Consider the following 136,679-nt stretch of genomic DNA (forward strand, 5'->3'; position numbering starts at 1 on the left):
AGCAGCAATGCAAAGAGGCACTAAGTGGTTGTATAACAACCCTGTATTTACATACAGTAGACTGTGTTCTGGGTGTTAATAAGTAGGGATCAGTTCAATACTGTTCAAAGGTATAACTTACTTTTCTTTTCATGGCTGAGTTCCAATCTGAATCTTAGCAACAAACACTGCCAGCTGCAAGTATAAATGATTAATACATGGTTCTGCAGAGCAGCATAGTTTGTTTTTCTGAACTCAGTGACCTTGTTCCATACCCCAAAGGTTTACATGCCCCAATGGAAATTTTATTTTTAAAAATGTCGCAAAAACAAGTAATTACAGGATAAATCTTGGTAGCAAAAGGTGGATAAGGAAAAAAAGAATATTTCAGCAATTTTTTTGTAAAACTCCAAAAATGCAAATTCAAAAGTATTCAAAACTTGACAAGGACAATGAAATTAATAGCTAGTTGAGGCACCTTTATCAATAATAACCTCTTTTAAACGATTAGGATATTTGTCAATGAACTTTTAGCATGACTCTAGTGATTTAGATCGGGACTTTGACTCGGCCATTCCAGAACCTTGATTTTGTTCTTCTTTAACCATTCTGAAGTAGATTTTGATGTCTGATTTGTATCAGTCGTATTGGAACGTCCAGTTGCGCTTTAAACCAAGTTTTGTAGCGGAATGTTTCAGATGATTGGCCAATATCTTTTGGTATGCTATGGAATCCATTTTACCACGTATTTTGTGTCATTAGATGAAAAACAGCCCCATAGAAGGATATTACCACCTCTATCCTTGACAGTAGATATTGTGTTCTTTTCTTTGTGCGCCTCACAAGACTTTCTCCAAACATAGCGACTATCATCATGACCAAATAGCTCGATTTTTATTTCATCACTCCACAAAAACTTTGACCAGAACTCATAGCCATCATTCAAATGTCGTTTTGCAAACTTTAAGGGTTTGTCCTTGTGACGTTTTCCTAAGAGTGGCTTTTTCTTTGACCTCCAGTCCTACTGCAGCCAAGTCACTTTAAATATCTTTGTCAGTCAATCTCGGATTGTTATTAACCTTCCACGCAATTCTTCTACTTGTTCTTGGTGAAAGAACCTTCTTTCTTCCAGACCGAGGAAGCGTTGTGACAGTACCATGAGTCTTCTCGATAATAGAAACAATGGTTAAAATTGGGATACTCAAATGCTTGGAAATCTTCTTGTATCTTTCTCCAGCTTTATGACAATAAATAATTTTCTGCCTAAGGTCTTCAGAGAGCTCTTTATTTTTTACCATATTGACTTATTGGTAATGACAGTAATCATCCTATGCCTAGCCCTTGTATACTTTCTAAGAATGTTCACCTACAATCCAGCATTTTCTAGACTTTTTTAGAATTAGGTTCTGCGTTATCATAATGAAATTTCTAGCAGACAATACTACCATAGCATCAAATGGTATGAATACTTTTGAATTAGCATTTTTTGAGTTTTGCAAAAAAACTACTGAAATAAATAATTGTCTATTTATTGTAACTTTTTCCTCATCCACAAAAGCAAAACGTTACAAAAGATTTTTCCTATAATTCTTTGTTTTCGAGAAATTTTGAGATTGTATAAATTTCCATTGGGGTATGTAAACTTTTGACTGCAAATGTGTATATATCTTTAGGTCACTATCTACGTAAGTGGACAATGCTTTGGGAAAATATGTGTGACAAAGAGCGTGTGAAAAATGACTATCCCTCAAAACTGCCAAGTATTATAATGCTGTAAATAAAATACATGGTGTTGCAAAGTCCTGGATCATTGTGGATTTACAGAAACATTTAGCAGAAAGAAAGCATTTTACATCCTAGCACATTTTGTAAAAATGTTAGCTTTGTTTTTCTCCACACAGTGTAAAACCACAGTGTCCAATTTACTGCAAATGTTTCACACTCACAGTAGTTTCTCATTGGAGAATATCTTTTCTACTCTTGTTTGGCATAGACGTTTTCAGTGGAATGTTATCTATCAAACATGATTATTTAATTGCTGGTTTCGGACTATTAATTTGAACAAACACATCTTGGAAACGGAAAGAGGTTTTCTGGTTCACCAAACAAACTGGATGCATCTAAAAACAAGACTAAATTAGAATACAAGTTTGTTTGACAGTAAGATAACAATGTCCTACTTTAATTACCTCCCTCTAGAGCTAGGACAGACTAAACTGGTAAAACTTACTGACAGCTAAACTGAATGTTACCATTCACTGTTAAATAGTATCTTTTGAACATGGTTAGATTTGATAGTGTGACTACTGTAACTGCTGAGCATGTATAGTACCTTTCATTGACAGGTTTAATGAAAACTGTGAATGTCATGTAGTATTTATTTTCAATGCATTTACTGTGCATCCTATAATTAGAACAAAAACCTGTCTTTATTATTCTATAAAAAAAGGCAATCAGATATGTTTTCATAGTACTTTGTAGTTTTTGCAAACAAAGCCATACCATAGTTTCCTCTTAAATGTACAGTTTTATTTAAATGTGTCAGGTAATAATTTGGTACTAGTAATGTACACCTTAATTAAATCCATGATTTTTAGAATATTTAATGAAAACCACAGGTAAGAAGAGCAGTTGTGTCACACTTTCATGCAACAAAGAGCTGTCCAGCTAAGACCACGTTCCTGTCCTTGATGAGCGTGCCAGCAATTAAACATACATTTTCCACAGCATCGTTCCATTTCTCTGTGTCCTAAGAAAGAACAAACAAAAAAAAAACACCATCAAATTGCTGATAAGGTTATCTAGCGCTTAAATTCAATGTGACAAATAAAGAAAGAAAAGCAATAGTAAACACGAGCATGTTTAAACATTTAATTACATATCTGTAGGACAAAAAAGATGCATATTTTACTTCAGCAGTTTCATTGGCTCAAAATTCTCCCCACTGCTGTATGTTAGGTGTGAAAAAAGATTACGCAGAAACCTAAACTCTTCTTATCCCGTTCCCATGTCACAACAAAACTGTCTCTAAAACGACTGGCAATGCTGTAAACGACCTTACAAGATTACACTTAGCTTGCTAACTCACAAGGTTATTTCATTATTTAAGCTTATTTTTACAACACGTTCATGTATTTCCAATAACATCAATGGTAGTTGTTTTATTTGGCTGAAATGCTGTTGCACTTTAGCAAATGATAAATGTTGTAAAACAGAATGCGTTTCAATTGTTAGCTGTCATTATTATATTTCTATATAGTTGTTTACTTCTACCAGTGGAGATGAATGGCTGAAACCAATCTTTTAACTAATGAAGAAGATACTAAATTGTTTCTAGACATGAAGCTTGCTTCAAAGGTTAATCCCATTGTCTAATCCATGCAGTATGTCACAAAACGTGATATCCAGCTCAGTGAAAAGGAACATCCTGCAACACATTTGCATGCAATTTAAAGCTTTTTAAATATTAGATTTTGGCACACTGTCCTATAACTTAATGTCTTCTGTTGCACCCATAAGTTTCAAAGGACAGTGGTGTCAAAATACAGTGTTTTGAAGGAGAAGAGGCTTATGTATTTACTAATTAAAGGCTCCAATTTTAAACTAATATCTTTACAGCCTTAATAGCGTTCTTCTGTGATTATGAGAGATTGTGTTAATTCTAAGGTCTTACATTTGGGGGAAATTTGATTTTACAGAATGTATCCTAGCTCCAGGAATACAATGTTATGCACAGAATAACTACTAAACATTAGTTATTAGTGTGTAAACAACAGCAATAAAAGTGTATTTTTAAACTATTAATCCTACCACTTACTATAGCCAAGTAGTTCAAGAATTTAACGTTCCATATTCTTATAAGTGGTTCCCCAGATACAGTCTTCAATAGTGCATACAATTTAGTGTTACTATAAAACGTTGCATGATGAGAAGGGCTAATTCATTATTTTGAAAACAAATATCAACACAGAAACAGCTGTCCAGATAGGGCTGCATTCTTGTCCTTAATGACTGTGCCACGAGTTAAACATGTTTATAGTATAAAACTAAACTGGTCTAACTTTAATTGGTCAATAAACCAGTGTTAGTTCTCATAAAAGGTGATCACAGCCTATACTATTCTAAAGATAGATAAATATAAAGTTTAACATGATTGGAAGAGTGGTGCAGTTTAAAACTTCTAATGCTGCACTGATTCAAAATATACAAGTAACATTTTTGGACCTCACTCTGCTTTAAATATGTAGCCTATAACTATAACATAAGCAAGGTATATTTTAAAAACAGAGAGCCTATGGCAATAGAATAAAAAGAGATCTCTCCTTTGTATTACAGAGTGTTTGGAACTACCAGTTTCCAGTGTTTTCAAGTTTCAGATCATTTCAAACAAAAATACGTGTTTGTGTAACCGGACTAAAAGGGGCAAAATATAAACAACCTTAAAAAATAGCTGGTTGTGGTTTTGTTTCCCATACATGTCTAAGCTATGTGCAACAAATCTATAGCACAAGATGCTGGCCCTGCTAACTCACTGTTTATGAGTATTACCTTATCAAAAAATCAGTCTCATGTTGTTAAAACCATAATAGTCCCACATCTTACTGTACATTTAAAAATCGGATTTTTGTTTTTATCAAACATCAAATGTCAAATTTTGGCCAATGCAGGTGAGTAATACCTGTAGCTTAAATTACATATATTTTCAGTGTCTTATTACAAGATAGTGTTATCTTCAAAAACACTAATGTACAGTAGGTATTCTCTCCGTTCCATAAGTTATTACTTTTTACCCAACTTGATTCCCATATGTACAGTATGTTTATGTTAGTTTATTTGGTCACACACTCAATCACAGAGGTTGACTTTGGATCATGTAGCATAATAACACAAAACACTTTAAAAGGGATGTGAGTTCCCCAGAAAAGGGAAGGGGAACTGAAAAAGTTACCTCAGTCTGTGGCCCAATTTCAGTTCCTGCTCCATGTATTCATTAGGCTCCTCTGAGGCTGCAAGAGACAAAGTCGTCCTGCTGCAGTGTGCGTATATAACAGGCTAGTCAATAAAGACTGCTGCGCAGAGATCGGCTGCCACATTTTGTCCATCTGCTCTTTGAAGCCTTCACAGAGCGTGGCCCGAGAAAGCTTCTCTTTCTCTTACAAAGAAGAGGATGATGAAAAGGAGCCTCTGCTCTTAGAGCGCCACCTGCGTGAAGCAGAGGCGTGTACAGGGTGTGGAGAGCTTCTCTGCCCCACAGAGGACAAGTGCGAGAGTCTGAGGGTTCCTTTATCAGGCGCTCTTTCACGGCTTGAGATGCATGCTCAATCCCCTGGCATGACAAACAAAGTGTAGGCTGGTCCTCTGGATGTTTGTATTGCACTGCGTGCACTGGTGGAACCCAGACTTGATTACCAGAAACTGTCTCAGCGGTAATGCAGTATTTCTTTTTGTTTTTTGTTAGCGTGCCTACAGCTATCAGTGCAGGCTGATAGTACAGCTGCAAGACAGGGTGACACACGGGCCGCTACAGTGCACGTCGCGGTACCAGTGCACGGGCTGGTGCAGCACTTGGTGCAATACCGGTAAACAATGCACAGGCCGGTGCAGTACCAAGGCTGCCACACCCCGGTGCGGTGCACGGCAGTACGGTGCATGGACAGTACCGGTGAACAATGCACGGGCCGGTGCAGTACCAAGGCTGCCACACCCCGGTGCGGTGCACGGCAGTACGGTGCATGGACAGTACCGGTGAACAATGCACGGGCCGGTGCAGTACCAAGGCTGCCACACCCCGGTGCGGTGCACGGCAGTACGGTGCATGGACAGTACCGGTGAACAATGCATGGGCCGGTGTGGTACTAATCGGTGCTGGTGCGGCCGCGCCTCGGTGCAGTGCAGGCTGGGTATCAGTGACCAATATACAGGCCGGCGCTGCAGGTGCAGCCAGCTTGGTGCGGTGCACAGACAACTGCGTTGGTAGCAGGCGGGGCTGGAAGTAATCGCATAGACCACTGGCAACAAGAACAGGATTACCACAGCAGAGCCTGTGTGTGCCCGCTTGATAGTCTGAGCTAAAAAGCCTTAACAGCTTACTGTTAAAAAGCTGCCCACCACTGCAGCATGAACATAGAGACCAGCTCTCCAATCGGATCAACCAGAGTGCTCGTACAGGAGTGTCAGCAAACACAATCTGGTTCTAGAAAATTCTGCTAGCTGAAAAAAATCAGCAACAACTCACATAGTTCCCCTGGAAACAATAACAACAGACACTATACAAAATAATACACAGACACACACACACACACACAATACACAAGTGCACACACTAGCTTGAGCACAGACTAGGTAGCACTAATACAAGACTATCTGAATGCAGAGATACAACTCCAGCCAGTGTGAACCGTGACACAGAAAGGAGGGTGAAATGAAATGCACTCAAAACCTCCAGGAAAAAAAAGCTTACATTCTAAAATGATTCAGCAATTAATTCCACAAGGAACTATACAATCAAATTATATATGTTAAAAAAAAAAAAAAACATAGCTCTCTGCAGCTTGCTCAAATCAGGCTTAAAAAAATGGCGCAGTTCAACTGTCACCATGGAGTCTAGTGCCTTCCAGGAGGGGCGGAGACTGGCGTGATGACGTTAAAGCTTACTGTGTAAGTCTCCAAATTTTCAGGTAAACAAAGTTAACCCGTTACGTAATGATACATTTTGAACTCGAAAGGGAAATGTAAATAAATGAATAAATAAACAGAACAGTGCTAAGATACTGTTCTTTGGGCTAATGTAAGAATTGTTAAAAATGCCAATGTCAATAGTCAAACAAAATGTTGAATGTTGAGTTTCCATTCTGCCATGAAAATGCTGAGTCAATATCCTTCAAAAGTGGCACATTCCTTTTTTCCCAGAAACATCCTGTTTATATAACAGGAATGTGGACCCTTTTATATATTGTATACACACCTGTGTGATAGCAGACACGAGCCAGACAGCAGGCAGGCAGGCAGGAATCACATGTGGTGCATATATTGTTTTTTTTTTGTTTGTTTCTTTTTTCTTTTATAACAGTATGCATGTTTTTTAGCCAACCCACATTCGTGTTTCAACTTCAACACATTTAACATGAGAAACTGAGCACACAATTAAATTCCACGCCATACAATAATAGTAAATACATACATCTAAAATCAATTGCCGTTTCATTTCAATAGGGGACAGGGCAGCTAGACACAAGCTTCCCCTAAGACCATGCATATCTAGTTAAGTACTTGTCAACTGTCACCCCACCTCATACAGTATACACACAGGTTTGACACTGCTGCCACTAGTTTGTGCCTCCATTATGAGAGGGAGGGATCACTAACTCTTATAATGCTATTGTGTCACGTTTGCCTTCATTCTGAATGATCCTGAATTTTGTTGCTTTACCTATTTGTTTTGCTATGACTTCGAGAAACAGAAACCAAAAGGATATTTTTTGTTACTCGCTAGTTCTATTGCTAATAATTACCAAGACAAACACAACAGAAGTGAAATATGCACCTGCACAAACAGAACTTTTTTTTTTTTTACAGTATACTTTACGTAGGCCAAGTTAGGAAAAGGGTCAGTTGTTTGAAGTCAGTTGTGCAAAAGACACAATTGTGTAACTTGGATACCATTTTGTACATCTGAGATCACAGGCTTCTGCCAGGATACATTTATAAACGCCATAGCTTGTGAACTCACATGCCCACATGTGTAGAAACCTAACCCAGTACAGTGTAAACTCCAATGAAGAATGTAAGCAGGGTAAATTACTACTGAAGGCACACATAATCCTTAAGCAACTAGGGACATATTGCATAATGTATTTAAGTAATCTAGTATGTTTAAGTTACCACACATAGAGAAAATCAACTAAAGATGCCAGAGAATCTGCACAACCAAAACAGAATACATTCCATTGCTGTTATTTTAGTTCATTTATCATCTAACAATGTTATGCAGCGGCAACTTTACAATAACAGGACAAGAAACAGTATGTTGATTAGTTTCTCAAATCTTTAGTGTTAAAAAGAGAACCTGAACTTGCTTACACCAGTTAGTGGTTAGCGGGACTAAAACTGTCATTGACAGGAAAATATGAGCTGGCAATACATGACTGCTTTTGAAAGCCTCATGTGAGTTATTGAAAAGGTACCATTTCTTGATTTAAACTCTAATACACATAATTCGATGGATTCATCACTGCCAACTGAGACACTTTATAATGTACAAAGGTTAAGTTATTTATTAATGCCGATTTTCATTTTACTTTACATGATAAAATTACAGAGCTAGTATAATAATTTAGCCATTGTCATTTTCTTGCAGTGTGTGAGTTTTTTTTTTATTTTTAATTGTTATATTCTGGCTCACTCCAGACAGGTATGACACACTAGAGTTCAATTTCTTCAAAGTTTTCAATATCAAATATACACAAACACAGACAGACAGGCATGTGTTAAAAGTACATTTAATTTAGCCCTTGACCAAACAACCCAGTTATGTCATATGAAACAGCAGCCTTGAAAAAATGGACTTGACTAAATGGTCCTGTGGGGAGAGGGTAAATTACAAAACATTCGAAATGATGTAGTTTTCCTTCTCAAAAGGAAGGACGCTGAGAGCTCCATTTCATCAGCAGGACGATTTAGTCAAGGTATGACCTACAATGTGATATAACTTATTCTTTTGGGCTAAATTACATTTATTTTTAAGACATGTGTGTTTGTAAGTCTCTTTTACATTTTAAGCACATACATATTTTAGATAATGGTCGCCTAGAATATCCTGTAGTACATTCATTCCTGAATAAGGTAGCATTTAACATAATTCAATTCAAATTAAATTTCATTTAGATGGTTGTTAGATGGCGCACTATGGTTTTGCAATGATGAAATGATGAGAAAAGCTTTTGGAGTGGCACCCAACTGGAAAAGAATGGGAGTCCACGTGAGCACTGCGCCACAAGTTTCAGGCGAGACAGACAAGATGTATATAGACACGCTAATACGATATTACTATAGAATCTTTTAAGAATATATTTTACCTACATGGGGTGCTATTTCTAAACTCCTTCCCTTAGACGCAGAGTACACATATTTGTTGATATTGCTCCCCACACTATTTCATATATTAGTGAAGGCCCAAAAAAATGGTGGACAAATTGGTGGATAAATATATATTAAGGTTCAAACAATCTGCATTTCTAGCTTCACTGCCACAGCTAATCTTATTAAGTCAGAGAGGTTTGCTAAGATTTTGCAATACCCTAGTTAGACCCCACCTAGAATACTGTGTGCAAGATACAATTCAACTCTATAAGGTACAGAGTAGGGCAACTAGGCTGATCCCAGGTCTTAATGATATGAACGATGAGGAGAGGTTAAATAATTACATTTCTTCAGCCTAGAAAAAAAGAAGGGAAAGAGGAGACTTGATTGACATCTTTAGAATCCTAAATGGTATAGATAAAGTTAACCCAAGCCACAACTTCAAATTTAGCACAGAGAAAAGAACAGGAGGGCACATATGGAAGCTGTGTAAAAGTAAGTTTAGAACAGAAGGTAGCAAGCCTTTTTTACACAGAGTTATAAATGCTTGATGGGCCAAATGGTCTTTTCTAAACCAGTGTCTTACTGTCTTACAATTAATGCTATTTCTATTTTTCAAATCTACACTGCACAATCAGCTCTGGATTGAATCTGAGGTTAAAAGTATATATATATATATATATATATATATATATATATATATATATATATATATATATATATATATATATATATATATAGATAATGAAATGAAACATCAACCTAATGAGTAATCGCCTACTGAAAAGGACTTCAGTGAATGTATATCTTCCTTTTACCTCAGAAAATGCTGTCTTTAACCAGTTAGATTATTACCTACATTATATCACATATACAGGGCTTGAAGTTTTCAGTTTTAACTGACAATAACCAAAAAACACCCTTGATAGACCTACTGACCAATCATCAATGTTGTGCACATACATAACAAGCTGGAAAGCCAAGGCGTCATTTGCTTAGCAACGGACTTAACGACCACAAACTTTATTATTATTATTATTATTATTATTATTATTATTATTATTATTATTATTATTATTATTATTATTATATATCTACATAAATATCAAACCTTAATCAGAGTACCATGATGAATGTTTAATCTTACGCTATAGTCATACGATGAGGTGGGCAAAAACCCCCAAAAAACATGAAAGTAGTGTGATAGATAGTAATGGCTGTAAAATTAAATCCATTATTTCTCACAATTCTCTGATTCAAAATGCATGCCGAGTTCTAAATTGTCAGAATCCTAATGTGGACACCCTCACTCCAACACAGTAAGTTAACGTCTGTATATGTAATAGTGAAACATACATTCAATATATTATAGAAACTGAAAAATGGATGTGTTTGACTGGTGTTTATTTTTAAGAACTGATTTTGCCAAATAATAATAAAAAATGATAACCCCTCGAATTGAACAAAAGCCCTACAAATATACCTTTTTAACACTACTGTACAAAAATTATTTGAACATCAACTTCCTCTGTAGTAAAAATGAAGAGTTATTTGACATACGCAAAGAAGAGCGACCAGAATTATTCCGGGCTTAAAAGGCATGTCATATGCAGACAGGCTAAAAGAATTGAATCTGTTCAGTCTTGAACAAAGAAGACTACGTGGCGACCTAATTCAAGCATTCAAAATTCTAAAAGGTATTGACAGTGTCGACCCAAGGGACTTTTTCAGCCTGAAAAAAGAAACAAGGACCAGGGGTCACAAATGGAGTTTAGAAAAAGGGGCATTCAGAACAGAAAATAGGAGACACTTTTTTACACAGAGAATTGTGAGGGTCTGGAATCAACTCCCCAGTAATGTTGTTGAAGCTGACACCCTGGGATCCTTCAAGAAGCTGCTTGATGAGATTTTGGGATCAATAAGCTACTAACAACCAAACGAGCAAGATGGGCCGAATGGCCTCCTCTCGTTTGTAAACTTTCTTATGTTCTTATGTTCTTATATGCCTGCCATATATTTGTATATAGATTACTCAAACATGAACATGTAATCATGAGTTCCCCTGAGTTCCATTTCAGCATTTCAATCAGCATTTACTGATAACATCATCAGTAATAGTTTATTCAAAAACACATAATTGATCATTCTATTTAATTCTTCAACTATATCCAAGGTTCCTCGCACATAATAGTTTCCAAGATTGAATCCTTATGTTGCAGATCACTTCTAACAGATAATTTGTGGGAAACATCATAGTAAGTCTCTTGGTTACATTAAAATCATAACTCATAATTTCCTCAGGACTTCATTATAGAAGTTTATAGTACACTGTAGAAACTGTTTCCTTTTGTCTACAGAAAAAAAAAAAAAAAGTATATATAAACAGTATGTAAATGCCTTGTGTATCCAAAATGTGTGCATCAAAAACTGTTATTATTAAAAGAAAAAACAAAACTAATAAATATGACACCATCTACCAAGCAAAGTACTCTGTTTATCAAAGACATATACTATAATTAGGGCTTCTGAGTTTTGGTTTTAACCGATAAAAAACGATAAAACACCCCGGATACAAAGTGAAATCAGTGGATAGCCAACAAACATCGGAAAACACCAGAAAAACAGTGGAATTGGTTACTCAATTCACGTTGACCACTTCACCATTTTTATTGGACTCCGCTTGCGAGATTTAAAACGAGATTATAATTAGGAATGGAGACTTGTTCGCTGGATTTAAAAGCTGTTTTTCAGTTAAGATACAGAGGACTTAAAACAGAATTGCAAATTGTGGCGGCATGTAAATAAAATGCCTACATAAAACCCCAGAAGACTGTGCCCGTGACCATAAAGATTTTGTTGTGGAAGACAGAAAAGGCATGAAAGTACTACTTAAGTATGCAAGTACTGTCGAGTTACTACTATACATACTTTGAGAGGAAAAAAATAAATAAATAAAAAATAAAAAACAGCCAAGCATTTTGGGAACTATCCGAAAACAATAATTTCATACAGTATATAAAAACCGAAAGCCCAGAAAAAAATGATTTACATAAAACTCGAAAAATAAGCGTCAAAAAATGTAATTAATAAAAAAGAAGCCCTAAATATAAACAGACTCTATCTTTACATTGATGGTGTTGTACACCGGTACTGCCTTTTGTTATTTGCAGTTATGTTTTTGTTTAATTGCAGGAGAAAGCATGTACACCTACACACTATGTGTGCAAAAATACCCCTCCAAAAAAAACTGTCTACATTCCTGTTTTCAATAGATTACTGTGACAGGCTGCACCCTGTCACAATTACCCATTACAAACACGGAAATATTTTATTATTTTATTAGACATTTAATGTGTGTGTTGTCTCTGTAGATAGATTTAGGAAGCAGACTGTCATTTCATGACAATGAAAACCAAAACAGCGAAACTCTAATCTGTCTCCATCCAACACGAATTTCACTTAACTTTTAGACCTACTAATTAAATAAGTGACACTTATTGATGAATAGCTTACATAAATCTAAAATACTGGAACATTTTGGGAATACATATTATCAACAAGTGTATTCTGTATGTCTTGTATATTGGCTTTCACCATGATTAGATGAAAGAGGGATTGATTAGCTAAAAGAAAACATACTGTAGTCAAACTTAGCTGTGACATTTTTGCTGACAATTTTATACTGTAATTTAAAGATTATACTGTTCCACAAACTGGTTATTCGACAAAGTGGTATTATTTTATTTTTTTTACCACTGTTTCCATGCAATTAACATGACAGCACAACTTTTAAGTATGAATGGGAGAATATACTGACATGTTTTGACTTTTCAAGCTGATGTACATGCCGAATTACTGTACTGGCACAGAACACAAATTCATGGGGAACACAAATACCCAGCGTAATACAAAAATATCCATGGGGGAACTGTTGAAGCCCATATGTACTGTATTTATCATGCATTGAATTAATTATAAGCAGATATAGAGCTGTGTGTTTGAGACCTTAGAGCAGTGGTGCGCACACTTTTATATGCCCCCCCTCCCCCTCTTTTAGCATACAATTTGTCGCCCCCCCTCCCCGACACACATATTAAAACATTATATTTTAAATTTTTTTCCCCCGATTTCATGAAAATCACATATTTGTTTCCCCAATTTAACCAACATAAGCATATCACAAATTCAACATTTAAAATCAGTATATAATTTTTTTTTTTTTTTACACTTAGTGAGTGAACATTTAGCTGACATGTTAAATCTGGGTTTCTAACAAATACATCTGTGAATCTGGCAAGTCAACATTTAGCTAACATTTCTAACAAATAAATCTGAACAAATACATGTAACAAATCTTTTTTTTTTTTTTTAACTTGGCGATTCAACATTTACTTAACAGATACATCTGAAAAACATGATCATTCAGCAATTAAATTTTTAAAAAAATGAATCTGAAAAAAAAATAAAATCTGGGTTTTCACAAACAAAAAAAAAAAAACTGCCAGCTAAATCTGAAGCTAACATGCAAACCCACGCCCACCGACGCATTTGATTTGGCACTGTATGCTGCAGAGTTTCCATTAAACTCTTACGTTTTAAGAATGTGTTTGTTAGCATTTATGTACTTTGCTAAATCTGGACTTTTTAAATCTAGGAAAAAAAGTGTTTTTTATTTATTTATTTATTTATTTACGCTTGTCGTCCCATACATGGTAGCCATCATTTCGGCTCACTGTTCACTGTAGTTTCACTCACACTCGACACTTCAAACAGCATTTCTCTGGTTCTACAAGTCCTAGCTCATTTGAAAAGGTACGAATTTGGACTAATTAGCAGTCACTTATATTCCTAAAGAAAAGACGTTAACATTGGAGCAAAGGATTAGGCTTATTAACCATGTGATATGCACATATGGGCTTTAATGAAGCATTTCCTTCTGCGGCCTCAACAGAAGCACCAATAGTTGATTCCAGGCTACTACACAAAATATGAATATAATAACTGACAATGCACAAAGAGGTTTAAAGGTGATGATGGCACGAAAATAAATATACACTAGTTCTACAAAAAATATATATTATATATCAATTGTATTATTTCCACAGTTCTTACTGTACACATATGGCGGCAGGTTTTGATTCAATCCCAATGACGTCATAGTATAAAGTGATTCAGTCTTTTAATATATAACATTTTGTCCATTTCAAAACTCTTAACACATATCCTCTGAAACATTAACCAGATAACTGAAAAAGTACTTGTTTTAAGGAAACAACCTACAGAATATGGTGCCTGGTTGTCTGCATTCCTCATCACATTGTATTTCCCTTCAGCCAATTTTTTTTTTTGTTAGTTTAAGTATGGATATGCTTTTTCACTCTAGTGCTTTTGTATATCCATTACTTCATAATTTCTGGCAGGAATAACCAGCAATTTATTGACTTGTTGCTTTAAGGTTTCCTTTACGCAATTGAATTCTTTATATTGTACTTGGTCAAGGTACATTTGAAATGTACTTTTCTAGTATCTACACACATTTCCGTAGTGGATCAGTAAATATCTAACATAACTATAGAATTTCACATGTAAAAACCAAACAGGAAAGATTATCCTGTTTGATTTTAAGAATAATGGTCTTTTATTCAGAACAGTTTACAGTAAACTAGGGACCTAACCCAAATCTAATTGTACAATACAAACAAAAGAAATAGGGGCTTCTGGTCTGTAACAGTGACAGATTGGGAGTGAAGAGTCATTGTGTAAAGAGTACTAAAGTCTACAACGGGACAAATCACAAAGGCTAGCTTTATTCTCTAACAAACAAATTTGTCAAAGCTCTATCTCTCTCTCCCAGCAAAGACACTATCTTATTAAACCATGACTGTCTTCATTTCCAATCACAAGCCCAGTTTCCAGTAGCTTTCTAGCCTATTGCAGCCTTTGGCTTCCAGTCAAATGTTTTCTTCTAGTTCTATCTCTATATTAAACTTCAAGTAATGCACTGGCTATCCAAACCTGGAAATGTTATGTTACAATAACATTATTTACAGTACATACACTGCATTCACTATGTAAACTGCTGTATTGTACTTCCATGTGGTTGCCCAGCAGGGATGCACAAGTTCAATACAACTCACTGTATAAACTCAGGACATTGGAAATGAGCCACGCTTCCCAGCTCCAGTCTTTTGTCCTAACCTTTGTAAGTTTAGGATGTCAAGGTCTAGAAACTATTTTAGATTTAAATAATTATTTTAGACAGTAAAGATATGAAATGCTTCTGTGTTTGACTGTTTTCAATCAAAGCTGAACAAACAGTAATTTATACAAATTTTTTATTAAACACTGTATATTCCATGTAAACAACCCATGTTATTATTCCTTTGACTCTGTTAGTGATGTCACGGTATACATATCCACAGTTTTGGTACCATGACCATTTTTCTATAACACGGTTAATCAGGTTCACGGTTTATCGTGTCAAAAGTATGTTTCTGTCCCTACTGGCTAAAAAAGGTCAGATGATGTAGCGTTGTAACCCAGTCTCTCTCATTCATTTTACATCAAGCGTATATTCCTATGGCTTTCTGGCAGCTAAAACATAATCATATTTGACAGAAACACATCAAGAAAAAACAGAAAAAAAGCACTGCATAGAAAGAAGGTTAATAAAATATATACACGCGTAGCAGTATAATGTACTAAGGCTTCTATATTCACTGTCAGTGAAAAATCTATTTTATTTACATTTAAAACGTCAGACAATGTTATTATGACTTTATTATAATTCTGCCTAATAAAAGTTACAGGGTGGCGCTAGGAAGACTGCACTGTGGCTGATCCCTGGAGCTAGCACTACACTTCAGCCATCAACACCAGGCAGAAGGATATCTGCATCATCAGATGGAAGGAAATGCAGATGGATCACATTAGTTTATAGTACAAGAAGCTATGTCTTAGTTGGTGCTCATCTTTGTGAGAGCTGATTCCAATATCAGCATGAAGTTTTAACACCTACTCTCATGTAATGGAAATCAGTAATACAACATTTATCATCTTTTTCACAGCTCAACTAAATTGCTGAAAATAGAGCAGTGGTCTATTCCAACAACTCGATTGCCATTCTAAAATATGTTGACAACTTGAGATGTCAATTAGAGATAGATGTTCAATTTTGATAGTCAACCGGAGCTGCCAAGAAAAAATTGCTTACTAACTGCTCGTGTATCTCTGGCCTTAACCTCTGTGGAGATCAGCACACATTTTAGTTAGAGTCGTTGTCAAATAAAAGTATTTGTTTACTAGTTTATTTTAGTACACTGTCAGCAAAAAAACTGAGTCACAAATTTAGTTACTATTATAGTCTTTATTAATATGTCTGATGCATTATTTTGAAAGTCATCTTTTAAAGCACTGGACATTCATTAGAAAGCTATTGAAATATGGATTATCTATGGTTTAAAGATTTACTTTGAGTGTAATGTACACGCATTGAAAATGCATGATTTCTCAGCTCTTGTTTTATGACACAAGCTTAAAAGCATGTTCTCTACAAGCATTCCATGTTATGTATCCTATTGAAAAAAAATGGCAATGGATAACATATTTTTCTATGGAAAGTAAAGATACTGTATCTTGCTATAGAATTTCAACATACATTTCATAATAAATCATTTGAATGAATTATGGCACAGGTGATGGAGTGGGGCCCTGGTGCTTTACAAAAATGTTTATCTGATCTCAGGTTTAACATTCCTTTTTTTACTTCTTAAGCAGGGAGGAAACAGCCTACATGTAAACATCAGGGTACTCAGAAATGAGGATTAAAAGCCCCTATATATCACCATGACAGCCCTTTCACACCAGTGAGACCGCAATGTAAAACTTTAAACGGATAGAGTGACTCTTCTAACACAGGCACATGAGCATGAAAAAATGTTATTGGGGATAAGACCACAATTTCAAAAAGGGACAAAGATTATGTTACTTTCTTTGAAAACAAATGGTGCAACCTGAAATCAAGAAGCTGCACTGCGATATTTTTAAGAAGGATGGAACTGGTCCCTTTTTATTCAGTGTGACATTTTGCCGTGGTCAAACAACATCATCCATTGCCATGTTAAAAACATTTAGAAATGTGCACATTTTAAAGCACTTTAAACCATTTGGACTGCTCATATTTATAAAGCAAGTCTAAGCACAACATCACTCAAATATTGTAACACAATACTTTTAATTGTACCGTAATTCAATACTAGAATAACCCAAAAAGTAAACAAGAATGACTCTAGAAACTGACCCTGTTTTAAAAGTTTAAAAAGCTTAAAGAGCAGCAAGCAGCATTGTTTAACTCAACTGTGTTAGCAGCTTCTAAAACAGGTTTCAGAAATCCTTTAAACCTCTGCTCATACAAATTCTGCATGTTTACATAGTACTGTCAGAATAAAAGGGATGACTCCAGACTACGGTTTTATGCTTATAACAAAACACACAAGAAATCCAAATATGTCTGCATATTTTAATGATACTGGAAGACACAGACAGTCTAAGTTTGTGTGTACATGTACTTCTCAGGTATGACAATATTTTGAACGGATATGTGTGTGTGTGTGTGTGTGTGTGTGTGTGTGTGTGTGTGTGTGTGTTTGTCTGTATTTTTTTAATCCTTTATAGCACCTAAGCCTCATCAACTGTCAGCTAATAAACAACATTCTTTGAAAACAAGAGGTGCAAGACATAAAAATACTGTTCACTCATATGAACACAGGTAGTGGTAACCAAATAAATGCATACCTACTGTATGGGGTTCTAGACAACAGATTCGTAATTAAAAAGACATTTTACATACAAAACAGTTTAATTTACTGTTTAATGTACTTGTTGAATCAATCATTTGCACTGGTTTGTTATTACAGTGCACACAATTCTTATACATTATATGAAGCAGCTATTCTTTCAAACAAGGTTATAGTTATTTTAAGGTCACAGATACCTGCAATACTTAATGTCTAGGAAGTAACACTGAACCGTTACATTTAAAATCAACAAACAACTGCTGTTTTTTTTTTTTTTTTTGTTTTAGAAAAGTTTTCTGTTTCCTTTTCTTCAAAGATGTCACAATAAATACTTCCGTAAGAATGTCAAACAAATTGTATGTATTATTGTTATAAAATTAAAAGCATTCAACCGTAAAACAGGAAAGTACTTAGGATCTCAAAGTGCAGTTCTTTTTTATTAAGATAAACTTGGGCAGGCTTTGTTTATAGTAAGCTGTTTTTCTAATATATGTTTGAAGCACTCAATTACTAAGGCTATATTATACACAAAGTACTTAAACACAACACAACTGGTTTATTTCTGTATAACACAGCTTTGATATGCTTAATGGGATATCTATATCTATACACATACACACACACACAACACACAGCGCCATGAAAAAGTATTTGCCCCCTGTCTGATTTGCTGAATTTTTGCATATTTTTCACATTGAATTTGGTCAGATCTTTTTGTGGGTTGTAGTAGTATATAGAGGGAGTCAGAGAAAAAATGACACCAAAGTTTGGTGCTTCTTTCATTTGCTTGGTGTGCAAGGTAATCAAACATGCCATCTTCAGGTGTGAAAAATGTATTGCCCCCCCTCTAGTTAACTCAACCCAATTAAAGGGATAATTAGGGTCAACTGTTTGAATACTTTGGTTAACAATCAGGCCGATTTGGGCCAGCCCTGCCCAATATAAATCTGACTAACTTTGGCCCTTACCATCAGAGTGAAGTTGTCAGCACACAGGTTCTAGAGGTACATCATGCCACGATCAAAAGAAATTCCTGAAGATCTCCGGGGAAAAAAGTTGTTGATGCCTATCAGTCTGGAAAGGGTTACAAAGCCATTTCTAAGGCTCTGGGGCTCCACCAAACCACAGTCAGAGCCATATTGTCCAAATAGAGAAAGTTTGGCACAGTAGTGAATCTTCCCAGGACTGGCCGTCCTGCCAAAATCTCTCCAAGACAAGGCATAAATCGTCCAGGAAGTCACGAAGAACCCTAGAACAACATCCAGGGATCTGCAGGCCTCTCTCACCTCAGCTTAGGTCAGTGTTCATGACTCCACCATCAGAAAAACACTGGGCAAAAATGGCGTTCATGGCAGAGTAGCAAGGCAGAAACAACTGCTCACTAAGAAGAACATGAATGCTCGTCTCAAGTTTGCCAAAAAGCACCTGGATGATCCTCAAGAGTTCTGGAACAATGTTCTATGGACAGATGAGTCAAAAGTGTAACTTTTTTGGCCAACATGGACCCTGTTATGTCTGGCGAAAACCGAACACTGCATTCCACAGTAAGAACCTCATAACAACGGTCAAGCATGGTGGTGGTAGTGTCATGATTTGTGGACGCTTTGCTTCACCAGGACCTGGATGACTTGCCATCATTGAAGGAACCTTGAATTCTGCTCTGTACCAGAGAATTCTACAGGCCATCCGTCCGTGAGCTGAAGCTGAAGCGCAGCTGGCTCATGCAGCAAGACAATGATCCAAAACAAACAAGCAAGTCTACATCAGAATGGTTGAAGAACAAGAAATTTAAAGTTCTGGAATGGCCCAGTCAAAGTCCAGACCTAAACCCCATTGACATGTTGTGGCAGGACCTGAAATGAGCAGTTTATGCTCGAAAACCCATAAATGTCACCGAGTTGAGGCAGTTCTGCATGAAGGAGTGGGCCAAAATTCCTCCACAGCGCTGTAAGAGTCTGATCAATAACTACAGGAAGCGTTTGGTTGCAGTTATTGCTGCTAAAGGTGGTGTAACCAGTTATTGAGTCTAAGGGGCCGATTACTTTTTCACACAGGGGCATTGGGTGTTGCATAACTTTAATAAATAAATGAAATAAGCCTCAAAATGCTGTGTTATTTGGTCACTCAGGGTCCATTTTATCTAATATTAGATTTAGGTTGAAGATCTGATATCATTCAGTGTCAGAAATATGCAAACATGCAGTAAATCAGACAGGGCAAATATTTTTTCACGGCACTGTATGTACAGTGGCTTGCGAAAGTATTGACCCCCCTTGGCATTTTTCCTATTTTGTTGCCTTACAACCTGGAATTAAAATGGATTTCTATTTGGATTTCATGTAATGGACATACACAAAATAGTCCAAATTGGTGAAGTGAAATGGGGTTTGTATCATTTGATTTACACAACATGCCTACCACTGAAGATGCAAAATATTTTTTATTGTGAAACAAACAAGAAATAAGACAAAAAAACAGAAAACTTGAGTGTGCATAACTATTCACCCCTCCAAAGTCAATACTTTGTAGAGCCACCTTTTGCAGCAAGTGCAGCTGCAAGTCTCTTGGGGTATGTATCTATAAGCTTGGCACATCTAGCCTCTGGGATTTTTGCTCATTCTTCAAGGCAAAACTGCTCTAGCTCCTTCAAGTTGGATGGGTTCCGCTGGTGTACAGCAATCTTTAAGTCATACCACAGATTCTCAATTGGATTGAGGTCTGGGCTTTGACTAGGCCATTCCAAGACATTTAAATGTTTCCCCTTAAACCACTCGAGTGTTGCTTTAGCAGTATGCTTAGGGTCATTGTTCTGCTGGAAGGTGAACCTCCATCCCAGTCTCAAATCTCTGGAAGACTGAAACAGGTTTCCCTCAAGAATTTCCCTGTATTTAGCGCCATCCATCATTCCTTCAATTCTGACCAGTTTCCCAGTCCCTGCCGATGAAAAACATCCCCACAGCATGATGCTGCCACCACCATGCTTCACTGTGGGGATGGTGTTCTCGGGGTGATGAGAGGTGTTGGGTTTGCGCCAGACATAAGGTTTTCCTTGATGGCCAAAAAGCTCAATTTTAGTCTCATCTGACCAGAGTACCTTCTTCCATATGTTTGGGGAGTCTCCCACAAGCCTTTTGGTGAACACCAAACGTGTTTGCTTATTTTTTCTTTAAGCAATGGCTTTTTTTTGGCCACTCTTCCGAAAAGCCCAGCTCTGTGGAGTGTACGGCTTAAAGTGGTCCTATGGACAGATACTCCAATCTCCGCTGTGGAGCTTTGCAGCTCCTTCAGGATTATCTTTGGTCACTTTGTTGCCTCTCTGATTAATGCCCTCCTTGCCTGGTCCGTGAGTTTTGGTGGGCGGCCCTCTCTTGCCAGGTTTGTTGTGGTGCCATAGTCTTTCCATTTTTTAATAATGGCTTTAATGGTGCTCCGTGGGATGTTCAAAGTTTCGGATATTTTTTTATAACCCAACCCTGATCTGTACTTCTCCACAACTTTGTCCTTGACTTGTTTAGTGAGCTCCTTGGTCTTCATGGTGCCGCTTGCTTGGTGGTGCCCCTTGCTTACTGGTGTCACAGACTCTGGGGCTTTTCAGAACAGGTGTATATATACTGCGATCATGTGACAGATCATGTGACACAAGGTAATGGTTGCACCAGATCTTATTTAGAGGCTTAATAGCAAAGGGGGTGAGAATACATATGCACGCACCACTTTTCCGTTATTTATTTTTTAGAATTTTTTTAAACAAGTTATTTTTTTCATTTCACTTCACCAATTTGGACTATTTTGTTTATGTCCATTACATGAAATCCAAATAAAAATATTGCAATTGTACTACAATATAAGTACATACTTTATCCCTGTTGCAATTTTAAATTCCATTTAAAGGCACACAGTATTTCATACATTGTGTTTTATCTTCTTAAAAACCACTGGCGATGCTTCAATTGCAATGAATATGATAAACAGCTGGATTAAGTCTTCCCAGTGAAAGCAACAATTAAGGCTGACTGTCCAAAATCCAAACTAGATTGACACTGGTGTTTTTATGCACAGAGCATCCCCTGGCCCCTTGGATAGAATGGTTTCAAGTTATTATTATTATAAGTAAAACATATTAAATTGTTTTTAGATTTTTGATACTGTCAGAAGGCAGAAAAATCTACAGTGTTAATTCTACAGTATAACCCCTCACCCTTAGGAATCTTTAGCATGCCTGTGATATAGCAGATCCATCTCAAACCACTGTAACTAATGCAAATAATTACTATATTTAACTAGAATATAATTGGGTAATTATGAATTCAAACATAAATGATAATTGTATTCATCACTTGTTACGATTAGCCCTGGGTTACCTATTTAACTTTTCTAGATATGTTAATTATTATTTTCACAATAGAACAGAAGTAAGGTACAGAATATTGCCTCCAGTAGAAACATGATGAGAGGGCTAAATAATTCCACCGATCACTATGATTTTCTTTAAAAAGGACATTCCTTACTGTTATTGCAATTATGACTTACGCATGTTATAGGAAGTACATACCTTTGGATAATTAACCAGGAGACCATAAACCAAAATATTCTTCTGTTTTGCTTCCTTTGCAAGTAGTCTGATGGCGCCCAGCTCATCCATATTGTTGCTGAAAGGTGTACTTTCTGACATGTTCAAATGCACCTATGAAAACATTACAGGAACCCGTTAGACCCGTTATAGCTGTTCAATGAAAAGAATTTGAGCATACCAAATGTAAGCCTCATTGTTCCAGTCCTACAACCCAAGCCAAACTTGCAAGACACTGTTTCCATTTGGCAATCAGAAGGTCAGTGAATCTATTTTAACACCTCTAAGTTGCCAAGGTAAAACTCTTGTGATGAGATCTGTTTAGTCTATCGTCTAAACCTAGTCACATTACCTGGTTTATGTAAGCAGCAACTGTAGCCCACATACAATGAAAACAGAGTAGCAGACAGATTTTGGGGGTAAGTACAAATGTTTACAGACTAATTCTGTTCCATTACAAAACAGCGATGGTGGAGAAAAAGTCAGTCACAGCTACACAATTTGGTAGGCAGATCACATGCTGCACTGTGGGCCATATTGGTGGGGGGGGGGGCTGTCATAAAGCTGCAATAACTACCGGATTCCTTTGAATTTAAGAAGCAGTCCAAATTTCCCACTCTTAACTTGAGGAAAAAAAAAAAAAAAAAATCTAATAAAGATGCATTTACAAAAATGCATCTACTCAATAAGAGGCAGTTTGCAGCCATCTGATGTCACACAGAGCATTACAGTTACGCGCTGCTTCTCATTTCCAGTTGTGATTACTCGCACATGTTTTTCTCCCTTTTTGTGAACTGTAATATTGCTTGGCAAGTAGAAAAATACAGGGGTTTGATTAGAACTGAGCCTAATACCGAAACGCTGCTGCTGTGGTAAAACAGGAAGGCTTGCCCGGAGCTGAGCTGATCGGGAGGTCCTGATTGGCTGGGGGGTGTGCCCGGGGACGCCTATTTAAGAATGCAGCAGCGCCAGTTCGAGGCTACTGCACCACGGCCATAGCTACACAGGTGGGCACTGAGCGAAAGCTTGCTTTGTTTATATCAAGGAGGAGAGCATCCACTATGTAGGATAACTACTAGGGAATACAGCCTTGCTACCCAACCTGAGACCGACGGGACCACAACAATAAGTGTCAGGGTCGGGTCAGGTTGGGTGTAGGTTGTACATTATGGTTCGGGCTCGGGTCAGGCTAGTGCTATCAGTGAGTGGTTTATGGCGTTTTTCATTTTAAGTGAGTATTTATTTCTTCCTCTGTGGGCAAGTGCTTCCTAAAACTCACTTCCTGCTTCACGATTTTTGAAAAACTAGTCGCCATGCACCATAGGTTCTTTGAGAAATTACATCTCTAATATTAGTCTCACAAACCTGCTTATTCGTTTTGTGCAGTCTGTCAAATGCTGTGTCGCTGGGCTTTACTACGTAACCACAGGATATAATTAATTTCCAACGTAGCTAACAACCAATAATCATCTTTGCTGATAAACTGACATTTTGTGCAGCCTGTCAACAAATGCTGCGTGGGCGGTCTTAATGGGATACAGTTCAGTTGCAAAATATCAACGTCACCAAATTTTAACAGTCAGTCTTATACAAATGTACACAAAAAAAAAAAAAAAAAAAAACACCAAATGCAATGTCTAATTGATACCTCTTATCAGTCAACAATTCATGCCTTTTTTAGATAATGACACAAACTGTGTTGTTCCAGTTAATGATACAAAATGTATTTGTCCTGTAGTAAACTATATGCATTTGTTTAAATGTAAAGAACGACTAAATGTACAGTATTAAAACACTGCTCTTTACCTCACAGTTAGTTTTCTTTCTTTATTTCTCGCACTTGTAATGTGCTGTCATAGACAATAGGCAAACATGAAACTCGGTTTATATCATGACCCGCTTTATATCACAAATTATACCTGCACGGCAATCAAGATATAAAGCTGGTTCATCTGTATATAGGCTGATGAAGTAAAAAAAATAAAAATGTGTAGCAATGGAACGTTCCGTTGCTGGAAAGGGTACGTCTAAACCCACCGTTTAATGTATCCTTTAGATTACGACATTGTTGTATTCAGCGATAATAAAAATTTCGACATTGTTAGATTATGACGTTGTATTCAGCGAAAATAAAAGTCCACGTGGCTTAGCAAAAAGCAAATCTTGCAAAATATTACTTATGACAGCAAAAAGAAAAGAAATGTGATATATTTGTCCTATAGCTGTTTTAAAAGCCATAGTTGTTGTCTAATATTTGCTGTTGAACGTTAATTTAGTGGTTTGAAATGATATAGGCTTGTCCAAAATGGGTATGCGAATTTCCAAGTGCAACTTTTGTGTGGCTATTTATGGCTAACAAAGTTTTGATGAATGCTGTTGTTGTCTTTATTTATTTACGTTTTAACTGGAAACCAGAAATACTCGACACTGAAAGTACTTGGTTGCAATAGTTTGTGGAGATGGTCGGGTTGGAAATGCAAATATTTCAAAGGTCTCGGGCAAGGGTCAGGTTCAGATTAGGTTTTAAATTTAGGCCCGAGCTGACCTCTTCTGGGTAACCCTTCAATTCAATCTGTCACGTTGCTGTTTGTGTACTCAGGCAGTCACATCTTTTGTTGGCAACTTTAATACACGCATCATATACTGTACTCGAATTTAAGTGTCTTAAATTCGAAGGAATATGGTAGTTATTAAAGACAGTTCTACGTGCACCAACACAATAGTCATGTTCAGCACAGACTACATGCTAACCAGCTTTCAATAAAAAAATTACTTGAAATAGTACTAGCTATCAAATGAAATGTTTAATTATCAGCAATGATTGGCTTTCACTTCAATGCATACCTAAAAACTGCCACAGCTTGAATCACAATAAATCACTATTCAAATGGATGAGTTCTGTGGTTATTTTAAAATTCTTTCACCTGGGAAAACATACAGGAAGTAATGTTTCCTGCACGTACATGCAAGCTTTAAGAATTTTAAATAGTACCTGGAGCCCAAGGCTGCTAATGGCCACAAAACTGGAATTCATCTGGATTACCTTCATTTTCACTTATAGGCGAGCTTCATTCTAGAGATATAAAAGCCCTGTTCTTTTTTTTTTTTTAAGAGACAGGAAGTCTACTCTTGTTATATGTATTTAAAGTAAAACCATGAGGATATGCACTCCATTTAAACCAAATAAAAAATATTTTTCATGCATGTATACATAAATAAATGAGGTGTTTTTGTGAACAGATACTATGTTGACACATTCTGAAGTCTTTGAAGAGCAGGGTTAGGTGGGTGATTTTGCAGCATGGATTTGGCAGAATGGTCAACTTAACATTCTTGACTTGGATTTCTCTATGTATCTGCCCACTAATCAACTATGTTCTTATCTCTTAAGCCATGGCTGCTTGCCTTTCAGCTGAAGAATCCATCACTCTACATATCATTAGCAAAGGGAGTTACCTGTTTTGAGAAAGCATTCACTGTGTTGTTGATTAAGACAAAGAGCAGTGAAAGCAGGTATGCTGCCTTGGGGAAATCATGTATAGGGTGTTGATGCACTAAAGGCCAGTCACTTAACACAACCCTTTCTGTATGTTCTCTTAGGAAGTCCAAAAAAAATATGTAAAACTCATCACAGATACAAAATTTTGGAAATTTGCCAAACTTCTCAAATGTGGCTGGCTGTGTAAACTATTGTCCAGTACTGGAATAGAATATATAGTACAGTAAACTGGCTACCAAAAAACATGTTGTGATTCAGTTGGTGCACCAGAGCAGTCTGAAGAGCACGGACAGATGTTGTGGCTATTAACAGCTATCCATCAGACCTGTTTGATGGACAGCCTCTGTCCAGTCTACTTTCAGGGAAGAGTTCAGTGGTTGCAAAAAGTGGCAGTACAATTTAAACATCTTGCAGGCTCAGGGACAAAGGTATTTTAAATTCAGGAGTCAGTATTCGGTCAATCACCGATGAAAATAACCATTTCGTGATTTGAGCATTTACAAATTATGTTGCTCAAATTGCAAAATGGAAAATATCAAACAAGCAAAGAATGAAGCTTCTTAATATACTCAAATTGCGAAATGTGCTTTGAGCAAATGCACAGTTCCAGAACATATTTTAAAGATCAATCTGCAAATAATTTCAGGGTATAAAAATGGGCATCAAGTTACAAACAAACTTTTAATAAAATATTTTTTTTATTGAATGAACATGAAATCTGTAAATTACATGTACAAGATACACGTCATTGATTCTTTATTTTTGTATGTATTCTTTATGCAGGAAGTTAACCTATTGAGACCGTGGCCTCATTTGCAAGGGGGTCGTGGAAAGCAATTTAGGAGGATAGTGACCTCAAACATTAAACTTCAAGCGAGTTTAACGTTCGTAATGTTCTCGCCTTGTTATTTAGAAATTACAATTTTAGAAGAAACAGCGAACACTTCTAAAAATGGATTATTTTTTTCATATTATGACTATTGTTTTCACCGTATTTAAACTGCAAAATCATATGTCAAGCCACGTCTGTCTAACAAACAAAAGAATGCATATTAAACATTTAATATTTTCAGAAAGGGGTGAACACTTTTTGAAAACTGGTTTTTGCAGACCCCATCAGCACCTGATAATGCTACACTTGTGGAATAAAGTCAGAGACTTCTTTTTGACAATAACAAAACCTTATTAAATGTGTTAATTAGATGATGATAACTTTAGTAAATGAACATTTTTAAAAGAAACCATATCGAGAGCTCCACTGGGCTACTGAGCCTCATTTTAAAACACTGTTTTGATTGTTTAGATACTAACACTAGCCTTGGCAAGGTTGTCTATCAAGTTTGTTCAAGGCAAGTTGCTACAGTATTTATCTAAGGTAGAATGCTGTAGACTCATGAATCTTCAGACAGCAGTGGAGGCCTATGGGAATGCTCTATTAAATGAAATAAAGAGCAACTTGGAAGAGAGCTGGGATGGTACTTTCTTGGTACTTTCTTTACTTCATAATGAACTCTTTCTAAACACAACGTTTATTTAAAGGGGATTTGTTGTTTTCTTAAACATCTTTAATTAAAGTTGTACTTCATTGTTGTTTAAAAATGCGATTAAAAGTGCACTAATCTAGATTCTTTTTTTTTTTTAATCGCATGATTAATCGAGATGAATGTTTTTAATCGTTTGATAGCCTTATATATACACACTGTATATGCCTGGATTAACTAAAGTACCCATTCTCACATGATTTGTGCCCAGACACAGAGCATGCCAACTGTGTTTTTCTTTATGAAAATGACAAATCCTTGTAACTGACTGTTCCTGGTATTTTTTCAAAGCAGATTTTTTATTTTTCTCTTTTTTTTTTTTTAAATAAAATGCTTGGGTTTCTTCTTGCTGTTACCTGTGTTTATACTTGTTTAAAAAAATACACAGACAGACAGAACACATTCTTTCAATCATAGATGGCAGAGAGTCAAACCCATCTCAAACAAATTCTAGAGCAGTTTACTGAATCAAATCAAACTATTTATATAGCACCTTTTATGGCAGAGCCATCTCAAGGCACTTAACAGAAAACGACAGTTAAAAACAACAATAAACTGCAAAAACCATAAAAACCATAAAAACAGAATTAAAACTCTGGGACACTAAGACAAAAACAAGCCAGATTAAAATGGAACTGTAGATGATAAAAATTAGTTTTCAATCCTGACTTAAAAATTGGAACAGTTGAGGCCTCTCTTACAGAGCCAGGGAGAGCGCTACCACCTGTGTTATTCTTAAAAGCCCTTGGGACAGTAAGCAGACCAGCACCTTGGGATCCGAGAGGCCACCCAGCAATATAAGGGACTAAAAGATCCCTAAAGGATGACGGAGCCAGACCAATCAGGGCTTTATAGGACCTTAAAATCAATCCTAGACTCAACAGGAGCTAATGTAGGGCTGCAGAATGGAAATTTTCTTTGTTCATTTTTTTGTCATATTAGAACCCTGGCTGCAGCATTTTGTACAAGCTGCAATTGGGATAAAACATTTTGGGATACCTGAAAACAGGGCATTGCAATAATCAAGCCTAGACGACACAAAGGCATGCATCAATCTCTCAGCATCCTGCAGCGAAAGAAAGCATCTTACTTTAGCAATATTTCTAAGGTGAAAAAGAGGCACGTGGGTCACATTCCTAATATGTGCTCAACTGGAGGCCAAGAACAATTTTTAACAAAGTGCATGGTGATAGACTATCATGGAGCTCTTGGGGAGGTATTCTGGAAACAAACCAAAATGTTTTGTTTTTTTTGGAAAAATAACCTATAGAATGTAATACAATTGCAGTTTAAGTGCATTTTAACCTGATGTTCTTTAGTTTTCCCCCCAGAAACATGTTTCTTTTTTATGGGATTCTGTAAGTATAACATATATAAGAAATGTATTTGATGGTAATTTGTTTTATCTAAAGTAAATCTAAATCAGGAATGAAATCACTGGAATAGAAACAGAAAACTGACATTTTTTATGATGTGTGCAATTGTCCATTAACAAATACTGAGTTTATTCAAAATGTATAAACATGCATGCTATTTGAAGTCAAAAGTATTTCATTATTTACTTTTATAAAGTGATTTTAAAAAATCTAGTGTGGGAACGGAAATTGAAGCTCAAGGTAAACTGACCAGGACACAAACAGGAGCTGGGTCAGAACAAACCTCTATTTGGAAAGCAGCAAAGTCTCCACATTCCAGGGACTTTACTGGCTTACTTATATATCCTTGTACGAATACACTTCACGCATGTAGAATCAAAGGATTTAAGATGAAAAAAGGACGCTATCTAGCGTAAGAAGTTTAAACCTATAGACAAAGAATAGACAATTACTAAGATGCTCAACTGTACCTCAAATTGTACCCTGGCTACCCAAATATCAGAGCCTTACTAGCTTAGCTCCCTGTGTTGCTCATGGCCCAGTTTCAGTGGAAGCAGGTGTGTCTTGTGCAGCGCTGAAGGGTTCTGTAATTTGGTACACTGTAGCACTTGTGTTGCATGTCACAATGAGTTGCATGCCTGCAGCCTCAGGACTGTATTTGTTCATTCCAGCAGAGGTTCACTCAAACACTGACATTACAAGAACACCGGGGAAACTGTTAGTCAATACAGCCACTGTACTGAGGGATAGGCCATTTGCCTGGGCACCTACTATGAAGCCCCCTTTGAAGTCAGAAAATGTATAGCTTTTCCATTTGCTCAACAATTGCACACAATCCTCACTTCGTTTATATAGGTCAAGTGGATCACATGAAATGTTACGTGACACACACACACATATATATATATATATATATATATATATATATATATATATATATATATATATATATATATATATATATATATATATATATATTTGCATTGTAGACTAGGGGATTATCTTTTATTTTATTTTGGATTTTTTGCTAAGTTAGTGTAAAATGAAAACAAAATTGCCTTGGTGGGTGAGGTAGAACAGTTCAGCATGCTGACTGGATTTCCATCTCCTTTAGCATCATTATAACATCCTGAGCCACCGTGACATAAGGTGCCCCTTTGTGGTACTTTGTGTTTATAGAGAATATAATATGTGCTAGCTACTGGGAACTGCAAAGAAAAAACAACGCTCGAGGGAACACATAATCACAGACTGATCAAGTAAGATTGTAAAAATATCTGTCACAGATAACTCTTAGAAAATGAGTAATCAGCTTTGCTCTGCATGGAATGGCTGAAACAATTTTCTTTAGACTATATTTGCAGTAAACATTTTTGTTTAATTTGTTATTCTGTTGTAGTTTTTACCTTCCCCTGCATGTCCAATGCCCAGTTTCATTGTTAATTTCATCTATTAAACCTTCCTGTCCTTATGGAATACATCTTATGACAGTTTTGCAAATCTCCAATGTGACACTGGCCAAACTACTAAATGCTCACATAATTTCACATTTCTGAAATTGTGGAAGTATTAGATAACATGCAATCTTCTTACCATGATCAGAACAACAGGATACAGTATTGGTAGACTGGTATTCCCAATTGATTCCACAATTTGTTTTATTTCCTGAAGGTCAGTGTCATTGACCTGAGGGGGAAATAAAACAGTCACGCTGTAACTCAAGAGGGCTGCAACAGTTAATTTAAAACATGTATTTGTGATTATACAAAGCATATACGTATAGGTATTTATATACTTATGAAATGAAATGCTTACTTATGCACGTCATAAGCATAGATACAATGCAGGCTTCTAAGAGAACACACACAAGCTGTAACATTTATTTGAGAGGAACACAAGGGTCCACAAAGGGTTAAACATAAACAGGTAACAGAAATAAAAACTGTCCCTCTGTCTATTAACAGGAAGCTTCCAACAAACTTTACAGTACATAACCACCAAGAGTAGTGAGAACGGATTGCACAACTGGCATTTATATTCCGGAGTCAGGGGATTTATTCTGCCTCTTTATATTCAAGTTTCACCAATAAAAAGTCCACACTCTCGTACAATACCAGTAATCTAATCCTAAAGAAGAATGTTGTGTTAGAGACTTGTTTTACCATAACGCTGTGCTAGCCAATCGACTACACTCTTAAATGAACATTACCAATATTACCAGTGCTTAATAAGGCTTCAGGAAGTACAATCAGAAATCAAAAGTATAAGGATTGTTGTTATAATAATAATAATAATAATAATAATAATAATAATAATAATAATAATAATAATAATAGTACAAATGTTGAGTGCTTTATTTGGATTATTTATAACTATCTATAATTCCTTTGTAAATAGAAAAAAACAAAGAAACTGGCATTTTATTTTGCAGTGCTACTATTTAAACAACACTCAGTTTAATTCTATTAAGAAAATAAGTATTCAGGGTTTATAGTAAATGATTCTCGATCTTTACCTAAAAGTAGTGCTGGGGCAAATATCTAAACATCTTAACGAACACTTTTTTACACTGTTTGTCTGTCAGAAATTACAGTTCAAACTACAGTTGCCAGAATAAAGCACTGGCTTTTGTTGTCAACATTGGTTTTCTGACTGTTCCTGTATCTACACTAATTCTTTGTTTCACAACCTTACACTCATTAATTCAGAAACGGCAATGTCACCTACTACAGCTCTTAAACAGTCTTGACCACAAACAAAGAATGAAAAGAAGGTTTGCACCATCAACGCCAGAATACCAAGACAGCACCAATCCTGGCATTCCAATATTTCCATGCAAGGGGCAAATTTGTAAATAGTAATTTTCTTGAATATGAGGAAACACAATAATCTACCAGTAACTGTTACAACATTGTAATAAATATGTAAACAATTGATGATGGTTGAATCCGGTAAGTTCTCTACATAAGAACATGTATACACAGTACTGTACTTTTTTCTTTACTTACAATGACATAAATAATATTGCGATACTCTTTCGCTGAAATAGTCTGAATGCAGGACACTTCACCGACTGGTGTTGACATGACTTCCACCTGTGAATAAGTAAAACAACAAATAATATTTATTTGGAGCACGGCCCGGGTTTTCATTTTCGTTGGAAATGGCAAAATCCACAGAATTTCTCCACCTGTTAATCCATTAAACAAATATCTGCCTGTCTTCTCTGTTTTATCCGCCAGCAGCTCACATTCATGCATAATTTTCTGCGGTTCTAAATGAGTAAGTAATGAGCATTTAAGTGGTTTTACCCACCAAAATAATACTTCCGATTAAACTGTGTTAGCAAACGCTATATAAACAAAATTGAAAATTGTACCAAACCAGCGGAAAAATTTGTCAAAACGCAAATGCAAACATGAGGGCACATTCTTATTTACCAATCGCTTGTTTAATTAGTACAATATAAAACAAACAAACATGATTTTGGGAGCTGTAGGTAAAAGAGGTACAACGTTAGGTTATTGTAATAACCCTGGTTCCCTGAAACAGAAATATATCCATTACACAATGGGTTAACCTATTATGCCAGATTCAAGTGAACAGTCTACCAAAGCTGCATATTACGCCCGTGACATCAGCACGCCGGTCTCCACGCCCACAGGAGACAAAAATGAGTGCAGGACAGCGCTCAGAACCATACATTTTATTCAGCCTACTGCATAGAATGTACACAGCAACCAAAGAATTGTAATGGATACATTTCTATTTCTGTGAACCAGGTTTATGACAATAACCTAACGTTTCCTTTCAATTACGCAATGTATTCCATTACATAATGAGAGTCCTCGGCCACTTGTGTGCAAGGGCGTCGACTCCTAGTGGGCCTGTTCCCCAGAATGGAGAACCAGAGGGGACAATGAGCCAGTTCAACGGAGGCAAATGAGCTGGCTGTTTCCATCACGAGAGGGCCTCCATACAGTATCGGGACACCGACAGGCGGATATGTGGTTGCAAGAGGGGGTGATTCACCTTGTGACTGAACCATGCTTGGAGAGGGCGCATGAGGAGAAGACCCAATGTAAGAGTCTGGGATGCTGGGATCAGGCCCAGAAGCCCCTGGAAGGTGACGACCTCCCGTGACACGCCGGGCTAAAACAACCTCAGGCACGTGTGGAGCCTCTTGATTCTATCCTCTGACAGAGTGGCGATCATGCTGCTCGAGTTCAAGCAGGTTCCCAGGTTGACGGTACCAGCTAGCTGAGCCTGTCAAGGTGAGCGGTCACCAGTTCCGTGTGTGCTATTGCCTGCACTGGAGACTCAGCACATATGAGCCAGTCGTCCAGGTAGCTGAGCACTCTGATGCCTTGTAGCCTTTGAAAAGGTGTGAGGGGCTAGAGAAAGGTCAAGCGGTACAACACGGAAGAAGTCCCTTGAAAGGAGAACCGCAGATATTTCCTGTGGCTGGGTCTTACTGGGACATGGAACTAGGTGTCTTTCAGGTCCACCATAGTGAACTAGTCGCCCGGTCTGACAGACCGCAAGAGCTGTTTCATTGTCAGTATCTTGAACTTCCTGCGCCTCAAGAACAGATTGAGCTGTCTGAGGTCAAGAATGGGCCGTAGGCCGCCGTCCCTTTTCGGCATCAGGAATCACCTGGAATAAAACCCCAACTCCAGGTCGGAGGGGTCTATTACCTGAATAGCCCTGCTATGTAACAGGGTGTTCACCTCTTGGAACACCACCAGGGCCATGAGGGTTGGAGACAGAAGTCGTAAGCACTCCCTTAAAGGGGGTTAGGGCCCTGTTTGAACTGGAGCGAGTAGCCAAGCTGTATTTTGGTGGGCACCCAGATGTCCATGGTGCTTGATCGGCAGTAATCCAGTTGACTCCTTGAATAAGGGCCCTGGACATGTGGCAGCAAACCCCTAGGGCTGCTGCTGAGTCGCTAGTGAGAAGAGGATGAGGTTGATGCCAAAGACCACGAAGTGCTTCTGATTCTGTGCTTTTTCGTTATACATAACATTTTTATTTAATATTTTATTTAATTTTTTAAAAATAAATAAATAAACAAATCCCTAGTAAAGAACACATTTTAGACACTCCAAAATGATATATGACGGAGAGTTTTGATCTTTTTCTAACTTAGAGATCTTCTCCATGTATGCATTTTCTTTTTAAGGTCCCAAATTCTGGGTTTGCAATGGGATCTATAACTATGCTGTTGCTTCCATAATTATGTAACCTTTCCACGGACCACTTGAAGGGAGCCAGCAGACCACCAGTGTTGAGCCGACCGATTGATAACCACTGCTCCAGAGGATCTCCTTTGAAAATAACCCCCACAAATGTTGAAACTGTGTAACAGAATATTAAAAGACGTATTTAGGTGAAGCACATTACCCTGTTTATTGTGGCATGACACTGTGGGAAATTCACAAAGCCAGCAAGTGTCTATAAAAAGAAAAACCTACTGAAGCTACTATTATTTACATGGTCCTTCATCTACAACTTTATATTTGCAAAGGGAGAAATCTAGCTAAGATCTAGTATTAGTAATTAGATATTATAAATATATTTATATATGCATAAATAAACAAGATGTGCATCCTTAATGTATGTTCAGCTGATTCTAAAGATGAAAACCTATGCGGTCATGAGTCCCAATTGCTTATGGATTTGAGGCCAATTAACATTAAATTGCAGAAAATGGTTGCAAATTAACCATTCTGATTTCTAGATAAGAATCAACCAATTATTCAGATACTTGGCAGTCATGTTTTTTTTTTTTTGCTTTAGTTTTGTTTTTAGGGCATTTTTAACTGGCTGCAATGTAAGGATTTTTAATATCATTTTTTGGATTTTTTCAGGATGGCAGCTGACACCAACTACCAAATTAATAAAAAAGCACACATTTGTAAAATGTATTCTACTGTAAATGCAGCTAAGTACTTTTGGAAGTCTGTGTTACAACCAGCCCTAAGGATGTGCATGCTATTTTATGTATATACAACTTCAACATTAAACACAGAGTAATATTTAGAATAATCAATGATAACTCAAATTGCTGTAGCTTTTAAAAACCCAACACAATTATCAATAGAATAGCTTGAGAACAAAATAAAGCATCCCTGGGAGTGTAATTTTGAAAATTATCATACTAATACCCCCTGTATTATGCACACAATTACAGGTAGGGTCATTTCAGGAAGTTCCACATGTGTAGCGATACGGTGGTGTGCTGTGCACTGTAGCATTGATCAAAGCACTTATGAAGTTACTTGTCAAAAGGCTTAGTTTCTTATACATTTGACCTTATTTTCTAGTCTTTACAGTAAACACTGTTGAGGCAGGATCCTGTTCAGATTAGTGATTTGTTTAGAGTTATTATCATGTCATGGTTCGTATGGTCGAGTTTTACGTTTTTGTTTCTAAAGCAGTTAATCAGCATGGTTCGGATCATACTGCAGTTTAGACCAGCAAGAGTATTTGCATCAAGCAGCTAAAAATGGCTGAAATGGTAAATACCAGCAATAGAAAATACTTGTTCACCTCTAATTATTTTATTTATGTTTGTTTTACAGTAAAATGGCCTTCTGTTTAGTTTAAGATTTAGTTATTCAGCCTAACAACAGATACTATAAGACATCAGAAAATGAAGAAAGCAAGACATTTCTAAGCTTAATTAGAAAAAAATGGCTATAGATGTCTCCAGTGTAGGCCACCCAGGTTGGACGCAGTTATTACAATATGTTATTATTATTATTATTATTATTATTGTTATTATTATTATTTATTTCTTAGTAGGCACACTTACCCGGGACGACTTACAGTTGTATACAAAAAATTACAGTACAATTAAGAGCAAGACACAAAATACAATGACTTCAGTCCTAATAAGAACAGTATGTGGAATGGTTATTACAAACTGTTTATATAACGTTGATTTCGTCATTGACTTTAGAGAGATACTTTACCTTGAGCTGTGTGAATGTCTTCTCAAGGCAGTGAGCTAACTGGACTGCATCTTGCTCTACACCTGTGATAACACAGGCCTTCTGGGAAAGGCTTTCTGAAACAGAACATTTGGAGATTTAGATTTTACAAACAGAAGCAACAGCATAAAACTGCACACACTACAGCTATTTATTTATACATCCAAATGATGGTGTGCCTTTTTACTCTGTTTGGTCAGAGAAAAGAGGAATGTGTTTCAAACAACAAATCGATTTCTGACATACATTGTGTATGCATGCAATTACACAGGAGTCATTTATATATAATAAAACAATTAACCTACGGTCACCACCTATAAAATGATCTCATTTAAATACAGGTGATCCTTGTGTCCCAAACTTATAACATGAAAACAGTAATTCAGGTTCTTAAACTTCATGACAAGTAATAAAGGCATAAACATGTTGAATCAATTTTTTTCATCACAAAGAGATCAGTCATTTCCATTTAGTATATAATGATTTGAAGAATAGCATCACCATAATGTATAGCCAATTGGAAAACACATGGCCTAGATAGCATTCATTCCAAGAACAGCTGCTTAACTAATCAGGAGGCATCTACAAAACTACTAGCAAATGTATTGTTACATCCCTTATGTCGGGTGGAAAACTTCAGAGACTGGTTGGTAAACCTGAAGTAAAACTGACACACAAAAATGCATGTGAGGCAGGGCTGAAGCCCTGCTGCTGTAAATAGTGTGTGTGTGAGGTTGGCAGGGATGGGGTTAAATCTGTCCCTGCCAGCAATCACAGGTGTGGCCATTCCCCAGTTAGGTCATTGATGCTAATTGGGGAGTGGCCACATGTACAAAAAGTAAAAATCATTTATTTCGAAGAGTTTACAGGTGAGTGTTTACACTGAGTTTGCATTACTTTGTAGTGAAGGTAAATGCCCCACCTACAACTGTTCAATCTTTTGTTTAAACCTTTTATTTTGGCCCTTGTGCCCTGTTTGCTTGTTCCAGTGTGTTTGTTTCTTTAAAATACAGTTTAACATGTATGCAAAGGATTTCTAATCACAATTCTAATAAATTGCCAAATCTCTAAACCAAAATTCTATACAGTTTCAATTTTTTTTTTCATTTTAACTATGAAGGACTAATCGTTGAGTTGAACGTGGAACTGAACATGATTCCAAACCGCTGTTAACCTCTGATGTCCTGCAAGAAACAATCCCGGCACTTACACTACGACGAGTGCTGAAGACAGACATACATCTAGGATACCAACTATAACAACATTAATATAGTCTGCTGGGCACTAAAATACTGATCATTTAAAGAAAAATGAATACAAGATAACAAATGTAAAAAAAAAATAAAAATCTGGCTTAGCTTTATAAACACTTTTTATGATATAATTGACGACAACACTTGCAGAAGAGTTTGTATATGTATTTTTAGTTTGAAATTTTTCTATTCCTGCAACAACACGAAAAACCTCAGGAAACAACTGCAATATTCAACAATACCTAAAACAGTGTTTTCCTTTTACCTTTCCATCAGTCTCTTGTTTAAAGAGCTAATTTGTGGAACGCCAGAGTGTCCAATCCTGATTTCTATTAGACTGGTTGTACGGCTTTAATATTCTGGCTGCCTTTTTGCTTGGTAATAGATTTGTAAACAAATGCAGTGTCGTCTACTTTTTTAACAAAGATCTGTTGTGTTCATGTTGCAAGACCCACTGAGCCCACCCAGGCCTGCTGTGCATGCCCAGACGTACCGAGTCTAGTAACATTACCACAGACTGCCAAGACCAACACAGCTCAACTTGGTTCACATACTGTAAGCAAAACACACAGCCAAAAAATGTAAGCCCTCCGTCACTGTCCAATGTGTTTTCAATCTGATAAAAAGGTAGATCATATGATGTTTTAATAAGCAAGTTTTGTTTGAATAAGTTTACATTTACCTGTCATTTTTTAAATTCTATGAACTATACGAGAAATATTTGCAGTAAGGTTACTGGATTCAGTCATGTGTCTACTTTCATAATTTCACTTCATTTTAATCTCCTGCTATTACATTCAAAAGAAAAAGAACACACAATAGAAATGAATTTGCCTCTGAAGCCCCTTAAAGGGCTCTCTTTAGAAGAGAAGCGTGCCTCACTTCCTTTCATCGCTCAGCTTCTTGACCTAAACCAAAAAACAACCATGGCAACTGCAGCAGAGACGTCATTTAGTGAAAGCAACTTTCCTTAAAACACACCTATTTGACACCAGCAAGACCACTACAACTAGCTGTCTATACAGTACCAAGCTGAAATAGTTCATGCTACATAACACAAATGTACTGTATTTTTTGTCGAATTTGAATCGTGCATTGCACACTTCTGTATACTTCTATACTCATACACCTACAAACAAAATAGAATACAGAACTAGAAACACAAAAATGTATTGAAGATCGATCGGGCTGTAATTGAAAACAAGCGAGTTGTTTGTAAATGCAACATTAGATGCTTGGAAGGAGGAAGATTTGATCACATCAAGCAAAGGGGCCATACTTCAAAACTATATTGTTACCAGAGGAAGCATGGCGCCAGATTGACAGAGGAGCATGTTTGTTTCTTCATAACATTTTTGAAATATCAATAATGGTTTGTTAAAATTATTACAACCATGATCTTTTGTGGGTCTTTATCAGCTGTATTTGATTGTCATTTTGGGGTTAAAATATTTTCTTTGAAGACTGCCATATGTGGTTGTGATATCATCCACATAATTCTAATACCTCATGCTACTAAGAACACAAACTAGTTTAGCAATCACATTCTGGAAATATGAAAATTGGACCGACTAAAACAAAAAAAATCCCACCAAAAAAAAACCCCAGCCTAATCCAGGAAACTAACTTTTAATAACAATAGATGAAATACTAATTACAAGCTCTTCAGCTATTCAGCCAAGCGGTATGTCTAGTCAGCATGTACTGTACCTAGAAAAAGCTTTTTTTTTTTTTTTTTTTTTACCATTGAAATCTTCCTTGAAGAGTAACAGTAGAGGTATTAAACATCACAGTTAGAGTTTAGCAAAGGGACAGGTTAATGGTGTACTTGCTCTACTGGACGTGTTCAGAGCCCTTCTGAGGCAAAAAGGTGCTTTAACCGTAATTATATAAGGCAGGGTTATAAAAAGTAAATCAAACAACAAATGTCAGAATGTAAATAACGAAGGAAAATACTGTAGGTTGGCATTTGACAGTTTTTCAATTGCCAAGAAGTCTGAGTAAACATGACTAGCAGACCATGCTTACCGGTACTCATATCAAAGATTATTTTAGAAAAAGCTACAGTACAAAGCTAATCGCTGACTAATAATCTACACCCCTTTCCAAAAAACAAAACAAAAAGAAAACAGCAACTATAAAACATAGTAATTATTCCTCACTTGATGATTGCTGCAATACATTCCGTCTCCATCTGGTTTTACTTCAGATGTTTTGGCAGATTGTTTATTAAAAATGCTGAACACGTGTCCTAAAATGGACCCCTGTCATACCCTGCGTAAACACATGCCAGACTGAAGGAGACCCTTTTAACACACAACATTCGTTTTCTGTCATATATCTAGGAGCCAAACCGAGATATAATGGTCACCCCAAGGATAAGTATTTTAATTTGTGTGCTGGCTGTTTTATTTGTGAAATCTACTGGTACGGTCATGGATAAATTGTAAAATCATATCTGTATTGATATCAGGGAAATTACTTTATTGGTTATGAACATGCATGTGAAATGTATTCTGAAACTGCTAGAAGGTTAGGAGTATAAAATAAAATGTTGTTGTAGTTGTTGTAAAATCAAAACAATTATCGTGTTCAGAATGTACAGCATGACATGTGGGTCACTGAAAGAGTTCAATAAGGGTTAGTACTATTTAACATACTAAATTCTGTACTTCATAGGACACAATTATATCCCTGTACAGTTTAAATGTAGATGCATTTTATTGATAGCTGTGTGGGTATTTTAATATAAATTAAGTGGAACAAAAAACAGTCAAAATAAATGTGTTATTTAAATATGTGTGCACACCAACAGTATGCTTTACAAATAAATAACTGTTTTGCCGCTTGGCAGTGTTGCATACTTTCTATGATACCATTTACTATCAATGTGACAAACATATTGAAAAAAATATAATTCAATACAAATATGAAATTATTATTCCACCACCACAACACAGAAAAGGCACCATGGAGAACCACATAATAATAATAATAATAATACTAATAATAATAATAATAATAAAAGATTACAGGTCTCGAAATGTGACCAATAACATGGGTCATTCAAGAATACATAAACACAGAATACAATCTATTGAATAATGACAGGCTTATCCAGCAAAACAAAAGTAATGATCACCTATCATGAAATGTCAAATGAGATTTTAAACAAAACAGACAATAAATTAAAAATGCGAAACTGACTGATAAGTTTTTACTTTAGAACCATTAATACAAAAATAAATTAAAAGGGGATTATCTCATACGTACAAGAAGGCATCTTGTACATAAGAGAGTTTACAAACAAGAGGAGGTCATTCGGCCCATCTTGCTCGTTTGGTTGTTCGTAGCTTATTGATCCCAGAATCTCATCAGGATTTTCTTGAAGGATACCAGGGAGTCAGCTTCAACAACATTACTGGGGAGTTGGTTCCAGACTCCCGCAATTCTCTGTGTAAAAAAAGTGCCTTTATCTAACCCATGTGACCCATGGTCCTTGTTTCTTTTTTCTGGTTGAAAAAGTCCCTTGGGTCAATGTCAGTACCTTTCAGAATTTGGAATACTTCAATCAGATCGAAACTTAATCTTCTTTTATCAAGACTGAATAGAATCAATTCTTTAAGGCTGTCTGCATATGACATGCCTTTTAAACCCGGAATAGTCCTGGTCTCTCTTATTTGAGCTCTTTCTAGAGTAACAATATACTTTTTGTAGCGAGGTAACCAGAACTGAACACAATATTCTAGATGAGGTCTTACTAATGCATTGTAAAGTTTTAACACTACTTCCCTTGATTTAAATTCAACACTTTTCACTATACAGTGGCTATAGAAAGTCTACACCCCCTTTCAAAATATTCACCTTGTGTGGCCTTACAATTAAAATGCATTAAAAGGTTTTTTTTTTTTTTTTTTTTTTTTTTTTTCCCCCGTTATCTACACATCCAACCCCACAACTTCCAAATGAAAAAAATATTCCAGAAATTTGCAGAAAATTAATTAAAAATAAAAACTGAAATAGCTAGGTTGGATAAGTGTCCACCCCCCTTGCAATAGCAATCCTAAATGAGCTCAGGTGTAACCAATCGCCTTTAAAATCACACACCAAGTTAAGTGGCCTCCACCTGTGTTAAATTGTAGTCTTCCCAGCGACAGCGAGTGGAAGCGACAGCGAGTGGGAGAAGTACAGCGTGGAAAAGTACAGAGCAGTTTCGAAGCAGAAAGGAGAAATTGCATCTTGAATTGCTTTAATCAGAAAACAGAGGACATTGGGGAAACACAGCCGCGTGTGTTTTTTCTGATAACAAACAAGCTGAAACTCGGAGCAGCTGATTCAAATTCAGCGCCGTTTTGAGACACGGGCGAGGGGAGGAGCCGACAGCACAGCAGAACAACGCAGTTAAACGAGGCAGTCTTCCCAGCGACAGCGAGTGGAAGCGACAGCGAGTGGGAGAAGTACAGCGTGGAAAAGTACAGAGCAGTTTCGAAGCAGAAAGGAGAAATTGCATCTTGAATTGCTTTAATCAGAAAACAGAGGACATTGGGGAAACACAGCCGCGTGTGTTTTTCTGATAACAAACAAGCTGAAACTCGGAGCAGCTGATTCAAATTCAGCGCCGTTTTGAGACACGGGCGAGGGGAGGAGCCGACAGCACAGCAGAACAACGCAGTTAAACGAGGCAGTCTTCCCAGCGACAGCGAGTGGAAGCGACAGCGAGTGGGAGAAGTACAGCGTGGAAAAGTACAGAGCAGTTTCGAAGCAGAAAGGAGAAATTGCATCTTGAATTGCTTTAATCAGAGGACATTGGGGAAACACAGCCGCGTGTGTTTTTCTGATAACAAACAAGCTGAAACTCGGAGCAGCTGATTCAAATTCAGCGCCGTTTTGAGACACGGGCGAGGGGAGGAGCCGACAGCACAGCAGAACAACGCAGTTAAACGAGGCAGTCTTCCCAGCGACAGCGAGTGGAAGCGACAGCGAGTGGGAGAAGTACAGGCGTGGAAAAGTACAGAGCAGTTTCGAAGCAGTTTGAAAGTAGGTTGACGGCTGCAGAAGAAACTAAACTTCAAAAAAAAAAAAAACCCTCAACATGGTCTTCAAGCCAGTAATCTGTGACACCTGCTTGATGTGGGAAATCCGAGAAAACCCACCGGAGCTAAACCAAGTGTGCGTAAAGTGCCGCGCGATCCAGGATTTGCATAAACTAGTAAGCATGCTAGAAATGGAGCTGGAAGAAGTGAGACAGCAACAGGATCTTGAGGAACTGGCACACCCACAATTCATGGAAGTCTGCATCACCCCTAACAGACTGAAAGCCACCAGGGAGATAGAAGGTCAGAACAGCTGGGTTCAGGTAGGCAGAAGCAGGGAAAAAAAGAAACTTCGTCAAACACCACCAGAAATCAAAACAACCAACAGATTTGAGTCACTTCAGAATTTTGATGAGCAGAACCAACAACAAGAGAATGAAAGGAACAACATCCAGGACCCTATTGACAGTGGTGACAAGACAGTAAAAAGAAGGGAGGTCATGATTGTTGGGGACTCCATATTGAGAAACACAGCAAGTTCAGTTCGCAGTTTGGACCCCCTTACTACAACAGTGTGCTGCCTTCCGGGAGCCTCGGTCAAGCACATCACTGAAAACGTGGACAGGCTCCTAGAACGAACAGGAGACGACCCGGTAGTAGTCGTCCACATCGGTACAAACAACATTGGAAGAGACAGACCAAAATAATATAATATTTGTGGGTATACACTGTATAGGAAAGACAGGCAGGGCAGAAGAGGAGGAGGGGTAGCGCTATACATAAGAAACAGTCTTGAAGCCCAGGTGTTAAACCTGGACAAAGAAAATAAAACCGAATCAATATGGGTCAGAATAACAGACAAAAATTCAAAAGGCATAACAATAGGAGCATGCTATAGACCGCCAGATTCAGACGGTGAGCACAATAATCTGTTATACAATGACATTAGAAATGTGTGTAGCAAAGGAGAAGCCATACTAATGGGGGATTTCAACTTCCCCCAAATAAAATGGGAAAACCCGGTGGGTAGCGCGAAGGATGAAATAGAAATGGTGGAAATGACAAATGACTGCTTCCTAACACAATTTGTGAAGGCACCCACTAGAGGGGAGGCATGCCTTGATTTAGTCTTTTCAAATAACGAAGATAGAATAACTAAAACAGAGGTCAGAGAACCACTGGCAAACTCAGACCACAACATGGTCTCATTTGAAGTGTTTTTTAAATCCTCAAAAGTAAAGACTAAAGCTAAGGTTTACAATTTTAGAAAAGCAAACTATGAAGGCATGAAACAGAGACTAACAGAAGTAGATTGGAGTAAAATAGAGAAAACACCCACAGAAGAAGGATGGTTGTTCTTCAAAAATGTAGTACTAGAGGCGCAAAACAATTATATCCCTAAAGTAGACAAATCTAAATGTAAAACTAAATTGCCAAAATGGTTTAATAGATCAATTAAAAAAAATATTCAGCGAAAAAAGGCACTTTACAGAGCATTAAAAAAGGGACCAAAAAGAAAGTACACAGAAAGAGTACACAGAACTGCAAATGCAAGTCAAAAAGGAAGTTAGAAAGGCCAAGAGAGAAATAGAAATGAACATTGCTAAGGGAGCTAAAACCAATTCCAAAATGTTTTTCCAATATTACAACAGCAAGAGAACATTCAAAGAGGAGATAAAATGTTTAAGAGATACAAATGGCAAAATCGTAGAGGAAGAAAAAAAAATAGCAAATATGTTAAATGATTACTTTTCACAAGTTTTTACAAAGGAAGATACTGACAACATGCCCCACATGTCATCCAGTTCCTATCCAGTTTTAAATAACTTTAGCATAACTGAGGCAGAAGTGTTAAAGGGACTAGGAGCTCTTAAAATAAACAAATCCCCTGGGCCGGATGAGATCCTCCCAGTAGTACTCAAAGAAATGAAAGAAGTAATTTACAAACCGCTAACCAAGATCATGCAGCAGTCTCTTGACACAGGGGTGGTACCGACAGACTGGAAAATTGCAAACGTAATACCGATCCACAAAAAGGGAAACAAAACTGAACCAGGTAACTACAGACCAGTAAGCCTGACTTCTATTATATGCAAACTTATGGAAACTATAATAAGATCCAAAATGGAAAATTACCTATATGGTAACAGGGTACTGGGAGACAGTCAACATGGTTTTAGGAAAGGGAGATCATGCCTAACTAACTTGCTTGATTTTTTTGAGGATGCAACATCGATAATGGATAATTGCAAAGCATATGACATGGTTTATTTAGATTTCCAGAAAGCTTTTGACAAAGTCCCGCACAAAAGATTAATTCTCAAACTGAACGCAGTTGGGATTCAAGGAAACACATGTACATGGATTAGGGAGTGGTTAACATGTAGAAAACAGAAAGTACTGATTAGAGGAAAAACCTCAGAATGGAGTGTGGTAACCAGCGGTGTACCACAGGGATCAGTATTAGGTCCTCTGCTATTCCTAATCTACATTAATGATTTAGATTCTGGTATAGTAAGCAAACTTGTTAAATTTGCAGACGACACAAAAGTAGGAGGAGTGGCAAACACTGTTGCAGCAGCAAAGGTCATTCAAAATGATCTAGACAAGATTCAGAACTGGGCAGACACATGGCAAATGACATTTAATAGAGAAAAGTGTAAGGTACTGCACGCAGGAAATAAAAATGTACATTATAAATATCATATGGGAGATATTGAAATTGGAGAAGGAATCTATGAAAAAGACCTAGGAGTTTTTGTTGACTCAGAAATGTCTTCATCTAGGCAATGTGGGGAAGCTATAAAAAAGGCTAACAAGATACTCGGATACATTGTGAAAAGTGTTGAATTTAAATCAAGGGAAGTAATGTTAAAACTGTACAATGCACTTGTAAGACCTCATCTTGAATATTGTGTGCAGTTCTGGTCACCTCGCTATAAAAAAGATATTGCTGCTCTAGAAAGAGTGCAAAGAAGAGCGACCAGAATTATTCCGGGCTTAAAAGGCATGTCATATGCAGACAGGCTAAAAGAATTGAATCTGTTCAGTCTTGAACAAAGAAGACTACGTGGCGACCTAATTCAAGCATTCAAAATTCTAAAAGGTATTGACAGTGTCGACGCAAGGGACTTTTTCAGCCTGAAAAAAGAAACAAGGACCAGGGGTCACAAATGGAGTTTAGAAAAAGGGGCATTCAGAACAGAAAATAGGAGACACTTTTTTACACAGAGAATTGTGAGGGTCTGGAATCAACTCCCCAGTAATGTTGTTGAAGCTGACACCCTGGGATCCTTCAAGAAGCTGCTTGATGAGATTTTGGGATCAATAAGCTACTAACAACCAAACGAGCAAGATGGGCCGAATGGCCTCCTCTCGTTTGTAAACTTTCTTATGTTCTTCTTATGTTCTTATGTAGTGATTCACATGATTTCAGGATAAATTCAGCAGTTCCTGTAAGTTCCCTCTGCTGGACAGTGCATTTCAAAGCAAAGACTCAACCATGAGCACCAAGGCGCTTTTAAAAGAACTCTAGGACAAAATTGTTGAAATGCACAGATGAGGGGAAGGGTATACAAAAATATCAAAGGCCTTGAATATGCCTTGGAGCACGGTCAAGACGATTATTAAAAAGTGAAAGATGTATGGCACCACCAAGACCCTGCCTAGATCAGGCTGTCCCTCCAAACTGAATGACCGAGCAAGAAGGAAACTGAACAGAGAGGCTACTAAGAGGCCAATGGCAACTTTTCAAGAGCTACAGGTTTTTATGACCAAGACTGGTCAAAGTGTGCATGTGACAACAATATCCCAAGCACTCCATAAATCTGGCCTGTATGGTAGGGTAGCAAGAAGGAAGCCATTACTCAAGAAAGCCCACCTTGAATCCTGTCTAAAGTATGCAATAAAACACTCAGGAGATTCTGTAGCCATGTGGCAAAAAGTTTTGTGGTCTGAAATGGAACTTTTTGGCCTAAATGCAAAGCATTATGTTTGGCACAAACCCAACACAGCACATCACCCAAAGAATACCAACCCTGGTAGCTGGCAGCATTATGTTATGGGGCTGGGGCATCTGTCAGGATAGAAGGGTTAAAATGAATGGAGCAAAGTACAGAGAAGTCCTTGAGGAAAACCTGCTGCCCTCTGCAAGAAAGCTGAAATAAGGATGGAAGTTCACCTTTCAGCATGACAACAACCCAAAGCACAGCCAAAGCTACAATGGAGTGGCTAAGGAACAAAAAGGTAAATGTCCTTAAATGGCCCAGTCAGATCCCTGACCTAAATCCAATCGAAAATTTGTGGCATCACTTGAAGATTGCTGTCCATCAACGCTCCCCAAAGAACTTGACAGAGCTTGAACAGTTTTGTAAAGAAGAATGTAGGTGTGCAAAGTTGGCAGAGACCTTTCCCAACAGACTCACAGCTGTAATTGCTGCCAAAGGTGCTTCCACCAAGTATTAACTCAGGGGGGTGGAGACTTATCCAATTACGATCTTTCAGTTTTGTATTTTTAATATATAATTTTTTTTCTCAATAAAAACTATTTTTTCCTCTTAACAGTGTGGAGTATGGTGTGTAGATAAGTTGAAAAAAATCCTAATTTAAATGCATGAAACAGACACTGGCACAACAAAATGTTAAAAAAGTTCAAGGAGGTGTAGACTTTCTATAGGTACTGTATATCCGAGAATTTTGTTGGCCCTTTTTTTTCAGCTTCCCCGCATTGTCTAGATGAAGTCATTTCTGAGTCAACATAAACTGATAGATCTTTCTCATTGATTCCTTCTTCAATTTCAGTATCTCCCATATGGTATTTATAATGCAAATTTTTATTGCCTGCATGCAGTATTTCTATTCTAAATGTCATTTGCCATGTGTCTGCCCAGTTCTGAATCTTGTCAGATAATTTTGAATGACATTTGCTGCTGCATCAGTGTTTGCCACTCCTCCTATTTTTGTGTCATCTGCAGATTTAACAAGTTTGCTTACTATACCAGAATATAAGTCATTAATGTAGATTCGGAATAGCAGATGACCTAATACTGATCCCTGTGATACTCCACTGGTTACCTCACTCCATTATGAGGTTTCTCCTCTAATCAGTACTTTCTGTTTTCTACATGTTACCCACTCCCTAATCCATGTGCATGCATTTCCTTGAATCCCCACTGCGTTCAGTTTGAGAATTAATCTTTTATGCGAGACTTTGTCAAAAGCTTTCTGGAAACCTAAACAAACCATGTCATATGCTTTGCAATTATCCAAAACAAGCAGGTTAGTTCATCTCCCTTTCCTAAAACCATGCTGACTGTCTCACAGGACACTGTTACCATATAGGTAATTTTCCATTTTTTATCTTATTATAGTTTAAATATAATAGAAGTCAGGCTAATTGCTCAGTAGTTACCTGGTTCGGTTTTGTCTCCCTTTTTTTTTTTGGATCGGTATTGCGTTTGCAATTCTCCAGTTGGTCAGTACAACCCCTGTCTCAAGAGATTGTTGCATGATCTTGGTTAGTAGTTTGTAAATAACTTCTTTCATTTCTTTGAGTACTGTTGGGAGGATCTCATTTGGCCCAGGGGATTTGTTTATTTTAAGTCCCTTTAACACTTCTGCCTCTGTTATGCTAAAGTTATTTAAAACTGAATAGGAACAGGTCGACCTGTGGGGCATGTTGTCTGTATCCTTTATAAAAACTTGTGAAAAGTAATCATTTAGTATATTAGCTATTTTTTCTCTTCATCTATGATGTTGCCATTTATATATCTTAGACATTTTACTTGCTCCTTGAATGTTCTTTTGCTGTCGTAATATTGGAAAAACTTTTTGGAATTGGTTTAGCCCTTTTGGCAATGTTCACTTCTATCTCTCTCTTGGCCTTTCTAACTTCCTTTTATACTTGTGTTTGCTGTTCCAAGTACTCTTTCTGTGTACTTTGTTCTTGGTCCCTTTAAAACACTCTGTAAAGTGCACTTTTTCTCTTTTTTCTAATTGATCTATTAAACCATTTTGGCCATTTTATTTTAGATTTTGATTTGTATACTTTTGAGATGTAATTGTTTTGAGCCTCCAGCACTACATTTTTGAAAAAATAGCCGTCCTTTTTCTGTGGAAGTTTTCTCTATTTTAGTCTTTATGAGATAATCCCATAAATCTTTTTTTTTTTTTTTTTTTTTTTTTTTTTACCTTGCAGTTCAGGACTTCTGTACTTCTACATGTTGGAAACAAAAATCAAATGGCGCTTAACGAGCTTACCCATGGCTATGTGTATTGTAGTTATAATAAACAATACGTTTTACTTTGCACCCCAGCTCAACTTGAAGGACTTCTGACCATTCTCTAGTCTCTACAGTATGTGTTGTGCACTCAAATTCGCTGGATGAAATGTTTTTGGACCGCTTAATAAGGGTCCCCTTTTTTGAATGAGGACCTTAAAAAGGGTAAGATTTGAATAACTATTATGTCTTTCTGTTTCCATGGCATTTTTCACTGAATAAAAAGGGATGGTTTATGCTGATTTGGTACTGATTGCAGAGCAAAAAGTTGATCACCAACTTCAGCTCTTACAGTAATATGCACTTATGATAAATATACACATTATTAATGGGAACATCCAGAAAGTACATTTACACAATGTCGCAGCTGTCAGTTTTTGCTGTTCTTTTACTACCTATTTGCAATATTTGTGTTTAAAATATAAACTTTTCCATAATCAACATGACTTGCATTTATTTTCTAATAAGTAGTAGGCCCTGCTCTCTGATATTTTAAATATGTACATATACCAGATGATTGACTGAAGTTTTAAACCTGTTGCCCCTAAAGTTATTCACTATAACTACACAATTACAACAATACCTGTGAACAGATGTTTTAATTTGCATGTTTTTCCTTCTACCATAAGGGAAGACTCCAAAGCAGTCTGCTGCAGTGCATGTTAAACCACTTAATGACATACCGGTACCATACAATGACATACTGAGAGCTGCACTAGTTCAATCAGCTAAAATGAACCAACAATCACGTACCCTTAATTACTGATTCAGCTGCAAACAGGTCCCGTTTGAAGGTCACCTAAAGGACATACAAACCTTATTAGACTAAAAGCTAAAATCAATGAAAACCTAATATGAAAGCATACAGTGAAGGAAAAACTGTACATGGTAAACACAATAAACAAATGATGTGGTCAAACACATAATTACAGTAAAAACCACCAGCATGAAATGGTTGTGTTATTCACCAGAGACAAATTAAGTATTAAAATAATCACACCCTATTTTGTAACTATTTACAACGTTTTAACATGTTGATTTTTTTTTTTTGTTTTGTTTTGTTTTTTTTACCCAGATTGCTTTCCTGTACAGTTTTTACAGTATTTTCCTGCATATACTTAATACAAACAAACCTTCAATTTGAAATATCACTCTTACTTTAACATTGTGTGCAACAAAAAATAGACTTTGATAGATACTGTCTTACAAAACGCTGTGGAATAATCTGGGGGACTAGGTGGTCATTTTACAGGTTGACTTGAATCAAATCCCGGTTTAATTAATAATTGTCAGATAAACAGTAACTTGAAGAAAAAGTCATAGATAGTTTGTGAATAGAATTATACAGTGTGCCACTTGAAGTATGCATCCTGCCTTTTACAGCAATATTGAGATGTAACAAGTTATATTTTCTGTATTTAGAAGCCCAGCTTTTGATAAAAGCATAAACACAACAAGATGTTAACCATTTTTGTTTTGTTTTTAACAGAGTTCATAGTAAAATTTGTCAGACAATGCATAGTGTTAACATGTCACAGCAAGAAAAGTTGTAGCTTTCCATAACAGTATTTGGAATGTATTTTAAACAACCAATAAAAATATATACCAGCAGTTATTATGCTAACAAGATCCCTTGAGCTCACAATATTCACCAAAGGCTTATTTTTAAATTACAATGTATATCTGTTGACAATAACAAACCACTCCCTGCACAGTGCTGGCTTTTACTCCCACCCCCCGCCCCAAGGTCAGAAGAATGTTTATCCTTTATTAAAATACACAATAGTTATGATGGTAACAATTTTCAAGTTAATAAACACCATTTGAAACAATTTGGCAAAAACATTTTTAAAATGTTTATGCATTTATTTCCTCACAGTGTTTTGAGACAGGGTATTGAAACAGTATACCCCAATAACATTAGCTGCCAACAGCTAGGCATGGAATATGGTCATGAAAATGTAATCCTGTACATAGAAGGGATGGTGGCATGGTTAACATCTTGGATCATAGGGAGATTGTCGTAGTTTAGCTCCCACAAGAGCTAAAAACACATACTAGTGAATGACAACATTCAAATGTGATTTGCAGGCTCCAGATAAGCTAACACATATGGAGCTAAGACAGTGCCTAATAATGGGAAAGGTGTGAACGTGTTAACCATTAACAGCTTGCTAAAGATATTCACGTTTAGCAGAGTGGTTAAAAATATATTAACCCTTACCTTCCAGAGAGTGGGTGGCCCCTCAATAAGTTTGGCTTTAGATCTACAGTTCTGCAGGACTAGCTGAAGACATTCTGTTCCGTACTCAAAGTCATAGTCGCTGCACTGCAAAAATAAAGTTACGGGTTTGATAATTATCTAACTCTTCACATACAAAAATCTATTAAATATACTTATTTAAACCTGGATTATACAAATCCACTCGAACAGTTATCCCAAACAGGCTTTTGGATTCACCATGGAATTAGACAAAGCAAGTGCTGTATCAAATCGGTTACCTGTCGGCCAATTTGTGTTATTAGTAAAGGTAGTAGTAGTAGAACATAAGAACATAAGAAAGTTTACGGACGAGAGGAGGCCATTCGGCCCATCTTGCTTGTTTGGTTGTTAGTAGCTTATTGATCCAAGAATCTTATCAAGCAACTTCTTGAAGGATCCCAGGGTGTCAGCTTCAACAACATTACTGGGGAGTTGGTTCCAGACCATCACGATTCTCTGTGTACAAAAGTGCCTCCTATTTTCTGTTCTGAATGCCCCTTTGACTAATCTCCATTTGTGACCCCTGGTCCTTGTTTCTTTTTTCAGGTCAAAAAAGTCGCTTGGGTCGACATTGTCATACCTGTTAGAATTTTGAATGCTTGAATTAGGTTGCCGCGTAATCTTCTTTGTTCAAGACTGAATAGATTCAATTCTTTTAGCCTGTCTGCATATGACATGCCTTTTAATAATGTATTTGTCAGACACATTTATCCAAGGCAACTTGCAGGTGTTACAGGGCAGTACTGGGTTAAACGCAAGATGAATATTTAAATACAGTATAGTTTACAGTAAGTGTCATAATCTTTGTTTAAAGAGTAAGCAGTGAAAAAAGTGACTGAAGTGCAAAATGCCTATAATTGCTTTTATGGGTGAAATGCAAGATTTAAGTAAAATAACATTTAAACATTTTAGTTTGGTACATACAACACCTATCTAATAATACCTATAAACTGCTGTACACTTTAAAGAAATAGCGTATGTTTATTTGTGGTAATGGACAAGAACACAGGTTAGGTATTTAGCAGAAATGATGCCATAATTATATCAAATTGCAACATTTCATCTGTTTGTGGTATCTTTTCAATGTATTGTGTCTTTCAGGTTGTGTTACAAGTAAAAGTAGACAACATCTCAAATGTGATTTTTCACAATAGACCACATTGGGGACAGTATAATGTGTCGTCTTATTCTTTTTTCTTATGCATTACACCAACATGCTCTCCTAAAAAAACGTACCTGAACTCCCTAAAGCACTGCCTTTGTTATACTGTATAAACAGTGACTGACCACAGTTCATTTCTCTTTTTATTGCATTCTGATATTTAACTGAAACTCCAAATACCCATTTTAACTAAGGAAATGTGATGAGTGACACCAAAGTATATTCTGGAAGAGCACTATATGAGGGTCTATAAAACTGCATACGTCTCAACAAATTAAGTACCTTTGATCAGCACTCTTTATCAAAATATACCCTTTATGTTGTCTTCTCCAGCAAGTCAAACTGACCTGTATCAAACATTAACACAATAACTTAAACTGTCTACAAAGCAGAAATGCATGTCACATGGTCTAAGCAAGATCAGGATGTATACAATCCTGAAGGATTAATATGTGCCTTTGTGGCAAGATGGCTTGCGAGTGACGCCACACCAGGAAGAATATGGACACAGAATGTTGAGCGAACTGCGCTGTTGCACAGGTTTACTGTAAAAGAAATAAACAAAAAGGTTTAACAAACAAAACAAAACACAATGGCCAATAAAAAACAGACTAACAGACATGGAACAAACAAACAACTATCGTGCTGGTCTAAACTAGCACTCTCAACGAATGTTTACTTCTCTTAGGTTTCTCTCCTACTCATGACTCCCATTCCACCTCTGAACACCTAACCCCCAGCTGTGTTGGGACCCAATTTCTAATTAATCATTCACTGGAATCCCAGCACAGTCTGCTCAAGAATTAAATTGTGCAATCCCTGTGCCCAAAAACAAGTATGCATTTTAAATAACCCATGACTCACAACCAGCACTATACCCCATGCACCAATACACACAGACAAACAATAACACACCATGCAAAACATAAAACACGCACAGAGGTGGGGCACACACCACAGCCATCAAATATGAAATCCCTCCTTGTTTCTGATATACAAAGTATTATGGCATTGGCAGCTTTGTAAAATTACTGGGATGAAACAGGTACATTTTTCTTGAATGATACCTTCAAATCTAACCTTACACAAAATCATAATGCTAAAAAAAACCTAAAACAAGCCTAGCTGTTTAAAGCAGTAAATCTTTACAAAACACTTGACTTTGTGGACGCATTTAAAAAGGCCCCCTGCCACCCCTACTCTTCTTCTAGGGTAGGGGTTAACAAAGCCATCGGGGCAGCTTAACCAACAGGGGGGGGGGGGGGGGGGGGAGTCTGGCTGTGGGCAATCCCTAGCCTGGCAATCACACACAACTTATTTTTTATATATTTATCTTCAGCAAAAACACAATTTCCCTAACTAAAAAAACAATACAAAATGGGAAGGCACTTGCTCTACTGCTGTATCTGAAGTTTATTAATCATGGTATCTCCTGTATAGATCATCAAAGAACTATTCTATAACGATGGTAAAATAACTAACTTTCTACTGACTAGTTGCCACTAGGAAATTGTATTTTACATGAAATATTAGTTTGTTATATACATGCATAGTCTACACTCTAAAGATATTGGCTGTCGATGTATCCTGCTGTATGTTTTGAATGCCACACACAGCTCTTTGAAGTCTTCTGCTTGTACAGTAGCCTAAGGCACACTTTGCCTTTGAGAGTCATCACTGGCCTTTTTAGTGTAAAATGTTTCTGTAGTTCATATTGACAGCACTTCATATTGTATATCACTTTCTCCATGTTCCCTTTGGATACCACAATGGAAATATATACCATTAATACAACAAGTGTTGAGAGATCAAGCATTGAATAACTTTTTCATATGCAAACCTGTGCAGAGGGGATTTGGGAATCTATACTATAGTGCATTCATTCAAATTCAATAACAGAATGACCACATGAATTACACTGTTCGAATTTACACTGCATTGCTAAACTGATGTAGCGCTTGATCCAGGGAAAGTAATCTTCAAAATGTAGTTGTTTATTTAGGTTTAAACATTATTTTCCATACATTGACTGTATGGGAGCTGGTGGGTTATTCAGAAATCCTCATTCAGGGAATTACCGCAGTACTCCATGAACAATCTATGGTGTACCCATATATAATAATATACCAATACCAAAATGTCTGTACATATAAAATTAGAGCTACAAGTATCATAAAAAGTAGATCACACACCATATAGAACACTGATATCTCTGTTGCCAGAACTTTTTGTAAAGTCACCTATTAAAAAGAAAATACTTTGAGAAATGATGACACCATGAGGGCAGTGGCATTGTGTGGGTGCATCGGTGGCTCATCCATGCATTCTCCCTCAAGACATGGTGAAAGGCAATGCAAAACCCTTCAAACTGACCAAGTGGTTAGCATTAGAACTAAGCAGAAAAACACAGTATTTCACACTGGAGATAATGAAATAGACATACAGTAAAATATGAAATAAAACACACACCCTACATGTAATGCGCATAACTGCATTGCATTGATTAATATCTCTTGTGTATTACTGATGATGATGGTAAATATTACTGTATGTGCATTCAAAAAAAATAATTAAATAAAACATTTTTAGTGCATTTATACAGTGCATTTACACACAGGCTTACGATTATCAAAAAAGAAAAAGACACACAATATTGCATACACAATATAATTTACTGACAGGAAAATTTATATGAAAATCAATCAACCAAAACTGTTTCTAATGCAAGAACTACACAAACAACTTCAGAGACATTTAAAGTGATGCTTGCAGTATATAGGCCTACTAGTGCAATATTAACTCCAAAACAGAACTGAATGCAAAATCTGATCTAGTAAATCAACAGAAATACTACTAGAAAGTATTTTTTTTTTTTTTAATAGCATCTTAAAACCAAACAATCTTTGCTTAATTTACAACAGAGGGTCACAGAAAAGCTAGGTGGAATGTTCTAAAAAAAAAAAAAAAAAAAAAAAAATAGCCACCCACACAGTTAGAATATGGATTTTACATAATTATACTACACCATAGTGTGACAGAGTGCTCTTGTCACGTGTGTGGGTAACCGCTGTTTAAGCAATACAGAGAGACAATGGAGGTGGAGTTGAAACACCAGCACAGGCGTACAGGATTTATTAATACAAAACTGATTAAATAAAGGGGTCATGTGACGTTGCCAGCGATAGTAACGCACAGAGGACACATACAGCAAGCTGTACAAGAGGGAACATAAAACACAGTACAAAAACTACAAATAAAAAGTGCCACATAGGGCTAGCGCTACCCTTATAAATGAGGCGTCCCACTCCAGGAACCAGCTACACTACATAACCCTTGCTATACATTACATGGGATCACTATCCCCTCAACTAATCTACTGATGAGCCGGTATACAAATGACGATTCCTGCTACTTCATATGGCCTTGGCTGGGCATTGCCTTCACAAGCACCGTTTGCAGTTTCAGGGTTGCGTAGCTGTTGTTCTTTCAGCGCAGACCCTCTCCTCCTGAGTATGCACAGCTCCCCTCTACAGCATGGCGTTGCAGTTACCCAGAGCCACCTCCACCGGATGTTTTTAAACTGACAGACACTTGGTCAAGACCTGCCCACCTGCTGACTGAGGACCAGCGCATCCAATCACTTGCTGCCCTTCCCCTCAACAAAGCCTAGCAGGCAGCAAGTCTCAATCGAGCGCCTGTCTGTAAACAATAATTTAATGACACAAATCAACTCCAAAAAGACACACGATAAACCCATTCCCACATGCAAATTATACTAACACTAATTCCCAGCCACACACAGCCTGTAATGATTATTTCTTTTTTTTCCTAGTTCATGGAGAACAGACATAAGCCAGTTTGTTTGCTTTGGCTTTACTGTGGATGTTTTCAGGTCCACGTCAATTTTGGTAATATCAGCTACTTCCGCCCTCTAGCGGTCGGGTGAATTTTGTATGAGTCAACCATTGGAAGCATTTCTATATTTGATACGTGAAAATTGCATAATAAAAGGCTTGCAAATAATTCTGGATTTAAAGTACCTGTAATCCAAAAATAAATACTAGCAAGCAGATAGTCTGCAGAATAAAGATAAAAAGTCTTAAAGTGGCTTTTGAGGAATAGGCCTCTAATAAAATCTTGTAATGAAAAATAACAATCCAACAACTGAATTTCATTCCATTTATGAAGACTACAACATGCTCCTAGATCTTCTGTATGTTTAAAATTATAAGGCTCTTCCTCTTTTCTGCCATGGGTTCTAATATTGCCCTAGAGCTAATGTACATTTAATCATAATTTTAGATGTACATAAAATCCCCACCACAGACTTCCATTTATAAATAAACACTTATTTCTTTTACACATTTTGCTGGTGAGTATGGTGTTACAATGGTCTAAGAACACAACAAAAGTCTTCAAAATACATTGTTTTTCTTCCATTAACCGATTTTGAAAATACGAATCAATTCATGTTTCAGTTGTAATTACCGGATTCTACGATCCGGTTGCTGAAAGTCAAATTTTCACCACAATTTATGTTTTTTAATAATCATGCGCAGATAATGCCTGTGGGGAAATATCACAGCTCACGTGAATAAAAAAAAAAAAAAAACTGTCTAGAAGTAGTTGCTCTGTGCATTAATGATTCAGGGTTAGGTTCAGGTAATCAAGACGTTGAGTTTGTTTCGGATCAGATGATACAGACTTTGCAGTCTGACCGATTGCACTTTCCTGTTTTTTTTTTTTGTTTGTTTTTTTTTTTTAACAATTATTTTTATTAATTTTCCTATTTTTCTCCCTATTTTTTTGGAACGTCCAATTATTATCCAACCTGGCTCACCGCTGCAACCCCTGAACTAGCTCGGGAGAGACGAAGACGCGCACTCGCGTCCTCCAAAATGAGTGCTGTCAGCCGTCCGCTTTTTTTTTCAATTTCCAAGCTACAGGGCGCATCCTGCACATAGATGCGCCACTTGGGAGCCCCCACGCTTTCCTGTTACGCTACAATTCACTTTTTTCTTTTTTGTATTAAACGTTTTAATACTACAGTGCTAGTTTGGATGTTAATTTCTTATTTTGTGTTGTGTTTTCACACTAAAGATTATTTTAGTGGACCGAAAATTTATACATTTTTTAAATGTAGCGACTTATATTTTAGCGCTTTTGACCTAAAAATGTGTTTTTTCATGATGTGGGTTTGCACTGGATACTGTCTATCTAATGTTAAAAATTTCCCCCTTAACGACAACCCCCCTAGTATTCGATAAATATAACTAATTGTTGTAGTGTTTTGTGTTTCTATTCTCTGAATAGCTGTTTTCTTTCTTTTATGTCAAGATCCTAATCACACGTGTATTTTCTTTTTTTTTTTTTGTGAGTTTTCTGGGTTACTGGGATAAAAACAAAACAAATGTGTACTTTTTGAAGTGTGACATGGACGCCAGATGTGTTCCAGCTAAATCTACACTGAAGAGTTTGATCCAAATCTAAAAACAGTGCATCATCAAGTATAAATCCTCTGCCACCATGCAGCACTAATGGGGATTCAAGGGTCACAATTTCTACATTTAACTTTTCCAACAATCATAAACGTGAGCTTAGACAACTAGTCATTTATATATGTTTATCTTCTCTGTAGATTTTACCTTGTAATAATGGTTCAACTGTTCCAATGTATTCATCAAATGGATAACTAAGCTTTTGGTTTAAGGTTTAACTTGCAGTATTTTTAACTGTGGGCCAAGTTCCATTATATTGTCAACGGTTTAAAAGAAAAATATATAACAAAAGGGTAACTTGGGAAAAAAACACAGCAGGATAAGTTGATCATTAAAGGAAATGTATTACATCAATGAATAGTATTGTTTTAGGAACCAGGGACAAAGTACCAAATATAAATTAAATTACACTTTTTAGGTAGAGATCCACTAAGATTTAATGAAACAAAAAAGGGCTGTAATTCATAACAAGCACCGTAGCATAAGCTTGTGTTGGTACAAAATGTCAAGTCAAATCAACATCTGGTGCCTTACCTGCTGATAAGCTTGATATATGGTATCAAATAAAAATGCCTGGGGCATTTCACTAGCTCTGTATTTAGCACGCTCCAGTGAATGGTCCAAGCAGCCCTCCGATGTTGTGGCAATCACAGTGGAAACAAGGGGTCGGGTGGCTCCAGCTGCCTGCAAAATATTGGATAAATTTTGATTTAGAATTACATGGGTGAAAATTACATATCCTTCCCTACAATCAGAAAGACAGACCTGTCAATTGTAATGGGAGCTCAGTGTCCACATCACTGATTTGCAAACTTTTAATATGCTTTAGAAGTTTTCTAAATTGTAAGATTAAATATAAATTGAAATTCCAAATGAAACCCATATTCAATGATGCATACAAGTAGGTGCTAATCTGCTCATTCTTCATTTAATTAAAATGAGTCTTCAAGCAAAAATACATTACAGCAAGTGTCCTCTTCGTTGACAGTCAATACTGTGATATTTTTCAAAGATTTCAATTTCAATTGTACATCAAAATGTATATTATTGACTAATATCCATACCAAAGTGATTACATGCAAACTACAAGATAATCTGAATTTACAGCACACCGAACAGAAGATTCCAAACACAGGTCAGTCTGGCTTTTCATTAAAGTTTTGATTAGGAGCTAGGATAGCAAAATACAGAATACATTCTGTAAACATTAGCATACTTCTTCGGTTTATAATGTCCAATACTTTTCTGAAATTTTAGAAAAGTATTGGACATGTCAGCCACTATTATCATACTAGTATTAGTATTATCACAGTATTTAACTGGCTTAATCTCGAAAGAGAGTTTGACATTGGGCTGCAAGCTTCAATTCTGTGGATTCTGTACCTTGAACTAAAACAATTATATATATATATATATATACATATTTGAAGGTCACATATTGATGCCAAAAAGTTGTCAAAGGTGCCGGCCTAACTGACATGTTAATGCACTCCAGCTTTTCTACTCACTGCTCATTTTCTAATTCCTGGAAGGACAAAATAAATCAAAAGAAAGAATACTGATGCCGTTGAATGAGGTTTCCAATTGAACAACACCCTTTGCTCTCGCACTGAACCCAAGAAGCCAAATTTACAAATGACTTCCCTTCTCAGCAAATGATACCAAACCACTAATGGGTTTTAGAACTCTACTTGGAGTCTTGCTAATTCTGGTCCTCCTTCCAGATGGAGGCCCCAGCAATTGCCATGTCCCCAAGAGTACAATCAGCCTATATTAGCTAACTCCCTATCACAGAACTATGCACAAGGCCACAGCGTCCCAAATTGTTTATTTAAACAGTGGGGTGGTTCTCTCCTTATTTGAACTCCTCAACGAAACAGCAACAAGTAGTATAAACTACGGATGGGTCAGTATACCGGTTTTTCGGTTTACCGCAGTTTAGGTACATTACGGTATTAATACTGTTTCTTTTATTCTACACCACAATTATCGTAATTCCTTTAAACAACGGTTAATGCATTTTTCAACTGAAAACACGCTTCTTCTAAATCAAGTGATGGTACTAGCAGCTTTAGCAAAGTGTCTGACAAAGATTAAAGATCTTTTTGTGAACTGATATTGTATTTTGATAATTGTTTTGAATGAAACTGTCAACGACACAGAATACACATTTCAACTGCTGCTTTCTGTTACCCAAAGCTTGCTGCACCAGCTGCTTTTGGCTGCTGTCTTTCTGACATCACATGGAACTTTTAGAGAAAAGCCTTCTCCAAACCTTGCAGTACAGCACACATTTTCAATATGCTATATTTACATAAGTCTAGATAATCAATTAAACATTACTTTATTGTAAAATGATACATCACTTACAACAGATTTAGTACATTATGTTTGTTTAAATAATCAACTTATTTATTTAATATAGCGCTGACAAGGCTGTTTATGGCTTCATTGTATAATGATAAAATGTAATTCGCTTCCGCTAACAAGGTGGCAGCAGTAGTTTTAGTGATTATTTGCAGGTCACTCGTGATCTTTGCATCATCCCTTTGGTTCACAGCCACTGCCAGTTTCCCACAGTAACATTTCAAGCTTACTTGTGCAATGCAGTGACATGTAGCTATAAATCCAATAACACGTTTTAGTATTAAAATACTTTTTATACGTTAAAATGTTTTAACAAACTATAGCACCACGTCATTTTGAGCAAATAATAGACCTTAATACTGTTGTAGTGTAACATTGAGAGTGTACAACTGTAATAACTTTATTTATTATTTTTAAATTCTGATTATCTTTCTAAAAAAGAAACGTACCAAGTTATTTGGCATAATAAAATACTAAATACCACACGTTTAAATCATTCCATGAAAGGAGGTATGATTTGTTAGTGTTATTTTTGTGAATTACAGTAATTTAAGTGATTTACATTAGTCTTTCTTCATTTAAGCCTTTATTTTATAAATGATGTACTGTATACCATGATATTAAGGTTACCACTGTATTTTTTTTAACGATTATCATACCAGGCAAATTTTATACCGGACCATCCCTAGTATAAACAGAAAGCAGTAGATACTAGTTCAAATTTCTGATATGCGTATGATTTTCATATTACCAATTTAATGCATCTCCTGGTGGTCCAGAGAGATTGCTTTTTGTGCTCCCTTGGGCTAAGGAGGCAAATCATCAGTGACCCCTACTGGGGAGGTGCCAGACGTGCACTAATGCAGACTTCCCAGGCCGTGCTACAACTTTATATTATAATTTGTTTTAATATTATAACTGCTTGCACAGATATTATGAAAATAAACCACAGCTTCCTGCAAAAACATTTACTATGGGAAATCTTTATTCATTTATTCCTTTGTTGGTGGTGTGACGGGGTATGTCCTGCACCTTTGTTTATTTTCTTTTGTTTCGTATTATTGTTTAATGTATTTGTGTTGTTACTATTTTAGTTAAAAGCAGTTTGCTTCTCGTCTCTGCCAAAATATATCCTGTGAGAATGCGTGGTCGGCAGCTCATAATTTATTGACAAACTGGCTGTCCACCACGTTCATTAAAAAAAAAAAAAAAAAAACCCATGCAGAATGTGGTCTAGGGATAAACAAGGTAATTGACAACCAGTTAATCCCTCAGCCACTGTGTGCTGGGAGGTTAGTTGCGGAGTACAGGAGAAAGGAGACAGAGAGAAAGTAAGAACAAAGAAACTAAAAACAATTGCTACTCATGCTGGATTAAGACCAGCACGATATTTGTTTGAATTATTGTGCCTATTTATTTGGCCACTGTGCCGTTTTGTTTGTGTTGCTTTTGTTTACTAAAGAAAGAGCACACGTGTGTCTCACACCACAGTCTCAGGCCAGGAGAGCTACTGCGGGGAAAATTATTATAATAATATTTTTGTTGGTAACTGCACTGTGCAGAGGTGGGACACTACACCGGCGACTGACCCTTTTGGAAGGAAAAGGAATTGCCACCTGACCACAAAAAGAAGGGGAGGAGCAGCCATTCCCAGAAGCAAGCAGGGAAGCAGTCTCCAGTAATATACCAGGATGACAACTGGGATGCCGACATCCAAACTCTCTGGGCCTCAGGATGGGGCTTCGCCTACGAGGAGGGGTAGCCCGAGCGTCCAGCGACCAAGAGGGGTGAGCCCGAGTATCCCGCACCCAAGAGAGGGAAGACTAAGCGTCCAGCACCCAAGAGGCCTTGAATATCCCTTGGAGCACAGTCAAGACAATGATTAAGAAGTGGAAGGTGTATGGCATCACCAAGACTCTGCCTAGATCAGGCCGTCCCTCCAAACTGAATGACCGAGCAAGAAGGAGACTGAACAGAGAGTCTACTAAGAGGTACAGGCTTTTATGGCCAAGACTGGTCAAAGTGTGCATGTGACAACAATATCCCAAGCACTCCACAAATCTGGCCTGTATGGTAGGGTGGGAAGAAGGAAGCCCACCTTGAATCCCATTTGAAGCATGCAAAAAAACACTCAGGAGATTCTGTAGCCATGTGGCAAAAAGTTTTGTGGTCTGACGAAACTAAAATGGAACTTTTTGGCCTAAATGCAAAGCGTTATGTTGCACAAACCCAACACAGCATATCAGCCAAAGAACACGACCCCTATCCAAAGCACACAGTCAAAACTATACTGGAGTGTCTAAGAAACAAAAAGGTGAGTGGCCCAGTCAGAGCCCTGACCTAAATCGAAAATTTGTGGCATGACTTGAAGATTGCTGTCCATCAACACTCCCCAAGGAACTTGCCAGAGCTTGAACAGTTTTGTAAAGAAGAATGGTCAAATATGGCCAAATCTAGGTGTACAAAGTTGGTAGAGACCTATCCCAACAGACTCACAGCTGTAATTGCTGCCAAAGGTGATTCCACCAAGTATTAACTCAGGGGAGTGGAGACTTATCCAATTATGATCTTTCAGTTTTGTATTTTTAATTTCTAAATTTCTCAATAAAAACTTTTTTCCCCTTAACAGTGTGGAGTACTGTGTGTAGATAAGTAGAAAAAAATCCTCATTTAAATGCATGAAACTCTGAGGCACTGACACAACAAAATGTGAAAAAAAGTTCAAGGGGGTGTAGACTTTCTATAGGCACTGCATATATGCAAACATTGCACTAGTTCAAATACAGCACAATGAAAATGTAACCCAAAGTGACCAAGAATGGCAATAAGATTAACATCATACTACCTTTTTTTTTATTAAAAAAATGTGTCGTGATTTATCCCAGAGCATAACACAATCAATTTTGTGCCCCAAATCAGAAAGCTACTGCCATCAAGATTTCCTTTATTAATATATTATTTTTGGTTTGTAAATGTATGTTAAAATGTTACCAATCATTTCCACAGATTAGGCAAGGTTACAGATCACAGCTGTCTCTTAGGGATTCTGTCTAAATCAGCTTTGGCTTAGAGCCTAGCAACAGGTCATAATTACTGTAGGATGATTAATTTTTCCCTCCATTCTATTTTATAAGAATTGTTACCACATGTAAATGCCTGGAAAATATGTGTACACAAATCAAATGGGTGGCAATGGCAAACATCCACAGCCACATTTACTGTCTGAACAAATTGAACAGAACTAGCCGTCAGTCCCTGTATTTCTGCTGGTAGAAACGTGCATGTTTCTGCACCAAAACTTAATTATAACACTACTGCAAGTCTCTCAGCCACATAACTACGCCTATTGTCTCTGAAATGTAGGCACTAAAATTACTACCTAGTATCTAAATGTTGATGCTGCTTCAAAGTTAAGACTGATTACAGACAATTAGAGCTTTTTTTTCACATCTGTAATTAGTCATTATTATTTCTTAAAACTCTTAATGCATATGTGGGTGAAAACTTAGTGTGCCTTCAACAACACCAAATAAAAAATATCAGTAGAAGTAAAATTGTTGACAGAATTAAACTAACTGGTTCCTGTAGGATTGACAGGCAAAATCAAGTAACAATTGGAAGGATTTGAGGTTGATCAGTTCACATCAAAGCCTCACTGGTAGAATTGCAGGCACTGGAATCTTTTTGGATAGTGGTAACTTTGGGAGGCTGAAGCCCAAGTTCATCGCTTGTTGTAAATTTTTTTAATAACTGTTTTTGTTTCTCAGCTATTGACTAACGAAAAACTAACAAGAAGCCAGGTTGTTTTTTGTTGTTCATTTTTCAACTTATGAATAACAAAAAACAAACTAGTTAAATGTTCTCATTTTTCAGCTCTTGAATAACATTATTATTAATTAGTCAAAGAATTTAAAACAAGACAAATTTCACTCTTACTTTATCTTTATACAGTCGGCGCTGCTTTATCAGGATGCCTTGGGAGAAGTTAAAATATCCTAAATAAACGTCTGTCACAGTTAAACGAGAGGAATCTGAGATGAACTTAATTGTACTTTTTTGTTTAAATTAAAAAAAAAAGAATGGAATTACATCACATTATGAATAAACGTTAAATACAACATTTAAAATGAGTCAATAGCTTTTTGCTTTTTTCCTAAACAAAATTAATCTTTTTTTTATTTATTTATTTTATTTATTTCTACATGAAATTAAAAATAATAAAATTCCATCTTATCACAAGCGAGGCACCTGCGATGCTGATACGCCAACTGTACACCGACTGTACAAGGATGTGCTTGGGTGACTGAAGCATAAGCACTGGACAAACTCTGAGCTACACATTCTCATCTGTCCTGAAGGTTTGAGCTGTAAGGGACCTCCCAATTAATATTATGAAGAACTGATCAATAACAATTGTTTTTTCTCAACAATTCTCTGTAACTGAGTACAAACACTCAGTTACAGGATAAAGGATCAAAACTGATTATATAAAAAAAACAAATCTAACCTGCTGTATGGTGCACCCTATGCTGCAGACATTTACAGCACTGAAAACAAACTAAAGGAGAGTTAGCATTGTTTTGTATGAAACTACACTTACTTTATCTGGAGCTACATTTCAGTTTCTCCAAGTCAGTGTTAATACATGATAATGCAATGAATACACTTTTCAACAATGTAAAGGGGATTGGCTTAAGCAGTTCCTTCCCCTACCTGCTACCTCAGAACAAGCTGACCTCATCTGCAATACAGATCTGGATAATCTGGATAAGAGGTATAGTTGACCTTAAATACCAAATTAGGCCCTTTGTGCTGCAGAGGAAATAGTAATGGTAGCCTTTATATGCATGACAGAGAAGTTTATGATCAACACACAATTCCTCAAAAACATATTACTGTAAAACATACTGATGTGCATGCTTATTTATACATAAACAGTTTTCTTTAGATGGATAAACCTAAACACATAATAGAGTTCTGAAGTTTAAATATTGTCATTTCAAGCTAACCCTGATGTTCTTCACTGACCCCATATGCAACTTCTGTTTTTACTTTTAAGATTATTAACAGAAAATACTGGGTGGAGTTAGTCTGGGATTTTAAACTCCCTGAAGCTTCTGTATTGTCTACTACAGACTGGTTGTTCAAATGACCACTCTGGCTGGGAACATCATCTTAGGCACAATGCAGGGAAGGGAACACGGCCAACAACACTACACATATATTTAGTATTCATTATTTTTGGAACATTTTAAATTGTCACACTCATGTTTTGGGGTAAATAAGGTGAATATATGGTTTTTACTCCAAGCGGAAGAAGCTTAAACTGACCAAAGAGGCTCAAGATGGAAAATCTGGAGGAAAAACATATTACAGGTAAAGAAAGGGAGTGGCTTACTTGCAGGAAGGTACACTTCTTTTAAAAGTACATACCCCATGATCTTTAGCTGCGGTGGCTATCTTAAGAAGCAGATCTTCCTCCACAAAAGGTCTTACTGCATCATGGATGATGACGACTTCAGGTTTTGTCAGCTTGTAATCATACACCTGGCTGTCCGTAAAGACTTTGAGGCCATTGAAAATTGATCTGTGCCGTGTTTGTCCTCCAGTAACCAATGTAATTCTTTTGTGACTATATTTGTGAATAATAGCCCTCATCAAATCAATGCACTCTTTTGCCACAACAACAATGATGCTTTGAATCCAATTAATTCTGTAAAAAAAAAAAATGACAATGTTTAGTGTTGCTTTATAGTTATGGGGCATGTTATATTGCTGTGTTTTGTAATTGTAGTTCAATCAATTAACTGTACTGCCTAAGCTACATTGTATTATTATTATTATTATTATTATTATTATTATTATTATTATTATTATTATTAAATATTGAAAAAGAGCAAAAAAGACCCAGGGATAAAATCTGTATGGCTTTCCATACCTAATGATTGCTACATGTGTATTATTTGTGGCAGTTGATAACAGCAGAACGAATAAAAGAATGGTAAAGCTACATGTCACGCAACATTCAGTCATTTGAGCCATAATACACACAGCCATGATACACTTAATTACTTTTAAACAGGTGATGCATTCGAGGCAGACAAATCACTCAGGCGACTACACAGTAAATGACCGCGTAGTTTTAACTTTAAGATGCTACATGCCTATACCGGGGTTGGAGTACTCGTTCTGATAAATTTATTTTAAAATTAATTCAGTTTAAATCGCCTGACTCCTCCATTAGATAAGTTGCAGAACTGTTTCATTTCTGCAAATTCCCACTTGACTGCAAATGACAGTGCAAGCAGTTGTTTAAAATGTATGATCTAGTCTTGAGTCATATCGAAAGAAAACAAAATTACACAGCGACTCGTAACGCAAGGTTAACGGTTTGTTACCTGATCAGTGAAAAGTCCCATTAAAGTAAAAATAATTGAAAATACACCTTTTTCGATTGCAGGCTCATTCATTCATTCACATTCACTTATCTTTGGAAAAACTGAGATGGGATCAGGTTTCACAGGGACAGGATATTAATTTGGTCTGTGAAGGTCCTAAACCTTAATCTCCAAGAAATAAAACTACCGGTTTCACTCCACTGACAACAAAATATGTCCGAATATCAGGAAATACGTCTGATCTCTGCTGTAGTGTAGCAGTCGATATTTTTATAATACTCTACGGTACATTACAGGATGACGATTTTTAAAAGCATCAATTGAGCTGAGAAGTCATCCGTATTGATTACCTCTCGAAAGCTTCAATTGTGAAGCTTATCAATGGTCTCTCCAAAAAATCACAAAACTGCTTGGGGGTTGACAGTCCCATTCTTTCCCCAGACCCTCCCGCTGGTAGCACTACAGCCACCGGGAAACCGACCATTCTGCTACCGCTGTAGATGCAATTCAAAGCGGACTCGGTTGTAATGTGAGTCGGTGGATTGATGGCCCTGTGGGTACATTTTCTGTCGGTTTCCATACAGAGAAGCTGTGGGAACAGAAAAGTTACTTAGACAAAAAAAAGGCAATACGATCATTCTAACAATTACAATAATCGTAAATAACTACTTATTACCACAAGCGTCCTTGTTTGCTTTAGGGATAATAAAGTCGCAGCAGCTGCATGGAATAATTCTGCAGTGATCTGGTAGGCGAACGACAACTAAGTCAGCCTGATAATGCAGCAATGCGGTGTGGGTATAGTCTGTGAATGTGGGTCGTGTATAGCGGGTCCGTTCAACTTAACACTTTGTATGTTTAAAAAAAAAACACCTATTTAATTTAGGGAAAAAAAAAAAATCATGCAACTAATAATTTGGCAGTGGAATTCCATAGAAAGAAATAAACGTTTTTTTTTTTTTTTTTTCAGTAACTAGGTGTTGATTATGTCTAGTGTTTTGTGTGTGCTTTGCTTGTAATGAATACATATAATAAACGAATACATTGATACAGTGCGATAGGCTATATCTATTTGAAGCATTTGTGTCCTGATTGCCATTTAATTTATATTAGTGAAGACAGCATGTGCAGCATTTATGTTTGACAGTATGCTATAATTTGAATGTTTTCATAAAATGATATTGCCGTCAAGACCATACCCACATACCGTTGCTCAAGTGAATAATATAATATGAATTAACTGTTAGGCTACCATATTTACAAATGCGCTGTATTTTGAATCCTACATAAATTATACCAGGCTGGAAATGGGTTCCACCTACTGTAACCAAATCTGGTGTAGAAAGTGTCCAGTCCCTATAGGGTTGTTAAAACTTAACAGCTGGCAAAACTGCAGCCTGTCGATTAATTTTAGTATACTATCTAGAAAATAGAGGTTGATAAATATTAATAAACAGGAATTACACAAAAAAGTGATGGCAGAGTTCCATTTCAGATTAGATGTTACATGTTCCACTCAACCATCCAGACTTACTTTGACTTCACAAATCATTTAAAGGTGTTCGTATTTCATAGTTCAAGTAAGTCTCTACAAGTGAGATGAATGAGAATTACTTTGTTGTCCAAATCCTCACATAAAATCTAAATATTGGAATTCCAACAGGAATACTAAATGTGTCTCAGTTTGGTCCTGTATATAGGCTTTGCCCCCCTTCTACCCACCACTCTCTTTTGTTTTGCAAATCTTCCTTGTTTAAGGATATGAAGATTCCAGTTCAAGATACCATCATGAAGATATTACTGGCAGATGTTTATTGGCATGAATTGGAATGCCTATGTCCTCTTAATTGTCTCTTCAGTATTCAAGTATCAAGCACCTGCCAATCCAAAACAGTAAAAACAAACAGCTTCATTGTTCTTTACAAGTAATGTTATTTTGTTATGCATGCCAAGGATTACATTTGTGAGTCTGATGTCATTTGGAATGTACTAATGCTTTGAGAAATGCAGTCCAAGATAATTAATTTGAGTGTGTGCATGTTTTATAATTTTCAGTCATCACAGTGTTGGGTAAATCATGAATATTTAAATTTTAATGGAGAAAATTCATTTGATTATATGTGCATTTATTGGGTAAATATGACCCCTGCTTCATTGACTGTTACATATTGTCACCACCAAGAACCATCAGGGAAAGGGTTGACTGCTGCAGTATGTCTTCAAATAAAACACAGCCGAAAATCAGTGTAAACTAAAAAACACAATTATGTAAACAACAGCACAAGTGTATTTAGAGTTTTATTTCAAACTGCAAAACATTTAGAATCAAAATGTGATTGATTGGACCCAGCACCCTGCTGTAATTAGCATAAAAACTGTCACATAACTAGACAATATTTGTGCTAAAAATTGTGAGGCCTTTATTCTTCCATCGTGTTGTATATTTATTTTCCTCCCAATAATTTACAAGATATATATTTTAATAAATAAAAGTATCCACAAAAACATTATGTGTAACTCATTGTTTACTGTTCTGGTCAATACAGTCTGTTCACATATTCAGTGTTAAGTTAATTAATGCACTGAATGACATCTTTCAGGTGTCGGATTCCTCTCCAGCCATTGTCTTCCTCCATTCATTATCATTTGCTTCCAATAGTTCCTGGCATGGTCAGTAGTCCTGTCTTAAAACTTGAAGTGTGCCTTTTGTAAAATAAAAAGCAAACACAGTTTTTCTGTACGGTTTGCAATTTGATTGAAACAGATGGAAAATGTGTAACTTTATGTATATAGATTATGAAAGATGGTTCTTATTTTAAAGGTTTATAGCCCCTTTTAAGCAAACCCAGAGACAAGAATGATATTTTTAACAGCACTTTTGTACCTTATTTTATTAATTACAGAATAAAATAAAAAAGGGCAAAACCAAAACACTAACTCACTCAAGGAGTACGAATTACACTTTTTTCAGTTCTTAAACTAATCAACTGGACTGCTAAGCTGTTTATCAGTTACAAAACATACATGACACAGCACAAACAAAAAGGTTCACACACTACCCCCTTTTTTTGTTTTGTTTTAAACCACACAGGTCTCTTCACCGTGACAGCCTCTCTCTTCACACAGACTGGAGACTGCCCAGAACAAACATTTAACAGAAAAATGAATTATATCTTTGGCTGTGCGAACACAGCCACACCCCCACCTTTCTCTAGCAGCAACAGAAATTAGCCCTATCCCTGCCAATCCCCAACACATTTCTTCCAGGCAAAGATCCACTCTGCCACACATCCTTCCCTTTGTGCGCAGCACACTGGTCTTTCCAAGGCCACTTCACCCCCCCTCCTTTAAAACCCATCCTCCCTCCCTCAAGTCCCACATTGTCCCTCTGCACCCTTTGTGGGCGGACATGAGGGCGGAATGATCCATTCTCTGGTGACCTCGGGATGGGATCGCGAATCTGCGACATGGGACCCAAACAGGGTGACAGTGGTGACTGACGCACAGGCTGGTACCCTGGTGGGTGCAGCAGAAGGCAGAGGTGAGAGTCTGCTCTGGTGCAATGACATTTGATCCTCCAGGGGGAACATAGTGGAGGCAGGGGAACGTATGTGACGTCAGCCGACTGTGCCATGACGTCTGGAGTTTCAGGAGGAGCGGAGTAGGAGACCAGGCGAACACAGCCACAACCCCACCTTTCCCTGGCAGGAACAGAAATTAACCCTAACCCTAATCCTCAACACATTTCTTCCAGGCAGAGATCCTCTCTGCCACAAGATGTATTTTCTGAAACAGCAACTGTTGTGGTTGCCTTGCATTATGCAGGAGATCACTGAACCAACATTGGCAGAAAGGAGTCAATTTTTTGGATACTGGGTACTTCCTGATGACAAATGTTATGAGAAATTGAAAGACCAATGCATCAGAGTTCAGACAAATGCCTCCCATCTGATGGCCAAAGGACACCTTATTGAACTTTCTGTCACAGACTAGATCATGCTGACAAGCTCGAAATTTGGTTGCAAGTCATGTTTTATTATATATCAAAAACCAGTGGTCTTGTGGATTTTTGTGAGTATTTGTTGCTGTTAGTTAACACAGACAACTTCATCATCCATTATCTTAGCATCTGCAATATCCCCGTAAATGATCACAGGAATTTAACAGCTGTTTAGTGGATTTCTTTAGAAATTGTAGAAAGTTGTATCACAGTCTCTACTCTACTACTTTAGCGGCTGTCATGAACCTCTATTTCAGACTTACTTTAAAAAACAATAAAAACCAAAGTCGTACCTAATTCTTAAACAGTACAAAAAGTTGATCTGTTTTGGATCATAGGTTTTATTTTATAAATTGGTCAAATGTAAGGGTATGAGGAAACACAAAAAAGACAAAGTGAAACTTTGCAATGCAATGATCCATTCATATAATGAGACATCATGGCTGGAGATGAGTTGCGTGATCAAACTACTGCACAGCAATCTTATAGTGCTTTGACTGTCAGGAGCTGCAAATTTTTGCAGAAGGTAATCACATTTCATATTAAAAAGTGATCATATTATTCAACACTAGGTTATTTTAAAAAATTGTACCAATTCCATGCTGCAACTATTTAAAAAAAATCCTCTTCTAATCACTTGGCTTTATAATTTTGTTGACAGATTAATTGCTGAAGTGTCACGATTGCAAAATGAGGCTCATTAAAAAAGGGCCTGGCCTCTGTGTGCAAAGCATTTCAAGATGACATTCAACATATTTTGCAAGATATGACCTTGTACACAATAGTATAATAGTAGGGAGTTTCAGTAGATGCCATATTCAGACATGTGTTTAATGGTGAAAGCATAATATTTCAAGATACAGTATGTAACATATATTCACATAGAAAACATACAATGGGACACTGTTACTTTGACAAAATGTGAAAAAGGCAATTCGGACAAGGAAAAGGATGGTTTTGTTATTACAAATACTGACCAATGAAAAAGAAAATATAATTGAACAGTGATAGGATCTTGTTGTGTCTACTCTTACCTAAAAACTGGAACCCTGGGTACTGGACCACTAGTTATAATACATCTGTAGTTAAATCATTATAGCAGTATAAAACTACAGGGAACTACTCAGAACCATTTTTAACACAAATCAAAAAGATCGACAGAAAATCCTAACCAAGATGATGATTATACTGACGGAATGTCTGCCTGACTCATAAATCTTTACAAAGGATTAAATAAACCTCAGGCTACAGTTTTATGTCAATGAAGCTGAAACTCAACCCTTTGCAACTTTATAGTAGAAATATTATAACACTATCATTACTTTTCCTAATTGAAAGAAATCCCACACCTTTTTGTAACTTTTGCAGTCTTCATTTCAAAGTGTTGCCAAATATTCAATGAAGCACTTTAAGCAAATGTGGAAATACGCATTTTGTATGCTTGAATTGGTATTCTGAATCAAAAAAATATCTAATATGAACATGCCCCCACCCCCTCCTGATATCTAATTAATCAAATAACTTCACTTGCCATTAACCCTTAGATAAACAATCAGTAAGGCCTGGATCCAGAGAGAGCACAGTGAAGCAGATGAACACAATAATGCACAATAACATCTCAAACGTCAAATACAAAGAGTTTATTACAATATGCTGTACATTAGCTGTTTTTTTTTAAACAAATGATATGGGGTTGATCTGATCAACCTATACCCCACCAAGGTAAGCTACAGCTTGATTTTATTTGAGTATTTTACAGCACTGGGAAATCACCCTTGACTGATTGCATCAGGCACCTAATTGGTTGTCCCAGGCTTACACCTGAGAGAAGGTGGTTGATGAACAGCCCCCAGTGCTGTTAAATGCTCCAATACAATGTGGCCTGTCCCAGCGGGGCGTATGTTGATAAAATCGAACCTTGAGGATGTTTATGATTTTAATTTGGCCATAAAATGAAATAACTCATTATAAAATGGCCCTTGATAAAATTGAGTTTGACCCCCCCTGCCATAGGCCATTATAAGAATTGAAAAAGAGGAGGTCTGTTCGGATGTAAATAAACACCCATCGACCAACTTGACATGGAAGTCGAGTCTGATTAGCCAAATTAGACAGTCAGGAGGAAAATCAAGTTTGTTGGTTACATACACACCCCACCACAGCTGTAAATTGAAAATATGACCTATCAGTATCATGAAATGGTTGATAATTGTGTTCACCGTGTAGATAGAGTAAGATAAATAGAATGGGCACCCTAACATTGCATAAGGGTCAACATACAGTATGTATGGAGTATAGAGTCCACTGCACGGTGATCATGTACCTGTATGAAGCAAGAAATTGTACAGCAGGAAAGAGGTAACCACCATGTGACGATAAGATTAACTTCCTTGTTTAACAATGCACTGCTTGCTTTTCAGGCTAGCCGAGAAATCACTTTTACTTGAGAAATGAGAAATGATGTATCAAAATGAATCAGTCAAATCAGTTGATTTTTTGGGGGATAATCTTATACCTTGCTTAAGGTAACATTAGGGCCATAAGGCTCCTATTGAAATACATGTATGTGTTGTATTTGACATCAGAATGATGGATCCAAGAAGCATGGCTCCACTATTCAAATTCTTTCTGAATTCTCAGATGACCTTGGCCTAGAACTCTGGCTAAAATCATTCACATTAAAGAGGACAAACCAAAGTTGAGGTTCAGAATATATACTGCAGCCAAAAATGTTGTATTTTTGTATTGCATATTGTATTATGGGCTGACAAGCTAATTTTTGTATGATTTTGAGGACTACTATAACTCATTGGTTTGCTTGCAGTTTATGTTAATATGTGTACAGAAATAAAATGAATTGAGAAATAATCATTTTGTAATATAGAAAAAAATAAAATTGACAGGAGACCAAAGTTATATTAATACTTAAATAGAAATATTTATTTTCGCAAAGAGCTTGTGGTTCCAAGATTGCACATTAACAAAAACATATATAGTTATCATTTCACTATACAAGACATAACTGTCTTTAATAGTACAGTATATTAAAAACAAACACCTGTTTTCAACAGATTGTTAACAGAGATGGCTTTTAGTTAAGAGAATGCTATAAAAACAAACAAGCTTTACAATACAAAAATATAAAAAAAAAAATGAAAAAAACAAGCAAAAAAAAAAAAAAAAAAAACATATATTACATTATATACAGTATTTAAATTCTTAATTCCAGCTGCAAAACTTAAGAATTTCTTTGGACCACAACAAAAAAATATATTTGAGAATTCTAATGACCATGTGTTTTTCATTAAATAATAACATTGAGTAAAATAAATATGTAATTTAGGTCTGCTTCTATGTGTCTGTTTACTGTAGAAATGAAACAGTTTCAGTAAAAGGCTTATTTTAATTATATCAGAGCTTTCATATTGTTACGAACTACTAATAAATTGCATTGTTAACAACACATTGAAACTAGTATACTCAGAATTGGCTAGCAAAGATTAAAATAATTCTGCACTAAACAGACAAGAATGAAAGTTATTATGTTTTATGGCTCCACTGTGACTAAAACTGACTTCCGACCATAACAGGTTTGGAATGAACGATAAGCCCAAGCAATTTTGTGGTACACGTTAGAGAGGTCTGCATTCTTTCTTTCTTAGATCATGCATTGATCTGATAAGCTAGAACTTCATAGTATTTTTATTTGATGATTATAAATGAAGCTCATGTCTGATCTGCAAATAGAATATCTGTTTAATTAAAATGTGGGTACAACGAATAAGAGCATCTCAAAGACCTTTGTACACAGTTAAGTACTTGTCATTAAGTATCATGGTTATTTTTAATTAGCTTCTGACCTTCCCACTTGGTTCAAATACCTTTCTATATCTCATAGTTTAGAGTAGTGTTCCAGTCTGGTGTTCGTAACCTCAGCTAATACCTCACAGCACCGTAAAAGCTGTAAATCAAAGATGTCAAACAACTGACTGTAGGGTTCATAGGTACACACTGCCATTCTATCACATGTCCCATTAGGGTCAGACATTTCACACAAAAAAATAAAATAAAAAAAATAATTAGAAATTTCTGTTTACAGAGTGGTTACAGTCACAGTTCAGTTTTTGTCTTCTGATTCATGCCAGTTAACTTTGTGCTTGCCCGTCTTGCCTGATCGCTTCTTCCCTCTGTGATTATGAATGGGCTTTGGTGGAGACGACACCTCAAAATTGTGGCTGGATTCATTGTGTTGCCTGGAGTACCTCTTACACTTGCAGGATGTGACCACAGTTATTTTGTAAGTTCTTGTGCTCCCGTTTTGGCACTGGAGTTGGATGCGTTGGGTGCGGGTCTTGTCTGTGACGCATCGCCACTCCTGAGCGTTTCTTCTGCTCCAGTACTTTCTGCCATAGCCACCACCAATCCAGTTGGGCAACATATGAGCAGGCAGACACTCACCAGCACAAACCAGCTCCTTCACAGGGTTAATGCTTGTGCATTGCCCATCTGAGATGTACTTGGTGGATCTGAGTTCTCTGCAGCCAACCTGAGCCTGGTCTGTGGAAGCCAAACAAAAACATACCTTTAGTCCTTCAAACTGAAACTGATAAATCAAAGATGGACTGATTAGATTCATATTAAAACCAATGTTATCTTAACTAAAGTTTATGAAAGTATTCAATATGTAATAGAGATAACAATGTAATACCTTAACGAATGACTGTGCAGTGTCTCAAGGTATTCAACATTCAAAATATAAGCTGAGATTTCCTCTCCAGCTAAATTCACTCCCATGAAAAGAGACACACCTACATTTGCTGAATACTGTCTAATCTACTTTTTCATCAGTCATGTCTGGGTGTCTGCTGATTTCTATGTAATGTGCACTGTTTTTGCCAAACATATTTCATGACATTGTGTAATAACTGATCTTATCCCTTTTTGTGAGCACACCCTTGTGAGGTTATTTTTGTGTGTGTGTGTGTGTGTGTGTGTGTGTGTGTGTGTGTGTGTGTGTGTGTGTGTGTGTGTGTGTGATGTATTTTATTACATTGTACCTACTGTAACTATATATTTTATGCATTTATTCATTAACCAGAAAATAACCAACCGGTACCGATAGTCATGTTATAAAGTTTTCCTGGCAATATGACCAACAACATCTTGAGCCTTTAAGAACTGTCCCCATTATGAATTAAAATAAAGTGCACATCCTAATGATAAGATCTGACATGACTGTCATATAGGTATTTGAAATGTGTAAATTGAGTAGATTCCTAATAGCCTTTAATGGTTAAACAGCCCATGTGTCCAAGAAAGTGTGCTTTTTAATCATGCAACTGCCCTATATAAAACAGAATACAAATATGTAACTTTTTTTTTTTTTTTTTTTTTTTTTTTAACTACAATGTATTTAAAGAATGCAGTGTTCTGCTTTGTCTGTCTTCAGACTGCTAATCTCTAAATAATACTGTGTTCCATATTTGAAATAAATTGTGAAATGTATATATATTTATACACACACACACACGTCAAAATACGTGTATCTTAAAGATCCGTTGCAAAAAAAGTAATCCCTTTCGACACAGAACAGGTTAGTATGTGCTTGGAGAAGGGCGCATTTTCTTCCGGGAAACGTTTAATTTCGTTCGGCATCTCACTTCACAATACTGCACACCTGTCAGAGTTTAGTTTAGCTTTAGATCTATCTATCTGTCTGTCTATCTATCTCTATCTATACATTACAGTGAAGAATAACAATAGTGAAAATAAATACATTAATAAAACACCTTACCATTTTGATCAGTTCCATAACCGCCTAAGTGTCTTCCTCCATTTCTCGCCTGGTTTAATGTACCGTTATTAGGATTCTCCTGCACAGGATTAACCACGCGTGGATATTGAATCTCTGTAGCATCGTTTTTGAAAGCCAAACAGTTTATCAGCAAAACACAAACTAGGATTAAAATGTGGCATTCAATACTGTGCAGAGGCATGGCTGTATCCCTAACTCTAAAAACGTAGTAAATGATCAGCACCAACGGTATTGGGATTACTATTGCTTGCTCTCCTTATATACCCGTGGTTGTTTCTGGCATTCATTCATGTGTAAAGTTTCAGAATGAAAGTAGGCGTGATCCATACGACCACACCCACAAGCCAGTCGTCAAATAGGAATGGCAACTGCAAAGATGAGTACCTGACTGCTGTGTCAGTACTGTTGTAAAGAGATACACCTTCCGAGTGGCAGAATTATTATTACAGTGACACGTCTTAAACGTTAATGTAAGCAATGCATTATTAATCAATGTTATATGTTATTGCATCCATATCGATAATAAGTGTGTTTGCATATACAGTGTGTGTGTGTGTGTGTGTGTTTATATATATATATATATATATATATATATATATATATATATATATATATATATATATATATATATATATATATAAAGAGATCTGTATTTCCTTAATGGAAACATATCTTCTGTTAATGTGGTGTGTACAAGTTCAGCAATTACAACTTTGACCATCTGAACTGAGTGCCAAGGGCATTGAAAAACAATACTGTACTGTACTGTAGATAAAACACTTTTGCTTATTCTTAGAACTTTACATGTAGAACATTTGCAATCAGAAATGTGACCTAGCAAAGGTATGCAGTAGTTTATTTGTAGAGTTGTATTATAAATATTTGCATACCCTAACTGGAATTTAAAAATGGGTATGTACGTAAAAGTCCTAAATGTATTTTCCAGAGGTATCAACTATATCTTAAATAGTATGTAGATGACAATAATATGACAATGGACTAAGTTATTCATTTATTTATTGTAAATGTTATGCTTGCAAAAGTTTTTAGTAATCATTAATTAGAAATTAAGCCAAGCCTTTGCAAAGCAAAATCCTTCTGGAGAGGCACAAAGAAGTCATTTTTTTTTCAAGGGCAGTGTAGAAGTGTAGGTAGGGCAGTGAATTTGCACTAAAGTTTAACAAACTATTGTACCACTACCACACAGCTGCTCTATAATAATACGAACTATAATAAAGTGTGCTTTACTGATTACAAGCAGTAAAACAATAGCTGAAACAGAAAACAGTGAGTCGAGTGTCTACATATTATGGCACTAATTTACAAAGACATGGAATAAATACACGTGCTTCAGCAGCATTTGAAAATTACAAAAACATATATAACTTGGAGTTTGAAAATGAAACTGACATAATATTTTAGTGCATGAACAGACAAATCATAGAATTCTGATTGTTTTAAAGTGAAAATTCCGCCCACCCACAATGAAAGAGAATAAACACAAAAAAGGTGTTTTTCACAATTTCCAAACCATAAACTACGACTTCTAATAAATGAACTGTTTTGTGAATAATTAATATAACTGTCTCTGGCAATAGTGAGTGGACAAGTACAGTATAAACTTTATATTTAAAATACATTCCAGACTGCCCTGTTCTCACGTTCTTCAGGGGACATATTCACAACCATTGGCAACTCAAACGATTTATAATTTTTTTTTTTTTTTTTTTTTTTTTTTTCAGCCAGCCATGAAGATAATTGATTGGCACCTGGAGTTAAAACTGCATGACCCTGTACTGGAGATTAGGTTTGAAACTCATTACCTGCATCAGATTTGGTTTGCATTTTGAACGGGTTCTCACACACATTGTGACTCTTGTTTTGTTATAAACAAATACATTATTATGAATGAAACCATTATAAAAGGCACTGGCTTTTATTTCATCTGCTACTTCTACTGCTGCTTATGATTCAATTTGACACTGAGCTTCCTAGTTCAGTCACTGTCCTTCCAGTCACATTGTGTGCTATAAGGGTCAATCAGTGATGGACATCAGTACTCCCTTATGCAGACCTTTCATCAATACAAGTAAAGGCAATATTCTATACTGATCCAGGTACATTTCAGAGAAATGATCCAAACTGTATTTGTTTGTAGACTAGCTTCATACTTACTAACTATTACTTTTGTCAGGAACCTTGCTAATGTCTGCCTTAATAACAATGGATACTGAATGTTTAAAATCCCATTATATTGGCACATTAATTACCAGTGGAACACATGACAGGAGCACTCTTCATATCTGTCAAGGGACTCTAGCATCCCTTTTTTGTGGCTCTGTCAATAAGAGTCACAATTCTGCCACACTCTGGTCACACTTAACTAAAACACATATGTTTACAGGGTCGCGGTGAGCTGGACCCTAATCCAGCAGACACAGGGTGCAAGGCAGGACTACACCGTGGATGGGACGCCAGTCCATTGCAGGGCACCGCACACACCCACAAACACACAGAGGACAATTTAGAATGACCAATCAACCTGAACAGCATGTCTTTGGACTGTGGGAGGAAACCCATATGAACACAGGCAGACCCCTAGGCCGGAATTGAACCCAGGACCCTTCAGTTTTTTTTTTTTAATGTAAGCTCATGAAAAACACATTCAGCATTTACAAATATTAATTAAAAAATGACCAATACTCAATTATAATAAAAGTAAAACTTGTATGGCAGTATTTGCCAACAAAATAAACAAATCAACTGTGCAAAGTAGTATTTTAATCCACCCCCTAAAAGCTGCAGTATGTTTGAATGTTTCTAGAATAGTTTAACTCTACATTGCTAAAAACATTATTTCATAAGATATGATTTTTGGCCTGTGTACTGTGAAAAGCTATATCAAATGAACAACAGATAAATGCCTTCTATACAGTGTTTTGACAAAACCTATGTGCATTTGCCTTTCTATGGGATGTGTACCCAAAAGAACTTCAATTGGAAACTATGACATTACAACAATGTATTTTAATTTGTAAAAGCGACACTTCGGAAAAGAATTGGATTTGAATGTAAAAGCAAATTACTGTCCTTTACTGGCTCACTTCTACCAAGGGTCCCAACATTTTTAATTACTAGGTTATTTAAATGTATTTGATTACATTTGCAGTTGATTAGACTTAGGAGCAAATCAATCACATATAAATAAATCATTCTGCAACAGGAAACAGATGGGCTTTTCAATGTTTAACTCTTTGAACCAGATGCCTCATTTTCAAAGTTTGGTCATTTAGGTTGACTAAAACTCCATTAATAAAGCTCTGAACCCCAAAAAGGATATCACACTTTGCCACATTTACTTCAACAGCATCATTTAACTGAGCAAAACAGAGCATTACATTTCTTCTAAGATACAAAAGCAAAGCAGACGTATACTTTTGAAACTGGTAAAAGTGAGGACTCTTTTCTTACTAGAGAGGTCTGCAGTTACATGTGGAATTAAAATGTCTTAAGACTCCGAAACATGCACTCTTTAATATAATTTATTTGTAGAGTACCCAGTCTAGTTAAGAGATGCACCCACTGTATCTTTGTGAATCAATAATGAACTGTATTTATGTATCACAAAAATACTAATTAAGGACATTGTTCCTTTTATTTTTTTTTTCATTGCAGAGACAAGTCAAGAATCTAACAGTTCATTAAAAACATAAAAAACTTAAGCATATTTGATTGGTAACTATATTTTTGTTTACATCTTTACATCATGCCCAGTATCCACTAACCTTACAGCGCCCTTAATGTGACCTGAATTTTAATACTCCAAAACAGGCTTTCCTGATTTATATGAAATGTAATCCACATGAATACCCCATATGGGACTGTAATCATATCTTCTACATTTTGTGAGATTTCATAATATCCCTGTCCAATTAGATTTTTTTTTTTTTTTTATAAAGAGATAAACCTTTCCTTAAAAGAGACTTGTATTTCAGTGAAAAAGAAAACCACAATCCCAAGGGATGATGTTTGAATTTGGATGGAAAGGCTTTGCTGTAAAAGCACTGGGATCTTTTTTTTTTTTGGGGGGGGGGGGGGTGGGGGGGGGGTGGTAGGATTAAAAGATCAATCACACTGCAGTATATATGATACGCTGGAGCATCAATTTGTACTTTTCAAAAACCGGAAATATGAGATTGCCTTTTTAAAGTGCTCAATAGCCACAATGGCTGTGACATATAGGTCTAGAAAGAGAAAGATAATAGACTGCTAGGTGAAAAAGTGAGTTATGGGTATATTGACAGGATACATGGCATGATCGAGTCCATTACCAGGAAAGAGCATACACTGCAATAGAGGGTGGAGCTGCTTGATGAGAGCTGGACAATAGGGAATGAAGCAAAAAGAACAAAGGAATAGGAAAGCCATGGGCTTGTGGAAATCAGTCTATATCCCTGAGGAGCCTTACTGTAACAGACAGTCCAGATCATGAATGTGCTTCAGTTCTGAAGTGACACTTTAATTTGTTTTTTAAAAAAAAACTCTATATCCCACAGTGCCCAGCTGAGAAGTTGGCTGCCTCCTTGATTTTTCTCGATTAAAAATGTTCTTGGGTATAAAATATAGACCATTTAGATGAAGAAAAAAATACACCCAGGTAATCTGTTTCAGGAATACTCTTTATTCAGCAACATAAAAAGAGTAAGACATTGTTTTATTTGCTATTATTTGTTTCAATGGGAAGAATGTTAATGTTACAAAACTAACAAGAAGCAACACAGAACAATAACATTAACCGGTTCTAAATGGTCCCAAAGTTTCTCTGTAGTTAGAATTGGTGCCAACAAATTACTTCGTTAAAATGCGGGGCCCATTTACAGAAGAATTACAAATAAATAAATAAATAAATAGATAGATAGACATTGTAACATACTAATGTATTCCTAGTATGTAATAAATATCACTAAAGGTATGAGTATTGGTTGGGGATTTAGATTTAACATAACATGTATGAATGTTAAAGTTAGATATTAGAAAATATGTCTATTATAACATTGCATGTATGCTAGTTATACATTTAATAGAATATGTATGTATGTAAAAAATAAATAAATAAATAAAACATAAGCAGAAATTATTTGCCCTAACATGAAAAACGTTGGCCCCAATATCCTGGCTTCTTTGTTGTGAGGATGGTGAAAACCCATAACAGACAGTAATCTGGCCAGAACAACAACACACTCACAGGACTTTTTCACTGAACACCAGATAATCCTATTCCCAAAGTCATACTGTATCTAGTGTTATTATGTTTATTGTTTGCTTAACTAAAAATCGGGTTTATGCGTCTAATATTGATTCCTGTAAAACTGATTGAGTTTAGCATGCAAACAAAGATTGATTCCATGTACATGGTTTTCCAAAATAATTTTTAAAAAAAATTAAACATGTAAATAAGTTACTGTAAAGTTTAATAATGCAAAAAAAGTATTCATCATGAAACATGACCGACTTCTTTATTAAGGCTATTGTCGCCAGATCTTTTGGAAGAGAAAGTATCCCCTCTAGTGGTGAGCTATATACAGATTCTTAATATTTGTTTTTACTGATTTTTTTCTTCAAAACAGTACAAAAACCAAAATACAATCACATTTTAAGAATTCAACTATTAGTATATAAAAAATACACTAAAACATTAACATTTTAGTTGTTTAAATAGTGTACATCATGAATTATATACATCAGACACACAGAGACTGTTAGCTTTGTGTGTGTGTGTCACCTACCTATTTGTTAAAAAGAGATGGAGGAGGTGGCAGCATTGACATTACTGAGTGGCAGAAGAAACGTGGTACTGCAGGGCAAAGTCACAACAACCATGGATGGACCTATATAAACCGCTGAAGTTCAACGGTAAGGCCAAATGGGATGCTTTTAATGATCAATTCGAATTAATCCCACAGTTGAGGGGTTGTACTGAGGGGAGAAGGCCCTCCAATTGGCAGCGAGCTTAACCAAGGACGCCTTACCCTCTGTTAACCTTAACACCAGAACAAAGACTTGACTATGGGGCATTAAGGTGCAGTGTTGTGGCTATGGACAGCCACGACACGTGTAGTCCCAGTGACTAGCAATCACCACCCTGCCCACCCCCCCAAAGCATACCACGCTGGCCCTTGGGAAACAGCACGGGCCCCTAACGAATTCCCAGCATGCCTGTCAGCAACCAATCACTGTACAGCCAGGGGAGTGGAGCTCCACTCCCTAGCAGTCAGCTCAGCCTTCGGAAGAGGCTCCCAGGGGCAGCCTGGCGGGAGCCAGGACCACATTGCCAGGTGACTACAACAGAGTCCAGCTCTTGTGGGGGACCGACCAAGGGAGCCAGCTCACCTCCTTGAACAACCCTGCAACGGCCAGCAATTCTCTGATCAGCCACTGCTCCAAACCAGCACAGCCCAAGTCCAAGTCCGAGCCAGCACCACCAAGGTTCCAGCAAGCCCAGCTCGGGCTGAACAGCGGAGAGCCTACAGCCCCAGCCAAGCCTCAGTCACCTGCCAGTGAAGACGCTGTTCTGGCAGCAGTGACCGCTGTCTGGTGCCGTAGCTGTGAGGGGTTTAGACCAGCTGAGGGATCTGTTGCTGGAATATCGCTACTGTTTCACCACCCAACCTGAGGAAGTGGGCCACACACACACCTGGTGCAACATGACAGACACAGGGGTAGACAACGCCAGTCAAACTGAGGCCCTGTCGATTGAATCGTAAGTGTTTTATTTGTTTGTCTGCAATTGCCTTGTTTTATAAATTACTAGACGGCTAACACGAGCTGTCTGGAGCTGTCGCCAAGGGCCAGCACGATTGTCACCAATACGCACCAAGGAGTGGTGACCGTGTTAGTATTACTGTGGGGCGGATATTTGTGTTTCTTGTTTGGGACTGCAAACAGTTGTTATTTACTCTGCGCAATATACATTGTTGTGTACTGCTGGGTCTTTTTTTTTTTTTTTTTTTTTTTTTACAATTCAGGGTTTTGTACAACTAAGCAACTAACTGCACCAGTAAGCCAAAAGCAAAGTGTTTAAATCAATAATGATAAAGAAATTATGGAAAAAAAAAATAATAATAATAATAATAATGGAGTGGAGTGCAAGAAAGACAACCTGGCTTCATGATGACAGTGAAACAAATGCCAGTTTGCCAGATAAAACAACAGTTATTTGTTGGGAATTCAACATTTCCTTTACATTATATCCAGTCTCACAGTAACAGTTCACAAGATAGAAGCAGGAGTTTGTCTGTTGTGACAGTAGTGAAAAAAGATGTACCAACAGACTTACCGATACGTTGCATGGAAGCTGGACAATGGGATCGAATTGTCAAACTGTTTGATTTGGGATATAATAAATCAGGCTGATTTTCAGAAGGCGCATTTTTAGAGAGAAAATAAGAGGTCGCAATGCATTTGCACAGAGAGGTTTTTTTTTTTACCACCTAATTATACGTCTCGATTTTCAGCAGGGGCTGGTTAATTTCTTCTACTCGCAATGCCCTTTGTGTCTCCTGCTTGTGACTGATTTAACTGAAACAATTGAATTTCAGGTTCACTAACAAGCCAATTAGTCAAATTTGAAGTCTGGATTTCCATTTAACCAGAAAACAACAAGGCAGCGCACATGTATTCGCATAAATTGGAAAAAAGAAAGGAAAAATACATTCTTAGCCACCCATGTTGAGCTTTTGCTTGATATTTTAGCACATAAAACTGTTACTGTCAGCAAAAAAAGGTCTGGAGCCACTGCTAAATTTAAAATATGGAAGGACAGAACTGAAAAAATAAACACAATTTCTTCCAAAAAAGGTCAAAATACAGAAGTCCAGTCAAGTTCTGTGTTATCATATAGAAATTCCTAGCACCTAATCTTGACACTATCGTAGCATCAAAGGGTATGAATACTTCTGAATGGACATTTTTGAAGTTTTGCTAAATTTTTAATTTTTTTAAAAATGCTGAAATTGCAGACATCTATTTCTTGTAACTTTCTCCTCATCCACAAAAGCACAACTTTTGCTACAAAAGATTTTTTCCTACAATTTGTTTTTGAGAATTTTCTAGAAATTATACATTTCCATTGGGGTATGTAAACTTTTGACTAGAATTGTATATACTGCACCAGAAAATTGTATCCGGGTTAGGAAAAAGACTGCCTCAGTGGCCCAACGGGCCAGTAGTTAAAAATCTAAATGTATAGCCCTGCATACTACTGTATATTATTTGTAATTAATGAAAAACTCTGAATAGTTATACTCAACAAGTATAAATTCAAACATCAACTTTTAACACCAACATTTTATTTGAGAAAAAATACATTTCATATTTTAAATAATGAAGTGACTAATGCAAATACGTAATTCAGAAATTTCAATTTCTAAAGTAATACATACACATATATTTGGTGATGTTAATAATGACCTTTGTGACACGTGAAACATGGTATTGGTATGAGTTACAAACACTTTGTGCTCACTTAAGGTCACTTAGTCAAAATATAGCTTTCTCATATGGACTTGTTCTACTTCCCTTGAGTACATTTTATAATTATGACAAACTTAAAATGATCAAAACATAATGAGAAAATGTCATTACAAATATTACTTCATGTGTCATTGTTGATTTCATTTAATTCTGGCATCACGCACTGACCTTGTTTTTGCTTAATTATATTATGCAGTAGTTTAAATAGGGTTACAAAATGAAGCAAGGAATGCGTCTTCCACAGAGGTTTATTAAACAACCAGGGGAAAGCACAACACACGTTGTTTTCTGTAACAGTGATCAGTATGGCTTAAGAGACCAAATGATGTAACGAAGAAGCCTATGTTGTGTGTGTGTGTGTGTTTTGTTTTCGCATGAATTAAAATTACAATTTCTAAACAAATAGTCCTAAGGCAAAGTGTATAATAACACATATTGTTGTCCCCTTTTTATGGTAATTTTCAATGGTTCTAAATGTTGCTCAAATACAGGAGTTTCATTATCAGAAGTACAGCGTATTGGTCATACTTTAGCCTGTGAGGACAACATCACTCAGAGAAGTCTGTTTAGTTTCAGAAGCTGCTGTACTTATCCCACTCTCTGAAACGCTTATAGCTATAGGTTCTCCACTTTGTGTTTTCGTTTCAACATTATGGCCATCACTGGGTTCTTCCTGAGAAATTGAAGTGTCTTCTATTGCTTCCTTAGATTCACCTAAAAATATTAAATATGATGATGCAAATATCCATCCATCATGCACTATATCCATACATAACTTGTTATCAGACACCAAAATGTTTGACATGTCTCTACACTCACTCCAGTACCCCTTGGGCACCACTTGCAGCTAAAGAGCTACCATACATTCAGTATTTTGTTCAAGTTGTGAAAAAAAAAAAAAAAATAAAATAAATTAAAAAAAAGAGGCATCCTGAAACTTGAAATTGTAATAAAGTCGGTTTAAATAACTAACCTTTGCTTTGTTGTTTGTTTTTTTGTTTTATTTTCTGTTTAGCAGATTCTGCTTCATGCTTTTCTCTCTGATCTTGTAGTTTCATGCAGACTTTTTTGTGTGTGAACCAGTGTTGCTTCTGACAATCTTGTGCACAATATATCACCTAGGAACAAAAAAAAAAAAAAATCAAATCAACCTTCTGCGGTCCAATGTCGGACCAGGTCCAACATTACAATTTTCCCTTTCCAGTCCGATGTCGGACCTTGTCCGGCATCATCAAAAAGACATCAAGCACAGGTCTCTAGTCGTTTTTTCTCCTTTCAATGGTCGAGTGAGACCAATAGGAGCCGAATGAAACCAGGGAAACAAAGGGTGCATCTCATAACCCCATGCACTACAGAAATAACACAGACATAACAAAGGAGATAGCTGCTTCTGCATCCAGGGTTCAAAGAATATCATAGACATTTGCAAAGAGTTTTGAGATGTTACAGTAATAAAATAAAGACTTGGATCGCATTATTGAGGAGTTTGGTGACAAAACGAGTGATCAGGAGAGGATTTCTATAAAGAGGTATGTGAAAAACACAGTGAACAAGGGGTGGGGCTTGGCTGGAGATACAGTACCGAGTGTCCTTTTGCAATTTAATGCCTTTTAAACCTGTTTTACTCTGAAAAAAAAATAATTGAACAGCACGTGTAAAATAAACAGCACGTGTGAAAATAAATTGAACCCGACGCACCTGACAAGCGCTGAATAAATGGACTGCAAAAGGGTTAAAAATAATTAGTATATTATTAATTATTCTTGTTGTCAACACCTCTTAGATTTTTACCTTACATCTGTCCTGCAACTCATACTGTCACATTCCAGGCATTTTTGCACATATAAAAGATACATAATACAGTACTAAAATATAATTATTCTAGTGTGTACTGTAAACTACATCATACTGGATTTCTTCTGTATTACTAAATATGTTTGTTTAAAAGATAATGGACAACAGCTTACCATTTTGCAGACAGAACACCTTTTATCAGCTCCCTTCTCGCCACAAGCCGTACAAAATTCAGCATCACTAAAACCAACCTGGCCGGTGATGGCTTGGGTGAGCACAGAGAGAGCGGTGGGATCATTGCCCTAGAACGAAGATATTTTGTCAGGGGATCTCAAATTCTACTCCTATTTGAATTTGACCACTGTGTTACACCCTTGCTATTATTCATCAAGGCTTTACGCAGGGTTTCTCCAGGTCTGTTTGGACGGTTTAAGGACCTTATTCTTAAAACTGTTCTTACATTTAAGATAACAAAATTACTGTCTGATTGGTAGCCCTTTAGATATGTAAAATAAATATTTAAGCTTTTTAAAATTAAGAGTACCATATGTGCTCGGAATAGCTCCCAGTTTCTTTATATTAGTGCCCAGTTTTACTGGCAAATGGTTAATAAGCACCCATGCTCTCCAAAGTGCCCCCCATTTCTTTTTCAATATCTTAATTATGTTACTTACAAGTCAAAAACTTTTGTTTCTTAACACACAATAAAACTAAACAAATATTACTGACACACACACACACACACACACACACACACACACACACACACACACACACTTATTCATTTGACCTTCAGGCAGTTTCCTTATTTTTACCATTACAGCAGTGTTTCATTTTACTCATACAGTGAGATTCTTCACTTATTTAAAATGCATAAAAGAATGTAAAAAGGTCTGGGAGGAGGAGGGTTTATTTAAACAATCTACTTATCTGAATGGGATTTAATTAGATCAACCTTTACAAAGGAGTACGCTTGTTTGCAACCCTCCTTGAGGGTTTCAACTAACCAATAACCATGTCCCTTCCAGGACAAGCCTGGCAAAATCACTACATTAAACATAATAGCATTTATGTAACTTATAGGAGGTTTTGAGATAAGTTCATGGCAAAATGATGTAGATTTTAGAACCATTTAGCTTTTAGACTGGGGAAAACGCTGTGTTTCTTACTGTCCATCCTGTCATGCACTCAAAGTAAAAAGGGGGTGAAATCGTACAGAAGATACCTGTGTAAAACTGATGTATGCTATATTTTAGGGATTGTTCTGCTAAATGCTAAGCTATAAGCATTTTACAAGAAAAGGGACGAGCACTGTGCGTGATACAATATATAGCTGGTCGCCAGTGACGATAAATGAAAACAATCTATAGCTGGCATTTGTTCAGCAGGCAAGTTATACTTTTTAAGTTTGGTATTTAAGGAACATGCATTATGATTAAGTTTGGTTGGTTGTTCATTCAGATGCACAACAGTTAGCATACCTATTCAATTAGGTCATGAGGATGGTGTGAGTGAAAAATTCTTAAGAGCAAATGCACACTTGATGGCATAACCACTCTCTGGAGTCACTTGACAAGTGTAAGTATTATTATTATTATTATTATTATTATTATTATTATTATTATTATTAGTAGTAGTAGTAAAATTGACTGACCGATAACCTGCTTGGAACGGAGACTTAAGTAAAGCTTTGTTTTGTCCAAGTCAGCTGCAGTTGGTGCTGATGCAATGCAAGCTTACTGTACATATCACAAGCAGTATCAATTACTGTATGTGTAAATAAAACATGTACTTTTATAAAATTTAAATTATAAAAATGTGATTATTGTTCTATATAACATATTTTTTAAATACATGTGAATGTTGTATTCCATTTATATGGATTACCTGTAAAATAATAGGATTTTCAATAAAATATAAACTAGTAACTATGGTGACATCAACAGTAAATTCTGATAATTAGTGCCATTGAAGATTCTGAACCTTCGAAGGTCAAAATGTACACTTCGTTGCAGCTCTAATCTTAAACATCTTAAGACTTTTCTTAAGATCTCCAAGAATACGGCCCCAGGACTTTAAACGCACATTGCTATGTACTGTATCAGAATGCTTTGCCAGAGAACCTATCGTTACATGCCCCGCCAACTTAGTAAGAGTACTGTCTCTTCAAAGTCCACACAAATCCACATGAAGATTAAGGAAATAATTACAGTAAATAATGCCTATGTGACATATTTTGCGGTACCATGCCAAGGCAACGTAGTACTTACAATCTCTACAGGAGCAACGCTCCTAACTAACTGCTGCAGAAGGGTGGCGTCGCAGTAAGGAAACTTCCTAATGCACTCTCTGATGAACTTCTCCTGGTAAGAAGGAAAACCATCTGTGTCTCTTCCTTTTAACAAACTGTTAGAAGATGTTTTTAAAAAAAAAAAAAAAGTTTAAAAGAAAAAATCTCACACTGCCTTACTCAATACAAACTAGCAATGGGGAGTTTTTGTGAACAAAAAAAAAAAGCATCCCCGGTAGCATAATCTAAGAGGCTTGTAAACAGGCTTTCAAAATGGAAACGTGAAGATGACTAAAAGGCTATATATCCAGAGGTTAAAAACGATGTGGCAGTGAAAAGGTTATTTTCTACTGGCTTTATTAAGAAAGTCATAGAATACAGCTTGCAATGACACATACTGCAAACTCTGAACTGGAATGATGAAAACATGGGTAACACTTTAAAATAATGTATGGAAATATATTGCAGTGTCAATGTTATAACCAGCGTTCCCTCTAAGGCTAAAATGCGCACATTTTTCGCAGTAACTGGCACCTTCGCCCTCAGTTTACTAACTTTCGCAAGTTTTTATCATAAATATCAACCACAATTGAGACTCCAGTCTCTTGAGGTAAACCTGTTATTTTGAGTCCATTCTTACAAAGCATTAACCTAAGCAGATTTGTGCCCGTCTTTCAGCTGATTCTCCGATTTCCCTCCGTAAAAATGCACGTCTCATTAGTGCAGAGCTCGCTCAGGAACAGGGTGGGCGAAGCAGACGTCTGGCGATTCTGCCTCGATAGAGGGTACTGCTTATGAACTTTATAGTTTTTAACTCGTCGTATAATTGAATATTAAAATATAAATATTAAAACTCTATTAAAATATAAATATTAAAACTCTGGTAAACATAAATACAAATCACAACTCACACTTTGACAGTTTTTTCAAAATGTAATTAAATACACATTTAAGTGTACAGTAATTGAAGACATACCATGTCCATTTTTTTTCTTTTCTTTTTTTTTTTTTTTTTAGAGTTTATGCATCATGTGACTTCACTCCATGTCTCTGCTGAGACTCAACATGGCGGCTGCACCAACGAAGAACAAAAAGCAACGTTTCAGTAAGACCGAGCTAAAAGAAAACTAATTATCTATGACTTTGATGCGATAGTATTCTTAAAGTAAGCAATTCGCATGATCATGTACCAGTCAGAACCATTAAGTATCATAATGCCAGTCGTAAACATGTAGAGAATAAGAAAGCAAATAAGACGGCAACAATGGCAAACCGCTGCATTCTTCTATCTGAAAAACTAAGACCTAATGATACTGCGCTCAAGGCAGAGCTTTCCTGAAGTAAGTAAGCTAGATTAATTGTGTATTTCATTATTGTTTAGTTTATTTCTTTACACGCTATCTGCCTTTAATGAAGCTATACAAATTAGCAATTTTAAACCATGAAACTATTTTTCTACCTATACAATCTTTAAAGGAAATTGATCACTTCACTGTGTAAAGGATGTAGTCACTACACTACACACCGTTGGTTTCATAAAGACGTTCTGTCTGGAGAAACGCCTCTTTTTAAATCTTGCAAATAACACTGCAGAATTAGGAAAGAAACAATTGCGAGGATTAATTATGCATTTACATTAAAAGGGGCAATATTTAAAATTACAATCAGGTAATACACAGCAATGAACCTGTTTTAGAGCAACGAGTAAGTCAACACACCTTTATCAGCATTTCATATTTTATCCTGGTTATTAGTATAATGCCAGTAAAACGCTAAACGTAATTTGTGGAGTACTGTACATAGGATTACTCTCACATGACATTGCTGGACTGTTACTAAACTTTCATATTTTTAATGTTATTGTAAATGCCAGCAATAAGCTAAACATGTCTTTTCAAAGCAACTTTATTTGTAGACTGAACTACTCTGTTAGTGGAAGACTGTGAATATGATTCATACAACTGTGCTGGACATTTGGTTTTCTGAACCGTTGTAATATAATTCTTTTCCTGCTTATTTTAATGCCAGCAATGAGCCAAGTGATGTCTATAAACATTATGACAGGTTTGAAGTGCCTTCGGGTGCTTTACTTACTACTACAGCAACAAGAGTCTGATTGGAAAAAAAAAAAAAAAAACTGTGGTAATATTTATTACATTTACTTATTTTAACTAGCAACATTATAGTTATGTTAAAATGCCATATTCAACTATTAATACATTGATAAAAAGCGGGAACAAATGGAAGTGACCATTTTTGAAACACAGAATTTGGTATTCCCAACAATGGAACAATTAGTAGCCCTAAAGATGGTTACAATTGAAGGCAGTGCAGACGCCGGTGTTTTATGCAGTAGTATAAAACCAATTTATGCAGGCCACCAGTTAATGATATGATAACAACTGATAGGGCTGCATAGGGTTAGAGGATGGTTCAAAATCAGAGGCAGAGCCACAATAAATGTATAGTTTAAATTTAAAGTAAACTGTAAAATTGTTGAGATACTAATATTGTTTCACAATTGTATAATGCAACACAAATATATTTAAAGGGTTAATGCGTGGCCGAAGGTTTCTCACTGATACTTTACCATTTCTCAGTCAAAACGGCAAGATTCTCAGTATCTAAAAAGCTCAGAGGGAACGCTGGTTATAACAATTATTCATAATAAATAAATATTATTGTGTAAGTCTGTTCTAACTGTTGTTAGAAATAGCTACACTTTTGCTGAAAAGTCCAATTGGTTAATAAACAGAGATCTGAGTTAACTAATCAGATCAATGTTGAAAAAGCAATACAGTGTAAAGTTGGACACAAACCTTTTAATAAGGCCATCAAGCTTATCCTCACGCTCCTTTAGGAAAGTAATACACTTCTGTAGAATGAAGCTGATGTAGTGCATTTTCATGGCCAGCACCTCATTCATGTCCCTCTGTTTAATGCACTTCTCACAGATCAGGTCCAGGACTCTATAGCATTTCCCCAGGGCAGCCACATCAGCCAGCAGAGCGCTCTCTCTCACCATCATTACAATCTGTGTAAACCAGGAAAGCAGCAAACAGTGCAAAACAAAAGAACTGAACTACTGTCCATGTGCCTTTAGACTTCACATGCCGAATTTCAAAAGGGAAGATAAGCACCTCCTACATAGCAAAGTCTAGGAAACCTATATACATCTTTTTCAGCATGTGTACTAACTTTTCAGACTGCAGAATCCAATTACACTACCTTCATGTAGGTGTATGGACTAAAATCTGGTGAACCCAGATTGAACAACTTTCTAAAGCAATTAATGGACTGGGAATGGGAAATGAGAAACCATTCTATTGAATGGTAACAAAAATCAGAACACCCTACCCCATTCTCAGTGTGACATTTGTGTGGGGGAATGCAGGATGCTTTTATTAGGGGGCTAACATTAGACTGATGAGTTTTGCTCTTGGCTAATGTGGTTGAGTTTTACACTTAGGAATAGGAATCTATGAATCGGTTTAACTAGAAATAATGCAGCTACACTGAAAGCTAGACTGGAATGGCCATTTTTGTGAACAAAAAACAAAACATCCCTGAAGAATAATGGAAGGGGAATGGCATATAGGAATGAATGGGTTATAAATATGTGAAAAAGACAGTATTATTGATATGTCCACAGGTTAAAACGACGTGACAGTAAAGCGGTTCAATTCTTAATAGAACACACTGGTAACTTAAATGAAGACGTAGAAGAAAACGTCACTGTACCCAATATTAAGAAAATAACCTGAGTACAGTCTCTACAGCCAAGAAATTTAAAGTCACCCAACCTCATTTAAAGTCACTAACACATTTAGAATGCAGGGTTACCTGCAATTGCGAAGTCAATATCTCAAATGGTGCTTAAGAAGATGTTAAATTACCAACAGTAAAGTTTTAGTTTTTTTGTGAGATTCCCACAACTTGACCTAAAGACCGCAGTGAAGGTGACATTAGATGTTAAACTCATTAAAGGCTTTTGGTATGTAGTCAGTCTACCTTTACAGGGTGCAGGTTAGCTGTCATGATGACTTTATGCAAGGGTCCAGCAAGCTTGGGGGGAAGCTTTGCCTCTTTATCAAGGCCTTGGGGTTTTGTATAATAATCCAGTCTTTCTCGGGGAAAGAAATTGTTGATAACTGTCACACAGTCATGCTGACCTGATTTAAAAAAAAAAAAAAAAAAAAAAAAAAAAAAAACATATATATATATATATATATATATATATATATATATATATATATATATATACACACACACACACACACACACACACACACACACATGTGTGTGTGTGTATATATATATATATATATATATATATATATATATATATATATATATATATAATATAAGAACATAAATATAAATTCTCAATACACCAGAAAACAAATTATTATAAACAAAATATACACGTAACCCTTCCTTTGGCAGAGAAAGTGAACAATACCAATTTAGATAGAGAAAAATATAATCCTCCATATTTACTCAGTTTTTTGTAAAAATTTCTTAGTAGAGCAGGCCTCTATCTCAGGCAAGGAATGAGGCCTATCCAGCAAACATAACAAGCTCTTTCAATCCCCCCTCTTATTTTTCAAAGCCAGGCTAAACTGCAAGAGTTAACCAGCTCAGTACAGCTTACCTACAAAGGCAGCCATCTGCGCAGCTGTCCGTCCAACAGAGTTCACTACATTTGGTTCAGCTCCAGCCTCCAGCATCATGCAAGTTATGTTTTTATTACCTAGGGTTTCACAAAGGAGGACCAAGTTCAACTGTAATACCTGAGGCATTAGGTTTGAAATGAATGTTTACATAAGGCTCCAAATACGACTGCTGCACCTTAATTGATTTATGGCAAAATAGACTGTGCAATATGTGGTTGTATTTTTAATTAAACATGATTTCAAACACATTGTTCTGCAGTATGTCTGTCTTGGACTTTAAGGCAACACAAAAGCTTTTGAGACTATGTTGGTAGCCATAAGCAAACCTGTTTACAACTAAAAATGCACCTGAAAACCCTGCAAACATAAGGGCAGTGTATCCATGGTCATGCTCATTGCAGTTTACATCAGCTCCATGTTGTAGTAACAATTTGCACATGTCCTCTTTCCCTTTGTAGGCGGCAAACATCAGTGGAGTCATCCCATGCTGGAAAATAAATTTGTTCATTATCATTTTTCCTTGTACATTCCAAAGTTGGCTGCACAGCATCATTCATACAATCTTTCTTTGCATTATGCTTTAAGATCCGAGGGGTAAGTTGTGTAGAACCATCGCAAGGTTCCACACAAGAACCTTAAATTTAAGAAACTCTTTCCAGATGAAGCCACATCAACTGCAGAATATGCATCTCTGTTTCACAGGCATATGAGAAACATACATCAGACCAAAAACCATTTCCATTTCACATGTACAAAAACAGCTGAGCATAATATGATCAGCTTGGTCCCACAAAGTTTTGTTGCAACAGTAAATACAAGCAGCATGAACACTATGGGGAGTCCAATTTATTTATACCCTGTCTGCTTTTTTAGATATCACATCTTTATATGGCTGACCCCAATGCAAAGAAATAGCAGGTCACCATGACCTGCAGTTAAAATATTTAGGTGGATAAATAGCCACAAACAGTTTAATTAAAATAGCAACGTTTGCAAAAAATAAAATCAGAAATGCTAGTTAGAGATGCAAGTCGGTTATGATTGGTTTTAAATTTTTCTTAAGTTTTTTTTTTTTTTTTTTTCAGCTGTTTTTGGACATCCAATCGGATTTCAGCAAAACTGAAATGAAATTTTAAAACCGAAAAACCAAACGATATCTGTACATCTTTACACCCATGTCATTTTTTTTTTTTTTAACTGTGACAAAAGCTCAATACAGTGTTACTGAATCACTTATATTAATCTATGATACAATTAGACACAATGTAGAAAAATAAATGTAATTATCTTTTAAAACACATTCAACTTTGTATTTATTGTTTTCCTGGTCGATCTTTAATCAGTGTAAACTATTAAAGTATTACAAACTACTGTATATAGATTTATTGGATGATTGCTTAACTATGTCTTGTTACTAACATATTCGTATTACAAGATTTAGTGTAAAAATATTAGAACAATAATTTCACATGGTCCCCTCCCCTCCCAAATAGCTGTTGTTGATTCTGACTCAGGAACTTCACATAAGGACTAGATAATTTTGTTCATTTCTAAACCTGAATATACATTACTATGATGTAATGCTGGGCTTTGTATTTCTATAGTAGCTGCTGTCAAAGTCAGACCAAGCAGAGTGGACAAGAACTGAACAAGGCTTTCTCATCTGATTGTGACAGGCCCATGGAGAGATCGGCAACAGCTGTTCCCAACAGAATTCTCAGAGTCCAATTCTTCTAGTAACCTCTTGTTATTATCATTCTACTTGAGTGCAATCTAATGGCTCTTACAGTCCTTGCCATATGCTTCAAGATATACTATAGATTTAAAAAGTATGTTATCGTTTTTATTGTGCTCTTTCATGGCTGACAGAAAAACGTTCGGACATTTGACAGTGTAACTCATTTATTTAGGACTTTTATAAAGATACCTGAGAGTCTAAAAAAATGTGATTATGAAATAAAAAAAACATGTTAGCAGATTACATCCCCAGTCAGAACTGGAGTGACCAGCATCATGAAAAGGAGGTTACCAGTACCTTCATTCACTATATGAATGCAAATGTATTTCGACTGGACGAAGATCTATTCAGGGATGCCAACTTATTTAGATAAGAAGCAGTCCGAGGAGGGTATAACACGCGAGAGAGCTCGCCTCCCCAAGCACAAGAAAACACTACTGTTTTTTCATTTTGTTGGTATGCCAGGGTATATCAGTGTGTATCAGCAAAGTGTAACCCATAATCATAATACAGCACAATCCGCCACATTACACACAATTGTGACAGGCCTCTGCCAAGCACACAAGAATTATGTTTACAATCAAAAGCCCCTTTCACACTGACACGCTCTACCCGGGTCAGGACCCGGTGTCATGTGGGTCGGGTACGTGATTTCACACTGCGTGACCTGGGTGACAGATGCAAGTGCACAATGCTTGTATCAATGCCCCGGAAGCAGCTTGTTACTGACGCTTCCACCCAAGCCTCTCTGGATTGAACTGTCGGCCCAAATGTTGATTAGAGCAAATGTTTCTACAAATTTGCTGCAATCTGGCTCATGCTGTGTCTCAATCAACAAAAATATGGCTAAACAGAATAAACAGAAATGTTCCTTGCAATAGTGAAACCTTCACCCTGGAGTGGCTGTTTGTAATTGCGTCGGCTCACAAACGGCAGTCGTGCATTTTGTCTCACTCTACCTGGGTCAAAAAGTGTCGACCCACATTCTGAGATGGGTCGCTGGGACCTGGGTCAAGCCAGGTATGACCCAGGTACGTGGTTTCACCTGGGTAAGAGTGCCACAGTGAAAGCTTGTACAGCAGTTATGACTCCATATTTATTTATTTTTTTTATAAATATGCTATGCAATAGAACTATAATAATTATAAAAATGAATTGGGTAGAAATAATTGTTTAATTTTTATTTCTCAAGCAGTTTTGAGGATTAAAGGTACCCTTAAGACTGTGTATCCAGTGATCTTGCAACAGTTTAACTGGAGAAATATTTAAAGAACGAGCTTGTGTAGCACCTGCTCATGTACTTTTATAATTGAGGCCATGGACTAAATTAAAATGGCTCGTCGTTGTTATTGGTATTATTGAAACAGCCTGGCTGGAACATTGTATGTGACAGTATTGCTTCCACTTTTTTCTGCCTCACCTCATCCAAACAATTGACACGGACACCTTTACATCCCAGCACTCTTGAAGCCTCCTGCACATTTCCTATTAAAGAAATAAAGTTAATTATATTTCTATCAAAATATATAGTTTAGCGTATTTAAATTCAACTATATATATATATATATAGTATATATATATATATATATATATATATATATATATATATATATATGAATTCGATATACCCGAGTACTCGTGGAACACATAAAAACAAAGTGAATTATGCTTGGACTGAGAAGACAGAATGTACTAGAAAGAAAGTACAGTATCTCACTCAAATAGCAGCAAAGCGCATACTCTGTACAGGTATATATACCTATATATAATTCTTCCTAGGCTGTACATCAGTGCCATTGTCCTGCATGTAGGGTTACATAAACTAAAAATTCGCTCTGAAAATTTAAGATAGCATAAACGTTGAGAGCTGCTTGCTGACTGTAAATGTTTAATGCACGTATTTTTAACAACACATATCTTAACAGATGGTATTGCACAGTAAAAGCATATAATTGTATGTAATTTTATTGAAAATGCCCCCATCTTACCTGTTGTAATAGCGTTTAATAACTCTCTCTCTTCATCGGTAAGATCTCCTTTTTTCGGAGGAGCCATAATTTTATGATTTTAAATATTACTTGAAGAACTATTCATAAAATTGTTATATACTGTATACAAAAATCTAACGTGTTTCTAAAACAAGGCAACTTCCCCGTGTCCCATCAGCTCACAAGCAACAGCAGCGTCTAACAGCTCGGAGAGTTAAGCCTTCCTCTGGTATGGTCCATTAGGCAACCAGAGAGGGGGTGGTAATGTATAATTGTTCAATTTTAGCATATACATACGGAGAATGAAAGAAGACATATGCGTTTTAAAAGTCTTACATAATTATATGTAACATACTACAGACAGTTTTTGTGAGTTATGTGTTTGACTTATTTGAGGTATAATCTGGCTATATAGAAAAACATCCCCATTTAGCCGTGGCCTTTTAAAGTCTCTTAGCTCAGTAGACTGAAGAGTAGTGTCCACGTGAATCTATCTGCTCTTGCCTCCTGTATTATCTTAAGTACGTCTTCTCAACAACGGCAACTACTGAGAGTTAAGTGTCGCATACCAAATTGTTACTGTTTGCTGGATATGCAGAGTTGTGTTAAGCTTGATGCTCAGAGGTATAGGTATTCTGCCCACAATACACATTTGTATGGTTTTATTTGGATAATGATAGTGGCTTTATTGTTGGACATGTTGTATAGTGTATATAATATTAACTGTTGATTACAGGACACTATAGGTGTACAACTATTACCAAAATACAGCAGTATTCTTCTTCTTCTTCTTCTTCTTCTTCTTCTTCTTCTTCTTCTGAGAAGAAAAAGAAAGAAGAGAAGAAAGAAAAAAGAAAAAGAAGAAGAAGAAAGGAGAAGGAAGAAAGAGAAAGAGAGGAGAAGAAAAAGTCATCTAAAGCAAGAACAGAAAGAAAAAGGGCGGGGAAGAAGTCTTCTTCTTTCTTCTTCTTCTTCTTCTTCTTCTTTTTCTTCTTCTTCTTCTTCTTCTTCTTGTCTTCTTCTTGAAGAAGAAGAAAGAAGAAGAGAGATGGAAGAGAAAAGAAGAAAGAGCAGAAAAAGAGAAGGCCCGAAGAAAGAACGAAGAAGAAAGCAAGAAAGACGACAAATAGAAAGGAGGAAGGGAAGGAGAGAGCTGGAAGAGATGAAGTCGAATGAAGCAAGAAGACAAGTTGTTTTTTTGTTCCACCGGGGGGTAGGACCAGGGTTACAAATGAGAAAAAAGACGGGGACAGACTAGTTTGGGGGTTGGAGAAGAGAAAGACCAGGGAGAGGAAGAAGAAAAACTCTGACACTCAAGAAGCGACATAAAGAAGAAGAGAATTTTAATTGAGAAATTGGTGTGTTAAGAGGAAAAAAAGAAAAGTTAAAATAGAAGAAGATAAGAGAAAAAGACAAAGAAAAAGGCAAAAAGAGAAGAAAAGGGCATAAGCAAAGGGAAGACGAAGGTTTTTTTTTTTTCTTCTTTTTCTTCTTCTTTTTCTTCTTTTTCTTCTCTTTGAAAGAGAGCCTCAAAAACTTAAAGAAAAGAGGACTGGTCACAAAGATTGCATGATTCAAAAGCGAAAAAAAAGAACCATACACCTTCGCAACGATTCGTGAAAAAGGGGGATAAGAAAAAGAAAAAATCTCAACAAAGTAGAAACAAAGAAAATGAAACTATATTGGGTTAAAGTTAAAATGCGAAGAAGAAAAAAGAAGAAAGAATCCTTTCTCTTTCTTTTTCTTTCTCTTTCTTTCTCTGAAGAAGAAGAAGAAGAAGAATGCCTAGGGAATGATACAGTGCATGGCTTTGCTGGGTCTTGTTCCAGTGTCTTGGTCTAACTTTTTTTGGTATAACTTGAGGCAGGGTGTGTGGTCCCCCATCCTGTCCATGTCTCTTTTCTGCCCTGTGATCACACCCAATCTTTGGTCTCTCTTTTTGAGACTGGAATACTCATTTAAAAACAATAACACTCTTTGCCACATAAATCTTTTTATTTTTAATTGTGAAATTGTGGTAAATTTGGTTCTTTCCTTGCTTTTCAGGAAGTTTATGAATAAGCAGCAGAAGACAGTGTTAACAGACCAGTAGTTCAAAACCAGGAAAAGGGGTATGTGCAGCTGTTGCTAAGCAACAGTTACCCTATTCCATTTTAGATGTTTCATGTTTGCTTAATTTGATATAACCAAACTGCATTTACCTGATCCAATAGCAAATTCGACTCCAACTGCTGATAACCTTAATATCATACCCATTAGCTGTCCAATACCTAGGTTTCACAGTGCGGGTTTGTTTCTATAATTGTATCCCCTTGAGCTTTATGTGGTTGTTTATGTGTTAGTCTGTTATGTGTTAGTCTGTGTAGTCTCCAGTTTAAGAGGAACAGAGTTAAACACACTATAGCTCTCTCGTAAATCAACACAGTAAGAGTAATGCTATACAACCACACAATATAAGAAAACCTTAAACCCTGTATTGTTACGTCTTTATCAGTCTCTATCACAAAGATATTTAATTACCCTCACAGAACCATTAGGGTTTCTTTTTATCTGACTTGAAAATTAATACATAGGGTTTTTCTGTGCCATAACGTTTTTACACCCATTGAAAATGTTAAAACTAGGCTCTGGGGCTGGCCACCATTTAATTGTAAAAATGTAACTTTGAAACACCAAACACTTAAGATGTATCACTGGCACTATCCATAATGGAAGAAAGACTATTCCAAGCACAACCATGGTACCATGTCTGTGGTTTATAGTAATGTAGAACAGTGTCTGTGACTGAATCCAGAAAATCATGGCAGTTATGCTGCCATTCATAGCTGAAATAAACAGCCTTTTGCCCATTGATCATTGTCCACACTGGTAACCTCTGTGCAAGATTATATAGTGTAAACAAATGAATATACTGCAACTGTATACTGTATATAGCATAACATTCACTAGCAAGTTTTTGAAGTTTGGTACTGCCTTGTTGTATCGGATGTTTACTGTATGTATGTATAACTGATGAAATAGCCTTAAATAATCCGTCACCTGTTCAAATGCAAAACCAGTTGCCTCCTTGTAAAGCATTAAATGGCTTAGACTTCAATGCAGTTGCAGCCTTATCTGCATAGTGTATGAGTCTGCCTGTCTAGCAGTATTTCTCAAAGCACAGAAACAGACCTCTGTAAAAGGTTGGGAGTTCAGTGTGTGTTCCTAAAGCATACTCGAACATATTAGAACTAGAAGTTCTGATATGTAAATAACTACTGGTATTGAATTCACTTCTTATAGCCTCACTTTTTTAACATTTGAAAAATTGCATTGCCTCTGCTTTCAACAGCAAGGAATGGAAAATGTCCTTCAAGGCACCATATTCACACAAAACAAACAGCATGTTATCAAGGGATAGGTGCTTCATATAGGTTTGTCACAAAGACAGCTGCAGTGGGTGACGTCAGACCAGAAACAGGAACCAGGAAATAAACAACAGAGAGGTGGAGTTTGGTGAAGCTGAGCGATTGTTACCGCTCAGCATTTAATAATTAAACAAGCAGAAAATAAAAGGTTGCAAGACAAACAAAACACAGGACACGGCACTTTCGCCAAAATAAAGAGAGGAAAGTAAACAGACTAACACTTAAACAAACAGTGGACTAACAGACAAACAAACACAGTGAGTCAAAACAATTATTTACTTTCATTTTTACTTTCTCCTCTCCACACCAGTTCTCCACTCACCGAACACCCAACCCAGAGTGAGTGAAAACATGCTGCTTTTATGCAACTGTACCGAGACTCGATTGCTAATCAATCATTCAATTGGAGTCGCGGTACAACTGCACGTGAATTAATAAAGTGCAATTACCCGTGATCACATATTATTACATTTTACCTGCACATGAAGTGCTGTGCAATCCTCGTGCCTAAATACAAATATACATTTTAAACAACTCGTGTTCCACAGACCCATTTATATCCCGTGTACCATTGACGATACACCAACATTAACACACAACACGTAACATATAACACTGAAATACACACAGGGGCGGGCAACATTGCCACAGGGCTTACTACTAATTAACATGATCTAGTTCCACAATGTCAAATATACCATGTGTTCTTTGTGAAATAAATACCACGGATTATTCTTGGATTCTACATATTCAGAAGTTAGAAACCACATGACTTGAGCAACTGACTGCCTGCGGGTCCTACAATTTCCAGCTGTAAAAGTTAACTTTTTGTATTGTAGTCGTGCATAGTGCTTCCTGCAAAATTAAAATATTGTAACTGCTTAGAATCGGTCGAGGGGACAAAATGAATTGGTGCTGAATAATAATACATATGTTACAGGAAAAAAAAAAAAACATTTCTATTTTTCAGCCTGCAATCATTTTTGTGCAGATGAAAAGGAGAAGTTTGAGGCTACAGGGTTTCGAGACACCATCATTCACCCGTTGCAAAGTTTCTAGATGTCACCGGATCGAGACTAGATTATCATCGCTATACAGACACCCTCTTTGCAAGAAGCATGCATCTCATCACATGTACTATACTTCTGTGAAGACTAGGAGCTGAAAGGGAATCATGTCCGATCCATACAAATCCTGAAATATCAATGTAGCAACACTGACCGATGCATTGAACTTTGTTGAGGCTTGGATTAGTTGCTGAGGGAAGGACAAAGAGATAATGAATATTAGTAACACAGGAAATCTGTTTAAGCACAGATATTTCATCATTACAATTTTGTATAGTTATACTAAGTTGTTTACCCCTGTGCACAACACATGCAGTGGGTTTTTTAATGTTTGCAAAACAGTTAATTGTCTCCATATGACCCCACACTGCTAGAAACTGTAAACCAGTTTTACCTGACAAGTCAATTCTTACTAATCCATCCATTCAAAGTTTTAGTTTAAGCTAACATTAGGATACCTTCCAGTGAAGGACAGTAGATTTTAGAGTGAGAGAGTGTTTCTCTAATAAGCATGAATATTACAATTTTTAGTGCAAGTTTGGCTTTGTAACGGACAGGTAATTGAGTGTAGCTTCCTAAACTAAATTTAAAATCGACTGACACATTGGTTGCAGTCAAGTATGAATGAGTTATTGGTAAAATGAAGTCCTCCTAAATGAAGTGCCCTTATAAATGTAGGTTACATATAGTATGGCAGATGTTTAATCATTCCAATGTATTGTATATTTTATTAGCCTCAACATTTAGTGTAACATCCCTACCACCCCTGCACCCTAAGTGGTATTTCTATAACAATGATATATCCCTGGAAAGGATGCTGATAACATCAAGTTCTCTTGACATTCCCGCTCAGTTATGAATTATGTTAAAAGTTCTGGATGTCTCCTAAACGTTTTGCTTTTAGCAGCTTTTTGAAGGGCTTTCTTTATGACATCCCAAAACACCGCCACTTCCATTATAGTGATTACTTCAAGTGTCACAGTATTTTTGTTTCAGTTGTCTCCTCATTTTATACATTTTAAAATCGGTAAAAGCAACTGTGGCAGAGCAAAGCTCTGCCCTTTTTAAATTGGCAGGGATGGGGTTAATTTCCTCTACCTGCCTGGGTTTATTATGTTCAGGTGGCTGGGGTTGATTAGGTTAATTAACGATCAATCAGCGCCCAGCCACCTGACATAAAAGGAGGCCTCTGCATCTCATTTGGGAGGAGGGAGTTGAGGAAGCAGGTTGGTTTGGGTTTGGGTTTGTTTGGGTTTGTTTGGGTTTGGGTTTGAAATTTTGAATCCAGTGAAGGCATTGCCCAGCCTGGAAACCTTGTTTTTGTAAGTTTGTTTTTGTATTGTTTTTTTTTTTTTGTGTTTAAATCCCTTTATTCTGCCATTGTGCACTTTTATTTTGTGTTATTTATAATAAAATTAGTATTTTTTTTTTTGAACTTCAGACTGTCTCTGGGCCTCTATCCACTCGCCAGCCTGCCACAGCAACCCTCCTCAATTCTTTGGATCCTTTGCAATAAACTGCCTCTCTCTGCTTTGCTTGAGCCCCTGGTGGGATTCACATCGACAATAGTGACAAGAACAAGATGACTGCTCACTGCGTCTTTACTGCAAGCGAGGATCACAGCACACTCTGCAGCTATGCTCAGGTGAGAGGAGGAGACACACTGCAGTGACAGCAATGGGTGGTTTAAAAGCACATTAGAGCTGCTAATACTGTCAAATCCTCTCTGTGGTGACTTTGTTGTAACAAGAGCTTTATTGTTTTAATATAATCTCTTGAGGATACTCCAAGAAAAGCTGTCTTCCCACACACTGAGACATTTTAAGGAAACCTGTGACCTACAGAAAACAGACACGTTAATATTGAACAGTTTTACTACCAGTTGCTGTCATTTTGGATGTCTGTGTAAAGCAATGATCCCCAATTTTCCACACTGGGCCACTTCAGATGATGACCATAAAGCCATGGGCTGGGCCTGAGCTTGTTGTAGAATACCACTCCCAAGTATAGTTTAGTTTACTCTGAGTATTATAATGACTAAACACTTATGAAAACAGTTGTTTTACAAAATAACCAGTTAAATGTTATCACTGAAACAGGCAAAACACCACAAATAAGTCATCAGTAAGTTACTAGGAAGCAGTTGTGTCTCAATCAGAAAATATATTGTGATAAACATTTAAACCCATTTTAATTGTTATGTTTAAAAATAAACGCTGAAGGGATTTATGTAATTCTAAATATCTGTTGTAAATGTCACGCAATCTGGCATACCAATTGCAGTTTTAGACAGTTTCAATTTGCTTTACATATGCGTGTTTGGAAGACTCGCCGCTTAATGTGAAAAGTGACAGAGGCGACCAGATGCAAGTCTTCTGGAGTCGGCTTGGTTTGATGTGGTGGCAATTGACAGGCACCGGTGAAGGTGGTTATCTATGATATGATTTTGTTGTTTTTATGTTAATAAAGCTGACCCAGAATTTACAGGGATTGGCTTTCATTACCTCTGCATTGTGAAGCTCAACCATTTCTAGCTGGAGCGATCCCTCATCCAGTGTAGAAAGCAGCTGCTTTGCTTTTGCAGTCCATGATCCGTTTGTAGAAACTGAAAATGGGTGACAAAGGAATAAAAGTAGCTCACTGGAGAGTTTGAAGTCTTTGAAACATGAAGCAAAGTTTTCAAATAGCTTTATCATTAATTTTATATTGTTTAATTTCTTAACCTGCTTTGGATAAAAGCATCTGCTAAATAATAATAACATTATGTGCGACAGGTTTTATTGTTCAAAGTTTAGGGAAATGGATGATCCTTCCAAACAGCAAGTCTGCTTGAAACACAGTCAGTTTGTCTCGAAAGGCAACTACAGCCTCATAAAGGTCACCAACAGTATGATCATGGCCTTGAAGTTTCAGGTTTAGCTGGTTTAGTTGTGCAGTGATATCACACAAGAAAGACACTTTTACCATTGCTGCTCTGTTATTTATAAACTCAAACAAGCCATGAGCCTGCTGGCTACAGTTTTAAATTGTTAAAAACAAACAAAAAAAAAAAAACACGACTCTCATTCTGAAGACGACATGCCCTCTCCAGTACTTAACCATTGCTTAACCAACACATCATTGTCTAGCAACAAATCGTCGTAAGTAGCTGACACATCTTCCAAGATGGCTGAAGAGTCGATGCTGAAAACTGGAGCTCCCTCGAATATAATTAACAAGTTTTCTTACTGAAGCCATTGAGGCTCCCCAGTTCCTCAAACAATTTTGTACGGAGCACGGTCTGGTGAATTAGGCAGTGAATATCAGTGTGCACAGCTACAGCAGAGGCAACTGCGCTCAGGATAAACCACCAAAGCTCCTCCCAGCCACGCCTCCCAATGCCATCAAAGAGCCCCTTCAGAGAGATCCCCTATGCACAGACATCTGTATCCACCCGCAGCCGCTCCCCGTCACCTCCGGCATCGTCACATACTCTAGTCTGTCCGGCCGGATGACTGGTTCACCACGGTGGACTTGCGGAACGCGGATTTTCACGTTCCCATTCGTCCACAGCACAGGAAATATCTCCACTTCGCCTTTCAAGGCAGCGTGTATGAGTTTTCCGTGCTGCCATTTGGCCTCTCTCTAGCTCCCTGTACGTTTTCAAAGTGCGTAGACGCTATCCTCACCCCCTTGCAGCTGCAAGGAGTCAGAGTGATGAATTACCTCGACGACTGGATGATCTGTTCACAGTCACAGGAGGGAGCGGTGGCCCACATGGCGCTAGTGACAGAGCATCTAGTGATGCTGGGCCTCTCCATTTACGACGCCAAGAGTCGGCTGACACTGGTGCAGTGCTTAACGTATGTGGGGCTCCGGCTGGACTCCACTATGATGGGCCCTTACCTGTCGGGTGACACCTAATTATTTAAGGGGTAACACCTAATTATTTTCACATGCGCCGTTTTAAATTCCCCCCCCCCCCCCCCCCAGAGTAAGACGGGTTTAAAAGGTATTTAAATCGCAAAAGGACACACAGTACTGCATCTCCAGCCAAGCCCCTCCCCTTGTTCGCTGTATGTTTCACATACCTCTTTATAGATGTAGATACTCTCCTGATCACTTGTTTTATCACAAAACTCCTCAATGCGATCCAAGTCATTATTTTATTACTATATCTCAAAGCTCTGCAAATGTCCGCGACAGCGAGTGGAAGCGACAGCGAGTGGGAGAAGTACAGGCGTACACGGAACTGCAAACGCAAGTCAAAAAGGAAGTTAGAAAGGCCAAGAGAGAAATAGAAATGAACATTGCTAAGGAAGCTAAAACCAATTCCAAAATGTTTTTCCAATATTACAACAGCAAGAGAACATTCAAAGAGGAGATTAAATGTTTAAGAGATACAAATGGCAAAATTGTAGAGGAAGAAAAAAAAATAGCAAATATGTTAAATGATTACTTTTCACAAGTTTTTACAAAGGAAGATACTGACAACATGCCCCACATGTCATCCAGTTCCTATCCAGTTTTAAATAACTTTAGCATAACTGAGGCAGAAGTGTTAAAGGGACTAGGAGCTCTTAAAATAAACAAATCCCCTGGGCCGGACGAGATCCTCCCAGTAGTACTCAAAGAAATGAAAGAAGTAATTTACAAACCGCTAACCAAGATCATGCAGCAGTCTCTTGACACAGGGGTGGTACCGACAGACTGGAAAATTGCAAACGTAATACCGATCCACAAAAAGGGAAACAAAACTGAACCAGGTAACTACAGACCAGTAAGCCTGACTTCTATTATATGCAAACTTATGGAAACTATAATAAGATCCAAAATGGAAAATTACCTATATGGTAACAGGGTACTGGGAGACAGTCAACATGGTTTTAGGAAAGGGAGATCGTGCCTAACTAACTTGCTTGATTTTTTTGAGGATGCAACATCCATAATGGATAATTGCAAAGCATATGACATGGTTTATTTAGATTTCCAGAAAGCTTTTGACAAAGTCCCGCACAAAAGATTAATTCTCAAACTGAACGCAGTTGGGATTCAAGGAAACACATGTACATGGATTAGGGAGTGGTTAACATGTAGAAAACAGAAAGTACTGATTAGAGGAAAAACCTCAGAATGGAGTGTGGTAACCAGTGGTGTACCACAGGGATCAGTATTAGGTCCTCTGCTATTCCTAATCTACATTAATGATTTAGATTCTGGTATAGTAAGCAAACTTGTTAAATTTGCAGACGACACAAAAGTAGGAGGAGTGGCAAACACTGTTGCAGCAGCAAAGGTCATTCAAAATGATCTAGACAAGATTCAGAACTGGGCAGACACATGGCAAATGACATTTAATAGAGAAAAGTGTAAGGTACTGCACGCAGGAAATAAAAATGTACATTATAAATATCATATGGGAGATATTGAAATTGGAGAAGGAATCTATGAAAAAGACCTAGGAGTTTTTGTTGACTCAGAAATGTCTTCATCTAGGCAATGTGGGGAAGCTATAAAAAAGGCTAACAAGATGCTCGGATACATTGTGAAAAGTGTTGAATTTAAATCAAGGGAAGTAATGTTAAAACTGTACAATGCACTTGTAAGACCTCATCTTGAATATTGTGTGCAGTTCTGGTCACCTCGCTATAAAAAAGATATTGCTGCTCTAGAAAGAGTGCAAAGAAGAGCGACCAGAATTATTCCGGGCTTAAAAGGCATGTCATATGCAGACAGGCTAAAAGAATTGAATCTGTTCAGTCTTGAACAAAGAAGACTACGTGGCGACCTAATTCAAGCATTCAAAATTCTAAAAGGTATTGACAGTGTCGACCCAAGGGACTTTTTCAGCCTGAAAAAAGAAACAAGGACCAGGGGTCACAAATGGAGTTTAGAAAAAGGGGCATTCAGAACAGAAAATAGGAGACACTTTTTTACACAGAGAATTGTGAGGGTCTGGAATCAACTCCCCAGTAATGTTGTTGAAGCTGACACCCTGGGATCCTTCAAGAAGCTGCTTGATGAGATTTTGGGATCAATAAGCTACTAACAACCAAACGAGCAAGATGGGCCGAATGGCCTCCTCTCGTTTGTAAACTTTCTTATGTTCTTATGATATTCTATGTCCATGTTATCTCTGGTGAAAACCTGCAAGTTTGTCTGAGAATTCTCGGAAATACTGAGCAGCAGGCAAGAAATAAACCCACCATGGATCTTGGATTTTATGGAACCTATGGTGCTTTCAAGCCCGTTAAATAGCAATGGAGAATGCACTGAATACACTGACACTTTTGATGATGATGATGGGTCAGTCATGAATGGTAAGTATTTCTTCATCATACAGCTTTCATTAAAACGATAAAATTTGCACTCTCTTGCGCTCTGTATGTGTGTGTGTGTGTGTGTATATATATATATATATATATATATATATATATATATATATGTATATATACACACACACTTCAGATTGTAGCTAAGATTGTAAATCTCAATATTGATAAATAATGCATATGACATTGCATATTCAGTCACCATTAATATAACAGTGTATTGTGACTAATGTAGTACACATCCTTGTTTGCTGCATTTACGCATGATCCAACACAATCGCTTCTTTCCACAGTAACCGACTGCACTGTCAACACACACCTTTATCGTATCTTATGCAATAAGTACAGTACCAACAGTGAACTAACATTGCCAAAAACTAACATTGCCATATTTACATCTGCAAATTTCCCAGCTCAATTTCATATGTTGACTTCCGGGAATGCGGTGTTTATGTCTGTTTACATTCCTGACAAGCACTTCACTGCAATTTAGGCTTCCTTTTCAGCCACATGTGTGAACGCACTTAGGCCCCCTAAAACCAAGTATGAACGGAAATTGAGGGGGCCAAAGGCCGACTCAGCAAGTGTGAACTAATGGGTTCCATAAAATCCAAGATCCATGGTGGGTTTATTTCTTGCCTGCTGCTCAGTATTTCCGAGAATTCTCAGACAAACTTGCAGGTTTTCACCAGAGATAACATGGACAAAGAATATCGCGGACATTTGCAGAGCTTTGAGATATAGTAATAAAATAATGACTTGGATCGCATTGAGGAGTTTTGTGATAAAACAAGTGATCAGGAGAGTATCTACATCTATAAAGAGGTATGTGAAACATACAGCGAACAAGGGGAGGGGCTTGGCTGGAGATGCAGTACTGTGTGTCCTTTTGCGATTTAAATACCTTTTAAACCTGTCTTACTCTGGGGGGGGGGGAATTTAAAACGGCGCATGTGAAAATAATTAGGTGTTACCCCTTAAAACCGACATTGTTTTGATCTACTACGCTCGACCTAGTAGTGGAGTGGTTTTGAGGTATGTCACCGCACTGACGCGTTAAGGCCGGCCCAGGGCCTCCGTTGGGTTCACACAGGCAGATAGGCCGGCCGTGAGGCGGCATTGGTACTTTAGGCCGCATCAAAAAGCTGGTCTAAATTTCCCTGGGCCGGCCTAATCCGTGTGTGTGTGAAACGGGGTGTTTGTTGTTGCTCAGACTGAAATGCCATCCTAAATGAAATTAAATAGAAATGCTGCCATCTAGTGGTCTGTGTAGTTACAAAAAAATAGGCCTTATTTACAAACTATTGAAGCATAATAGTTCCTGCAGCTGGACTCACAAACCACTTAACTGCTATGTATGCGTATAAAAGCATCAATTTTGCATTTTAAATCTTATCTAAACATCTCTACACTTGGTGTCCTGATAAGATTACCTTTTTTTACCCTGTTTCAGCACAACTTGGACAATACATCTGACTTCACTTTTATATATTCCTATTTCATTTTCAGACATGGGGTACTGTATTTATAAAACAATGCAAAGATATTCATGCCTTTCTTTGTTCTCTTTCTCTTTCAGAGTCTGAATTGTGTGAAGACTAAGATAATAATCATAAAAACATAGTCTAAAGCAGTCAGTAGCATGCAGTTGCCTCTGGCAGCAACAATGATTTCACTCCAGCAGCTGAGGAGAAATTGTAGGCTAGCCTTTTCCTTTGTAATGCAGAGTAAATGTTGAACATGTAACCCTGTGGTATCAATTGTATTCTATGGGCCTCTACCTCTGGCTCATTGTGTTCTACATTAGAAGAAACGTTATTCATCTAGGAGCCATACAGCGAAAGTGAGGTGAAATAAAACAACTACAGACTCTTTTCAGGTGTTATGAGAACACCCCGGTGTCTATCATATTTGTATAGTTCTTTATTGATTTGTGTATGCTACTTGATACTTCTGAGTTTCTTCTTTTTTTAATAAATTGGTTTTTTATATTAAATCCCTTCCGTGTCACCTCACTGTTATTTATTATTATTGTTCCTTAGCAAAACAGGGTTATGCAATTTGATGTTTTTAAGATTTCCTGCCTATTGTGTACATTTCTTTTTTTTTTTATTTTCAGGGTTCAAGAGTTCAAACATAAAAGCCACTGCAATTACACTTGAAATCCTGTCACCTCGGGTCAACAAGAGCACCCTGTACCGCTTCAACTTTTTTGAAATATTTGTATATGCAGGGCCACAAACCTAACACAGCATAAATTTGGTACAGTTTAGTCAAGATATTGTGATATAACTTCTCTTTTTCTCAATTTCTGGATTACAAAAAATCTGATTACATCAATTGCACCCCCCCCCTCCACAACAGAAAGAATATGTAAAATCATAACTGAATAAAACAGTGACCACTTATGCAAACATCCAGTTTGCATTCTGTTTGCACCAGTGCAAAGCTAGCCTCACTTTTCAGCAGAAGAAAAAACTACAGGATATAAATGTTATAAAACTAGGTGTTTATTTATACATTTCTAGCTAGTTTGATGACATTTAGATAATGGCTTAACCCCACTGCAATAGGATTGTTGACAAACACTATCTCAAAATGCTGCTCATGAAACACAGGATTCCCAATAGCAGATACACATTGATGTCTGCAATAGCATCAAAGAAAATTCCAGAATTGTTAGAGATATATATATATATATATATATATCGCTATAAGGCTCTTGGTTATAACGTGCCTTGGATATAACACTCCTACAGAATGTCTCCCAATTCCCTATATTAGTGATTCATGCAATATTTCTACAGTAAATACAGTACTGGTGTTGTTCAAACTATAAACAACTACTCAGTCTAACTTCCTCTCCCTTTTGATACAGTATCTGAACTGAAAAAAAGCTGCACTAGCACTTTATAACACAGACATCTTATTCAGCATTTGTTTTATAACTAAATAAATATTAGGCCTATTATGTTGTTCTCTTTCCTAATATATTTATTACATTTACATGGCCACAACTCATCCATAATTGACATAGAAAGCTGGTGCTGGTGTTGTTTAAAAACTCCCAAAATAGGACTATTCATTATATCAAAATACAAGATAAAAAGAAGTGTAAATCTGTGACCCTTGACCTCACCCAGGCCAAACTGCGTAACCTTGGATCTTTGTCAGTGTTTGATAGATTGTAGCTTAGACTCTTATATACAGTACATTTACTGCAAGTTTCATTCTGTGTTTGCCATTGGTTGAGGCACATCACAGAGCTGAATGCAGAGTGTCAGGTGAATCTTCTAAGTGAAGCAATTGCACACCTAATACAATTAAACAAACAAAAAAAAATACCTGGAAGATAGTGCTATTCGAAAGCTTTAAAACAACACAAAAACTACCTTTCTGTGTCAATTGAGGAAGTTATGGCCAGGGAAAGGTTGGGTGGGGGGTCCAAAATGGATCAGCTTTGATGAGCTGCATCTCATGAACAGGATTTCACTCAGGCCTACAGTTTCTTTTTTTTTATTTTCAGGGTTCAAAAGTTCAAACATAAAAGGCACTGCAATTACACTTGAAATCCTATCACCTCGAGTCATTTAATCACATTTGTTTTTAAGTCTGTTTTGTCAAATTCAAACAGTAAAGGGTTTCTTGTTGTGTTTAAATGCTTTCTCTAAACAGCATACAGCAAATGCAGTATTTCCTACATCCACTAGAGGTAATGTGTTACAGGTTAATGGTTGCAGTCTGGTCTATCAAATGCACTGACATGAGGCCACAGGTGTTCTTTAAACATCTAAGCTTTAAAAAGTCACCTAGATGTAAATCTAAACAACAAAAAAATAATTCTGAAATTTCATGCCTATATTTCCTCATACAAACTGTACATCTGAGACCTATGCAGCTAATGGAAATGCGTAATGATTAAGATTGATGGATTTATTTTATTAGCTACAGTTACTTTATTCCCTGGTGTCACAGATACTGATTAACACTAACTGATTAATACTAATCTAGGACTACCTTACACCCTTACCTTACTACCTTAATTGGTTACACTTAGTTTAAAAGGTTGTTTCTGTATCAGAGTTGCCCATTGCTGACGTTCCTCTTCATTAGTGCACCATCTGCAGGTAACACAAAGTAGCAAGGTATTACAAACGGGGCCTGTGACAGGGCAGTGTGTATATAAAAGACTTTGGAGGGGCATAAAGACCCTGTAGGCCATTTTTGTAGTCTTTTATCAGGAAGCCATGCTACTTGTAGGCTGATTGAAATTCAAACAGGCTTAGTATACTGACAACATTGTAGGTAAATGTTTGCTTGATTTCTGGAGGTTAATTGACCTAAAATAGAAGTAACTGTGGGCAATTCATTATGTATGTTTTGTTTACAATTAGCTTATCCACGTGCACTTAAGTTTAGAGTTTTTTTTCTGCTTCACAGTACAAATGGCAATACTCTAACCAGACAAAAGACCTGACAGCATATAACTGTAGGGTCACGAAATGAAGTGCAGAGATGATCAGAGAGAATCGATCACACCGATTGTTGCATCAAAGGTTTATTGCAGTGGTCATCAAAATACTGACCCAACAGTATCCACCCTTTCCCCCCCTCCTTTCACAAATTCCTTACTAAACATTGTAAAACCGCACCCAAATGATCGTTGGTTGATACTGCTATCCTGTTCGGTTCCTTCATAACCATGAACCCACAACATCCCCTTGGCAAAAATATATTGATTGTATTTACATTATCATATTACTATTCTGTCTTCTTTTGGGGATCTTTATATTTAATTACATTCAAAGGGTGCACTTTTCTGCTCTGACAAGAAGAGGTGCAGTTCTGAATACAACATGTAGATACAATATTATGTGTGGTAACTCCTATGCTTCAGGTTATCATTAATGACTGGCTTTTTGGGAAGAGGTGCTATGGTTTTCCTATTTAAAAATAAATTATAATTATATTAGCCATTCAATACTAGCAATAACATAATTCCAAGACTTACATTTGCAGTGTTCCATAATTGCTGTCATATCATTCAGTATTTATAACTTAATGCAAAATTTGGAAAGGGAAACACAGAGGCTGGAAAACAACACAATGGCCTTTATCTAAAATGTCTAAATCAACTGAGGTCTCACTGCTGGTTCAGAAAGAATTGAATACAGTCCCTGAGCCCTTGTTTCTTGTCTTTCTTCAGATATGTGATACACAATATAACCTCAGTCCTTGCATGCTGTGAGCACAGAGCTGGGCAACTGGTTAACAGTTAAATTAACTTACAATTAGTTATGTTTTTAACTCCATGGCGGGTGGTAGTACATCAGGGGTAATTCAAGTTGTCCGTCAAGTCATTCGAGGTTCTGAAGCTGTAAACGTGTTTACTTTGCAAGAGCAAGGTGTATAGGAGACGATCTGATCCAGTGGTTAAAGAACAGGGCTTGTAACCAAGAGGTCACCGGTTCAAATCCTGGCTCAATCACTGACTCACTGTGTGACCCTGAGCAAGTAACTTTACCTCCTTGTGCTCTGTCTTTCAGGTGACATGTTGTTTTAAATGACTCTGCAGCTGATGCATAGTTCACACACCCTAGTCTCTGTAAGTTGCCTGGATAAAAATATCTGCTAAATAAAAAATAATAATAATAACTTCATCCAAAAAGCAGTGCAATGCATTGGCGTAAGGGAAAACCTGTACCTTAATGATGGTAAATGTTTGTTTATTTATTTATTTATTTATTTTTTATTAAACTATGAGACCTCTAAATATTCCCTTTAAAGATTCTAGTGATACTAGTAAAATCTGCTATATGTTAGAAAAGTTGTTTCTTGTTAGTTTTGTAATGTTTTGCTTGGAGTGACATCAGATCAGGAAGGATAATGATCACAGACAGGACTGGTGTATGAAGACGCTGATGTGCGAGTTTAATTATAAATAAAAAAAAAAAAAAAAAAAAAAACACTGCACACAAAAGAAAACTGCACATTGTCCAAACAGACAGACAAACAGACACGGAACATGCAAAGTATCGCACTGGTATAAACCGCCTCTGAGCACACCAACCCCCAGTGACAAATTAATTCTGCTTTTATCTATAGCTCTGCCGGTGTCGGATACAGTTCCCAGTGTAGAAAACATCCCAGTATGGCTTCTGTTTCTGTCATTTCCTTTTTACATTAGAACTGAAGGAAATCTGCGCTTGTGCATTGAAGTGATAAAGAAAGACTGAATTTCCCAGTGTCCCTCCCTTTCTTATTTGCCATTCTTTTTATAAATAAATAAATACTGTACATAGTAGCTACATGTTTTACACTTCTCCCAATAAATATTAGCCAGCACTTCATTAAAGGAACAATGCGACGGAACCAGAAGTCCTACTAGGAAGTTTTGTACCGCTGGGAACTATTTTATCTGACACTGGGGCTCTCTTGCTAATCAATCATTCACTTGAATTCTGCCACAGACTGCACATGAATTGTAATTTGTGGACTCCCCGTGCCCATATACAAATACCCACTTTAATCTGCATGTGAAGTGACTGTGCAATCCCTGTGCCCGAATACAAGTATGCATTTTAAATCACCCATGATTCACAACCAAAGCTATACCACATGCACCAATACATACATAAAACAACAACAGACAATACAAAATAACAAAATAAGCAAAATGCACCCAGGGGCGGGGGTTACCTCGTCACAGTTCCCTTTAGAATGTTTGCCTTGCCTTTGCACATGATTCAAAACAGGACCAATCTTGCTACACGGAAGTGAAACCTGGCCATTATCAATGCTAATTATTCAGTCAACGCTTATCAGTCAGTGATAAATTGAAATTCAACACCAGCACTGAGAATTCTGCAGTCTAGGTACCAACAGGTGTGACCTCATTAAAAGTGACATTCTACCAATCAGTTGGCAAAGAAAATTAGATATTTTCAACGTCGACTTTATAAACTATTTTGATGGATGAATGAAATAAATATGTACCTACCTCCTTGATACTGGCTCCCATTGCACTATATGCTCATGCAACATTCATCACCCTGTTTCAAACTCAGAGGAAAAATGATCAATTATAACCAAGGAAACCAAAGGGGTGGGACATACTAACAGAAAAAGAACAGCGTTACATTACTTGTGTATTTTCCCTCTGCAGTTTAAAAAAAATGCTCCACTACTGCCAATGATTTAAAGTGAGGGTAATCAGGACCGATAAGCCCAGATTCAGAACAGTAGTAAACAGTAGCATTGTGGTTATCGTACAGCGTGGCTATAGACACATGCATATGCAGACTCTATAACTAATGTACCCCCCCCCCCCCCCCCCCCCCCCCAAATAAACTACCATATGGTTGATCTACCTCCTCATACCCAAGAAGAAGAAGAAGAAGAAGAAGAAGAAGAAGAAGAAGAAGAAGAAGAAGAAGAAGAAGAAATGTACTTATAAAAATTTTCCATAGAGGTGGAAAATCTGCCATGGCTGCTCATATTTATCCAAGGGGAAGATCTGGTGGGGGAGGATCTGCAGTGCGATACTAACTCTCTGCTTTTTCAGATGGTCCATCCCCTACACAATGTACAACATTCAGTTACCCTGTCCCAGTGAGATGAAAGGAAAGTAACTCTGTTTGCACTGTATATGTTTTGTGTAAAGGTAATTTGATAATAAACTGGAAGAAGAAAAATAATAATAATGATCAAATACCCTAACTACAAACCACTAGTCCCTTGCTATACTAGTTATAGGTACACATAGTTTGCAGGTGACATGGTTATCTATAATTCATTTAAGAAAGCATGTATCTGTACATTTCAACCTGCCTGGAACTTGGGAGATAAAATTTTACATACTGTACTGTACCTCAGCCTTGCCAACCCTGACTCACCTTGTTCAACTACGTCATATACGGATGTTGATCTCGCGAAATGTGGCTTAATCACATGCATATCCGCATTGGTTTGCATATGTTTTAAGAAATTAGCACATTGGCCAATCAGAGCAGCGCAGGTGTTTCTAGTTGCGCTTCTAGATCTACACTGCATTCCCTGCAAGACGTTCTGCGTGCGTGAGACTGTTAGGAAAAAATGATATCGGTTATTGAAACGGCTGTCTTTTTTGTGTGTTAAAATATTCTGTTATTCCTTTTAATACTCTTTATTTGGAATTGTTACAGCATTTACAATGGTTTGCGGTGGTTTTGTCTGTTCCAAGAATGCCCTCTGCGCCCTGAACATTCTCTACGTTGTGAGTATGGGAAATAACCTGATGTCGGCTGATCATAGCAAGATTTTTTTTTTCTGTATGGGTAATTATAGGCACCTTTCATGTCCAAATGTGTCTAAGCGTGGGCCTTTGTTTGTGCATGCCATATATAACGTAGAGTTAAAGTTTAAGGAATTATTCTACAGTGTTGCTAAATGAAATATTGAAATGACATAGCCAAAGCACCTGTGGGAAGTCTTCTGCACTGCAGCGTATTGTGAGTTGCTGTGCTAAAAAAAAAAAAAAAAACTGCATGGAGTGACCTCTGTTTTTAAAGTATTATTATTATTATTATTTATTATTATTATTATTATTATTATTATTATTATTATTGACGATATTAAAAATGAAGCGTACCTAAAATGCTTTTTTTTTTTTTTTTTTTTAAATCAACTAATTTAACTTGCAGTATTGTTTACTTCATATTGTGGCATATTATTCGTAATTTAATTAGTGTGTGTGTGTGTGTGTTTAGATGTAACTTGTATAAGCAAGAACTGTGTTAAGTTTAAAACAAGTTCGTTTAATTTGCGTGTTAAGTTATTCGTGGCGCTGCTCTTATCATTTAAGTACAGCTCAGCAATTGCGGAAGAAAATCAATTGACAAAAAGCACTTGCAGTAATTTTTTGGGAACATGGTTGTGTCAGCCCATTGGTGAGAATAAATCCCTTCAAATGTGTTTGCACAGGGGAATGAATCTGTGACAACACCCACGCACAGTGAATATAAACAATGTGTATATCCGCAAAGGATGATACACACTGGAAGGCATGTAGGCAACTGTATGACACATTTATTTTTACATAGTTAGATATAGAATTATATATGAATGAATGAGATAGCGTTGTCCTTGTTGATAGAACTTTGGACTAATTATTTTCAGCACTTTCTTAATGAGTATAAGAATGAGGGAATATTTGCAGGTGACTAATCCGATCTCTTATTTTTATTTTTTATTAAACATTTCTTAATATTATCACAGCTTGGAGCATGACATTAAGTTATTTGAGAGGTCAGACTAAATGTTCAGTGCTTGAAAAACTGGCTTGCATGGAATGCATTCTCTGAGGTTTGAAAGAGGTATTTTAGTGGTAAAACAAGATCACTCTAGAGAAGTTATGAGCGCAGTTATAAAATTATTTTCCGCGTATTAGCTATCAATGTCACTGGTCCCCTTAGTACGCTAAATAGTTGTGTTCTCTGATTTGCTTGCTGTCATTTGGGATATTAACACCTTTACAAGCACAACTGTGTAGGTTTAGAGCATTTACACTTCATTCCTCCTCTTATGTAAAATTCCACGATCTGCTCAAGTAGCCTCACTTGTGGAATGTGAGTCAGTCTGACATACGGAAACAATACTTTTCTAAAGTTAAAACAAGTGAAGAAACATCTTCCACACAAAGGGGGCCAGTGGTAATATTGTGAAATACTAATACAAGGTAAGAAACTGAGTGCCTGGGTTATCACTCCTTTAATATCCTCTCAATATGAAAGAACCAACAAGCCCATGAATTGAGAAAAGTTTGAACGAATAGAAAATACCACTAAGTTTAAACATGCCTAACTAATTAGATGCTGAAAAAGTAAGGATAGTGTTGACCATTAAAGTATATTGACTTATCTAAGAATTATATAATTAATCACAGAAAATAAAAAATGTGGTGTAAAATGGTCTTCAAATGTGGCAGCATTTTTATTTTACTCCTCCAATGACTGGAAGCATGCAGCATATGGTGTGTGTGTACATCTATATGCCAGTCTGTATTTTTTAATGAGTCAACACAAAAATGTGTTCAGGTTTTTAGGCTTTCATGACTTGGAGACCCAAAAATCCTGCAGGACTGTGGCTCCAGGACAAGGGTTGGCGACCCCTGGTCTTATGCGTTGTGTGTTTCTTTTTTTTTTTTAAATGCCTTAATAACGGAACATTTGCTTGAAAACTCTCTCCACTTCATTAAATCCATATCGCCTGTTAGTATAGAAAAGGGAAAAGTGTGACTACTTAATTAACTGAAACTAAATACCCAGCATTCTTATGCCATCATTAGCAGGATTTCGATGTGTGCATATTGATCAAATAGTCTATTACAGGGTTCTCCAACTATTGTTTTTACTTTGTGCGACATTCAGAATAAATGTCCAGTTATTTTTACCTCCCTCCATTTTTAAATAATGAATGAATAAAATGGTAAGCTTGGCCATTTGGAGGGATGGGATGGTCGTCTTCAGCAGGATTTGAGACCTGTGTTGCTCCGTCTTGTGGTAGCCGTGTTGCAAGGAGCTGTGGTAGAATCAGTGTTCAAAAATTAACAAAAGTTGCCAGCAAACCAACTTGCAAATGTTTTAAATCAACGGAATGCCTGCAAAGCACAGATTTATCAGAGAACCAAGATTTCCCAGTTTCAGCTGAGCAAACGGAAGGAAACCTGAATTGTACAGAAAGATAAGGAGTAGAAATACTAAAGTGCTGATTACAGTAACTGTTTCCTGAAACGTTTAGTGCATTACTAACTAACAATATAAGAAAAAAGAGAAATGTTAGTCTTTAGGGTTAAGAAAGGGCCATTTCAAATATATTTACCTAACAAAAGATACATTAGTAGTTGCTTTTTTTAAATGTAATTTTTTTTTTTAATGGAAGCTTCAAATATATTTTGTAATAATGTATAATTGATAACAATTGCTATAATATGAACATACAGTAAGACACGTCTGAAAATGCCCAGGTAATGAAGGACTTTTAATATTCCAGAGGTTACCCATGTGTGTTAGCCACTTCTTCAGGTAGGGGAAATACTCTGTAGTTATGAAAATAGTTGGGATGCATAGTGGGCATTGTCTGTGTAAAATAATTATCTGTATGTGCACAAGTTGAAATGAATATGCAACAGCAAGGACATCTTCGACTCTTCCATCAAGTCTCTGAATTGCACAGATGTGTAGAGTTATTGATAAATCATTGCTTGGTTTATCCTATGTGTCCATATTATTAGGGTTAATAGAGAAGTAAACCTCTCTATTAAACACCCACCCCCGGGTGGGGGCCCCCCCCCCCTAACCCCCACGGAATTTAATTGTAATTAACATGTAAAATCAAGCACAAAACGCCACACAATTAAAGAGCAATATTTATTGTATCAGTCATGGTAAAGCAATTTTCTTTTAAAGCTGTAAAATAATTTCAATAAATAAATAAATGTTTTAAAATAAATGATTTAACAATTGCCTAATGAAGTTGTAAGTGAATTATGTTTTTGTTCTTTTAGATGGTCAGTTTGCTGATGATTGGGATTGCTGCTTGGGGGAAGTGGTTTGGTCTTGTTTCCAGTTTCCAGGCTGTGGGCGGAGTTATAGGAGTCGGGATATTCCTGTTCCTTGTGGCAGTTGTCGGATTGATTGGTGCCATGAAGCATCACCAGGTGTTGCTGTTTTTTGTATCCTTTAACTAGATAATGGAAGATTAAGAAACACTATACACTCTTTGAATGCACAGTAGGCCGTGAAAGGCAATTGCTTTCATTCCTAAAGTGTTGCAATTGGTTAATGAGAAAAGAGATGTGAGCCAATTATAGTTGTGTGCAGAGTTACTGGAAATATTCTTACAATACAAATTAACCATGTGTTTTATTATTATTATTGTAAGGATTTCTAGTTATTGAAGGTGCATGCATTAACAGTATAAAAGTGTTCACATTTGCACATCTAAAATATGTCTCCTTGATTCTAAATCTTCAGTACATGATCATACTCTTCATGGTGTTTGTTGTCCAGTTTTCAGTTTCCTGTGCTTGCCTTGCGCTAAATCAAGAACAACAGGTAAGTCTGTCATCCTAGTTTGAGAGCCAGAATGTTCATGAAGATACAATAGCATACTGACAGGATAATGGAAATTACAACATGGCTATCTAAGTAATATAAATGCATTTAGGATATGGTATGTAGCTTGTAATTGTACTTATTGTAGTCTAGATACTGTACTATAAATATGCTTACATATAGGCCATATAAGCTTCCCAGAAACAAATGAGCATCCAGAGATGATTATTGCTGGTCCGATAGATTAGATTGAGGAATGCTGTAAAAGTAGTACAAAGAGGAGTACTGTCGGACAAACTGAACAACCTCTCAATACTAGCAGGGTGGTCAAATGTATTTTTAGATTTCAGCTGAAAGATAAGTATATATTGAAGTGGCTGAAGAGTCCGCCAACTTTCTCTCTTTATCAGTGAAGCAGAGTAATGGGATACAGTATGTGTACAGTAGGTGGTGCAGCAAATTATTATACCAATGGGCTAGAACAGTATAAGGGCATGAGAATTTTTTATTTATATGATCAGCTACCGTATGGCTGTAGATTTGAGAAGAAAGAAACGTTTTGTGCAGATTGTATGATAGTGTTATCTGCAGGCATCGTCTAATCTGGTTGAAAATGTACATGATCTTGCAAACTCTGATGCAGTATACAAAGTATATTCTTTATTCACAGTTAAAATCTCTCTCCTTGCAGAATCTCCTACTTGAGGTAGGGTGGAACACTTCTGAAACCACACAAAGGGATGTTGAGAACAGTCTAGATTGCTGTGGGTTTTACAGTGTTAATTACAAGAAGACTTGCAGTGCTGTGAGTAAATATTTCAGTGTGTTAATGTTTTTTGCTTTACTTTGACTCTTCTTTGAGGGTTAAAAGAGTGGTAAGATGAGGGGCTATGGGTCTCTGTTGGGTGAAATCACTGTTTCTAGCCAGCACCTTAGCAAGTGGCGTTCCATTGTATTGAAGACCACTTCTGCTTTCACACCAAGTGCCTCTTTCACAATGGCTTGAAAGATACTGCACTATTACAGAAAAAGCAAAGAAATGCACACTGTATGTATGGTTTTGTTATAGTTTGTAAAAGTTGATGACAAGGTCATGATACACATTTTGTTTGTGTGTGAAATTACAAAAATATGTACCAACATAACAAATACAGGGGTAGGTAAGGATAAATGCAATGTGATTTGCAGGTGCAAAACCCCCATAATGCTAAAACTGCAACGTATGTTAAGACCGGTGTTCACCTGGCATTCTGCACCCATTATCAAATTTGCACTTTGCCATCATTAATCCATTAAAATTATATTAAAATGCATTCTAAGAACAAAGAGCATGGAATTGGCTCTTATTGAGGAGAGGCAGGAACACATTCGGAGGAGAAGGGCAAGACAAAGAAGACCCTCATATTCATTCCCAGGGTCACTCAGTTTGGGATGCCAGAGGATGCGGTGTTAAAGCATTATCGTCTCACTCCGCAGGTCATCCTTGACCTCATAGCTGTATTGAGGGATGAGCTAGACCCCAGTGTCAATCTAGGGACCGCTATCCCTGCACATGTGAAAGTTCTGTGTTCTCTGCACTACTTAGCCTCTGGTTCCTTTCAGACTACCTTTGGAATGTCTGGAGGGTTAGATAGCCCAACCCACCTTTTCCAGTGCTAGGCAAATTTATGGATGTCGTGCTGAAAAGGGCAGACCTATACATATAATTTCCTAAGGATACTAGCATAATTTAATGAAATGGAGTTGTTGGAAAAGCCTCAAAGTGACCTCAGCCATAAGGAATCTCAGCTCCTACTCTGAACTTTTTTGTACGCCAAGAGGACATTGCTGCCCTTCTTCTAACATACTGCGCTCTACTCACAAATGTGTGTCCGCTATATAGACAGATTCGCTCATAATTGCCGATCATTATTTGTGTGTGTGAAGTAATTTGCATTGCTCTTAAACTTGCATAGGGTGCAGTGCAATAATTGCCTGACCACAATGCAATTTGAATTTTGCATCCACAATTATTTGCACTTATTTCCACCGTTGTTTGCGTACACTTGGGAATGTGAAATGCATGTGTTATAAAAGTGTTAATATATGGTATGAAAACGTTTAGCTTATTAATCATGTTAAGTTGTACTTTTTTATGATTTCAGCCTTGCTTCAGCAACCTTTCCTGCACATCATGTGCATTGAAAATACAAGCGCATACAGGAGAGGTTCTGAGATTTGTTGGAGGAATTGGGCTATTCTTTAGCTTCTCTGAAGTGAGTGAACAGTTTAATTAAATTACTTTGCACGATACATGCACTACTGTACTGATTACAGGTGAAAAGAAGGAGGTTGGCTGGTGTTGAACAGCCATATTAGTAAGTGGGAAAAAAAGATGGTGCTTAGAAAAATCCAAAGGAAATGTATTTTTTTCCATTTTTATATCAATAGTTTTTGTTTGGACTTGGTACTGCAGTGTGTTTTTTTTTTTTTTTTAATTTTTTTTATAGATTTACTAATTGTAGTAACACAGTACAAGTAGATTAAATACCATACACTTTTCTTTTTTTTCTTTCCAGATTTTGGGAGTGTGGCTAACATACCGGTACAGGAACCAAAAGGATCCCCGTGCAAATCCAAGCGCCTTTCTGTGATTTGAAATCATAAACTGTGCTAAAAATGTTGCACTAAGTCATCTGATTGCAGACTTTTTCTGTGTGTAAAATACATTTACTTAATTGTTAGATGGTACCAGTTTTCAGGGGTTGGGTTATCATTAAATAACTTTGTGCAGAGCTGAGACTTGAAAGCTTGGTTTGATATACAATAGCACTCCTGTGAACACAAAGCATTCTAATGTGTGCTTGTAGTCTGATCTGCTCTCAGAATTGTAATTCTCAATAAGGTTCTTGTGTGATTTGAACAGTGCACTTTTTAACACTTTTGTAAGTGGATGTTATTAAGTTGAAATACCACACCAATCAAATTTGTATTTTACTGACAATATAAAGTTAATTTACAAATACTTCAACTGGTATCAACGTCTAAGATAGGAATATGTTATATACCTTCTGTTACTTAAGAGGACAAGTGGCTAAGCACAGTACTTGTTTATCTGTTTTATCTAAGGCCAGATCAATTTTTTTTTTCAGTTTGATTTCTTTATAAATGAAAAATGTTCGCTTTAAATGATTGTCAATATTGCAAGTTAAGATATGCATTACATTGTAAACATACAACATGTTTTGTATCTGCAATAATAAATGCAAAATTAAATGCATAAATGTATATTACAGAGAAACCTTTTTAGAAGCAAGTCCACGTAAGAAAGACAAACATTTTATCTGCATCTCATAACTATAGCTTTGTAATAATAAGTAACTTACAGTATATTAAACCCCATACATATTAGTTTTATGAAACTATAGACACTGGATTATTTAAAATAAAGAAACCTAAACAATTACTACAGCATGAGTGCAAGAAAATTGGTTGTATGCTGAGAATATATTGTTGAAATTTTTAGTTTTTCTATTACTGTAGAAATGAAAGCATATGGATAAAATAATAAATGCCTGATTAAGATTTAAATGATACTGCATTTAATTAAGAGATTGTTTCATATAGTTAGAGCTGTAATTTGCATAATAAATCCTAGCTATAGATTTGTTTTTGATGTGAAGGTAAAATCTTAAGAGTAGTGCTACAATGTTCTATGGTTTATCTTTATTCTCCTAACTGCTGAATAAAGTAATGGCCTTCCTTCCCTGCTCAGTACTTTGTCAATTCCTTTGGATCTGTCACTGCTGGATGTTAAACACTTTTCTCATCCTGTGAATGATTGATTTGATTGACGGTTTGTGTGTTTCCACCAATAAAACTCAGTGGTGAGTGGCAATAGACTTGGTGATTCTGTGAATTTCATGTCATGCTGTAATTGATTTGAAAGTAAAAAATAATGCAATAAAAAATATTTGATACGCTGTCATTGCTTCCAAATTTTTCACCATCTCATACCAAAAAGGACTGTGTTTAGTCAGTCTAAGCGTTAGCAGAGAGTCTAAGAGTTATCAGGGGCTGTGTATAAACCTAAATGTAGCTTCCTTAAAATACAAAATCCATGCTTTATTTATATATAAATAATATATATGTAAATACATTTCAGTAACAGAAACTTTGTTAAAATAACGTTAATGTTGCATGCAACCTTAACTCACACAGATTATGCCTATGCATCGCATCAGATATGACATCAGCAATGACTAATCCAGTGGTGCACAACTCGGGTCAGTCCTTCTGGTTTTTGTTCTAACTATACCCTAAATTAGTTAATTGGACCAATTAAGCTTCTAATAAGATCCAATATAGTATTTTAGATTGTAGTTGGAATATAAACCTGCAGGGACACCAGTCCTCCAAGACAGAGTTGTGCACCACTGGACAAATGCTCCACCAACACTGCCCAGAAGGACATTACCTGGGTGTGTTTGTTGGTATGTAGAGTATTGTGCCGTTAGCTGTTCTTAAGAACTCATCTGATAATAACAAGACAAACAAGTACAGTTTGGTCCTCATTCTCCATGGCACTGTTCTAAAAAAAAAAAACATTCCTTTTTCTGAGTGGGATACATATGCAAATGCATTTGGTAAAACAATGGTCTTGGACAGCTATGTGGCAATGCGCATATTGCATAGCGGCAAGTGTGCTAACTTTTGCACTGGAAGTAACAGTAGCAGTTATGCAACACTTGTATCACTTCTATAGACAATAGTGGAAAGAGTGACCTGAGTTACAGTGAGCACCATGAATGTGTCTACATTGGCATGTACACAAAGAAGCATGATAGCTACAGTAGAGCAGATTAGATATATATATATATATATATATATATATATATATATATATAATATATATATAGATATATATTATATAAAGGTCACATATAGGTAGACCCGTCAGAACAACCTTGTAAACAATACACTTGTAAGTACAATTTAAATTAATGTTTTTGTTTTCTGTATAAACTATCATATGGGAGATACTGAAATTGGAAAAGGAATCTATGAAAAAGACCTAGGAGTTTTTGTTGACTCAGAAATGTCTTCATCTAGACAATGTGGGGAAGCTATAAAAAAGGCTAACAAGATGCTCGGATACATTGTGAAAAGTGTTGAATTTAAATCAAGGGAAGTAATGTTAAAACTGTACAATGCACTAGTAAGACCTCATCTTGAATATTGTGTGCAATTCTGGTCACCTCGCTATAAAAAAGATATTGCTGCTCTCTAAAGAGTGCAAAGAAGAGTGACCAGAATTATTCCAGGCTTCAAAGGCATGTCATATGCAGACAGGCTAAAATAATCAAATCTGTTCAGTCTTGAACAAAGAAGACTACGTGGCGACCTAATTCAAGCATTCAAAATTCTAAAAGGTACTGACAGTGTCGACCCAAGGGACTTTTTCAGCCTGAAAAAAGAAACAAGGACCAGGGATCACAAATGGAGTTTAGACAAAGGGGCATTCAGAACAGAAAATAGGAGGCACTTTTTTACACAGATAATTGTGAGGGTCTGGAATCAACTCCCCAGTAATGTTGTTGAAGCTGACACCCTGGGATCCTTCAAGAAGCTGCTTGATGAGATTGTGGGATCAATAAGCTACTAACAACCAACCGAGCAAGATGGGCCGAATGGCCTCCTCTCGTTTGTAAACTTTCTTATGTTCTTATTCTCTAGACCAGTGGTTCTTAATCATGGTCCTGGGGGACCACTGCCCTGTTGGTTTTTGTTCCAACCAAGCACTCAATTACTTAATTGAACCCTTAGTTGAACTAATAACTAGCTTAAGTTGGAGAATTAAGTTCCTTATACAATTTTATACCTAAATTGAAATCTCAATCTGTTTAAAATAATTAAAAAGCTCAGATTAGGCAAATTATTGAGAGGCAATTACATAATAGTTGAATTGTGTAATTGAGCGCTTGGTTGGAACAAAAACCAGCAGGGCAATGGTTCCAGGGACATAAAAATGTGAGATCAGCTACTGAAATGTTTCAGCTGGCTTATTATAGTCTGAAAAAATCTGTCCCTATGCACATGACTTTTTCGTACACTACAGCAATCCAGTAATGAGACATTGTTTTTGTATGCAACATTTTCTAACTGCAAAACCATTCTAGTTGTCATCTATTAAAGAAACATATATAATAGTCCATACAACATACCGCATATACAGTATGATGAACATGAGACATACATGTAGCCTATAGTATAAATATTACTACTGAGTGCAAATGTTAAACTTATTTAAGCATTTGAACCCGAAGGAGTGCTATTAGAATATAGATCTGTTAAAAACTAAAAAATAAAGTTTTTATCTTGATTTTATGAAGAACTAGTTCCCTTTCAATTCGAAGACGACCACCAACAACATTATGTATGGGATATGCCAGCCCATTGTGTAGGTATTGCTGAGCTCTCTATATCAAAGCTGCCAGTAGGCCCCTTCCTGGGATGATGCACTAGGTCCTGCCCGCCGACTGTTTAGAACCGTCATCCTGAGTAAGCGCTCGAGTTGATTGTATTTCCCTTGCATTTGTGCTGAAAGCTGGCTTGCCGCTTTCCCGGAATCAACGACTCTGAAAGACGAGTCTTTCATTTTTGTGTCTTTCAGCAGCCTCCTCGCTTGTGTAGTATGGCCGCTCTTTCTTATCTGTCTGTTGTGTGTGAGTCACCCTCACAAGTGGTTGTCTATTCCTTCTTGGGAGAGCACAGTTCCTCCACAGGGCTAGGCCTAATCGCATCCCTGCTGTCGAGTGACCCTTCGAGCAATGTGTTTCCTCCACTGGGCTAGGCCTAACCGCATCCCTGCTGTCGAGTGACCCTTCAAGCAATGTGTTTCCTCCACTGGGCTAGGCCTAACTGCATCCCTGCTGTCGAGTGACCCTTCGAGCAATGTGTTTCCTCCACTGGGCTAGGCCTAACTGCATCCCTGCTGTCAAGTGACCCTTCGATCAATGTGTTTCCTCAACTGGGCTAGGCCTAACCACATCCCTGCTGTCGAGTAGACAGAAAATATCCGTGGTCGTTCAGGTTCTGTCAGTTTAATCCAAGTGGACCCTGTAGTCTACTTCCAGTTGTGGTGTAAATAGTAATTTCATATTCAGGTGATTTGTTGCTGGTGATCACTCAAATATAGTTTGCATCCATTAATTTTATTTTTATAGATTAGTTTGGTATATTATTTACTAAATGTAATTCTATAAATCTACTGTTAAAGTGCAAGAACAATTTGACTGTGATTCTGCATCTTTGAAAATGTCTTACTTAAGTCCTAAACATTTTTTTTTAAATGAGGAAATTGATAATAAGTACAAATGAAAATGTGCTGTGGACTGACTACAGTATTTGCACTAAACAAGCATGACTGTATAGTGTTTCAAATGGCTTTGGATATTTGGCATTTCCGTGTTTTTGTTTTATGATGGCTAATTGAAATATTTTCAGTACTGTTGAATTTAGGTGTGCACACTTAGCTACGATCAGCTGTTCAGGGTGCATTCTGGGAGCTGTAGTTCAAACTGGAGAGTGTTCTTAAGTGATTGCATTGTTACAGGTCCAGTCAGAACTACACAATTTCTTTTTTTTATATATTACAATATACATTTTTAAAGCTCCCCGCCCACAAAAGGCACTAAAGACTACTTAGATGCAGTAACTTGCCAAATGGGAGTAGTAACTATGCAGCAGTTTTTTTACCTACAGGTGGATAGTAAAAAATGCTCTCCCTGCACCAAACTTACATGAAGAACCACCCGAGCTGTAGCTCAAAAACTACTGGATAGAATAACACAACGTGTAGCTAGAATTCAGCCTACCAATCAGACCTGAAATCCAAACCATCAGGCAGATTGATTGAACTTAACCCCACTTTTGGAGCTGCACAAAATAGGGGCTTATAATGGAAAGAACATTGCAACCATAGCTATGGCGCATATATAATAGTATGCACATATTGAGTTTTATTTATATATATATATATATATATATATATATATATATATATATAAACTGTCTTTATATATAAACTGAGGTCTTAAAGCAACCGGAGTGTGTTTAATGCACATGCCTTGAGTTACACACGTATAACTGACATACTGTCCTATCAAAATACTATAGTATACTACATATGATACCATTACCCAAGTATATTACAAACCTGTTTACACAAATATTCTCCTACAATATGTAAAACATTGGTTGTTAAAAAGTGTAGTGATTATTGTACACATTTTGAACAGACAGAAAGAGGAGCATGCACTGTTGGATTTCCATTACTTTAACACAAAGAGCCTATTTTGATTTTCAAGTCTTAGCATTACTGAACTATATTAATAATTGGACCAAGTTTTAGTAATTAAGTTTAAATGTTAAAAGTAGTGTGTTCCAAATACAAATAAACCAAAAAGCCAATGCGATAAGGTAAGTGGTAGCAGAAGGCAATACCTTGGTGCATTAAGTTCAGGTGTTTATTCTATGTTATAATTATTGTATAAAGTAATGGCCTTCCTTCCCTGCTCTATTTCCTGAGTACTTTTGGATCTGTAACTGCTTGATATAAAACATTTTAACATCAAGTTAACTGCAACTAGGGCCAAAGGGTTTGACATCTAGATAATTTTGTAATTTTCTTGATTACATGATGTTAAATAAAATATGCTCTCAATCCTAAAATTCTAGTTGATGAAAAACACTTGGGTATAAGCTCTATACAAAATGAGTGATATGTCTACATTAGGTCTAGTGGGTCATAGGCAGAAAGTGGCAACTAGAGTACAAAGTGGATCCATTGTCTAATTCAAGAGAATCTTACCTCTGGCCTGTGGGTTTGATTCCAGTGCTCCCTGCTTGATTACTGGTGATGAATCACAAAAGCACCACATGCTAAGACCGAGGAAAGAGGTTGTGTGGTGCTCTCTCCCCCAGCACTAAACCCTCCACCCACATGCATAATACATTACTGTGACAAGATATAAAATAATTCTTGGTGTTAGATCTCCCTCCCGACCTGTGTAAAAGGAACAGAGTAACCTTAATCAAATTGCATGATAGTTTATTCTTTAGGGTAGGTGGAAGCCAGTCATTTAGGAAGGGGGCTGAGATCCAGCACTCAAGCTCAATGTCTCCACAGGAGATGGCATGGCATCTGAGGATTGGATGCGCTCGTTAACCTAGGGGTCATGAGCGACAGCATAAATAGAGGGCGTAGGGGAAGTGACCTGTTCCTTGATAAATGGTTAGTGTTTTAACCTACAAAGGAGTTCATGTTGCCATATTGTGAAACCATGAGTTTTGTTAACTGTTTGTGAATGGGAGTACCAGCATAAAGCTGGACCTCACTTTCACAGATAACTGTAAATACAGCACTAGGAACTGTTTGTGTGTAAAAACTAGACTTTTGGGTTATGGGTCAAACCCAGGGATTTACAAATACCATGCGATACAGACCACTGTATCACACCCTTATTTACAGGTGTTTGCCTTAATGCTCTGGACATAGTTAATTAAATCAAACACCCTTGCACCTTGAAATCACTGGCTGTTTTGTAACGGCTCTGCACGCATCTGTATCTACACGACTATTACATAGAGAAATTCATTCGTTGGAGTAGATTAAGGAAAAGTACAAGGTCAACAACCAGAATGCAGACCCAATTAAAACCCATTGATCATTTAATCTGAAAGTGGTTTAAAAAAAGCCACACCACTTTGTTTATTAAATCCATGCATAAGAATGAGACGTATCAGTTTGATAACAGCTAATTTTAATAAAGCACTTAACTACTGTATTTTTGCATATTTTAAGCACACCTTTGACAAGCATTCTGAAAACATGTAATACACCAGTGCTTAATGTTGCAGCAATAAACTGCCCAGGCTGGGTGCTGCTAGACAAATCCTGGCATGAGGAATTCCAGGGATCTCAGAGGTTACGCAGCTTCCTCCTCTTATAATTCATTTTTCAGCAGCTTCTTGGCTTTATTCATGTTGGAAAGCACTAGTTTAAAAAAAAAAAAAAAAAAAAAAAAGTACATTGCTTGTGACCCATTGAACTCTTGAATGCATGTGGTATAACTGGTCAGTGTATGCTTTCAGAGAAACCCGTTTTCCACGCTGTAGGATTATATACTTACACAGATCAAGGTCTGCAGGTTCATAAGCATAGAGACGGTTTTCATATCTTCCAGTTATGTCAGCTCTCACAGTCAGAGACGGGTCTGCAATAAACCACACAATGTTTGTTACACAATGAATCTTAAGAGGTTAGTTGTCAGGTGTTTGTTGTCATTTCACTATAAGCATCAGGTTCAGGTGATCAATTTAGTCCACATCACAGAACTAAACATTTTTACACAGTTTATACTGAAGGTAGCTTTTAAAGAGTACCGAGTTTCCTTACTCTCAAAGAGGGCAGGTCTCCAGGAGGCATATCACAAGACAATACTTCAAGCTGCAATCTATGTGGATAGATTTAAAACTACTCCAGGTGTCCAGTCCAGCTAGTCTTACTACATAAACAATGTATGACACATCACCCATATTGTATTTATATGTACAAGCATAAAAGAAAACGGCATTCAAAACAAACTGGTGAAAAACTTCACTCACCAACAAAGATGATTCTGGGCACATACTGACCATCTGGGGCAAGGTTCTTGTCTGAAGTTTCAAACTGAAAATAAAAATCAAGACCTTGAAACTTACTGCAAACGTATACAGAATAAAAAAACGTATCCCCATTATTTGATGCTATATATAAAAAAAAGGTTTTCCCAAGCATGCACATTTCAGCACACCTTCAAATCGTGTTCACCTGAGCAGACACATTCTAAACAATACCTTTAGCACCATTTCCAAAGGGATGACCATCTGTGGTCCTGACTTAACCAGAACAGTGAAACAATTAGCAGCTTTTTGGACTGGCAGGAGGATGTAATGATTCATTTCAACCATTAACGTGGTTTACCCATCCTTTTTTAGATCTTCACACAGTTTCAGTGAAATATAAACTTAAATTAAAATAGGGCTGCAAGTTACAGTCATACCACAAGGTTCAACAGGATGAAGTCCTCTCCAGCCATCGTCTGAATGTCTTTGTTATTTGCAAAAACTTGCTTCATAGCTATACAGAAGACAAACCAGTTATTTGTACAACAGTTGTGACAAGATACAATACACTGGGTAAAAATAAACAACGTTTATGCGCGTCTATGTTTAGGCTTCGAGCCATGATAGTGCTGCAAGAACAGACCACATTTAATCAAAATATTCATGGATATAGTGGATATGATTTAAGAATTTGAATAAGTTTTAGTTCAGGAGAAGTAATGACTATGAAAAGGTTTCATTAAAAAAAAAAAAAAAAGTCTGGAAAATGTAACATCCAATGTCAATTGGGGGCCATGAATTGTGAGCACCTTCCTTAGAAATCCATCATTCAGTTCTCATTGTCCTGTTTCTTAAAACAGAATGAGATGCTAAAAGCTGTTGAGTGTATTACCTTGACTGTGGGGGCAATCCTCCAAATGATGGATGACCATAAGGGGTTTGTTGCTATATTAAAAGAAAAAAAAATTACCATTATGTAATAAAATAAATAAAAAAAAAAGCTAAAAGTATAGTCACCTTGATTTGGATCTGAACAAAGCTTCTTCATAGGTCTGCGTCCAAGTGAGCTCATCACCCCACCCTGCAATTAACAAAACTGCATTCAATTAACATTCAAGAAATAGATATCGGAAACAGAGGACAGTATTTACAATTGTACAGGAAAGAAAGGAATCTTTAGAACAGTTTTAAGCAACACTGAAATGCGTTGATTAGGTAACCCACAAGTACCATCTGCGAGTGACGTTTTTCAAATGTAGTTACCTGGGAAACTCATTTGCTCATAACCACAACTTATCTTAGAAAGGTTTTAAGTTTAGCAGCTTGCATAATACTTAACAGGTATGGTTGAAGGGTTGTCTTAATGTCCTTTGAATGCAAAATGTAAATACTTGTTGCTGGCCATAGCTTTTGTTAAATGAAATGTAAAATGCAATGAGACATTACCTCTGGACAGAGTCTCTGGAGATTTCTTCTCTTTTTTGGCAGAACCATTTTTTTCAGGTTTTCCAAAGCTGGAGGAGACAGCCACCAGGACCAAAAGCACTGACATCAATCCTTTCACCATGATTACAGACTTCTGTGAAAGAGCAGAGAACAAAAATGAAACAATGATGCTATAATCTCATTAGCAGATTCTTCAGCTTCCTAAAACCAAGTAGGAATACCTCTATAGGCTGATTGCTATCTTATGAGCAAATGTGCTTTAGCTTACAGGTTTTAAACTGCCAACGTGATAATTAGTTATTTCTTCCAAGTCTTAAACGTTAACTTATTACTTTATTAACACTACTACGATGTTTCTACAGCAGGGGTTTTCAACCGGTGGCACACGTACGCCGGCGGGGGCCGGACGACGACGACTTAAGGGTAATAGGGGTACTTACGCACAAGGACTAAAATGCACAAATAAAAACAAAATACTTGAATTTGAGCGGCTTTCCTTTGGCATTTGTGTGCGTATAGAGAGAGCGCTCTGTTCTGCTCGTGATCTTTGCTGTTTTCAGAAATATTTCAGCATTTCTTTTAGAAATGCTCTGGTAAACATAATTAGTAATCACAAAACGCATAAGTTAACAGTTTTTGTTTTATTTATTATCGCGGCTGCATTTTAGTACACAGTAGTTGATTGAATATGTTTCAGTGTTTGAAATTGATACATTTACTTGCAAAAGAAAAACGAAGAAAGAAAACACGAGTCTACAGAAAGTGCAAAGCGACAGAAAGTTGTACAATGTCCATTTGGATCATTATTATGCTGGCGTAAAAAAAAAAAAAGTAATGCAATGTGAATTTATATCCTGTTTTCAAACATATTTCTCCATGTATAGGACAATCTAAATCGGATGTACGCTCATAAGTTTTAATGCAATTATGTTATCTTTTTAATTATTGTCGTCCACTTTCTGATGCTCTACAAAGTATACATTTAAAACATTTCAATAAAAGTAATTGAATCAAAAGCACAACTACGTTTTGTTTATGGTAAGTACAAAATAAAATATGCAATGAAAGGTTTGAGAAACCACAGCAGGAAACAGTTAAGTTGCCTTGTAAAGGTTTGCAGACTAACAGAAATCTTACCTGCTTTCCGATCTGATTACGCTAACTTGCTCAGCAAGGTGGTTTCAGGCGTTGATGGGGCTCAACAGACTCAGGCTCTTTCGATTTATACTCCTGGGCGCTCTTTAACTCCACCCCCTGCCTGCTGCAGGAATGCAGGAATCAAACGCGATTATAAAGAGGGGGATATCTGAAATGCCCATTGCCAATCCCCACAACCTTTAACCCTTGAAGCAGCAATGTTTACTTTGGCTTTATACATATCGTTCAGGTGTTTGTTATGTTGACAGCCTGGGTATCAGTCCAGGTAGAGGCAAGATTCAATCTAAACCTGGTCTGCTGTATTGTTATTGGTTGAATTCATTTGAAGAAATAACTCTCCACTTTATGAAAAGTGTTTTGCTTATCACTTATGGTCTGCTAGACTCAGGAATGGACATATTATTACATCCCAAATGAAAATATAATTTTCTATTGAAATTAAATAAGGTTATTAGTAGTTTTTGATAAACGCCACATCCTTTCATACAAACAAATTTATTCTAGGCTTATACAGTATTCAGTGGTGGAGTATTAAAACTAGCACCGACATCTAAGTACCTTGTGGCAGAAAGGGCATAATGTACAATACTGGGTCCACAAAGTCGTGCCTTTGAGTGTTATGCCCCAAATGCCAACTTACATAACACCAATGGAGCTGATGTAGTTGTAGTGGAACAAAAGTCTTTACAATCTAATGATGCGCTTTCAGTTTGTACATTTGTAACACTACAAACCCCTCCATTAGAAACACCAAACAGGGCTGTGAATAGTGTTCTTAATAGAGAGCTGACCCTAATAGAGGGAGATTCTTAATCAAATTGAAAGATACTGACAGATGCATCTTTATAACAAGCTGGTCACAAGAGCAGGTTTTTCTTTAATGCTTTTATGCCAAACATTTGAAGAAGGTGTACTATATGTCAAAGCAATACAAACATATTTAAAATACATAGTCCTATATTGTCATCTCTTTCCTAAACATGTGCTGTATAGTGCAACATATTTTAAAATATATTCTCATATATTTCAGAAAACATTCAAAATATATTACAGTACATTCCTACAAGAATACAAGATATATTTTATAGAGGGAAGGATTCTAAAATATATTTAGGATTTCATCAAAATATATGCAATACATTCTAAAAATGCCGTGGCGTGCCCATACTGTTTCTGTAATATATACATTTTCTTTATGCATTTTAATAATTCTCTTACAAATTAAAAATGTTATCCTGGGTTTAAATTTAATTCCTTACCAGACATTATATTTGACTAATATAGGAAAAAAAAAATAACACTTGTATATTGCAGTGCCCTTTCAATTCAAAGATGACCGCCAACAACACTACGTATGGGATATGCATGCATTTTGGTAGGTATTTTCTGAGCTCTTTATAGCAGAGCTGCCGATAGGCCCATTCCTGGGATGATGCCCTCGGTCCCGTCTACCAAGGGGTTAAAGCCATCATTCCACTGAAGCCATTTCTCTTTTTGCCACTCAAGATAGTTTAGTCTGGATCTCCTCAGTCAGACCAGAGGCACTCTCTGGCATCCGGAACCTGGGCTATCAGACACGGTTATGGGTTCTCTGCAGAGCACTAAGGCAGAATCCACTAGGTCGCTGTATGCGTATAAGTGGAAGTATTTCCAGAACTTCAGTCTGACTAGAAGTCATGACCCAGTATCTTACCCAATGCCAGTTATCTTGCAGTTTCTGTAAGAACTCCTTGATGCTGGCAGGTTTCCTTCCACATTGAAGGTGTATTTAACGGCTATGTCTGCATGCCATGCCTCTGTAGATTCGGTATCTCCGGGTGCACATTTCTTAGCAACCCGTTTACTGAAAGGTGCTTGGTGGTTACACCCTCCCAGGAGGGCCGTTCTCTCCAAATGTAGCCTTGATGTTTTACTGGAGGCTCTCAAGAAGGCCCTGTTTGAGTCCATACACTCCATAGAGTTGAAGCATCTGTCTATGAAGACAGACTTCCTCTTGGCTATCACCTCCGCAAAGCGGGTGAGTGAGGTGCAGGCGCTGACAGTGCACAGCTCCTGTAAGTGTATTCGGGATGATGGCAGCAGGGTGTCACTGCGTACAAGCCGTGCTTTCCTTCCCAAGGTTATTACAAAAATCCACAAGAATCAGTCTGTGGAATTGGAGTCTTAGGATAGGACAAGAGCTCTGCCTCGAACTGACCAGCTCTTTGTCTGTCACGGTATATGGACCCTAGGACAGCCCCTTTCGAAGCAGTGACTGTTTCATTGGATTGTGGACGTATGACAGTGTTGGCTTACCCCTACCTGGGAGAATAGCTGCACACTCTACTAGAGGGTTGGGTACATCTTGGGCCCTCTTCAGAGGGGCTTCACTGTCCGATACATGTATGGCAGGTAGCTGGGCTATGCCTCATACATTCTCCAGGTTCTAATACTTGAATCCTTCCTTGCCTTCTATAGGCACGAGGGTCCTTGAGGTTCCATGCTAACAGCTAACCTTGGGTTATACGGTTTCTTCTGCCTCGCGATTGCTCTAGTATACATTTCCCATATGTAATGTTGTTGCTGGTCATCTTCAAACTTACCATAACCCTGGTTCCCTGAAAGAGAAGACGACCACCAACCGTGAAGTTGCATCTGTCACCCTCATGGTTTCGATGCAAAAACAGAAATAGACAGGACCGAAGGCATCATCCCAGGAAGGGGCCTATCAGCAGCTCTGGTATAGAAAGCTCAGAAAATACCTACCAATAGGCAGGCACATCACATACCTAATGTTGTGGTCATCTTCTCTTTTAGGGAACCACGGTTAAGGTAAGTAACCTAACGTTTTCACTTATTATTCATTTGTATTTATCCTTTCCTGAAGAAGTTTAACAGTTTATATTATCACACACAAGTCATTATTGTCTTGACACAAAACAACTTTATAAATGACATTATCTCACAGTACAAGGAATGAGGGACCTAATTAGCATATGGCTGGAGCGGGGCATGCTGGGGCAGAGGGATTGGACTTTCTATTGGCTCCGAAGGACTGATTGCAGGTTTTAAACTCGTGGTCAGCAGAGATTTCAAAACCTCTACTATTAAAATATCTATTTAGTCCTGCTCAGCGTTATAAAACTGGAGACTGAATAGTGGTTGCCAGTTGAACTTCTTGCACGGGCATAAAATTCCCTAATGTTTTTGAGATTTTTGGGGCTTTTTTGCTTAAAATTAATATCCATATTTGTTTCTTCAAGTAGATTATCAGCCCATGCTATGTTTTTTTGTGTGTTTTTTTTTTTTTTAAATTTTTGTTTTCTTCTATTTAGCTGATCCTCATCTATAGTTATGTGTCTATTCTTGACAGTTGCTGTTGCACTTATAATAATAATAATAATAATAATAATTATTATTATTATTATTATTATTTTTTTTTTTTTTTTTTTTTTTTTTTATAATTTTTTTTTTCAGGTGGACTGCTGTCTTCAGTTGGAAAGTTGGTGTTGTACCAGTTATCTGGAGTTTCATCCCCAAATATATTAAAGGAAATAGGTGGACTGTCACTCATTTTTGGCAGTGGTTTTGTAACAATTAAAATGGCAGTTTGTCATGAAATTTATAATGCAGTGGTGCAGCTCATTAGTATGC

At 36.9% G+C, this 136,679-nt stretch overlaps 5 protein-coding genes across 7 annotated transcripts; 1 reads left to right on the forward strand and 4 right to left on the reverse strand.

Annotated features, from left to right (window-relative positions):
- Positions 1-2,467: 2,467 nt before the first annotated feature.
- On the reverse strand, positions 2,468-66,872 carry crppa (CDP-L-ribitol pyrophosphorylase A). 2 transcript variants are annotated; one of them, XM_041246278.1, is made up of 11 exons: positions 66,762-66,872; positions 66,436-66,674; positions 65,121-65,400; positions 57,855-58,004; positions 50,622-50,726; positions 49,151-49,196; positions 35,816-35,910; positions 31,847-31,933; positions 30,432-30,524; positions 22,405-22,536; positions 2,468-2,728 (listed from the first exon to the last, which is right to left on the reverse strand). In XM_041246278.1, exons 2-11 carry the CDS (start codon positions 66,663-66,665, stop codon positions 2,624-2,626), a joined length of 1,323 nt encoding a protein of 440 aa, XP_041102212.1. In that variant the 5' UTR covers positions 66,666-66,674; positions 66,762-66,872; the 3' UTR covers positions 2,468-2,623. The 2 variants fall into 2 exon arrangements, with proteins under 2 accessions (XP_041102212.1, XP_041102213.1); XM_041246279.1 differs by lacking the exon at positions 2,468-2,728 and adding an exon at positions 4,922-4,985.
- Positions 66,873-73,286: 6,414 nt separating this feature from the next.
- On the reverse strand, positions 73,287-76,172 carry LOC121313589 (sclerostin domain-containing protein 1-like). Its single transcript, XM_041246280.1, has 2 exons — positions 75,880-76,172; positions 73,287-74,642 (listed from the first exon to the last, which is right to left on the reverse strand). The coding sequence occupies exons 1-2, from the start codon at positions 76,079-76,081 to the stop codon at positions 74,203-74,205; spliced, it is 642 nt and encodes a 213-aa protein (XP_041102214.1). The 5' UTR covers positions 76,082-76,172; the 3' UTR covers positions 73,287-74,202.
- A 7,864-nt stretch (positions 76,173-84,036) lies between these two features.
- LOC121313590 (ankyrin repeat and MYND domain-containing protein 2-like) lies at positions 84,037-97,114 on the reverse strand. The gene is made up of 10 exons (XM_041246281.1): positions 96,919-97,114; positions 96,351-96,415; positions 93,541-93,679; positions 93,171-93,269; positions 92,528-92,688; positions 91,336-91,550; positions 88,497-88,632; positions 86,400-86,528; positions 85,406-85,550; positions 84,037-85,146 (listed from the first exon to the last, which is right to left on the reverse strand). The coding sequence occupies exons 1-10, from the start codon at positions 96,983-96,985 to the stop codon at positions 84,962-84,964; spliced, it is 1,341 nt and encodes a 446-aa protein (XP_041102215.1). The 5' UTR covers positions 96,986-97,114; the 3' UTR covers positions 84,037-84,961.
- An 18,618-nt stretch (positions 97,115-115,732) lies between these two features.
- On the forward strand, positions 115,733-123,548 carry LOC121313591 (tetraspanin-13-like). Of its 2 annotated transcripts, XM_041246282.1 has the most exons (7): positions 115,733-115,774; positions 115,887-115,957; positions 119,246-119,413; positions 119,715-119,795; positions 120,487-120,600; positions 121,940-122,050; positions 122,354-123,548. In XM_041246282.1, exons 2-7 carry the CDS (start codon positions 115,895-115,897, stop codon positions 122,426-122,428), a joined length of 612 nt encoding a protein of 203 aa, XP_041102216.1. In that variant the 5' UTR covers positions 115,733-115,774; positions 115,887-115,894; the 3' UTR covers positions 122,429-123,548. The 2 variants fall into 2 exon arrangements, with proteins under 2 accessions (XP_041102216.1, XP_041102218.1); XM_041246284.1 differs by lacking the exons at positions 115,733-115,774; positions 115,887-115,957 and adding an exon at positions 116,818-117,418.
- A 6,014-nt stretch (positions 123,549-129,562) lies between these two features.
- On the reverse strand, positions 129,563-133,100 carry LOC121308767 (anterior gradient protein 2 homolog). Its single transcript, XM_041241384.1, has 8 exons — positions 133,026-133,100; positions 131,889-132,021; positions 131,460-131,523; positions 131,335-131,387; positions 130,880-130,956; positions 130,443-130,506; positions 129,968-130,051; positions 129,563-129,831 (listed from the first exon to the last, which is right to left on the reverse strand). The coding sequence occupies exons 2-8, from the start codon at positions 132,007-132,009 to the stop codon at positions 129,782-129,784; spliced, it is 513 nt and encodes a 170-aa protein (XP_041097318.1). The 5' UTR covers positions 132,010-132,021; positions 133,026-133,100; the 3' UTR covers positions 129,563-129,781.
- Positions 133,101-136,679: the final 3,579 nt, after the last annotated feature.

This window comes from Polyodon spathula, chromosome 3, assembly GCF_017654505.1.
Source record: "Polyodon spathula isolate WHYD16114869_AA chromosome 3, ASM1765450v1, whole genome shotgun sequence".
In the NCBI taxonomy this organism is placed as follows: Eukaryota; Metazoa; Chordata; class Actinopteri; order Acipenseriformes; family Polyodontidae; genus Polyodon; species Polyodon spathula.

What these genes read in the sequence shown, in the direction of transcription:
- LOC121313591 (XM_041246282.1), top strand. Translation starts at nt 115,895, where the DNA reads ATGGTTTGCGGTGGTTTTGTCTGTTCCAAGAATGCCCTCTGCGCCCTG. An exon ending in CCCTGAACATTCTCTACGTT is followed by an intron (nt 115,958 to 119,245) that starts GTGAGTATGGGA and finishes TTGTTCTTTTAG; the next exon opens with ATGGTCAGTTTGCTGATGAT. An exon ending in TATTCTTTAGCTTCTCTGAA is followed by an intron (nt 122,051 to 122,353) that starts GTGAGTGAACAG and finishes TTTTCTTTCCAG; the next exon opens with ATTTTGGGAGTGTGGCTAAC.
- LOC121313589 (XM_041246280.1), bottom strand. Translation starts at nt 76,081, where the DNA reads ATGCCTCTGCACAGTATTGAATGCCACATTTTAATCCTAGTTTGTGTT. An exon ending in TTATGGAACTGATCAAAATG is followed by an intron (nt 74,643 to 75,879) that starts GTAAGGTGTTTT and finishes TGGCTTCCACAG; the next exon opens with ACCAGGCTCAGGTTGGCTGC.
- crppa (XM_041246278.1), bottom strand. Translation starts at nt 66,665, where the DNA reads ATGGAAACCGACAGAAAATGTACCCACAGGGCCATCAATCCACCGACT. An exon ending in TATATCAAGCTTATCAGCAG is followed by an intron (nt 50,727 to 57,854) that starts GTAAGGCACCAG and finishes TTATTTTTGCAG; the next exon opens with TGCAGCGACTATGACTTTGA. An exon ending in GGCCACCCACTCTCTGGAAG is followed by an intron (nt 49,197 to 50,621) that starts GTAAGGGTTAAT and finishes TATGTCCTTTAG; the next exon opens with GTGACCTTCAAACGGGACCT.
- LOC121313590 (XM_041246281.1), bottom strand. Translation starts at nt 96,985, where the DNA reads ATGGCTCCTCCGAAAAAAGGAGATCTTACCGATGAAGAGAGAGAGTTA. An exon ending in ATTAAACGCTATTACAACAG is followed by an intron (nt 96,416 to 96,918) that starts GTAAGATGGGGG and finishes TTTCTTTAATAG; the next exon opens with GAAATGTGCAGGAGGCTTCA. An exon ending in CTAACCTGCACCCTGTAAAG is followed by an intron (nt 91,551 to 92,527) that starts GTAGACTGACTA and finishes TGGTTTACACAG; the next exon opens with ATTGTAATGATGGTGAGAGA.
- LOC121308767 (XM_041241384.1), bottom strand. Translation starts at nt 132,009, where the DNA reads ATGGTGAAAGGATTGATGTCAGTGCTTTTGGTCCTGGTGGCTGTCTCC. An exon ending in TCCAGAGACTCTGTCCAGAG is followed by an intron (nt 131,524 to 131,888) that starts GTAATGTCTCAT and finishes TGTTAATTGCAG; the next exon opens with GGTGGGGTGATGAGCTCACT. An exon ending in GGATTGCCCCCACAGTCAAG is followed by an intron (nt 130,957 to 131,334) that starts GTAATACACTCA and finishes TCTTCTGTATAG; the next exon opens with CTATGAAGCAAGTTTTTGCA.